The 144,179-nt window shown below is 40.5% G+C and overlaps 4 protein-coding genes and 1 long non-coding RNA gene across 14 annotated transcripts; 2 read left to right on the top strand and 3 right to left on the bottom strand.

Moving 5' to 3' along the window:
- The first annotated feature begins 36,052 nt into the window (after window positions 1–36,052).
- LOC141772560 (synaptotagmin-2-like) lies at window positions 36,053–48,961 on the top strand. 2 transcript variants are annotated; one of them, XM_074643662.1, is made up of 8 exons: window positions 36,053–36,248; window positions 36,581–36,741; window positions 40,621–40,758; window positions 40,853–41,020; window positions 41,476–41,643; window positions 42,840–42,957; window positions 43,308–43,441; window positions 45,691–48,961. In XM_074643662.1, the coding sequence occupies exons 1-8, from the start codon at window positions 36,053–36,055 to the stop codon at window positions 45,904–45,906; spliced, it is 1,299 nt and encodes a 432-aa protein (XP_074499763.1). In that variant the 3' UTR covers window positions 45,907–48,961. The 2 variants fall into 2 exon arrangements, with proteins under 2 accessions (XP_074499763.1, XP_074499764.1); XM_074643663.1 differs by having other exon boundaries at window positions 40,630–40,758.
- Window positions 48,962–52,043: 3,082 nt separating this feature from the next.
- Window positions 52,044–69,252, bottom strand: LOC141772561 (protein phosphatase 1 regulatory subunit 12B-like). 8 transcript variants are annotated; one of them, XM_074643665.1, is made up of 8 exons: window positions 69,135–69,252; window positions 63,728–63,744; window positions 63,479–63,608; window positions 61,792–61,896; window positions 61,569–61,619; window positions 61,325–61,375; window positions 58,149–58,302; window positions 52,044–55,424 (listed from the first exon to the last, which is right to left on the bottom strand). In XM_074643665.1, exons 1-7 carry the CDS (start codon window positions 69,234–69,236, stop codon window positions 58,195–58,197), a joined length of 564 nt encoding a protein of 187 aa, XP_074499766.1. In that variant the 5' UTR covers window positions 69,237–69,252; the 3' UTR covers window positions 52,044–55,424; window positions 58,149–58,194. The 8 variants fall into 8 exon arrangements, with proteins under 8 accessions (XP_074499766.1, XP_074499772.1, XP_074499771.1 ...); XM_074643671.1 differs by lacking the exon at window positions 58,149–58,302 and adding an exon at window positions 60,527–60,571; XM_074643670.1 differs by lacking the exon at window positions 58,149–58,302 and adding an exon at window positions 60,502–60,571.
- LOC141772564 (uncharacterized) lies at window positions 66,912–69,534 on the top strand. Its single transcript, XR_012594916.1, has 3 exons — window positions 66,912–67,033; window positions 67,295–67,372; window positions 69,155–69,534. It is a non-coding gene; the product is annotated as an uncharacterized LOC141772564 (long non-coding RNA).
- Window positions 69,535–80,609: 11,075 nt separating this feature from the next.
- LOC141772565 (uncharacterized) lies at window positions 80,610–87,604 on the bottom strand. 2 transcript variants are annotated; one of them, XM_074643676.1, is made up of 5 exons: window positions 86,992–87,604; window positions 84,671–85,155; window positions 84,133–84,199; window positions 83,105–83,692; window positions 80,610–82,998 (listed from the first exon to the last, which is right to left on the bottom strand). In XM_074643676.1, exons 1-4 carry the CDS (start codon window positions 87,268–87,270, stop codon window positions 83,105–83,107), a joined length of 1,419 nt encoding a protein of 472 aa, XP_074499777.1. In that variant the 5' UTR covers window positions 87,271–87,604; the 3' UTR covers window positions 80,610–82,998. The 2 variants fall into 2 exon arrangements, with proteins under 2 accessions (XP_074499777.1, XP_074499776.1); XM_074643675.1 differs by having other exon boundaries at window positions 84,671–85,158; window positions 86,992–87,594.
- Window positions 87,605–90,068: 2,464 nt separating this feature from the next.
- Window positions 90,069–104,937, bottom strand: LOC141771971 (immunoglobulin-like and fibronectin type III domain-containing protein 1). The gene is made up of 17 exons (XM_074642522.1): window positions 104,821–104,937; window positions 103,449–103,647; window positions 102,753–103,025; window positions 102,411–102,644; window positions 99,819–100,517; window positions 98,771–98,901; window positions 97,734–97,875; window positions 97,289–97,582; window positions 96,305–96,601; window positions 93,544–93,723; window positions 93,333–93,461; window positions 92,783–93,091; window positions 91,424–91,509; window positions 91,138–91,330; window positions 90,745–91,041; window positions 90,338–90,664; window positions 90,069–90,261 (listed from the first exon to the last, which is right to left on the bottom strand). Exons 1-17 carry the CDS (start codon window positions 104,935–104,937, stop codon window positions 90,257–90,259), a joined length of 3,912 nt encoding a protein of 1,303 aa, XP_074498623.1. The 3' UTR covers window positions 90,069–90,256.
- Window positions 104,938–144,179: the final 39,242 nt, after the last annotated feature.

Raw genomic sequence — 144,179 nt, forward strand, 5'->3', positions numbered from 1 at the left:
GTGAAAAACCTGATTTAATGCAATGTATTAATCCTACGGCTACCTGTAAACTTGGGATTGTTTAGCAGTAATAAAAAGAATGGACAAATGCCACATTTAACTTGTTTAAAGGGAATTGGGTGACAGCTTGGGCTTCTGCAGACTACAGTAAGTAGAATATTCATAAAACACCCACATCACGATCACCACACCCAGCTCGGTGTATTTGACCTTTGCTATTAGTTTACCACCAAGACTCATCAACTGACTTTATGTCAAACTAGATTAATTAGAGAATTAAGCATTTTTGAAACGGTGATTTAAAACTTAATTGAAAAGACTTCCAAGTCCACCAAAACAGCAAAGCTAAAAGAAGGTCAGTGCAACATCCTGCTGGGATAATTTGATGTGGCCCTTTTGGATACTTCAGTCTGCATTTTGGCCAAAAAAGTAAAGCAGATTGTGGTAACATTTACCAGCCAGGCCCCAAAACTGATTGTGTTTTCTAGCCAGCTGACTCTGACTGCCAACAATGTCTGATGGCTCCATTGTAGCACAGTATTTGGGTACCTGCATTTTTGTCCAACTATTTCAGTTACTTTTTGCCACAGTGGCTGTTGTAAGAAAGTGTTTCTAGCCGTGCTAGCGGCAAGGCTCTATGGCGATGTTTGTCAGTGGATGTGTTAATTGGTCCACCAGTTTGGTCCAGTCCTGGTCCCCAGAGGATGAAGCCGGAGACAGTTCAGAAAGGAGACGGTGCACTGAGAGTCAGTTTCCTGTATCAGTGTCATGTCAATTTTGCAACTTCCCCGCCCCTTTAGGAGACTAGCAGCATGTCCAGAGTCTATTAACTCCAATGGGAGAAGTGAACGTGAACGTGAACATAGATTATGACTGATTCTTTCGTCCCATAGTCACCAAAGTAAATATTGGACCCATTTTTCTTAACATTCTGACACTAAAAGGGCATTTTTCAGACGGACAAAACAGGAGAAAATTAACTTTCTCTGTCTCAGCAACACGCTCTCGCAAGATCTGGCAACTAATGTTCGCAAATGGCCTAGCTAACTCATTTCGTAATGCTAAATTTGGCTGTTAGCTGTGTAAATATCTAATGTTAGCAAAAGAAAATGTAAAAACATTATGCAAAAATAACCCAATCTGCTTTCATCAATCCACACGATGTTCACGACACTTCCAAAAGAGGAGGGGGGATGGCGGGAGAAGCGTCCACGCCACGACCACACCCATTTAGGAGACAAGAAATGTATACCATTTCAAACCATTGGCGGAGCTTGAAATGCGTCATCTTTGTTATAGAGCATAGTGCTATCATCAGGTCACAATTTCAATTTTTCCCAATACTTTAGTTCATGAACAAATTCCGTCAAAACTAATGACATTCTGATTGGCCCTGAATGTTAATTAGCCAATGTTAGCATGCTAACACGCTAAACTAAGGTGGTGAACATGGTAAACACACTGGCTAATCATCAGCGATATCAATAGGAGCATGTTAGCCGACGTTAGCATGTAGCTCAAATCAAACCGAAATGTGTCATCTAGCCGCTAACATGGCTTTAGACTCTTGTTTCATTGTTTCCTTGGGAACAAAATGTTCTCTCTTTATGAGAGCCCGTTCAGGTGTTCACATTTTCTACAGCAGTAATAAGTTTTAATCACTTGCAGCTGGTGATACACTTGGCAGTGCTATAATTAGCTTTTTACCTGTTAACGAGCTTCCCTGTGCTTCTATCAAAGCTCATATACTGTTTATGGCAGGCTCACGTGTATGTAGGGACTGGTTAAGAGGTCAGCTGTGTGTTGGTATTGATTCAGTTGACCCTTACAATAATGATCTTTTAATTGTCTTATTCTGTTACCGGCTCATGTTACATTGAATGGTATAGACGAAAAGGAAAAGGGGATCACGCCTAGGGCACCCAAATGGCTAGCAGCGGCCCTGCTGGGCAATATATAGAAATTACCGTATATTTATACCGTGATTATGAGACTAGATATTGTTTTAGATTTTGGATATCGTAATATGACATAAGTGTTGTCTTTTCCTAGTTTTAAAGGCTGCATTACCATAAAGTGATGTAATTTTCTGAACTTTCCAGACTGTTCTATCTGTTCTATTATTTGTCTTTACTCACTTAGTCATTATATCCACATTACTGGTGATCATTTATCAAAAATCTCATCGTGTAAATATTTTGTAAAAGCACCAATGGCCAACCCTACAATATCGTCTCATTATTGTAATCGAGGTATTTGATCAAAAATATTGTAATATTTTATTTTCTCTATATTGCTCAGCCCTACTGTGATTGCACAAATATGTTATGGAATTTGGGGCTATTTTGAACATGAACTTAAGTGTCATCTTTGGAAATGGTCACCCAGTTCAGGCTCCTTCAGGTTGCTGCTTCCAACTGATAAGTGCACAATTACCACAGTGTTTCTAACAGGCATCGATTGGTCTTGTCTTCTCTTTCCCTCCTTCCATTGATTGTTGATGCCGCTCTCAGATTACGAGGCTATTTGAGGGCAGGTGATAATACACTACTGTCTGGCTGCAGGAATCCAGCGTACATTGTCATCTTGTCTCTCTGAATGTGTCTGTATTCATGAAAGTCAACAATCTTTTATGTTTTTATATTCATTCACAAATATTAGTTAATTCATAAATGAATAAAATTGTAAGTAGCAATTCATGAATATTAGTGCAGCTGATCACTTCAGATATTTTTGGAGTAGAGGCACTGAGCGACACTACACTTGATTTGATTGCTATAACCACTAGACACCCATGCAATCTCAATGCTAGCGTGCATATTTAAAAAGGGAAATACTACGTTGATATTTTGCAAAACACAGTTGGGGACAATTGAAATTGTATATCAGAAAGCCCTGATGAGTAGATGAAGCTGGTGTAATCAAGACTTCAAGCATTTCTGCTAATAGAATGTAATATCAGACAACATTAACAGTTCTCGTTTGATTCAGAGATGGATGTGTTAAGGTACATGCCCACCTTTCTCTCCTCTTCCCTGTGCTAGTATGTTTCAAAGGTCAGTACCCAATTTAGATTTTAATGAGCGCTTAATTGAAAACGACTCTCCGTCTACTTTACAGATAATCTCAGTTAAATATCGCAATGTTCTAAGGTCAGATCTTTCTATCACTCAACTGGAGACGGTGACTTTTTGAATACATGAGAGATGTGCTGAAAGGTAATGCCATTAATAAAAAAAATAAATTAAGTAACACAACTCTTTTATACATAATTGAACACATCATCAGTAGAGGGCAAGATTGTATTAAAATGTTAAAACGGCAGCAATGTTTCACTTATGAAGGAGCCGTAGATTAAAGGCATGTACATTAAAGGGACGAAACAACCAACAGTAAGCCTATTAAAGGTATTTGTAATTAAATTCATGCATGTTGTGGCTCAGCTGTATATAGTGTAATAGAGAGCAGTTCCTTGTTGGTGTTCCAGTCACAGAGGACAGATTGATTTGCAATATCTTTAATATTTAACAGATTTAACTTACTATGGGGCCATTATTGTAGCAGCAACTATTTGCAAATCACCACGCACATTTACAGAAGTGTAGCAAAAGTCATGTGTAAAAAAAAAAAAACGCCAACTGAGAGGCCTGCTGAGATGTAACTGATGATTTGTCTGCATTTCCAGCTCTTAAAGCAGTCGTCTTGAAGCGTAGACTTTTCAGCCAATAATATATATATGTACGCATTTACAGTACAGTCCATACATTTACATATTTATGTAAGCATGTGCAGATTAGTCTACACATTTACAAATCTCAATACACTTGCAAATCTGAATACCATTTGGAAATGTTTTTTTTTTTACACATTTACAAATCTGATTAAGCACACAGATTCTGAATGCACTTTTGCAGATTCCTGTATACATTTACAAATCTCAGTACGCATTTAGAGATTCTTTTACACATTTACAAACCTGATTGAGCACACACGATTCTGAATACGCATTTGCAGATTCCTGAAGACATTTGCAAATCTCAATAAGCATTTAGAGATTCTTTTACACATTTACAAATCCGATTATGCACACATGGATTCTGAATACAGATTTGCAGATTTCTGTACATCTATAAAAATCTCAGTAAGCATTTAGAGATTGTTTTACACTTTTACAAATCTGATTACGCACATTCGGATTGCGATACAGTTACACAAGTCTCCACACACATTTGCAAATAGTTTTGCTACAATAATGGCCCCATACTTGGTTAAAATGTATTTTTTTCCATATAAAAGTGATGCAAAAAAAGTGTTTGTTCTGCGGCCTACAACTGCAGTGAGACTGATTTGAGTACAACATGATTATGCAGCAACGATAGTCGATTTTTATTTAGCGCTCGGAGATCATCATGAGAGGTTAGCTGTCACACCCAATCTGTGTTTGACTAATGGTGCAGTGGTTTCCAAGATTTGGGCTCGCCTTGTAATAGAGTTCACTGACGATGTGAAGGTGAATGATCCCCAGGAGCCGCCACTCTGTTTGCCACTTGCGGCTTGTCTATCGTTTGTCCTACAATACCTTTGACCGCAATACAAGGAGCCAGAAAGAACATCCACCCTCCTCTGACAAAGTTTATCACGTCTGTAGTTTCATAACAAGCCTGCAGTCTTCATCCTTCCAAATGATAAAATACAATCAGAACATGAAGGATGTACAATATAAAAGAGGAATCTTTGCATTGGTTTTGATCAGAAATGTGGCCCTCACTAAACAGTCTGAGAATTGATCTTTCCTCCAGCTATCGATAGACCTTGATAGGTATTATGGTTTCCTAAAGAAACAGCTGCTTGCAGAGCCCATCACTAAAACCTATTTGACATTTATAAGAGTTTGTTGGTCCCCTAGGGAGTTGTTGTTTTTCTAGAGCCACACTGCTCTCAGGAAGCTTGTAATTCAGAGACATTGAGGTCTGGATGCTTTTGAGTGTTTCTCCCCTTTTCCATTTCCCTTTGCACAGATTGTCCTCTTCCGTGATAATCAACCAATTATTCCCATTAAGATAATAAGCAGTTACCTCAAACAATGCACTGTACAATTATATCTGTCAGTCGTTTAAACGTATGCAATGTTAATGGTCAAAAGCAGAAAGTAAATTGATACATTTAATTATAATATTTAATCTCTCTCCCTGTCTAGGGTGGTTTGTAGTGTTATGTTTCATTCACCAGGCTGGCGAGGAGGGAAGCAATTAATCTGAAATTGTGCGCCGGTTCGTCCCCGCTGTTGACCATTTCTCTGGGACTGGATGATGAATTGCCTTATTTCTGCACATAAACACAGGTCTTGTCTCCCAGTGAAGCAGGTAGCCAGAGGGAAGTAGGATTTATGGACACCGGCTTTGTGAAAAATAGCACTTGCTCCGAATAAGTGAAGTAAGATCATCGTTTCCTTAAAATTGTGAAGACCGGTGGAGAAACAAAGACGCAAAAGGCCAAATCTTTCTTGTTGGTGTTGGTATGCTGTGTCATGAGGCTGATGGAGCAATTACTTTTTAACTGCTGCCAGGCAGGCACGACGTTGAAATTGATTCGATGCAGCCATTTTAAATTTAGCTGATAGATCTGTAGCCCAACACAGTTGTTTTCAACCTGTGCTCCTAAATTGAATACGATCACTGCTGGGCTTAATGCGAGATAGTCCCAAATCGTCAGGGTTATAGCTCTGCTAAAGGGTGTTGGATCACAGTCTGCCCTCACTTTGTGTGTGCTGTGGGTGCAGAGCTATGCAGAGAGCTTAACACACTTCCATTAAAGGTTGAAGACAGAACACTGCCTTTGAGGTTTCTACAGGAAGCAACTAGGAATGGGAATCACCAGAGGCCCCACGATACAATATTACCACAATACCTAAGTCACGACACGATCTTATTGCAATTTTTAACATTTTGCAATATGCTGTATTGCCATAAAATCCAATGTGATATATTGCGATCTATGTAACAAAAGCATTCATTTTCCACAACGTTGTATGGACACAGTTCTTTGCACATGAAGTTAGTGATGGATTGTGTTATTTTCTTAGCTCGCTCAGAATTGGAAGGTAGCTTTGTCAAGCTAAGTGTGTTCAGTGTTGGCTGATTTTTCGTTGGCTTGGCCGTCAACGGTCACTATCTCTGGATGGTGAGCCCTCTTGTTCATAGTATCCCCAGTGTTTTATTTTCATACGACACTCCTTGCAAATCGCATGTGTCATATCCATGTCCTTCTTCCCTTCCTTGTTAAAAACTCCCAAATAAGTCCAGACGTTTAATTTAAACGCGGACGGCGCATTTCTGATTTCTCTCTCCGATGTCTCCTATCTTTGTTTTGACTAACTTCCTGCCAATTCCTGCCAATTCCCCATTTCTCTCACAAGCCAATCAGAACAGACTTGGCTTTAAAGGGAGGTGGGCTTAAAGAGACAGGTGCTAAAACAGAGCGTTTCAGACAGAGGGTGAATACAGGTATATTCAGACAGACAGTATGAGAAAAATAATGTGTTTTTTTTAACATAACAACATGCAAACATGTTCTAGTAGAAACCGAAAATACAAGTATGAACCTGAAAGTGAACATGATTATGTCCCCTTTAAAGGACCACTGTGTAGAATATAACTCATTATTATGTTTTCATTAGTGAATAATTACCTGAAACTAAGAATCATTGTGTTTTTGCTGGAAAGGAAGGGGTGAGCGGAGGGTTATTCAGTTGATTGCAATCTGCAACCTTGTCGCTATAGACACCACTAAATCCTGCACACTGGTCCTTTAAAGTTAGAAAATGTTTGATGGACAGCACTGTTTCTCTCTCTTGTCTCCGTACTGGCTGTATCAGAGCGTGAAGAAGCCAAAGTGTCATCAATTGCTTGTTTCTGCTGACTGTAAAAGACTCCCACAGTCAGCAATCTGTCATGTACGCAACCACCCATCACGCTCTTCACCTCTCACACTTGCTGGGAAACGGACAGTAAACAGTAAAGCCCACGGCAGCCTCCACCTTGATTTATATTCAGACAAATGGTGCAATGTGCTCATCGATGAAACCTTTTAGCGCAGAAATCATTTGAATAACCTTTAAATGCCCTATTTCCTCAATCAGCTTTTCACTATGAGTAATGGGATTGTACACGGACACTGATATGTTCTGCCATACTTACAATAGTTTGGGTTATTTCACATGAGAGAATCATGTATTTCTTTCTTTCTCCCTGGTTTGAAGTGGGCTCTGATGGACAAAGGTGATGTCACACTCCTCCGTGCACCAATCAAGATTCGGCAACATCAAACCACACCCACACAGTCCTGAAATTATGAATAAATGATTACTGAATGATCTTTTACTTTGATTGTAGGTTATTAACATGGATGTTAATTATTATATAGATGTACTTAAGACTTAACACATAAAGCTTTCAGGGGCTTTAGAAATATGCAAATTAACCAATTCTGTTTCTATTCATGACTTTAATTTCTTTAAGAGAAGAACCGTCTTTTTTTTCTTTTCATTTGGTATCGAAGTTGAGTTGACTGCACATCCCTGACCTACCTGGGTACGTCACCAAGCTTAGAGAAGAGGCTGCTTTATAAAACTCTGTGTAGGCGTCGCAGCATTTTATGACGTTGAAATCACTTCTTCCTGCCTGTCAACGACTCTTTATGCAGGTATCTCAGATCCGATGGGCTTTTGTGTGTGTGTGTGTGCGCGCATGCATTTCATCCATCTGTGTGTATTTGCGTGTGTAATCAGAAGGCCAGTTCTTAAATGTGTTCGCCTGCCTTCTGGCTCTATGTTAAACCCCTGCATTGCAGCACTCCAGTGGGATTTCAGCAGGCACAGCCCTTTTTTTTCTCTTCCTCTAACCCTCCATCCTCACAATAGAGAGATTAAATTTGGGCCAGATCTCCTCCTGTGTGGAAAGCTCCTTGCTCACACATGCACATCTTCCAGTGTTCATACGCCACGCTCCAGAGAGCACAGGGCAGTCAAGAGCCCCCAAAAGTCTCCTGTAGGCTCCCTTTGCCCCGCATGAATCCCCTCCCTCCCTCCCCTGCCTGAGTGGGAGCAACAGTCATGGAGAGCCACGTGTCTTGGAGACAGACACAGACAGAGAGAACGAGAGACTGAGAGAGAGGAAGAAAACATGGGATCCGCAGGGGCTCAATTTAAGTGCTGTCTGAGAAGCTGCACAGTAATTTTGTTAAAGAATGGAGAGGCTCTGTAGTTTGGTGCTGAGTGACTTTTCCAGTTGTTTGGACTACGTGGTCCTCTTTATCAAACAGAGATCAATTGGGGGATAAGAGGGAACATAAATCAGAGAATGTCCTCTCTCTGACTTGGACAGCAGAGTGACATTAGCAACTTGGGAATATTAGACGAAAGCTTTATTTCAAGTCTCTTGGACGTGTTTAATCAGTGAGATAAACTCACAGCCGTGGAGTCTATATAAGCAGCAGACAGCACAGACAACTACAACAACGCTTTGGGAATCATTTTCACCAAAATGCTGAAAAACAAAAGCTTGGACTGTTGAGAAAGTGAAAAAGATGAGGAAATTTGTGGCAAAAACTTTGATAACAATGTTGTGATGACTATTAATGGTTTCAGAAGATATTAACACACAAGGAGATTTCAAGCAACAACCATTATTGATGTGTATGGTATGTGACGGCCAATCAGGTCAGAACATTGTATAACTGTAATGCAGCTTGGCTTCATTATTTCTTTATAACGTTATATATTAAGTGGGTGTTGGCCTCCGCCAGGGTTGGTCCTTGTCGCCGATCCTGTTCGTGATTTTCCCGGACAGGATCTCAAGGCGCAGCCGGGATGAGGAGAGTGTCTGGTTTGGGGACCTCAGAATTGCATCTCTGCTCTTTGCAGATGATGTGGTACTGTTGGCTTCATCGGACCGTGACCTTCAGCACGCACTGGGGCGGTTTGCAGCCGAGTGTGAAGTGGTCGGGATGAGTCAGTACCTCCCAGTCTGAGGCCATGGTTCTCTGCCGGAAACTGGTGGATTGCTCCCTCCGGGTAGGGCAGTGAGTCTTTGCCCCACAGACCGGAGGAAAACAAGCAGTTAGAGCTGATCTGGGATCTGCTGTCCAACTGCTGTCTATGAGAGCCGGCTGTCAATTACTTGCAAACTCCAACCAAATGGTCAAACTAGGCAGCGCTGATCAAATATGAATCAATATTCTGTTACTGTAATGCCTATTTCTCACCTCAAATGTTTCCAGAAACATCTTGTAGTGCACGGTTTAGCTGTAAAATGAGAAAGTTTGTGACCCGGCAGCCATGATGAGATGTCTTGAAGGAATGCCAAGCACTGGTCACATGACCGTAGCCCAGCCAATAGGAACGCTTTCTGTCTGAAATGACCTGTGATTGGTCAAAGTCTTCCGTCACGGGCTAGATTATTTAAAGCCTGACAACAGAGCCATGAGGAGGTGCAGCGGTCTAGTTATCTCTCAGAACACTTGAATTACAATATTGGAGACATTATTTAAAGGTCAGTCACTAGATGTCGCATTCCCCCTTCCCTGTTCCATTGCATTTACTTCACAACAAGTCGTTGCCAGGCACTTACCGTCAATTTTTTCCACACTAACTGACGATCCAGAGATACCACGTGATACCAGTGTCGTTATACTATTATTTCACAAGCCTTGTTTGAAATGGGAACCAAACAAGATAAACAAAACATTCATTTTCAGACCCGCCAACATTTTTTTAAATGATTAATCATAATATTTTTTTTCAGGAGAAGACACAGTTTTATTCAGCACCTTTGTAAAAGCTCTGTGGATGTATTATTAAAAAAAAAATTTCATACATAAAAATGTTATCAATAAGACCTTTAAGATACCATATATCACAATATTACAAGAACAAAATTATTTTGTTTAGACTGTGCCAAAAATGTGTGAAATATCCATAGTCTCATATCGCAACAAGACTTTATTTCAGTGCAACCCAAACAACGATCAGGCTTATGTGTTGATGAATTGCTGCAGTATTTTAAGACACTTGTTGTAGAGTGATTTTAGACCTTTAAGCTGTAGTCTCCTAAAAGTCTGGGAATTCTTTCATATCCAGTGACAACTACATCCTGACATTTGATCTATCAATGTTCTTTTTGATATGACTCCGTCGCCAGCAGGGTTCACTAACGTGGACTTGTAATGAAAACCAAAGGACAAGAGTATTCATTAAATTCCCTTTCCTTTTTCCTCTGCATAGTTTGGTCCCTTGGGGACATAAATAGGTGTTGGAAAGATCCAATTATGTTCAGCAAGAGGCAATTCCCTTTAACGTGATTGTATCTGAGAATCTGTCGCCCCTGTCAGCTAGCCAAATTATGATCTTTCATGATCTTTTTTTTCCTTTTTTTAAGTGAGATTTGACCTTAAATTTGTCCTTGCAGGACAACATTTATTTCTGCTGTGACATTACGTTATTATATAAGCATATAATAGGCAATAACTTTTATGTATTTTTTTTTTTCGATTGTGAATTCAGTCCTTGTCGTTTGACCTTTCTGTTTGGGATAAAATGCCACTTGTATTTTTGGAGTGCTGCAGTGCGAAGCAGTGTTGAAGCACTGCTTTTCTCCTCCCTGTCACTATTTCCCCTCAGTTAACTGCAAACAACTCTCTTTGACAGTTTCATAGTGTTTTCTATGAGGACTGCAGGTATTTCATTGTGCAGGAAGAGTCCCCAGTCTCATATTCTCCACTGTGTAGGAAATGATTCTTCACTGCAATGACACTCTTCATCAGCAGTCTTGTTGGGTAGAAATGCTTTGAGTCTCGTGTGCTAGAATAAAAGGGTCACCAGCGCGAGCTATAGAAAACGATTTCTTTCAGTAGTTTAACAGTGATGGTTTTTATCATAAATGTTATGGTATCAGCAGATCCTAATGATGGATTGATCTCAAGGGTGTTACCTAATTAAATTGCATTTCAGTACGAAAATGAATTGTTTTGAGTATGTATAGAGAAATAAAATCCATACATAATACATTCAATTCACAGAAGAAATGCTGGCGACGGCAGAATTGTGTTGAACTGTTTTCCTTCACTGAAGTGCACAAATTGAAGTTGGTTATCTCTCCCAGTGGATGTCTTTTATGATACAATTACAATAAAGCAATTAAGTCCATTGAATCATGAAATTGACTGTTTTGCCAAAATTGGGGAACGAAATTGGGCCACAAATAGAATATCCTCAAAGGTCTGCATAAGAACACGGACATAATTCAATTCATTGATCTGAAAAAGTTCTTTAATACTGTCGTCAGCACATTATGATTTGCAAGCATATTAAAGAGTACAGTAGATAGTCCCTGGTCATGGTGTTTCTGCTAAGAAAGTGAGCTGGTAGAGCTGGTTGTTATACCTCAAGGGAATAGTTTGACATTTGGGGAAAGGTGATTTTAGATCGATACCAGTCATGTATCTGTGCGGTTAATAAGACGCTACCACCAGGAGAGGGTTGGCTTAGCTTAGCAGAAGCATTTGGAGCAGGGAGAAAAAGATAGCCTATAGTCTATACTAGCACTTCTAAATCTCACCAATTAACACAGCTCCTGTTTCCCTGGTAACCTCACAGTGACAACAAGCCTCCAGGAAGTCCAATTAGGTTTTCTATATGGGTTAAAGAGGATCTATTATGCTTTTGTGCTTTTTTCCCTTTCCTTTAGTGTGTTATATCGTTTTTTGTGCATGTAAACCCAGGCCAAAGGGAGTTACTCTACCCCACAGAAACACTGCTCGTGAACTGCCTGAAATGCCTTGCTTGAAGTCCCGCCTTTTCTTCCGTAACGCGGTGATGTCACCAAGTAACATGTTTGCATAATATCTGACTAGCGGCTAGTTTGGCACGTCCTCAAACAAAGCTAGTTAGAGCGGAGCTTAGAGTCCAAAGAGTTTGGTTCGGTTGATCAATCCCAACAGAGTGGGCCAGCTGACCAATCAGAGCAGACTGGGCTTTTTCAGACAGAGGGTGAAAAGAGGTGCTGCAGCACAGCCGGTGTGAGAAAAATTAAGCTTTTTTTTTTAACATTAAAGCGTGTAAACATGATCTAGTAGAAACCCAAAATACAAGTATAGACCGGAAAATTAGCATAATAGGTCCTCTTTAAAAAAACGAGATTTAACGTGTTAATTAGCGAGTAGAACAGACACAATAGAACAGCAAAGGTTGTCCGACTTGGTTCTCTTATAAATAAGTAAACAAGTGATCAATCATGCTCTGCAATTAGTTGATTGAATATTGAATCAAATAGCTTGCCATGAGGGAAAATAAGCAAATCTTTATTCACCAAAAGTCATTTTGTTCTCCTGAAAATCTTTAAACCATAAAGATTGAAAAAATGTGTTGCTTTGATTAGATGCCAGTATTTGTGTAACAGCCATTAGTGTGGTGTTATTTGTGAACACCTGTCTGTTGTATTTTTCAAAAGAAACCTCTCAATATGCTAAAATAAAAATATTTACAAATGGCTGATGAATTCATCTTTAGAGGTTGACCCTGGAAACACCGCTGTGGAGATACAGCATCCTGGTGATAGAAAGAGTTTAAAATGAGACAGAGAGGAATCTATTGTGTGAACTCAAAGCTCTTTTAACTCAGATCTGAACTCTGTGTGGTGGTTTAGAAAGCTGTTTTATGTACAGCATGTTGATTCACAGCCAGTTTTCAAAGAGACAGTCATTAGAGAGGTACTACGGTTATGACAATGAATTGATTCAATAACTGGTGAGCCGCAATGTGCAACGGATAGCTTTTCAGTCATAATTCATTCATCCTGCACCTTTGTGGATCAAAACGGTAATGGCTTCAGCCATATATCAGCTTGTTTATGCAAGAGGGAGACAGCTATCAATATTCTTCTCTGGGCTCAAAACGATTTTTGCTGTAATAAGTTTCGGCAGTGTGCAGAAATTGAAAGTTTCATTTTTCATGGTTTTATTCAAGAATGCCAATCACACTAGGTGTTCATAGGGTGTGACTTAATGCCATGGATTATCTTCAAAAGACACACACACACACACCAGTTTAACTGCCTTCAAATCAGTCAAACGCTGTGCATTTATATAATCGGAGGGTTGACCTTCAACAAAAGTTTAAAATCAACTCAAAGAGTGAACTGTGCCTCTCTGAGTTCACGTTGTCTTTCTCTTGCAGGGTTTCTGACTGACTACATTCTCACTGTGATTACCTCCGGCCACTGTTCAAGAAATCAAGATTTGGCTGTAAGTATCACACCAGCAAAGATCTTATGTGCGGTGCGAATCGAGGCTCTAAGCCAACGCTTTGAGCTTAAAGGTTGTGAGGGAGATAGAGAGAGAGAGGAGGAGGGAGGAGGAGATTCTCCACTCCATCAGAGCAGTCCAGTGTCATTGCTGTGACCGTCCTCTTTTCAGAGGAGACAGATCACTGCACATTGTTAGATGTCGCCATCCTCTGCAGTTCCCCTCTCACAAATATCATCCATTCCTTACTGTCCACTGAAGGCACGGCCCAGATGGCGGACTGGCTATGGCTGGATGCTTTCTCAAACTGTCCAGTAATATAACACTCTGATGAGCTGTGGGGTGACGCTCTAATTGACCTGAAAGGAAAATTCTGTTGATTACCATAAATTGCTTGGTAAATATGAATCTATTCACATTTCAGAGGAATATTTTTGGGCTAATCCAAAAATGAAATCAGTCCAGCGCTACAATTCATGTAAATAGTCTTACGTAATCACATGTTTTGGACTCCACTAGGTGTCAGCATGAAACGTCGTGTGTTGGGTTTCCCCCACTCCTCCCATCTGTTCTTAGAAAAGCTCTGCATGTGCCAGGGAGGAGGAGGTGGAGGCGAAGGAGGAGGAGGAGGACGAGGAGGAGGAGGAGGAGGAGGAGAAGGGAGCCCGCTGCAGTGTGTAGTGAGCGGAGAAAGGCGTGGTGAGGATGAAGGTGCAGCCCACTGTGAACAAGCGTGATTTACTGTCGGAGTGGTCGGGTCTCCAACATACCCTGCTGCACACTCCAGCACTCAGCTGATTAATCAGAGTCATTTCCATGAGTGATGGGAGCTCCAGTGCCTCAGAGGCTACAGGAAGCTAATAAAGCCCAGCGGACAACAGCCACGCCTTGAAGGACGGTTACTGGCCGCTGCTTTTATACCTACTCCGTTACTACGGCCATCTGGCATTATTCAACACTCGCTGCCCCTTGTCAGTCTCATCGTTAATAACATTGATCTACTGAATGAACCTTTATACCCTGGGGACCGGTGGTGCACAATTAGTTGTTTGAATATGCAGCGCCATTAGAAGTTGTAGCTTTTACTAAATGTATAGCGACACTCTACATATTTTTTCCACAGCAACTGGAGAAAGGCAAATAAATTCATGCTAATATTTGGTTTTGTGTGAGGTATTACAGTTGAATAAGACAACAAAAATCTTCCTATCTTATATAGATGAAACCTAATGAATGAGGACTCAAAGATTTTAATATTACAACTTTTTAAACCTACAATAATTGATTTTTTAGTCACTTGGGAGGGAGCTGAGACAAGCTATAAACATAACATATACACAAACATATTGCCATCTTTTACCGTTTACAGATAGGGAGCAACATTAGCAGTCATTATTTGCAGTCATGTCAAATGAAAATCTATAAATCACCCTTATTACCTCCGCCAAGGCCAAATGCCTTGGGCCAAAGGCCTTGGGCCAAGGACGTTATGTTTTCACCGGCGTTTGTTTGTTTGTTTGTTTGTATGTCTGTCTGTTAGCAGGATTGCTCCAAAAGTTTGCAGTGGATTTGAATGACATTTTTTGGAGGGGTGGAGTGTAGCACAATGAACAATCCATTTGATTATGGTGGCGATCCGAATCATGATCCAGATTCAGGATATTTTTTAAGAACTCCGATCAGCCTGAGCATTAAGACCAGTGTGACTGATGACGCACATGACCCCGCCTTCTTCCTTCTTCGAGCAGAGAGATACGTGTGTGGAAGTGTGTGCGGCAGCTGCTGGCCGTTCGCGGTGAGAGAGAAAAAAAGCTGTAGATGACGGGATGACAGACAACGTAGTGTAACGTTATACAGACATAACAAGGCTGCTGAATGAGAGAGGCATCCGCCGATACGTTACACGGAAACACACTGTGTTAATAATAAGCCGACTACCTCACGGTACCGCCAGCTGTGAGCTGTGATCTGTTTTTAGAGTCAGGCACCTTGGCGGAGATCTGCGCTCTCCGAGTGCCATTTTAGTTTTAGCTCTGTTTTTGGTCTCCACGCTAACTGTGTCTGTCTGCTGTTTGATGGTGTACAGTGGGTTTTTAGAGCTTTTTCTGCCTTCTGCGGCCAAAAACAACAATATAAGAGCGGTGAGAGGGGAACCAGAACAGTAAATTTGCAGGGCGGAAAACCAAAACAATAACCTGAAAGATGCTCCATATAACTGAGGGAGTCAGGTGATGATTCTCTTCCCTATGAGCTCCATTTCACATACAACTTGTTTTTTTGTCAGACCAACAGTCCAAAACCCAAAGAAATTCAGTTTACTATAATATTAGACAAGGAGAAGCAGCACGTTTTCACATTTTAGTAGCTGAAACAGCAAACATTTGACATTTATGTTTGAAAAATGACAGAAATGATGATGAATCATTTTTTGTTGATTAATCCAATAATTGTTTAAGCTCTACACACAAAGCTTATATCATTTTATTAAATTGGCCTTTCTTGTTGCTAAAAGAAACTATTTTATGCATGCACATGGTGAAATGTGGAATGTGAATAGTTGCGAGTATTGATTTGTACAATCTGTTATTGAAACAGATAAAATCTTAAATGTTGCCATTTAGTTCTAAATTGGCGTTTTCACTTGCAGCACACCTTCAATCTTCATTTGCCATAACACACATTGTGGTAGTTTCTGAACCAACACGTTATCACACCCAACCCATTACATATGGACGGCGGCCCCTTGGCGTCACTTGTTAACTCACCGGGTTCCCCTCTTGCGCCATATTTCAACATGCAGGGCAGCTCGATAGACTTCAACATGTGGTTAACATTGTGAATTCTATTACTACTTGGTTAGGTTTAGGAAAAAAAGATCGTGGTTTGGGTTAAAATAAGTATGTTTGTCATGTAAGTTAAGTTACGTACATAAGTTACCTACGTTACATACATGACGTCAGTTAAGTACGTTACTTTAACTTACATACGTAAGAATACGTAAAATAGCTCAACGTGGACTTTGGGTTCACACAGAACAGAAAACAGCGGTGCTAGTCCTGTGCTTGTTTGACCCATACATCCATCCATCCACTCCGACCTCCTCCCCACACAGACTGTGTTGCTCTTAATACTGCATCTCCTGACTTCCTCCTTTACTCCTGTCAGAATTACTACAGCCAAGCAGCAGCCCTGCATGTGCAAAACTGACGCTTGAGGGATACTTGGAGCATCATAATTTGAAGCGTAGGTCCACTGACCAAGCTGCCGTATTTGACACATTGCGAGTGAGAATGCGTTGTCTGAACAGCAGCGTGGAGACACATTATTGAAACATGGCTCCAGCAGGGGTGTCTCCATCTCACTCTGCCAGATCTAAAATGAGCCAACACAAAGTATTGCATCGTTTCACCTTCCCCCATCTGCAGCTCCACATCCGAGCACATCTAATCCCTGGCTGGCAGGCACAGCATTGTATATTTACCACACATACATGAAAGCAGCATTCGCTAAAAAGATCTGGAGATTGGAGGAGCGGGGGAACAGCAACGATGCTTCGCTGCTTCACATTTACGGCCACCGCAGACATAAATCATAAGACTTCACTTGATAAAAAGAAGCACTAGATGTGATTGTTTGTGCATGTGTGCTGTATATGCAGTATAGGGACTCATCTTGTTTGCTGATATGTTCTCATATCACCAAAAAAAAAAGCATATCACAGTCTTTTGTCTTCGTCATCCTTCCTACTTCCGTGTTTTCCTCTTTGCCTGTCGAGGTTCTGTTGAATATCTCCACAGTCACCTCATTAAAGCCCAACCATCTTTACTCATTGCTCAGAAAAACACATGGCATTACATGTGATTTTGTAGGGTAGGGCGATGCATTTTAATGGCTTCCCATAGTCATTGACTGAAACGGCATTACTGTAACACATGGCTGCAAGCTCCACACAGTTAGTCTCCACAGCACGCACGCCAAATTAAATTATTAAATATGTATTCTAAGTTGCACCGAATCTCTCTGGAGACTTGGCCTGTTTAGTTCAAAGTGAGGTCTGATGGAGGTTTATTTCTCTCTTTCTACATACTCAATGAAACGACTAGATTATTAGTGTATTTATTTGGCGTCTGCTGCCGTAGCAGCAATAGTCAGCAGTATAAAACTACGATGAGAGCATTCGTATTCGTCACCTGTCACTACAAATCACTGGGCTCCTGTGTTTCATGTCTCATGGGGCAGGTGCCAGTGTTGCTCACCATGGGTTTACCCAGCATGCTATGAATCTTGGTTGGATCAATATCCTGTTCCCACTCAGACACTGAATCAGACCTGCCTGGTTTCAGGGCACTGGGCTATAAGATATCTCTCACATTGTGCAAAATAGTGCACAAAGGAATGCAGGCTTGACTGGCTTCAATAGCAAAGGCTTAAATGTCATCCCACATTGTTGATGAGGAGGGAATATAAACTATTGGGCTTTATTTAGTCCAAATCGCATTGGAAGGCTGCCATTTTACTTTCACCCTTCACAAAACAATATGGAGGCGGAGAGAAGCAGGACGAGCTGAAGCAGCCACCCTCCAGGTTTGCTTGTAGCCTCTGAGATCCTAGAGGCGATATTCTGTTTTTCTTCTTATTGTCAACAAATCCCATAAAAAGACCAAAAACCAACAATGACTTGAGCCTGTGTAGCCAAAAGCCTCATTTAGCTTAGAAGAGCTGCTTTGTTGTCCAAAAAAACACATCAATGAGCCTCACCGTTGGTTAACCTTCATTATGATGAACGTGCTCTCTGTTGTTTTGAGTCAATCCTACATACAGTTAAATACCAAGGATGTATAAAGAGAACTGGATACAGCGTTGGAGGCGGGGACCAGTTCATTCCTATGAAAGTGGCGCATGAAGCAAAAAAGCTTGACGTCCGAGTATAAAATTACCTAGATCTTCCGCCGATCTTCCGCATCCATTGGGCTCATAGAGCAGGCGCTCCTTTAACTACGCCTCCCAGCCCTCAAGCCAGCTTCGGTCTAGGTCTTATTCACATGAACTGTCGAAGGGAAATAACTCTGGATTCGACTTTTAGCGCATTTTAACAGCTTTTATAGCTTTTATGACCTAATGATTTAAATAAGGGTTATTAAAGTGTTCGTACTGGGAAGTTGATTTACATAAAAAAAAAAAATATCCATTGATTTACAGACGTGAGTTTCCCAGTGTAAGTCTATTTTGGACACAGAAGTTGTAATTCCACGGTTTGGTCACTATGAAAATTTGCTTCAAAGCCCGGCGCTCTTCCTGGGTGCTTGTTAAATATTTGCTACAAACCAAATGTGTATCAATCCGCAGCTGAAAATTGCTCCCAACAAATGCACCATTTACTCCCGTTTGAGTAACATTTGCCCAAAACTACAATGCCCAGGTTTATATAAGGAAATGATTTAGCCATTTTAAAAATGAAACTATATATTTTGTGACGCATTTTTAAAGAGTTACATCTTGGTGCTACAGACAGGGTAGGGCAGTCTGAAAGTATTGACGATCACATTGTTGGTTTTGATTTCTTTTTCATGGGATTTGTTGACAACAAGAAAAATCTAGAGTAATACCAGCAACCTTCATCCAAAGGTACGATATCAAAAGGTAAAGAGCTCTGCCTGTGTCATTTTTCTATATGTGAGTTTTATTGGAACAGCTTCACCTCCCCTATAATTACCAGATCACTTCCAATTCAAAACCAGCAACCATGTACCAAATGCTGAGAAATGCTATTGCCACAGACAGGAAACAAATTACATTCCCCTCTCTCTCGCTCTCTCTCTGCGGTTGTATGTTTTGAAATTACAAAAACCCATTTCTACCTTCCATTTTCTCTGATTGAGACTTTATTGATTTCTTGTTCAAGTGCTCATTGCTGGCCAGTAAGGAGGGTGATTCACTTAGGGGGGACGATGATAATTCTCTGTGACACGCAGTAATACCCCGAAGGGCTCCAAACTGTCTGCTTCAGCGTTGGTGTTAAGCGAAAGAGTGCGTCACAACTCGTCATTAAACAAGCAGATTTACACAGTAGCACTGTAAAAAAGGGGAAAAAGCAGTGTGAGCTAAGGGGTCCGGGTGGCATTGCTGACCATTTTGCAGCACTTATACTATGATTTATTTATATTTTTTATGCTGTTTTTGCCATCATTATCACAGGAGCATACCCAAACCCCTTTTTTATGAGCTTCTGATGCTTACATAAAGCAGTGTGACGTCAGTGGAAGGGGTTTTAAATCATACCAAAGACTCTTATATTCATACGCTTATATATGCCATACCCTGCTGTCGTAGGATTAAAATCTTCCTTGAAGACAGTGGGAGTGGTGCAAGTCCAAAGACATATTTCATGGATAAGGAGAAAGAGACTCAGCAGCACACTATTGCTGCGGTAAGCACACAGCAAAATGACAGGCTTCTCCTTGTCTTTGTCTCATTATCTAGAGGTCTCATCTACAGTATGTCATTTCCCCCCCCCGTTTACTTATTTACATCCACTCTTTTTTTCATGCAGCTGCAAGTCAGGAACATATTTGAGCCCCTCGGAGTCCCCCCGAGCAGCTGTGCTGATATGAACGAGGGTGTGTGGGTGCCGGTCGGACAGTAGAGCATACGGATGCTATTGGATTGCCCCTTATGCATCGGACCGGGGCACAGATTGCTGCATACAGCACCTTGCGAGCGGCATCGCAAATCAGCCGGACGAGTAGTGAGAGCTGGACGGAGTGGAGGGAGAGATGGAAGATGGAGAGAAAGCGGGAAGAGGGGGGAGGCGGGCAGGGGAGGTGGGGGGGGATCCTTTCAGTGACAGAGATAGAAAGAGTGGAGCGAGGGACGGGAGGAGGAGGAGGGGATTGAGAGAAGCAGAGGTGGGGGTAGTCACCGAGAGAATGAGTGAGCGTGTGTGTGTGTGTGTGTGTGTGTATGGGAGAACAAGTAGTGCTGCAGTGGAAACAGTGCGAGGAGGACTGCAGTTTCTGGTGCTGATGGGAGAGCGGTCGAGGGACGCTATTAAGGCATTGTAACATTAACCCCAAGTGCCTCTTTGGTGAATGGGTTAGCCTTTTGTGGAGGACAGGATTACGGAATTACGGTAGTGCTGGTAAGGGCGTATTTCAACTCTCTTCTCAGCATTGCTTGAACACTTCCTTTGAGGAATCTGAAATATGCATTTGAGGCTGCTGTAGTTTTTTTAATATGACTTTTCCTTCTTGTTGGTTTTACCATAATGCAGGTGCTGTGTGCATGTTACTTCCTGGTGGTCCAAACTTTACTCAAAGCTAATTCCTTGTGAAGGGGGATACTGGGTCCTGATGTGCCCCCAGGATCCAGCCATGGACCTCGTCTTCACCCATTTTGTGTTCAATCCGTTATGGCTCCACATCACAGCACTGTTTTTTAGAAAGGTGGGGGTGGGGGTGGGGGCGGGGGGTGTACTGTAGCTCGGGATCTCGATTATTCTCATTGATCATGCCTCATTTAGCTCGCCCGGCGGGTGTAGTACCTCTTTCCTGGAGAGTGTCCAGGAGGCTGCCCTGCTGACAGATGCTCTGCTTTACCACACCGGCGTCTCTCTCACAACCTTCCCCCGAACACACGGAAACAAACAACTGGAGCCCAAATAATACCTCCACTGTATTATATATCCACAATGTAACAAAACAGACTGGAGCCACGGTGCTCTTTATCTTTGGAGAGTGAGAAGTCAGACATGAAAGGAGGCTGACAGTTGTGCTGAGGAGAGTAGAGAGTAGAGGGTGGGGATTTTATGAAGTGCTGCAGGATGCTCTTTTTTTCCTGCTGTCTCTCTTGGGACATATAAGCACAGGCAGCTCTGAGGTGACAGCACCAAGGACAAAACCAAATCCTGTGCTGCTATACCTCTCACTACCTAATGCTGACACTTGCAGGTCTGCATCATTAAGCACAACATTAAATCAAATTCATTATAACAAGCTGATTATTTTGGTCTTATTTTTGAATTGTTTTTGAGAGCCTGAGGTTTTTTAGTCTGGTGTGAACCTTCGAAACAAATCCAAATATATAATACAATTTTCACATTATGCACAAAGAGAATTATGTATTTGCGTCCTGAAGTAACATCTTGAAATATGACCCAGGTTTCATTCTTTCCCCCAGAGTCTCTGGCGTTATGGTAATTATCAGATACAGTCAATGGCTTGTATTTGGAGAGTGGTCACATGATCACTCAGGTTTCAGGAGTAGTAAACAAACACAGTGTGTGGAGGAACTGAGGGTTTATATTATATGTATATACAGCATACTATACCTGCATACGTGTTTACTCTTCCAATATCCGAAGTGCAGGAGACTATTTGATACCGAGCAGCATGGATCTGAAGGCTCTTTTTTTTGTCAGGCTCTAAAACATTCAGGCAGGCTCATTAAGTCCGTACCTCAGGCTGCCGCTCCCATTGGCTCCCACACTGAGAAATGCTCTCCCAGTCTCTCATACATAACCAGAAAAATGAGAGGACGCTTTGAAGTTCACCAATCTTATTCCTTTTTTTCTCTTTTGGCTCCCTCGGAGAAGGCAGCTGGTGCCCGATTGCTGAGAACAGCTCAAAGAAGAGGAGAAATAAAACAGGCTTATTCTAACTGTGCAGCCTCCCAGAGTGTCTTGCTTGAGTGGGTGTGCCCTCGCACACCCACATCACTGTTGTTTTCCCACTTCCTGCTGCTCGATTAGGTTATAATATTCCTCAATGCTTATGTTTTAAAGTATTCCACAAGCAGAAGTTTGTTCAAAATGACAGAGCCACCCATGTTGGACCCTGAGAATGAGTCAGTGATTTTCTCTCTGACACATTAGCACAGCTATCATAGGATTGCTCAGCCGCTGTCAGCTTCTCACTCCAGGTGAGAGCTGAGCCATCCCAGTCCTGGCCCCGGCCCATTTGATGGTGTGTTTGCTGGCAGGCGATGGCAGAGAGCTTTAGTGTTAAACGGTCAGACGCTGTCACCAGTCACAGCATCATGCTGCGCTGACGGGGCTTTTCCACCACTCTTTAATCGTCAGAGGGACAAAAACATGCCAATTTTTTTGTTGTGAGAAATCTAGCAGCATTTTTTTTTCTCACCATCTAGCTTTTTGGAGGAGAGGATTTGTGATGGTCTGAGAGAGCACACTACTGGTGCAGGGTAATGCTTCACTGTAGAGAACGAATGCAAATATTTCCACTGTGTTTCATCATACTGGAGATGTTTTGTGTAACAATGTTGCAGCAAAATCTTTGAATTTACACGACTACTCGAGATTTTCTTTATGGAAAGTTGCACATATATTCAGTAGGTAGTTTAAAGATATTCAGAGCATTAAAATAGCAGCAAACAACTATTTGCTATGTAAAGATATGGAGTAGTAATGTCTACCTGAGCAGAGAATGAAGTCATGTAGTTGACATATCCGGGCCGGCCGTTTGTGTCTTTTATTTCATGTTCGTGCATGTGAGCGTGCCCCACTGGCTAGCTCACGACTGCTGCTCTACACTGCTCTCATATGACGGTTATCAGCTAATAACGCCGTCCCGATCAACGGCGCTCTTGCGGGAGCGTAGCACCCACCCTTTGGTTCCCCCCATGTTAACACTTTCAGCTCTGTCCGCACTGTTGCCGTTGTTTTTACTGTTAGCGCTGTTAACGTCGTAAGCGTCGTTAGCTACGAGCTACCGACTCAACCCTCGCCATGTTGAGAGCTGTGCAGAGGCAATAGAAATCTTGCATTTAGCACCTTTAAGTTTAACATTTTTGGAAATATGCTTATTCGCTTTCTGGAGGAGAATTAGATGAGAAGGTCGATACCACTCTCATTTCTGTTCAACCAGCAGCCGGTTAGATTAGTTTAGCACAAAGACCGGAAGCAAGGGGAATCAGTTAGTGTGGCTCTGTCCAACGGTAACACATTAATCACTAATTAAAATGTTTTTTCTTGCTTCTTTAACCGTTACTAAAACCAAACTGTAAAAAAGACAAATCTGCGTTTCACAAGGGGACTATTTCCTGGCTGGGACCTGCAACTTCCAGGAGTCTCTACTGATGATCTAGCGACTGCTCATAGCCGATAGAAATAGTCCGGTATCCCCAGTAACATGGTGAATTGTCATTTTTGTATTTTTTTGCATCAAACAAACAAGACTTAACATGTTAATTGAGCTTTATTAAATGAGCTTTAGAAGCGCTGGTAGACAGATTTTCCTTTAGCTTTGTACAGAGCCAGGCTAGCTAGCTGTTTCTCCCTGTTTCCAGTGTTTATGCTAAGCTAAGCTAACTGGCTGCTGGTTGTAGCTCAATATTTAATGGACTGACATGAAATCGATATCAATCTTCTCATCTAACTCTTCACTAGAAAGCGAATAAGCGAATTTCCCCAAAGTGTCAAACCTTTAACATGAAAAGAGATCTTGCACTCTTGTTGTCTACATATTTCCCTTTCTAAAACAAGAATATCAGTAGATGTGGCCTATCTGCAGTGCTGCAGAGGCCCTCTCCTCTTTCACAGTTTCTCCACACAGCCTTACATGCAGATTGGGTCACTATCTCTGTGACAGAATGATTAATCGACCTATCAGGGGACGGGGAGAGGTGTTGTGCTAAGGAGGCGAGGGAGGATGTATGGCAACTGGCTGTAAATGATCCCTGCAGCGCCTCGCTCTGCATTCAAACCCCGGCGCCTCCCACCTCCTTTTCAAGGATCCCTCCTGATAATAGCTGAGTCACATTCAGCTGCAGGTGAGAATAAGCATTGTTTTATCTACACAAGCAGGTTTGTAAATGAGCCTCTCCGGACCGCCCTTTGGGTCGACACACAGTGAGATATATGAGGAAGAGGCTTTTCTCCAACGCTCTTCATTGAGATGATGCGCCAGGCACCTTTTTGACTTCCTTATCTCGGCCGCTGCCCTCAGATCAGCAGTGGCACCAGCAGGATTTCCTGATGCCCTTGCATTTTGTTGACATAAAGGTGTAATTGCCACGTTGACATCTTTTGATTGATGGTCACGGTCTTTTTTCTCATGGATGCTTGCATCGTGCGTGCTTGCATTCTGAGCATTTGTGAAGCCCCGAAGCTAAACGCAGGGGTCTAATGCCTCTGTAAATGTCCTGTGCTGGACGGCTGCGTAAGCACTTCTGCTGACTGTGTTGCAGATCGGTCGCTGAGTGAATGTGAAAATGTCATTCAGTCTGTTGTTGGCACACAGATCAGTTCATCTTAAAAAGAAAATATATTGGTTTGCTTTTGAAAATCAGAAATTAAATTTAGCACCAGTGAAATAAGGCTTTAAAATGGGAAGGTTTGTCAAAGCTAACAGTAACAACAAATGGTAACTGCAAAGTGGCACAGCGCAAACAACCTTCGGTCAGTCATCTTTTTCAGTAAAAGCAATACATTTTTGGAACGCCCTACCAACGGAAAGAAAAACACAACCTGATCTGAAAACGTTTAATGAAAAGGTGAAACATTTGGTGAAACTAAACCAGACCTGTGATCACTGATCTCTGATAGGGAACATACATATGTAAATTGGTTGTAAGGTATGATGTTGTGTTATGCGTTTTTATTTTTTCTTAAAACCCTAATCACGGACAAGGTTTTCAAGTTAGCTACGGCTAGAAGTCCTATAGATTGCATTGTTTGCACTTTATTTAAATGTAACAATGCCTAGATGTTTTCTTCCTGTCAAATAAATAAATAAATTTTTGATTTGACTGTTATCAGGCCATTAAAAAGGCGTTATCGGTCACTATAAGCACCACAGATGTGGGTCATTGGGGGCCTACTACGCCTACTACGTTGTGAAAGCGAAACTTAAAAGAAACACGTTCTAACTTGAAACGTCCCTTTTTGAACACAAATAAAAAGGCTTCTTTGAGTTTAGGCAACGAAAACAGTTAAGTTTAGGTAAAAAACATTGTGTTTTGGCTTAAAATAACTACACTTCATGTGGTGTAGTTTGTTTATAGCCCAACGTTAACTTTTTACTTCTGCCGATTGCATTTATGCTTCAAAAATCATAAAAGCGGTGTTCATTTGTGGAGATTATTTTACGGAACAAAACGTGTAAGTATCATAAACGCTTGTTTGCCACAGAGCTTATTTTCTACAATAATTCAAAACCCAATGAAAAAATCCCATTGGGTTTTTGTCAAGGTAACCCAGGGCAATTCTAACTTCTGGGTTGGCCTACAAAAATCCATCATCCCAGCACTCTATGCTACAGCCAAAGAACATATATTGCCAAGAAGTGAAAGCCAATTGTCGTTCCATTGCAATATCAGCACCCAGCAGCAAAGCTACTCTTCTGCCATTTTGGACTGAAAACAACTACCGGACGCCAGTAAAACGTCCACCTAAAAAGTGCCGTACAAAAGTAAAACAAAATTATTTCTATTCTATTGTCATATTCTACCGAAATGGCCTGTGTTGAACAATAAAATATTATAAATATAATAAGTGTTTTCAGTCCAAAATTGCGGCAGCGGCTGTTGTAAAAAAAAAATGTTTGCCTCTGTACTCTTTGCTACAGTCCCTTACTTCCGCTTCTGCTCCTATCATAATTACTACGGTCACTAGAGGTTGCTGTTCTTTTATTCCTTCTTTCTGTGATCTACCATGTGAGTAGATGATAAAACCTACTAGTGGGCGTAGTAGGCCCCTATTGACCCACATCTATGGTGCTTATAGTGTCCAATAATGCCTATTAATGGCCTGAAAACAGTCTAATCGGCTGAAACTAGAGGATACTTCTTATAGTATTAGTCTATACTGTATGTCCCTCATTAACCCTAATGAGGGGACATACACACCTTAAAAAGAGAGATGGCTGGCAGGAAGTTGCGCCTCGTTAGCTGAATTGAAAGGCTTAATTACTGTCAAGTCACAGTACAGCATCCGGACAGATGCTTGGCACTTTCCCACTTTGAAGGCTCTTGGTCAAGAGTTTCAGAATCTGGCTCTGGCACATGTTGTGTGCTGTGTGCTGTGTTTTTTGGATTTGCCAGAGCTTTTTTTCAGTCTCTTGACTCTCTACCATGAAATGACAAAAGAGGGAATGCTTTGCAACTACAGGCTACCTTGCAGGAATCGGTCTCTGCCACACACTTGGCTGTGCATGCCAGCTGAGATCTGTTCAGGACTGCACACTGGCATTCTGTGCTAAGAGATAGCTTTATGTAGTGATATAAGACCACGGTTAAAGCATAGAAAGATGCAACAACACTGTCATTGGACTGGTGTTGTTGAGTCGGTATCTCTCAACTCAATATTTTGATTCAGGTAAAAAACGCAGAGCATTTTATACATAATGAGTTCATTCAATGAACAATACCAGAAATGGCAATTGCTGCAATTCTGTCATTATAATGAATTCTTCAGCTTTTAAAACTGAATATATTCTTAGGTTCGGCTCAGGCCAAATTCCACACACTATCTCATCCTTCAGTGGTAAATAACAAGCAATGCAGCCATCAGTATCCCCCCCTGTAATCCTATTAAAACTCGGCCAAAATGAGACCATTATGACTGTGGGAGCCCCAAGTCCATTTCAGCAGGGGTGAATTACCATAGAGTAGCAAGAGTTCAGGAACAAAGCTGCACATTATCTCTAATTGAAACAACTCCACCATCTCAGCTCAGCTCTCCGACTACAGTAATGCTCTCTCTGTCTGATGGATCTAATAAAATACTATGCCCCCTGTTCGCTGAATGTTCCCGTACGCATTTTCAGCTGAAATCGAGTCCAGACGGATCAGAAAGGTCAGCTGTGACTCAGCGGTAGTCGAGCCAATATTCCCTTCCTGTTTCTCCAAGTGTGTTTATCATAAATTGAAGATGCGCGTGACGACGTCTTTGAACAGTTACCCTTTTTTAAATGATATCCTCGATATCTCGCACAACTTGGCCGCCACCTAAAATAGCTCAGATGAAAGAGTTTTTGAGTTGCACACACACATGCAGCATCTCAGAAAGACACAGTCTGCCCCGCTCTGAAAGACAAACCACTTTGCATAAAAGTTCTGAAATAGGAAATGATCAAATTAAAGAGTTAAAGAATTTACTAACTTCTTGTATAATTCAACCCAGTTTGCTGTAGCAATCACATTAGTGAGACTTAGAGGAAATGAAGCTGCACAGGATGCACAGCTACTACAGCTGGAGGCCAAGGCACTCCACCCGCCCACACATAACCCGCAATGTCACAGATGGCGGGGGCCTCAGTGGGGGCTGAATCATTTCATCGGGGTCACATTATTCAGATTACTTTCTATCTTTTGAGGACCCTGGTCGTCTGGTGGCCCGTGACAACAGAGGAGCTGTTCTTTCTCTTTGAATACAGCAACCTTTTTACAGCGACTAATATTCAATACTTCATTTGCCGCCCCACTGCTTCGTGACTGTCGCCCCGAGCTGCAGTCACATGACCCCGTGACCGGTTTTCTCTCCTTTGACAGAAGCCATTTTGAAAGTGTGTGCTAAGACGTTTGAAGGTCTTGCATCTCATAACAAATGCAGCAAATATGAGTTGAGATTTAAACACATAGGCGTATAGATGCCAGCTGTGTGAACTGAGGCAAGTTGTAAAGGCCGGGAGAAAACAAAAGGACTTTGCCGTCTGGCTGCAGATTGTTAATTAATTGCCGTTCAGGGTACTTGTTGTCGTGTAATGAAACAGCTGCATGACTTTAGCTCACTCTCCTTAAGGTTGTTTCCTCTTGTATCAGACCTGGGTGCTAATAAGCCCTCAATAAACACAACACAATCCCACACACATGGAGTTGGCTTATCTGCAGGCTGGGGTTTCCTGTCACTGGGGGAGGATGTCACATTGTGTGGTCAGTGGGTCATCACGCATGATGACATCAGATAAGGCAGCAGCATTTCTGAGTCACACGTTTGTATGTGAGAGCAAGGACATGCAGTCGTTATAATTAGAGTTTTGACAGGTGGGAGGTAATTAAGTAAGAGCACTTAGCCCGCAGGCATATATGAGTGTTTCTAAGTGACTCATTTTTTTCTCTAATGATGATGAAGACAACATATGATGCGATAATCCATTAGTGTGCATGAGTATGATTAAAATATCTCCTGCTAATCTTATTTATCTCTTATAGTCTTGTTTATCGCGTAAAACATATGCATTTCAGCCCATTACATATACAGCAAGGTGTTAGGGATTAACGCCAACCACGAGCCACAGCACCCCTGATTCGAGTTCCTCGTATCATCTCTCCATTGTCTGAAATAAAGGCACAAAAATACCTGATACAAATGTGCTGCAGGACAAAAATCATGTCAAAGCAGTGAAAATATGTTAAACTGTAAGAGTAAGAATGATGGTGAAAGTCATCATCTCTTATTTATTTCTATTAGTAAATCTATACCATAAATCCTGAAGGAGAAGGTGCAAGTAGCTAGAGAATTATTTGGCTGCATTAAGAAGATCTCCCTAATATCAGTAATAATTAAAGCAGCAGTGGGTAGAATTGGAGAAAATATGAATATATAAAAAAAGTTATTTTTATAAAACGGTCACTATATCCTGACAATAGTGCATGAGAAAAAAATCATGTTCCTCTCTGTCCTCCGGTGCTCCTAATGGCATCTGCAAGATTTCACACACCGGAGGAAAACAACCAATCAGAGCCAAGCTGGAGTCTGGTGTCTCTGAGCAGCTGTCAATCTCTCGCAAACTCCGATCAAACGGTCAAACTAGGCAGCGCTGATCAAATATGAATCAATATTCTGTTACTGTAATGCCTATTCGTCTGGTAAAATTTTTTCAGAGTAAATCTTGTAGTGTACTGTTTAGCTGTAAAATGAGAACGTTTGTGACCCGGCAGCCATGTTGAGAACAGTTGAGGAAATACCAAGCACCGCCCAGCAGCGGGAGCACGGCCAATAGGAACACTCTCTTTAAAATATCTCTCCCATCACAGGCTAGATTTTTAAAGCCTGAAAACAGAGCCATGAGGAGGTGCTGAAGTCTGGTTATCTCTCAGAGCACTTGAATTACAATGTGCTGATAGGTTATTATGGATTATTCGCCCAATGATGCCAAAAACATTCTGCCTACTGAAGCTTTAAGCAAGTTTTTACTCTATGTGTACCGTGTGAGCCATGTCAAAGACAAATTTCCATTGCCTTGTCATGGAGAAAGTGTTTCTGATTCTGGTTATATAAATAAATACATTCAGTGTTTTTTCTTGGGGAGAGCACAAATTAAATGTATGTTTATTTCTACCATCAAAAGCAAAAGTAGTTGTGTAATCCATCTGAAGATGGATGTGTTCTCTTGAAATGAAAGAAGCACGCAGCTGATTTCTCCTCAAAGTCTACAAAAGTGATATTTTTTTACAAATATTGAAGCCATCTGCCTTCACCTGCATGTTTCTCAGCTGATAGACTTTAAGAGACACCTTAAACCTTTATGTTATCCCAGTTAATTTCTCAGTAAACCTGCCGGTGTTAGTACGTGTGGCTGCTACACCCTGTTTGTTTGTGCACCGAAGATAAAAGTGCTTGATCCCCTTCCAGCTCGGAGCAGTGTGTTTAGCGATAAGGACCGGATCATGCCCGGAGCTGCGCTGCTCTGAGCCGGGGGAGCCGGGCCATTTTGTTCTTACTATTTCTGATGACTCAAACGGCTAACGGAATGAGACGCACGTTGGGAGGTGGGGCTCAAAACTCCCACAGATTTCAGTAATTGAGTATTACATGAAATGCACATTGGATAAGAGGTCTGTTCATCACAGGGAACATTTCCTGAGCGTGAATGCTCTTGCTCCAGGATCACCCCCAGCTCCACACTCGATACACATTTACACCTGGAAGCTTCCCTGGTATGACCACAGTCTGATCAGGTCCCCGTGCAGCTCCACTGGAGCAGATGGAGGTTAAGAGTTTTGCTCAAGGGCATCTCAGTGGCGGTAATGAGGAGCGAGGGGCAAGCAGTGCTCTATTAATTCCATTCCAAGATTTAATCTGTTAGTTCAGGGATTGAAAAACCGACCTCCCCTATTATACCTTAATTCAAGCTTTATACAAGTGCTGAAAGTGTTGCATCTATCTATCGTATATCTAGTCATTTCTGAGTACTCTGAGTATGCATATCAGGTCCCTCTGGTTTGAGTCTGGCGTCTGGTCCACCGCTTTGGTCCACACTCAAATATCTCAACGATTTTGATGGATTGCCCTGAAATGTGTTGCAGACGTTCATGCTCCTCAGAGGATGAATCTTAATGACTTTATTGATCCCCTGACTTTTCCTCTAGCGCCACCAGCAGGTAAAAGTTTTCACTTATCGAGTGAAATACTGCAGCAGACTAGCTAACCACTAGTGACTGACAAGAACATGAGAAAGACATCGACATTGTACAGACGGAGTGACCGTAGTCTGGCAATAGAGAAGGACAGACCTGGCTGCTCAGAGAGGACAGGCTGTGCGATCATTGTGATGAGGGAGCTGTAGAGAAAGAATTATACACTTTCAAACACGATGTCAGAACTACAGAAATATCGGAGAGGAAGTCTTCCCAAAATTTGCAAAGAGTTGGCCTGGTTTCCAAAGTCTGACAGAAAGGGAGAAATTACCCCTCATTCTGGGGGAAAAGAAAGAACGTGCTGTTACATGTGTCACTTCCTGCCACAACAAAAGAGACAACCAGTAGGATTTACTGGTACCATAATCTGATTACCACGACCGTCTCCTTTACTTATGTTTACTTGTATATACAATGTTTTATGTAATTTATCTCTTTCATTATCTATTTTATTCTATTATATAATATTATTATTCACTGTTTTTTTCCGTAGTCTGTTTTATTTTGTTTTTGTTTATTTTATTAATTGTATTTCATAATCATAATTATGCTTTGGTAACACATTTCAAATGTCATAAAATTGCACAAAATGTCTCAACAGCTATTTGACGGATTGATGGACTCCGTATTCATTGTAATCATTTAGGGATCCCTTAACTTTTCATCTACCACCATAATCAGGTCAAATAAAATTAAATAAATAAATAATAATACAAATATATAATAATAATAAATACAAAATTAAAATAAAATGTGTCCAATACTTTGGTTTATGACCAAATACAAAACTAATGACATTCCCATCAGCCTCAGCTGTACTTTGTGTTTACTGCTAATCAACTTAATGTAAGCAAAACACGCTAAACCAACATTATATCTGCTAAACATCATCATACTAACCATAGACTGTATATAAGAAGTGGACGTAGTCACTGTGACGTCACCCATTGGTTTGTGGACTGCTGTTTTGAAGCCTTGAGTTCCGCATTTTGGCTGTTGCCATCTTGTTTTTTTGCAACCAGAAGCGACAGGAGAGGGTGGAGCTAAGTACAACCGAACGCTGAATAACATTTATAACATTTTAGGTGACCAAAAAGGTTATAATTAACTTTCATGAACTGAAAACACATTGTGAAAGGGTTAAAGTTATAAGACGAAAATGCGGACAACTCCCAGACCAGACAACGCCGTGGTAGCAACCTGTCAATGTAGTCAAGGTAGCCACGCCCTAAAGCATACCCTGCTTTATGGTCTATTTGACTGTAAATGGGGCCATAATTTCCTAATAAACATCATGCTGTATTGAAGAAGACTTGAAACTGGCGATTGAGACCATAAACTCATGTTTACAATGTTACAATTCTACTGAGGTAATAAATCAAAGTGAGAAGAGCTGCTAACATGGCTGTAGAGTCGTCTTGTTTCTGTTATATTTAAATAATGTTGTTGTCATTAACCATTTTTGCTTCTGTCTATATAGAGATTTTAGGATCAAGCTATCGTGACCTACTTGTTATTCGGTAGTTTAAGTTTGATGAACTACTGTAGAAATCGTGTGCATTTTGGCAGCCTCAGTCAGCGGATAATTCATCACTAAAGATGGTAAAAGACTTCCTTCTGCAAAGAAAAAGCAGTTTACATGGTTGATTTGTCTGGAGTGAGCACTAAAAGCTGACTGTGAAGCAGGACTAATGGCTGTCATAAAACAATAGCGAAAGTCTGTGTCCTCTCTGTCCGTCCTCACTGTCGCCCTCAGACTGGAGGAGATAAAACGCTGGAGCGCATATCCATGAATGTTAATTTAATTGGTCTGGCTCGGCCTGATGTGAGGGACAAACAGGGCAAAATACACATAAACCTCAGGTGTAAGTGGACGCTTTTAACATGTCACAATATCTACGGTAACGTTTACTAGAGAGCGGAGACAGTGAGGCCTCTGATTCCTGTTTTTTGTTGAGTTAAAGTGAGTCATTTTCTAAATTTTCTCAATAACCGTAAACAGCATGTGTCATAGTTCAGTTACCATGTCAGTATATTATAACAAGATGTTGGTTGGTTGTAACATCAGCCTACATAACAGCAGCACAAGCTATTTTAGAGACATATATTTTAAGATGTTTAAACTAGTACTGGCCCCTGAATAATATAAGCTCATCCTCCCCGCTGTCAGCCTCAATTTAAATAATTTATACGTGGCAATAAATAGAGGCAGAATCTCTGGTGCCGACTTGGAGAACTGGCACTTGAGATATAGGAAATTCCTCTCTTTTTTTCCGCCCGTATCACCATGAGTTTAATAAAATCAGCAGCAGAAGTCTCCTCTCTTGTTATGCTTGTCATCTCTCTCTCTGCTTTCTGAATGGAGGTCTCGCCCAATCACTCATCGCTCTGTCGGCAGGCTGCTTTCAGCTGCACTTGTCACACTGTGATTTCTGGGAGCGATAAGAGCTCCGGTTGAGCATTTGTTTGGCCTGTGGAAACACCACCGGAGAATGGCTTGTTCATTTTGTTTGTTTTTAACGGTTAAACACCTTTCCTGGTCAGGCACCGTTGGATTGAGTACGGGGCAGCCAGCGTCCACTCCAGACAAAACAACGATAAATTGAGGATTGATAGTTATTTTCTCATAAATACTGTCGGTAACTGATTTCACATCATCGTCCACTGACCCTCACAACACTGTGAAGTATGTTAGGAACACTGGCCGACTGTGGTGACTGCCATTATCAGTCATTTTATGAAATAAGTTCTTGTGTAGTTCCACAGAGGAAATGAATTGAGTGTTACAAAGCCAAAGGGTTCAGTCCTCAGCTGAATCATAAGAAAGAGCTTTGTCACAGTTGTTTGGCACTTCCTGCTTTGTCATTCATTAAAGAGGACCTATTGTGCTCATTTTCAGACCCATACTTGTATTTTGGGTTTCTACTAGAACATGTTTGTTCTTAAAACTCTTTATTTTTCTCATACTGGCTGTGCTGCAGCACCTCTTTTCACCCTCTGTCTGAAACACTCTGTTCGCTCCTGCCCCGCCCTTCCGAAAAAATCCCAGTCTGCTCTGATTGGTCAGCTGGCCCTCTCTGTTGCGATCGGTCAACCAAACCAAACTCTTCAGACTCTGCTCCAGCTCCGCTCTAACTAGCTTTGTTTGAGGACGTGCCGAACTAGCCACTAGGCAAGTATTATGCAAATGTGTTACTTGGTGACATCACCATGTTATGGAAGAAAAGGCAGGACTTAAAGCAAGGCGTTTCAGGCAGTTCAGGAGCAGTGTTTCTGTGGAGGAGAGTAACTCCTTTTGGTGTGGACTTTGGGCTTTGTAACTTTGCAGATCTTATACATGCACAAAAAACTATATAACACACTAAAGGAAAGGGAAAAAGCACAATAGGTCCCCTTTAAGATATAACCCTTTATCATACTGTGGACAATACTGTATTTCCAATGCATCAAATTACTATACATGGATTTTCAGTGCATTTTTAGTCCTTTTATTAATCCTTACAGCCAAAGTCATTGAGATGTTGTTATTCAAGAATTACACTTGTCATACTTCTGCTAAACAGGAAAGGATCATAAATGAATGTATTTATATGTGGTATGAAGGTGCACTTTGCCTTTCTGCATGTTATATTAGAGCAGCTTCTGTTCATCTTTTGCTACAGTATGCAGTACAGTATGTGGACTTTGTGCCATTTCTTTTGCAAGCCACGTGCTTCTAGCTATCTTAGTTGTTTCTCTGTTTTCGACATGGATACATGTAAGCTGGTGGACTGAGAGGCCTTTGTCAAAGAAATGATTTGACCTGGATGTATTAAACAATACACTGTTTTGGTCATACTGTAATCGTTCAACTTACAAGGACTGAATGCTTTCGCACCGTCAAGAAAACATTTTTACTTGAAATGCAAATGGTGTGAATGAAGTATTTAGGTGTAACAGCAGAATGGGTGTATAGACAAAAAAGCTTTCTTTCATATTATTTTGTTTTGTATTATGCGTCTCACTACATCATCTATCTTTAATAATGTTTTTGAATATTTTAATTAGTGTGTCTGTGAATGAATGTCCTTTTTTGATGTTGTTTATTTATAATTTGTTCTCAGGTCCATCTTGTGAAATTAATAAATAGAGCTTAACTAACTAACACCATCACAGATGTAAAAAAAAAAAAAAAAATGTCACCAGCATTTTGCATCCATGGAACTGGAGACACATCAGTGGCAAATCTAGCAAAACCAGTTTCAGTTTGCTTGTCTGGCTGTGTTTGCTTTTGTGGCAGATGGAGAAGAAAGGATTAGTGGTTCAGGCATGTACCTTTTGAAGATAAACTCTCTCAATGCCATCAGCAAATGCAGGAAATATAATTGATATATCTGTTTGTTATGCCACTGCTCCCAGGTCACATTTCATTACATTTATTTGGCATTTTGTCCAAAGTGTCTTACATGTTTTCCCCTTATAAATAAGGAGTAATTTGCGGTTCAACCTTTTGACCGAGAGTGAAGTGGCTCGTCTTGGTGTTAGATACCAGTCTTAAAACAGCTCTATTAACATGTAATGCACCAAATCATATCCATCCGTTTCGGCACTTAAGTTAAACAAACCACAGCAGGTGGCATTTCTGGAAATAAACCGTAAATACGTCCCTCTTTTGATTGTTGTCTGGTGACTTACCATGTTATTGTGAACTTCAGAACTTGTGTGTAATCCCTTTTTTTCCCCATGAATTATTTTGTCTCCAAAATGCCAGCCCGTTCTCATTCCCGGGGTGTTAAATACCAACGTTTTGTCACCCTTAAGGTGACGTAGGTTAAAGAACGAGAGGACACACATGGGTGGTGGGAGGGGAGGCAGATGGGTCCAACAAACCTGGCTTTCATCCAGGAGACCGCCGTTCCTGTCCCGTGCATTACGTTAAAATCAGCGATTCGTTCGTGTCCCATGTTCACAACGTTCAGTGTCATTTTCACGGTACAAACATAGTAGTTTTAAGCCCAACCATGTAGTATTTTCTTAAACCTAATGATAGTGGTTTTATTGCTTGAACCTAAGCAAGTGTTTTTGTTTAATTCACAACATTAAGCACATGTTTACTGCGACCGAAAAGTGACACTGAGGGGTCTAACGAACCGTCGGTATATGACGAGTTGGGATGAGAATGTGTTGAAAGTGTGAATATTTGCTCAAACAAACTTGGATCCTGTGTGTGATTTTTCTTTTTCAAATGATTCCAAAAATGTGAAAATTGGCTGAATGACTCAAACCTCCACGGAGCGTCAATATCTGCCAGTGAATTTTGACACACGAGTGCAACACGGTGATGGTTGGATACTCTTAATGACCGTTTTCATGCTGTTTTTCAGGGACCGTGTGTGCAGCTTAAATGACGAAGTGGAACTTGTTCAAGCATCAGACAACGCCCATGGTAGCTGCTAACCCAACGGGGGCCAGTGCCCTGACTGTGACACCAGCCCCTGTCGCACTAGTCTCCACCGACAACTCCACCGAGCCGGTCAACAAGAACGATGCCTTCGACGAGATCAAAAACAAGTTCCTAAATGAAATCGACAAGATCCCACGTGAGTGCCAGACAAAAAACCCCAAACCTGTTCCGATCAACCAGCTTGTATCGATGTGACTCTAAGCGATGATTTTGGAATTAGATTTTCTCTGTAGCCGCAGGCATCGGCAGCCTCATAATGTCTTTATTCAGTATTGATCACTGGCTGCCCTCCCTAATGCCAGAGAAATCTAATTTTCACCCAATCTAATTGCTAATCTAGCACCTCGTACTAAATATATGTGGCCCGGGACATGACATGGAGTAGGCTAAATGATTGGTTGGTCAAATGTCAAAGTATTTGCTTCCTTTCTTTCTCTTTCTGGGTGTGGATGTGTGTATTCTCCTCAGTGCCGTCCTGGGCCATCATTGCCATTGCCGTGGTCGCTGCTTTACTCATTCTAACGTGCTGCTTCTGCATCATCAAGAAATGTTGTTGCAAGAAGAAGAAGAACAAGAAGGGCAAGAAGGGAAAGGGTGACATGGGAATGAAGAACCTGAAAGGGGGCGAGGTATGTTCGATCCCGGCCGAGGGGGATTTACACCTACACTGTATAGGAAGCAGCTAGGCAACCTGTTTATCATGTAACAGCCGTGGGGCTTACAGTGGAGCTTTGTACTGTAGATAGATATAAATAGAGAGAAAACATGCATGTCGTGATACGTTTGACTCAGCTAATTATATCACAAACATTACACATTTTATCCTACTAGCAAGTTTGAAATGTAGATCACACATCATTTATACAGACTGTTTAACTCTTTGATGGATTTCTAACCCAGTTCTCCGCAGGTGTTAATTACATTCTTTATTCACCATGATTATTTTTCATTTTTCTCTTTCTTTTTTCTTTTTTTTTATTATTTAATGTATTTGTCATTAATGTTATTGTTGCTCTTTCTCTCACTTGTGCTTTTGGGGGTTGAGTGGAAAATGACAGGACTCTTATCTTATCCAGCCGAACCATTGTTTTCCTCAGTAATTATGAAAATTACTAGTTAGCACAATGCTGGGGCCTATAATTATTATTTTTTCACCTACCTGATTGATGATTTGACAAAACACAATAAGAGTAAATCTAAAAGTGGAGTTATTTTAGAAACCCAGCGGCCCCGCTGCACGAGATATGATTGTGCTAATGAGGAGGCCTCCTCTATCTGTCATTTTCCTCGCTCCCTACAGTGTAGCTGACTACATTTCTGCTGTGATTACACTTCTTTGGTGTCTGCTGTGAGTTCAATCTCTTCCTTTGTCTCTGCTCTCCTCCTTCCTGCTTTGTGTCTTATGTGTGCTCCGTGTATCTTGACTGTGGTGGACTTCTCGTGGCTACGGTAGGTCCGATAGCACGCGGCGCCCCTCTCTGGCCGCTCTGAGTAAGCGCAGACCAGGGCGGGTGGTGGTGGTGGTGGTGGTGGTGGTTGTGGGTGGAGGGTGTGGGGGGGGCGGGCTGGGCTTGAAGGGGTTGGATTGCAGTGATGATGATGACTATGAGTGCTATGGCTTCCTTAGTTTTTTTGCAAGCTTTAGGTGCTGCGGGTGCTTGAGGAACATTAATGGGAGCGATTTTTAAGCTGCTTCGCAAAATCCACCGAACTGATATGCCGCACCAAACTGCTATGTCTTGAATATTCAATTTTTTGGCAAAAAAAAAAAAAAGCAACAGAGCAAAAGACGTGTTTAAGTGGTTTGAACATGAAACTCATCCTGTTTAGCCTTTGAATGACGAGTGCACTCAGCAACTCACTAGAGATCACTAACTTGCATGTGCAAGGGGTAAGCTGGGTATTTGTCAAATAAATAAGCTGGAACTTTAACTAACTGAGAGCTTTGGAGCGTGATTCCACCACGACAGGCCTTTCGATCGTTCAACACAACCAAAAAACTGACAAACGATTTAGAGATACAGTGACGTAAAATTCACATGTCGTGCCCCCACTCGTGCAAACACGCTCCAAGTTCCATGACAGATAAAGCTGTTTGTAACTCTTGACAAAGACCAGCATATTCCCTTGCAGTAGGTATCATTGAATGGCCACAACTTGACTTGAGAGTAACGTTCCTGGATGACCCATGCTGCTGACATACTAGGTGAAAGTCATTGACCGCCCTCCCCCCTCTCTCCCTGAAGCACTCGGGTCTCACTGAGGAGAAATGGTGGGCTAGAATGTTTGCCCACTTGGCCTGATTTCAGTCAATGTGCAAAATTAAAGCTACAATCAACTGTTTTTTTACACATATTTCTCTTGATAAAAGCACCGAGCTCACAATTCACCCCATCGAGTTGACCAAAGGGCATGCATTCAGACAAACCATGTCTTTATCTTTGAACCCTCCACTGGAAGTTTGAGGAAAATTTAGCATGATCCCTCCATGGATGTGTACATTTCACTCAGAACACACATATAGACATTTTTGGGCCTGATAAAAATAGACAATTAAAACAAAAAAATCATTTATTTTATCTGTCTGTATAAGATATTATAAGGTAATTCATTTTTTTTTTACATTTGACATCAGAAAGAAACTCGGATCCTGCATTGTGTGGCCTGGCATGCTTGAATGAAAAGCATTTACCACAATAAAGACAAGAGAATGACACATATACGGATATTGTGTGAGAATGTGTGTGTGTGTGTGTGTGAGAGAGAAAGGGAGTTTTTAAGCATGCAAGAGAGCCTGCATGTAAGCAAATGTGTGTGTGTAGGGTACAGTATGGTGTGCGGTGGGCGTGACTGTGTGTGTATTATCTGTGTGTGTGCCCTGTTCCTCCTCTTCCAGCTCATCAGTGAGTAGCTGGACCCTCCAGTCTTGCGAAGACAGCAGTGTTTTTTCAAGAAGACAGCCATAGGAAAGTAGGCCATACTGAGATATTATCCGGCTTCATACAGTATCGCAAATGAAAGTTTACTTTAATATTCACATCAGAGCAAATTGCTTTAACTCGATTAGTCACGACCGCCTCTAAAGAGATGACGGACTGAAGAGTCGTGGGGTGTGATGTGAAGGCGAGATTGATTTATCTTTTTCATCGGTTATCTCAGGAGCAGTTAACTGATTTTTTTTTTTTTTGTTCTAGCATATGATCAAGTGTCACAATAATTCACATGGAAAAAACTTGTTTGGAATAAATTGTGAAATTGATCAGCAATTCAGTTAGCCACAATAATCAGGCCAGAGTACAATCCGCAACACCAGTGTAAACACATTAATGAGACTTTGAGATGTCAGGAAGAGATAAACTGCCGACAGTAATACTGTCTGGCTTGTTTGTCAAAAAGCTTATCAGTTGGAGGATATCCGCCTGCAATTTTTAGCAAGTTTGAGAGCTTTTCAAGAAAAGTGTCAGGAATCACTGGCGTCAGGAGTTTGATCAAATCACATCGACTCCTCACAAAGCTCCGTCCTTCAGTTCCTCTCAGGAAGGACGCTCTGCTTCTCGTGACAGCTTGTGTTTGAGATGCCGTACACGGGGTGGACAATAAAACAAGTACGCCTCGCACCATAGTGCAACGCAGCGCAACAGCTCTGCAATGAATACTAGTTTGAAGTGTTCACTTTTGTGTTGAACTTTGTGAGAAAATATCCCCTAATGTCCCGCAGCCTGTTTACTTGTGAATTTGGCTCATCTTTGCTGAGGCAGCGTTCTTCTGTGTGGGATATGCGTCACGATTTTTTTTAGACTTTTTTAACAAGTTAATGTGACTCAGTTGGGATGAGTCATAGTTGGTATTTGTGTAGCTGCCTGTGTAACTGCCTGTGTAAACGCGATGCAGTCCCTTCAAAGTCCCGTTTCATGTCATGTTCCTGTTTATTTGTCCACCCCCTGTTAATATCCCAATTCCAGGCAGCTACACAAGTGAGCCATATTGATTATGTTAAGGTTTTGAGTGAAAAAGGAGAACTTCCAGAGGTTTTTGCTTGCCTGTTGTGTTAGATAGTAGTATATTGTGAGGTGTTCCTGTTTTTCTGTCCACCCCCTGTATATAATAACTGTTTTTATTCTGTTGTTTCTCTCTCTTTCTCACTCTATCTCTCTCCACTCTTCGCACAATAAGTTCTATTGCAATGGCATTTTTGTAGTCAAAGAAAAAATTCCCTACATTTATCAGATTTTAACAAATAACCTGTAATGCTCATGAAAGAACGAAAACGAAAGAAAAAACAGCAAATGGTGTCACCCAAGAAATAGTGAAATCAAGTCAGGTTGCAACCGTGGCCATCGATGAACAGATTGCACTAGTAACACCGGGGTGAGCGGGGGTAAGTGGCAGGTAGGTGCTGTGGCTAACCCGACTGCTGATGCCCGAGGTTTAGTGTTCAGCACAGCCGCCACCTCACAAACGCCCTCTCACTCGTCTTCTTCCTCGCCCTCCCCCCTCTGTCTTTGCAGAAACAACAGGACGATGACGATGAAGAAGATGATGTGGAACCTGGACTGACTGGAGACGAGAAAGAGGAGGAAGTGAAGGAGAAAGAAAAGCTCGGGAAGCTGCAGTACTCCATCGATTATGACTTCCAGGAGAACAAGGCAAGTAGTTTATTTGACATTTGACAAACAGGATCAAGGACATAGTGAAGAAATGCTCACTGAATTTCAATCCCCTTACTTCCTACCTCCCCAGCTGACTGTGGGAATCCTGCAAGCAGCTGATCTCCTCTCCATGGACAGCGGCGGCACCTCCGACCCCTACGTCAAGGTCTTCGTCCTCCCTGACAAGAAGAAGAAGTACGACACGAAGGTTCACAAGAAAACGCTCAATCCTGTCTTCAACGAGACCTTTACCTTCAAGGTGAGCCGAAACACCTCGTGATCACCCGTTCCTTATTACTTATTAAAACAAGCTGTTTGATCTGTAGACAGGTCCCGTTAAAAGGTGAAATCCTATCTTTCTCTATTTCTCTGAGCTGCTTAGAATCTGATTTCTTTTTCTCAAATACCTCCGGCAAGCAGGGATTAAAAAAAAAAGCAGCAGACATACTGAAGGTGTCCGACAAGGAGAATGTGTTAGAGAATCAAATTAAAGGAGAGGGCCACCTCTGGTGCACCTTGCCTGCTGACACAGCTCGATAAAAAAAAAAAAATTCCAACACGTTTTCCTCGTCAAAGTCAGGCTGGTTCTGCTGAAGCTGCATGTTATTAAGTCAAGCCATTTTGAGCTCCGGGGCCAAAGTCGCAAACGCATTGCTGTTTAGTTCTGATCTGACTTGTGCTGTAAGTAAACTGGGATTACTTTTTGTCTTCCAGATTCCGTTCCAAGAGATGGGAGGGAAGATTCTGAACATGTCCGTCTACGATTTCGATCGCTTCTCTAAACATGATGTCATCGGAGAGATTAAAATACCCATGAACACTCTTGACTTGGCAAAGCCTATTGAGGAGTGGAGAGACCTGGACAGCGCAGATCAAGAGGAGGTAATAGTCATGCAGTGTTGTATTACTTTTACCGCGCTGCTATTGAAAATACGCTTAATAGATGTATATTATACGTCTATTTGTCTGTAGACGTTTAGTTTAAAGGTTATTCACGGTTGAAAAGTTTAGTAGACATACACACTTAGCCTAGGCGTTGTTTCAACCTGTGAATCTGTGACAAAAAAGAAACAGTTATACTGTAAACACGGGGGTGTACAGTGCTTATATTAAATATTTACAGGTTCTTATGCTTTTCTAACATATGGTCTAAAAGTGGGGTATATATAGCCAGTAAATCCTGTGGTCTGTATCAGAGCTAAAGCATAGAGGCAATGTTGAAACACGTCCATTGCTCAGTGGGTCCCTTTAAGTGGAATGTTATAGAGATGCACATTTTACTAGATTTTTGAGGCCAATATCAACAATATTGATCCCTTAAAGAGGCTATAATTTATATTTTTACAATGTAAAAAGGGGACACTCACAGTCATTAACTTAAAGAGAATTATCACCAGAACGGAGCTTTATAGTGAATTTTAGCTCATTGTTTAGCTGTCCGGCCCGCAACTTTGCTGTTATGGTTCACTCTTACAGCTCTCAAGACTCCAAATGAATGATAAATGAAGATGTGTAAATAGTAAAAGACTAATAACAGCCGATATTATATACTGAAATACGTTTTTTCAGACTCTCAGCAAAAAACACCTTTTAGAGCAACCTACCCTCAGCTTACTGCTGATGACATAATACAGAAATAACCAGGGGCACAAGGCAACTTGGTCTGTTTACCAATGAGATCCAGAGGGCCGAAGGACACACTTTTTTGTGTTTCTAACCTGCTTCCTCTGTAGCCACGCAGCCTGTAATGTGGTGTTTTTTCACCATTACGCTGCACTAGAATATGAAAAACCGGTTTTAATCAATGAAACCTCCCCAGAGCCACCTTAAGATAAAATAATCGCCCTACAGTTGCTTGCGGTCTCAGATATTTCATTAACTTTGAAAAGGAGATGTATTTAAGAATACCAGAATAGCGGGAATTATTTGTATTGACGGTGTATATTTTTTTCCAAAGGGACGGTTTGTGTATTTGTGTATTTGTGTATTTGTGTAGTGTGCGTCAGAGAAAAAGACATATATTCTACATCAGACCTCCTTTAACTTTCTCTCCCCGTCCCTCCTCCTCCTCCTCACAGCCGGAGAAGCTGGGTGACATTTGCATCTCTCTGCGTTACGTCCCCACTGCTGGCAAACTTACCATCTGTATTCTCGAGGCCAAGAACCTGAAGAAAATGGACGTGGGTGGACTGTCAGGTATAAACACGGAGCTGAGCATCAAGATATTGCATTTCATTATCTCACTTGATGCTATTTCGGTGTTCACAATTTGACAGAAATCCATCAGCTTAATGTGACATTTGGATGCTTGCAGTGGGACTGCAGCAGTGTACACAGCAACGTGCCTGTGAGCACACAGCCATTAGGTCGGCCCCTGCTCTGCTCACGTGCTGACGCTGCAGTGCTTACCATGCACCAGCGCTCGCTCCCCCCTGGCTTCAGCATTGGCCCCATCTGTTGGTGCATTACAGCACTGCAACCCAAACATGCATGTGGATTTTTTTAATCAGCTTTATCACTATTTTCCACCTTCTTTCTGTTTTCAGATCCCTACGTGAAAATTAACCTGCTGCAGAACGGAAAGAAGCTGAAGAAGAAGAAGACGACGGTGAAGAAGAACACTTTGAATCCGTACTACAACGAGTCCTTCAGCTTTGAGATTCCTCTTGAGCAAATGCAGGTAAGGACACAGACTTGCGTGTTCAAATCATTTAGGATATATCAAGGGTGGAAAGACTTACCATGCAATCCTACAGGAATAAAAGTGCTGCTCTGAAGGAAGTGCTGGTGTTGAAAAAGCCCCGTAAACAAGTACAAATAGTTATTACTGTAAAAAAGGCAAATGTGTAGATCAATACCAATGTTCCCTGGCAAGCAATCCATCATCACACAGAGGAAAAAAGCAATTATATTGACACAAATAATGCCCTTACACTGCTGTCTTGTTCCCAATTTGCATTTCTATTTCATGTGAACATGACTGACAACGATTATTAGACCACAGATGGTCTCTTTCAGATAAAAGCTGAGGATGGGAACACAGCTGTATATGTGAACAATTTCTGTTGAATTGTCACCTCATCATCCTCTAATTGGTAAAGTACATGTGAGAATTCATAAGCAATGAAATGCTCAGTTGAATACGCTCTTGAGTTTTGCTGCTACGGCCTTATTTGGTCTGGTGTGACCAGTATGGTGGTTAATGTTGGCAATCTTTAGATAGGTATTGCTGTGGGACTGACATTAGACATTGAGACAGTTGGCTGACTCCATGACTCTTCTCTACTTGTCAACACATTTGACTCTTTAGAGGAATAGTTTGACGTTTCGCTTTCTTGCTGAGAGTTAGATCTGAAGATCTGAGCCACTCTCATGTCTGTCCGGTAAATATAAGGCTATAGCCAGCCGCTAGTTAGCTTAGCTTAGCATAAAGTCTTGAAGTCAATTGGACAGCTCTAAGTACAGGTGTGAACGCAATAAAGACGCATTGAGGACGCATTGGTGTCCTATCGCTCAGTCCACATTCAGAGGTGGTCTGGGCCGCATTCTTTTAGTAGTGTGTATGCGAATGTGTGCTGGGCCACATTAAGGACCGCCTACTCAACTGACGTCCCGCTTGGATCCGCAAGGTCTCACTCAGGGGAATAGACAGGTAGACGTGAGCGCTTATCTGCCTCGCGGCATGGAAACAGCCTCTGTGCTCTACTGTAATCTGTCGGTACAACTGTATTTTATTAAAGTATATCTTATCTATAGGCTACATATCGGAAGCTCTGTACCCCGCTGTTGCCTGGCAAAGGCCTCCGTGCCGGTGGCGGTACAATAACCCTATATTTTGATGTTATAAAAATGTTAATAAAATGTACCCGAATTCACGAATATGTAGGATATTACTACTGATATTCCTGTAATATTGCGTAACAACGTATGCTGTATTAGCCATGTGTTTACTACGTGTTTATTTGCATATAGAGCAGGAAAGTGAGATCCGATCACAAGTTGTCACTCAAGACGCATGTGGAGACGCATTCTAATGCCAGGTGTGAAGAGATGTACTTAGAGCTCTCCACTTATAATCCGATCACTGAGGACGCATCTTAAAACCAGGTCTGAACAGGGCTTTTGTGTTTTTTATTCACATTATTATTATTCAAATATATAATGTTGATCTTCTCATCTAACTCTCTGTAAGAAAGAAAATAAGCATATTTCATCAAACTATTTCTGTAACATTATATCCAGTAACATGACACTCCTGGCCAATGTTCATGGCCGTGCATACAGTATATACAAACTGTGCGATCAGGAGGTAGAGCAGGTCGGAGATCGGCGGTTCGATCCCAGCCTCCTCCAGTCCAGCATGTCGAAGTGTCCTGGGGCAAGATACTTACATGGCAGCCTCCTCCATCAGTGTATGAATGTGTGTGTGAATGGGTGAATGCTGACATGTAGTGTAAAGCACTTTGAGTGGTCGGAAAACTAGAAAGGTGACATATAAATGCAAGTCCGTTTACCATTTACCGAACAAGAAACGCTGTCATTTCTTTGGATAATGCTGGAGAAGGCAATGCTTATTGATTTCCTACACTGTTGATCTGAAAGACAAAACCAGCATCAAACATGCGATAAACATATTTCATCCAAAATTTGACATAAGTGTGCTTTACAATAAGAAACACAAAAAAAATCTAATCTTTAATGTTTATGAAGACAGAAGCAAGCAGGACACTGAACATGTTTGGATTCCACATAAATGGTAGCAAGTCCCATTCCCCACCTCCCAACCAGAGAAACCCTGTGGTGACACCGCCAAACACTGGGCATTATGCACCATCATCAACTGTACAATACTTTAAAAGCTCCCCTCCACTCATATCCGTGTAATCATCGCGGCATTTCTGAACCTTGTTGTAATGCTCTCTCTCCCAGAAAATCCTCGCTGTGATCACAGTGCTGGATTATGACAAGATTGGCAAGAACGATGCCATTGGGAAGATCTTGGTGGGAAGCAAGTCCGCGGGGGCCGGGCTGAAACACTGGTCCGACATGCTGGCCAACCCCCGCCGCCCCATCGCCCAGTGGCATCCACTGCAGCCAGAGGAGGAGGTGGATGCCGCCCTCGCGGCTCTGAACGCCAAGAAGTAAACCTGCCACCCCCCCCTCCTGAACACATCGTCCCCACCTCCACCTTATTACCTACCCATGCATTTCCCACCATGCCTCCAGGTCCCACATATCAGTGTATATTCCAGAAGAACACCCCAACTGTACATCTGCTCCCTCCAACCCCACCCCCACCCCTCCTCCTCTCCCGCCGCCACCTTTCAAAAGATCCATTCAACATGATGGGAAATATAGTTTAAAAAAAAAGCGCATCATGTTATATGAAATCATGTCATTGAAAAAGAAGACAAGTTACAGGATGGACAGATACTCCGTTGATTTCCTTTAGATCTATTTTTGTATTGGGGTTGTGGTTCCATTAATAAGAATACAGAGTAGAAGAGTGCTATATGGGAATCTGGTGATAGAGGGGATAAAACACTCACTCATATTGTACTTCTTCTCACCCCTTCCCTTTAGTGACACAGTTTTGCTTAGAGTAGTGCTTAATAATAAAATGCTTTATACTGCCATATATGATAGAGAAATAACACAAGCAGGTCCATTCCTTAGGTGTATCGTGCACCATGTTCCACACCTGCCAGTTATCATTCTAGATGATTCTGTTAGTTTGAAGTACATTCCTAGAGTTGGGTAGCAAAGTAGGGATAGGCACATATCCAGTTACCCACAAACACACTGCCTTTTTTGATTAGTTAACCTTCTTCTGCCCATCGTCTCAGGAAAACTGAGAGGAAACTGAAACTCCATGCCTTTTTTTCTAAACGGGTTCTTATTATTCAAATACTCCACTCGATGAGAATGATTCAAAAGCTTGAGCGCTTGTTTTTTTCCGGTGACGTAAGGCTCGCGACCGGTGTTAGTTTATCCATGAGATGGTACGTTAGGGAACAGGGAGTGGTGGATTTTCAGTATAAAAAAACAAAAAAAAAGAAGAAGAAGAAGAAGAAGGCGAGGATATATCAGCGTGGGTACAACAGAGACTGATTCCAACCACCAATGACATGATATTTACAAGGTGTCGATTACTGCCTGCAGTCTACCACCTCCCCTCCCAACGCCTCTGATTCTGTATCCCACTTGTTGTGCTACTGCCATTAGTCATGGACTTGACACAAGGGTTTTACTTCAAAGAAATCCCTATAACCGTCTTACAGTCATAAAGGAGACAAGCCTTCAAAGTAACAAAATAAGCAATTTTCAACTACCAGGGACGCCTTCCAGTTAGCGGTGTTGTTCTCTTCATTTTCTTTATTTTTTCTTTTTATTTATCCAGTTTATTTTATTTAACTTCAAACACTTTTATTCCTCAAGCACTTTAAAATCCAAATGTTACGTTCAAGTACCCTCAGAAACCAGAGCTTTAATTATTTATGTTATAAATAACTGCTGGTTTTAAGAAGACAAATAGAGCAAGGGAGTGCGTTATGTAAGCAGTTTTTTGTTGTTATTTGCTTTGTTTCGGCTCAGCTTTTCGTATATGTGTTTTTAATTGTTTGAATATTACGTTTCTCACTTGATTGCAAGGATATGGTCTGGAAGAAGGCACTGATCTGTGTGTATTTTATACACAGCTTACCAAACTGTTGAATTTAATTGCACTACTGGGTATTATTCTGTTCTGTGGTAATTTGACACTGTTTTCCTTGATCCATGTAAGTTTTTTTTTTTAATTATAAAATGTTGTGAGATTGAATTTTTCTGTGGCACATGTGGCATGCCAGACAGGTCTCCTCATATAAATGAAAAGAAAAGAGACACATTATGATCTAATCCTACCTGGCTCCTTCACACTTGTGTTTGTAAATTAATATTCCGTTGAAGAGGAGTTTTGAGGACGAACTTTGTCTTATGACAAAATCCAAACCGTTCATCAGCCCTGAATAAATTGGCAGATGCGTAATTTAATTCCCGATATGCGATGGGTGCATGGGCCCAGGTATACCTGCTTGGAGGTCTAGTTATTTGTTAAAATCAGTGCCGTCTGTGAGCACCAACAGCAAAAGCTACCCGTTGACTGTGTGCAAGAAAATGCAAAGTCAACGTAAATCAAACGTAAACAGTACCACAAAGTTTTTTGGAATTTAATGAATGTCGTCTCTTGTATCTTTCTCTGTTGGAAATTGTAATTCTTTATTTTTTTATACCAACATAGATTTCAGTTTTTCATCTCACTTTTTTCCTCCGTTGACGAAGCAGCACTAAAGAAAAGGCAACGTGGAAGCAATCAAGCAACCCATTTGGTGTGTAGTTTTGCCTATATACATAGTTCATACACGTTGATACTGCATGTTTATACAAAATACTGTACATAGGAGCATGTTTTAGAGACGAAGCAAAAATATCTCGTGTACGTAAAATGGGTGTCATTTGTCATTTTAATAACACAAACGAAGGGGAAAAAAAAAAAATGCACTGTATATTTTCTAAATGAAACAAAATGTGTATTTATTTTCCATGAGGGTCATTGGAGAGAATGTCATACAAATATTAGAGTACTATTACTAATAAGAACCTTTCCACGCCTGAAATTCGTAAGCAAGTGTGTCGTCCAGTACTGTGTGTGAGTTCATGTAGGATGAAAATGTAGCCGCATGCTTGCTATATAATTCCTTGTGATCCAAGATTTTATTTGACACCATTTATCTTCCGTACATTTTGTTTCAGCTCTAATCTGAAGGCCAATGTTTGAATAATTTCTGGATTTTATTGCTATTGCTTTTTTTTTAAAAACAAAATGTTTTCAATTTTTTAATGTTGGGATGGGAGTAGGGGTCTCCAAGTCTATAACATGACTATTTTCTAATAATTGGCACGGTGTTATTTTGAAATAACTCATGAGAGGAAGATTGAATAATTCTGCAAACTGTAGGTGGATTGTAGGAGTTGTTATTTGTGCCAGTAGTGAAGCCTGTTGGATCATATCTTTGTATGAAACGCATTTCCAGGGGCCAAAAGATGAATAATCACATTCCAGTGAACACAAAATGACTTGGAATCCCTTCTTCTCTCTTTCTTTACTTGGAAGTCTTTATTTTTCACTTCTACAGTATTTAAATGACCTGAAACCCTTCAAGACTGTGTCTCTTTTACTGTGTTTATTATACAATACGTGTATGTGTATACAAGATAAATGAATAAGATAAAACTAAAGCCATAAAACTCAAGCACTAACTCTTTAGAGCTCAGCTGAGTAGCTAGAGTTTATAACTATATTATGAAGAAAAAAAAATCTCTGACGTGTTCTTCATTTTCCTTGGCCAGTGTATCTCTTTTACATTCCGTTGTTTGTTCATCAAGAGGGCAAAATCCACTTTTTTCTGTATATGTGAGCTTTGAGAACAGTTGTGAGTTTAGTAGAGTGAGTGTGTCTTTTTCTACTTTCAGAGCTGTTGATGTCCTTGTTTCATAGAGATAGCTGATTTTACAGTATTGTGATTAGTAATGTATATGCCTTGTTTTGATAGTATAAATAATAGATATAATATCACAATAGGTTCTCAATAATACTGCTAAAGTTATATATATATATACATATATATATAATATATATGAGAGTGTGTTCTTTTTTTGGGTTGAGTGCAATTTATGAACCAAACTGGGTCGCTCTTCAAGTTTCTCTTCTTCCGGTTTAGCAGCAGAATGTACTCGTGACCACATGTACAATCAATAACACACTGCTGGTGATCTTCGTTTAGCATTTTGCTCAACAAACAAAACAATATTAAAGCAAAAAGAGAGAAACTTAAAACAGTGGGACCCAAGTTTTAGGCCTGAATCCCTCCCATAGAACTATGCATAGAGTTATGATTTTCACAACACATGGCAGATAATATATGAAAATATAGAAAAACGTATTATGTCATGCACATGATATGACATTAAAGGAGTGGTTCTGAATTTTGGGAAAATACTCCCATTTGCTTTCTTGCAGTGAGACGAGAAGATCGATACCACTCTCATATCTGTGCGCTAAATATGAAGCTGTAGCCAGGAGACGTTAGCTTAGCTTAGCATAAAGACTTGAAACAGGGGGAAACAGCTAGCCTGGCTCTGTCTTGTCTGTTAAATAAGGGATAATGTACAGCGAGCCGGTCGTTGTTGTGAAATAAACCCCTTCAGGGATTCAGGCCCTGAAGGGGTTTAATTCATAACAATGACCCGCTAGCTGTACATTATCACGCTTATTACACGGCTACTTAGGAAATCAATAATTTGACACAAAAATGGTCCACTTCAGAGATGCGTCCATAGCAGCGGTCTGCTATAAAGAAATAACAGACGGTAGATCGCCGTGATTGACCAATCAGAATCAAGTATTCAATAGAGCTGTGTAATAAGCTAAGCTAACCGTCTCCTCCACCTTCCCAGCTTCATACTTAAAGGACGGATAAGAGTGATATCGATCTTCTTTTGTAACTCTTGTCAACAAGGTGAATATGTTTCCCCCAAAATGTTGAACTGTCCCTTTAAGTTTACCTCAGTCTCTGAATTTTCTCTGAAGTAAACCTGCTGTCTATCTCTCTATCCTGGCAACAATCTTCAATGTGTTGTGCAACCGCCGCACATTGTCTAATGCAATATTATACGTATTCGCTTTCCCATTATTGTTACTGACTGTGACCAAATGAAGCACTGAGAACAATTCAAATACAAGATTTCAGTGTGTTTCACAAAATACTGCCAGTACCTGATCACAGTTGCCTGCATTCGTCAACACTGTTTGAATCTACCAAGCCAAAATGACAATTCACGCAGAGGCAAACGGAACACATCAGACGATGAGGCAAATGTGATTACAGGTCGAATTTATAGCACATCTAAGAGATTTATTTTCCTTTTACTGCTCGGGTCACCACAGTCACATGACATTAAGTTCTATGGGGCACTGGGAGCTGTGTGTGCTTGTGTGTGTGGGATAAACGGATGTAAGTGTAGGCCCTTTAGCAGACATGCTGCAAAAACGCAGCACTAGAATATATAAATACGATATATACAGTACAGGTCTGCATGCACGGGACACATTACTCATTCTTAAATGTACATCTTTGTGACCGTAATACTCAAACAATCTTAGTTCTATTTTAAATACGGGGGTTGTTCTTTTTTGTTGTTGAGAGCTGTGTAGATGTATGATACCTTATGCACATCTGCATCTGAAACTGCGACAGTTTTAGAGCACCGCTCACCGTGTTTGTTTTTTTAACAAACGCTGTGATTTAAAAAGGGAAGACATCCAAAGTTCAGTAGGTCATTTTACCACCCTGTCAAAATGTGTCGAGAAGCCTCTCAGCGGGTAATGACACCACTTTGAAACATGTTGTCTTGTCTCCTCTATTACTCGCTGTATTTCTTCTTTGTATTCTTGTGCATATGTGCAATCACTCCTTCTGTCTTTATTTGTTATGGTGATGTATACTTCTAATGTAGAATGTAGGACTGTATTTGAATCAATGCCAGGATCACATTTGCTTTCTGTTTACGTCTTTGTCCTGTTTACGTGTAACCAGCTATGTACCACCAGTATCATTATGCTGAATAGGAAGCAGGCTCGTCGATTTTCCTCCACTGAATCTGCTTGTGCTGAGCGTAAAGAATGCCGGCATTCATGTTTACAACATGGATATACCGTATTACTGCCAAACATGCAGGACCGTACCAAACTCCCCCTCTTGAGCGCTTAGTCCTCCACCTCTCACCCCTGATGCAACTGTATTCTCAAGACTCTTTTCTTTTTTGCCACCTCTTTCTCTTCTTCATCATCTTTTAAAGCGTCGGGGGACAGTCAGGTTGTGTCCTCTAGCTGTGTTTCTTCGTGTCTAGTGTCGTGGTGCGCGTGTTCATGTCAGTACTTGTGCCTACTGTGGATCGCATGCTTTAGCCCTTGACTGGACACAAACGTTGCTCACAAACTCCTCTTGACCCTTATGTGGACAAACGTTGGGGATCCTTCTATAAGTTATCAAGGGAACCAAATAACTTATTACAAATTTATCATATGTGTTACCAGTTCTGTAAAAAAACAAATAGGAAATAAAGGCCTTTTAATTACCATGACTCGTTTGTGTTTTAATATGCAAAGTGCTCAGCTCAGCCGGCTCCTAATACTCCCTCTGCCTCTTGGTGCATATTATATTGATGTCACACTGAGAAACATCTCCATTCCTTTACAGTTTATTAAGCAAAGTGATTTGTGTATATTAAGCTATCATCAACACATTACAAACATTTTCAAAACAATATACCGCAGAGTTTACAGCATGTGTAGAAATAGCTGTGTTTTATCCGTAGTTTTGAGTGAATTACTAGATGTGTTACACTGGTGTTACAGCACGCTGCCCGGGTTGGACTCCGAAACCATCACATTGTTAAAGGAATACATCAAACACTGGGGACTTTTGGTCAACTCATCCATTAAAGTGAAGAGAAGACGAATAACAAAATAATTTATGTCTCCGGCACATCAAGGGATTTTAATGCAAGCCGGCAGTTTCATACATTAAAGGAGCAGTATGTAGGATTTAGTGGCATCTAGTGGTGTGGTTGCAGATTGCAACCAACTGAATACCCCTCCACTCACCCCTTCCTTTCCAAGTGAGTCAGAGAACTACAGTGGCCTTCAGGTAATGTAAAAGTGCGAAAGCCTCTCTCTAGAGCCTGGGTTTGGTTTGTCCGTTCTGGGCTACTGTAGAAACATGGCGGAGCAACATGGCGGACTCAGTGAAGAGGACCAGCTCCCTATGTAGATATGAAGGGCTCATTCTAAGCTAACAAAAACACAACGATTAGTTTCAGGTGATTATAATGAAAACATAGTTATGAATACTATATTCTATTTCTGCTAATAGATCCCCTGAAATCCTACACACTGGTTCTTTAAATATGATACATTAATAACACACTGTTTTGAACCTGGGATGACTTTATCTGCCTTACCTCCGTTTGGAATAAAGTGAAGGCGATTGTGTTCCATGAAGAACCACTACAGGGCTGCAGCCTCTTTCATGGGTTTATTTCTATTTTTCATGTTAAGTAGCTAGTTGAGCTAATTAACATTTCAACATTTTCAAACATTTATCGGAACCTAAATATTGAAGAACATTTTAATCAGGGCTGTCAACACGCTGTTAACACGATAATAACACGTTAACCCAAAATCGTTTTAACACGACTAATTTCTTTAACGAATTAACACAATTGATCTTTTGAAGCTTTTTACAGCTTCAAATGAAACTAGAAAACCTAGGGAATCCATTGGTACCATACTAGCTTGTCGTGAAGGAGGTTAAATAACGCTCCAAACTTATGCTAAATTTTGGCGAGTAAAAACTGTCATGGTCATTTTCAAAGGGGTCCCTTGACCTCTGACTTCAAGATATGTGAATGAAAATGGGTTCTATGGGTACCCACGAGTCTCCCCTTTACAGACATGCCCACTTTATAATAATCACATGCAGTTTGGGGCAAGTCATAGTCAAGTCAGCACACTGACACACTGACAGCTGTTGTTGCCTGTTGGGCTGCAGTTTGCCATGTTATGATTTGAACATATTTCTTTATGCTAAATGCAGTACCTGTGAGGGTTTCTGGACAATATTTGTCATTGTTTTGTGTTGTTAATTGATTTCAGTGACAATAATAAATATATACATACATTTGCATAAAGAAAGCATATTTGCCCACTCCCACGTTGATAAGAGTATTAAATTAATCGCGTTTAATCATGGACGATCAAACAATTAATCGCAACTAAATATTTGAAACGATTGACAGCCCTATTTTTAATATAATGCAACGCATGCAATAGAACCAGTAAATATGGCCTACATGACCAGAATAAAAAAGTTGGGATTTATTGCCGTAATATTGGATTGCATTAGATGTAGCCAGATGTACCTGGTGGTGTACTTAATAATAATAATTACTATAATAATAATAATAATAATTACTTGAGCTTAATTTATCATGACAATATGAACACACAACACAGTTGAGTTAAAAATTTATGTAATCTACACCACATATAATGAAAAGTGCCAGCAACAGTTTATTCCTCAAAACTTTGGATTGTGCTTGAAATTTATTTATTTATTTATTTATTATTAATCACACAATACTGTGGACGCTAAAACGTCAGCAGTGATTTACATCGCGTCTACAAGTGGAAGATTTGCCGTTTGCCTTTTCATCACCTAACAGAAAGATGGCCAAGAAGTCAACCAAAATAGTCGGTGTATTCCTTTTGAAAGAAAATTTAGTGAACAAAGTATAAAGATTAGAACTAAGAAATGCATAAATAAATAAATATATCTCTATTACAGAACATAGGACACGTTCTTTCACACACACTCAGACTGTGTTCTCCGTGTAGCCGGTTTGCTGTTTTGAAGCTGAGCGACTGGATACAAAATCCTCTACAAAGGACACGCAAAACACTAAACGCTAAATTACGTTAGCATGGACACTAAAACCAGTAAAGAAAGACATAACACACAGTCGCCCTTCAAATACCAAATACAGTGGGAAAATTATCATAAAATTATATCATCAAAATGATAGAGATTTGACTGAAATGTCCCAAAAATGTATCCAACCAGTTGGAAATGGTTTGAAGGTTTGCTAAAGGGAAGTTTTGTTGAAAGTATACAGAACTGACAAACCTGAGAAAGTTGTCAATCCAGGCAAAAACAAACCAAAACATGCGTCTTAATAAGCTTTCATATCTTTATCATAGAGTAAAAATGTTCAAAAAGATTTGTTTTATATAACATCTTATATAAAAACTAATGAATTTCCACTTCGATACATTCTTAGTTTAGAGCAAACATCGACTTGCCGTTAGAAGAGCTGCATCTTCTTCAGTGGTTCTTGCTACTCAGATGCCTTGATGGATTCATATTATTTTGTAGCTTCTGGAGCCAGAGCACCTGTTTAATTTGACCTGTGTGGTCATATATATTCTGATTGAAATTATAACAATTATTTCTTCATGCCAGAGTGGCCTTTGGGGCCCTTTGCTTCTCTCTTCTTTCTCAATTAAGACAACATTAAAAAATACTTTCCTGCAGTGCACGATGTAGCAACAAACGTGATTTCTCTATGTGATGTGTGGTTATAATATTAGAAACAGTACCTTCATGCAAACCCCTGGATTAGTTTGAACTGGGCCTTGAAAGGTTATTCAAACAGTACAACTGGTCCCTATTTGGTTAATGTGAAAATAACTAATCATGAAGAAATGGTTGTAACTCCATCATCACACACAGTGAAATTTGACTAAAACTCCTTAACTCTTTGGATCTTCATGAGTCCCAACAGGAATTTATTTCTGCAGAGCAGCCATCACCATAACTCAGGGAGGAGTCACAACTTGGGACACGGTGGATAGTTAAACTTCCATATCGGGGGGTTGGAGCGTCCACACACACAGAACAGGAGCTTCAGACATCTTTTCATTTGGACAGTTTGCTGATGACTCGAATGAGAGCCCCGTTCTCATCCTTAAGCCTCTGGTTGTCTGACTTGAGCTCTGTTAAGATCTGGGACAGCACAAGGAAAGAAATTATATTAGAAAATGATATCATCATCACAGATAAACATGGTAAATGGTTTGTGGATACTGTGATTAAACAAGGAACAATGACACAATTCACCAGGACTATAACATCTTCAATCACCATTAACAACAAGTGGACTAAAAGTTGTCTTTCAGTAAAGTTGGAGGCCAAACAATGAGGACATGCGTTTCGGCACTCAATCATGCAAGTGAGGAGTGACTTTGACAATATGTTCCGCATGTGAAAAGTTAAAGAGAGCAAAGTCAAAGAGAGAGAAACCGAGAGAGGGTCAATTTCCCAAATCTAGGTCATGTCTCTCACGAGGAGCGATGACTAAAAATAACCACCCTCTTTGCCAAAGTATTTCCCCTCTACTAGAGACAAATAATAACCTTCTGCTCTCTAGCTGGGACATATTACCAACAAACTGGTGAATGAGCAAAGGCCCCTGGCATCTATGACCTGAGGCAAATCACATGATTGGAGTCTCTTTTTTATTTAAATTTCTCTCTAAATTCTCTCTAAATTCTCTAAAAGAGGTGAATGAAGAGGAATCTTCATTTGTTTTCTGTGGGTGTCTGTATAGCAATGTGGATCTTTCAGATCAATTTGAGGAGTGACTATGGTTTGCATGTTCCGCATTTTATCACAAGTCTATCGATCGCGCAGTGTGGGACTTGGTCTTGACTCTGTCTCGCACTGCCTCGGTCTTGGTCATGGCTTGGTCTCTGTTTAGGTGATCTTGACACTGTTTTTTTCGTCGTATGATAATCCCAAATTCCAGTATATAAATCCTGTCATCATGGTAATGCCTTGCTCTAAATGTAATTAAAGGAATAGTTCAACATTTTGGTGAACAAAACACACCCGGTGTCTCGCCCAATGGCACAGGACTAATGATCTCACACGTTTCATTTCCTTCGGAAGATTGACTAGAATGGCTATTTCCTCGGCAAACAACTTTGCATCGATTACACAGCACATTACACAGGACCCGCATATATTTGACTGTTGCAAGATCGATCGATACCGGCTGTAAACGTGTTTATTCTTTTGTGGCGCAGACTGCTGTTGTCGATGTTTACTTTAGATGATGATAACTAAAGAAAAAGCATGAGGCCCCATGCAGCATTTAAAAATAAACTTCAAAGGAGGCTTATGAGAAATTTCTTTTGGGGGGGTGAGGTCAGCAGAGTTGACCTCTGATGGCCATAAAGGAGATTGGGTTAAAAGAGTGCAGAGGAAGATGCATTGCAGTGTGGGAGTGGGGAGGGGGGTTGGAGGAGTGAGCATCGGGAGGGTGCAGGACCTGCCTGAGAGGAACACAGCAGAGGACGAGGCACCAGAAGGAGAGGGGAGTGTAGAAGTTATTGTGGCTGAGGAGGGAGGAGAAGAGGGGGAGGAGGAAAAGGAGGACAGATGATGTCAGAGGAGATCAGAGGTCCTCCGTCTCCGGCATGGAGGCCGTCTCAGAGAGGCGGGCGAGGACGCGCAGCATTGCTCTGTTCTCAGCCAGGAGACGCTCGTTCACCCTCCGCAAGGTCTGGACCTGAGCCAGAGCGGGGAAAGCCTGCACAGAGGAGGAGAGAGATGCAGAGAGGGGCCAACAGAGAGAGCATGCAGGGAGGAGGGCCATGTGCAAAGAAGAGAAAGACTCATACATATCCACTCATACAGGCATGCACCCACACACCGACACAGACAGGGGAGAAAAGAACAGCAGCTCTGTGAGGGACTCACCAGCAAAACTTATATAAACGGATATTTACACAACAGGAGAGATTTTGAGAAGAAATAGCAAAAGCTGCAACAAGCAAAGGAAGCGAGTTCTCCTTGGGTTTGGGCTCATCAAACCTGGGCTGTATGTGGAGGGTGGTGAGGTTCTATTATATGCTTTGCAAAGTACAGGTAATAAAAAAAAATTTAATGATAAAAAATATATAAAACTTTAATTCCACTATTTCACACTTTGTACAAAAGCCTAGTCAGTTTTAAACCTGCAGTAGGCAGATTTTTTTGGCATCATTGGGCAAAAATTCCATAATAACCTTTCAGCATATTGTAATTCAAGTGTTCTGAGAGAAAACTAGACTTCTGCACCTCCTCATGGCTCTGTTTTCAGACTTTAAAAAGTCTAGCCCGTGACGGGCGACTTTGGCCAATCACAGGTCATTTCAGAGAGAGAGCGTTCCTATTGGCTGTTCATTTAACGGAAGGAGCTGTCAATCACTCACGAATGCCTATTTCTCACCTCAAATGTTTTCAGAAACATCTTGTAGTGTACTGTTTAGCTGTAAGATGAGAAAGTGTGCTCCGGCTGGTGGGCGGTGCTTGGTATTTCCTCAACTGATCTCAACATGGCTGCCGGGTCACAAACTTTCTCATTTTACAGCTAAACAGTACACTACAAGATGTTTCTGAAACATTTGAGGAGAGAAACAGACATTACAGTAACAGAATATTGATTCATATTTGATCAGCGCTGCCTAGTTTGACAGTTTTATCGGAGTTTGCGAGTGATTGACAGCTGCTCAGAGACGGCAAGGCTGCAGCTCGGCTCTGATTGGTTATTTTCCTCCAGTCTGTGAAATCTTGCAGATGTCATTAGGAGCATCGGAGGACACAGAGGCACATTATTTTTTTTTTTTTCAGATTACCTGTCTCATGCGCTACCGCAGGATATAGTGACCGTTTTATAAAAATTACCTTTTTTAATCATATTTGCTCCATTTCTACCTACTGCTGCTTTAAGTCAAAGGAAAAGAAATGATTCATTCCGCCCTCTTCTTTTCTTGGCCTGGCTTTTTGAGGTGAACCTCAATGTGGTTTTAACAGAAACATCTGTGGTTTGACGCGATTCCTGAGGGCAAACCACACACACACACACACACACACACACACACACACACACACAGACACAGGACACTTCTGGGCTACCCAAACACAAGTGTGTAGACGTGAATATGGCCCAGTACTGTATGAGGTTTAAGGCGGACATCCAGCTGCTTCTTACAACAGAAAAACACATTTATTAAAGCAATTTGAAGCTAGCCTGTGTTTGGGACTCTAACAGTTCAAGCATATAATGTTCTCTTGGTATTAGAACAAGACGGTGCCGTCTCTGGAGAGGTGCCCTTGGCAAGGGAGACGAGAAGAAGGACGGAGCGAGGCGAGAATGCATAATGACCAGTCTCCTTTATTACACTCTCTGTTAATATCAAGCTCTTTGATATTAAATTAGATCTGACCAAACTCTCAAGTCCTGCAGATAATTCCGCACAGTTGCTATTAATTAAATTTCGGAGGCCGTCGAGAATAATTCGGCTCTTTTGTATGAAATGTAACACCCTGCAAAGTAATCGGACACTAAGGCATGGATACTGTTTTGAAAGGGGAAACAAGGACATGCAGCGCTATTGATGTGAAGCACCTGAAACCAGCAGGCCAAGTCAGTTACAGAGCCGCAGTGCCAGCAGGTTCAGACCCGAGGAGGTAGTCCTAAATTGGCCTCTTACTGGAGATGAAGCAGTGCTTATGCGCACCATCTGTAGGGAAGGAGTGTAATAGCTTTTGCAATGTTGACGCTTCTGTCATCCATGTGCAGAGTGTAACAACTGCAGTTTTTTATACACAAAACAGCAACAGTTGTTGTAACTCAGTGGTGTAAGTGTTAAAATTACAGCAGCTGTTACTAGAAGACAAAACTGAAAGACATTTCAGCATCTTGAGGTCTTAAGTGTTGCTGCTGTCTTTCCTTTCCAGTGGGTGGCACAGTTTGTCCAGTCCGTTCTCATTCCCAGGGCGTTAAAATCCCGGCGCTTTGTCACGGCCGTCGGCATTCTATATCGGCGTACAAGGCACCCTTTAGCGGTGGTAAGAGACGCACAAGGCTTTCTATTAACTACAATGTAAACCCATCCGCCGCAATAGTAAACGCTCAGGAAAAGTGCTGTTGTGACGTAGTTTAAAGAGCAAAATAGACACACGGGGCAGGCGGGAGGGGTAGTGGATGGGTCCAACAAACACAGGGCTTTCATCCAGGAGAGCGCTGTTTGTGTCTCGTGCGTTCCGTTACACTTTTACTTTACAATCAGCTCTTCCTTCGTGTGTTCTGGGTTCGAATCCGCCTCGGGCCCTTCTGTGTGGAGTTTGCATGTAGCGTGGGTTTTCTCCGGCTTCCTCCCACAGTCCAAAGTGTTTTTTGTTTACTTCACAACATTAAATATATGTTTGCTGCGACCAGTATATGACCAAGCGTCAGTATATGACGAGTCAGGATGTGAACGTGTTGGGTTGGCACAAATTTGACAACGACTGAACAGCTATCTGTAACCTACAAAACGTGAACAAGTGACTTTGTGAGTGAGTGACAAGCCAGCTCCCTGGCGTGCTTTCCATCCAAAGAAAGTAAAAAGACAGTGTGCAGAGTGCCCCTGTAGCATTTACACTCTAAAGTTCAGCTCATCATGTGATGTACATGTGCGTCCACGCGTGTAAACATGCCCGAGTCTCTTGGTGCCTTCAAATGGGGTCGTGTTTACCGTGTTCACGAGAAGAGTGAACGACCCCTCTTGTGGTATTCACGACCTCGTAAGTGGAAAATGTCTGAAAACTCTGAGTTTACGAGTTGTGACGTGTTTGTTGACATTTTCAGAAATGGCAGAGGCCATGGAAGTTAATCTTTTGGTACATAATAAGTGAATATATTGTAATTTTATAACATGTCTGAGGAAAACGTTGATATTCCCAACTGCCTCATCTTTTTCCTCTGTCATTATGCCTTTGCATTTCCTGCATTATATTACCCACTTTCTAACTTGCTAAATTATTAGCCTATGTGGCTTATAGACGCCGACAGTATGACGTTAATATTGCTGTTGCTTAGCAGCGGTGTTCTCACGACTTAATCACTTGAACGCCAAGCATATTATGCACACGATTTCCCATGTTGTGAACACGAGCTCACGAGTTTCATTTGAAGGCACCATGTGACAGAGCAGAATCATGTGAGGTGACAGGCAGGTGTCAATCACTCCTCTGCGTCATAGCGACCACTCACCATCCCCCCTCCCCCAGAGACAAACCTGCACTCAGGGCTGGTACCCACAGCGGAACCGCAGTGGGGCGTCCTGCTGAGGTAAACCACGACAACACCGGGGTCAAACATGTGCTGCTGACATACTGTCCTATTTATAACGTCCCTCGTCACTGTCTGCACATTACACTTTCTCAGACCGGAGTCATGATTTTATCTCTTGAGGAATATAACGTAGCCAAATTATAATCCTACTGTGTCATTTGTGACACACACATACAGACTACGTCTACTCAGCCCTGAAATCTCTCCGCTGCTCTGCCCTGTCTCTCTTTTGTGAAGCAGACTACACACAGTGCAGTGCAGGAATTCCTCACAAAAGCAAGTCTTTTGCTCTTGGACGGGGTTTAGTATTCAGCTGGAACTAGGTCACAATGTTCACCCCAACAATGGGATAAATGGAGCAGGGGAGCAGCGGCACAGGCTCCTCCTCAGCCTGGCAGGAAGTGGCCCAGTAGAACACTGTGGGTAATGAGCCTGAAGCATTAACCTTCCCTCTCCTTGACTTCAAACCCACCTGGCTAACAACTACCCCAGAGTGAGAATGTCTTGGCTAATATGTGTGTGTGTGTGTGTTTTGCTCTGTTAAAATCACTTTAGGCGTGCTTGATTTAGCATGAGTAACACTAGGGGGCTTGGCTGGAGGTGTGCACCTTCAAATACTGTTAGTGTTATTACAGTGTTAGGGAGAAAACACGAGATAAATGACGCACAACTTGCATAAGAGACAAAATATGCTATTTAAACCCAGGGTGAGTATGCACAATTTATTTTTGCATGCACTGACCTTTATCTCATCCTCCATGTTTGACACTCTTTTCTCAAGAGCTTGTTTGTCCTGTAAATAAAGAAGAAACAACTGAAATAAATATATGTATAAAAAAAAAAAGAGGGAAAAGCCACTCAACTATGATTTGAAGTGGAGATGACAATCAGAGGGGAAATGGCCAAGAAAGGAAATGGACATTGATCCATCTTGATAGTGCAGAAGAGCAAATACCAAAATGCCAAAAGGTTGCCAAGACACTTACCCTTTTCTCCGATTCAAGTGCTGTAGATCTCTCTGATATTCTGTCTTGCCTCTAGAAGGGAGAAACGGTGCTGTTATTGTAAGTACTGGGAGAATTATTTAACATGATTTTATTAAGTAATCAGCCACGACATTCTTTGTGCACACCCGTGGGAAAAGGATGATGGTGAAGCAGTAAAAAAAGACGACTCAATTGACAGTTTTCTTCTTTCAGTTTTCTGTACCTGTGTGACTTTCTCCAGCTGGGAACGTATCTTGACCAGTTCCTGTTTGCTGTCCTGCAACCTGGACTTGAGCTTCTCATTCTCATGCAGAGCTTCTGCATACATCTGAAAGTGAACAAAATGAAGATTAAGGAACAGCTTTATTCCACAGATTCTGGTCTTTCACTGTGTCAAATACTTTTTTTTTTAAATAATCAAAATATTCAAGAATTTAAATTTAAATTTAAATAACAAATTAACCAATTTAATATGGAAATAAAAAGTTGGCAAGTAAGCGTATGGAACCACAAAGTGTTCAGTAATAAATAAACAGATAGGACATTTGTATTTAAAAAGAAATATAGGCTACATATAACATTAGTAACATAATAATTAAAACCAAAGCCAATTGTGTTATTTCATTGTTTTTGTTTCCATAACAACAGAGTTTTACTGGAAATCCTTTTTTATTTAATTATATAATTATATAATTAAATATATATATATGTTACTGGGTATAAATAAAGATGGAACACACCATAAATTAAATATTTCATTTCCACCTAACAAAATTGTACACTTTTAGACACCTCTTAATTCATGTAAATAAAGAAATTATGTAGTTACAGCCCTCATTTAATTAATTTACATGTTACTATAGGTATTAATTCCATCTAAATAACAACTGTTTTGTCTTTGTTTTGAAAAATCAGTCAATCCAACATCTATACATGTTCCCATGTTAAATGAAGCCATATAATCTATTGGTCTATTTCACCAGCTGAATGCAGTACCACTATTCATCCACCAGGAGTGCAATTGCTCCTGATAAAATGATGTTGGAGTAGCCATTAGCAACATTGATATGCCCTCAAACACAACTTTTTATCAAAAAACAGCAAATGTAAGACATCATTTATGGATATGGCTGTATAAAGTGAAGTTTATTTTTTCTTTTCTTCAGCTCCTGGTTAAGCTTTTAGCTGAGCTTCTCTTTATGTGGGTATGCAGGATGAATATGTTGCTACATGGTTGCTGCACATGACCTTTGTGTTTGTTACCATGTGAGCAACTGACATGGTACCCGGGGGCGCTCGGGTTCAAGAGGTTTTAAAACAGTAGGCTAGCTAAGCAAGTTTTATTTTATTTTTTGTATTTAATATTGAACACTTTCAGTGCCAAATGAATAAAATGATGAAAATCAATGGAAATATCTAAATTTGTAACATTTTCCAAAACCCGCTGATATTCTCCCTTCCTTCAGTTATTTGTATGACCATTCATTTATATCAACAACAGACCAATGTTTAAATTTGATATACTATAATATAACTATTCAGCATAATTAATATGACTGGAAATATTCAGATATACTATCAATAAAATTACATTTCAAAGTTAACACTTTTCATATATTACCATAGCCTGTATGGGCTATATATATATATAGTTATGTGACATGGTGGTTTTTTTTTATATCAGTTTAGTAAAAATTATGTATTCTATAATGTCAACATTTAAACATACTTAAATTCATTTTTATTTAAAGATTTCAAAGATAAGATAGGTTTGCTTTTAATTATCTGCTTGCCCTTTTAGGAATGTTATTAAAGTGGATAAATCTGCCTGGTGATCCAACATCTTTCTGCAAGCACATGAATCATTCGGGAGGGATTGTGCTTGTTTAAACCGAGGTAAGAGTTACTACCTTCTTATAGTCTTTGGTAGCCGAGTCTTGCTCCTGTCTGTTCAGAGCAGCCAGCCTTGTCTCTCTCCGAGTGTAAGAGCTGGTGCGGCCCAGTGGTTTGTCTGTCGCACTCTCACCACTGGAGTCATATCTAAAAGTAACACATTCAGTACACACTGCCACTTTATTTAGGGCATTTATGTTTGATTTTTCTCAGGAAATACAGTTCTATAATAAAAAGAAAAGAAAAAAACAATGATAAATCCTCACCTTGACAATCTGTCATGCTGAAAAACAAATAACAAACCATGTTAGTTTGATCACTCAGCACTTCGGCATGGGAACAACACAGTGTAAAAAAAATGTTCTGTTGTGGTTAGATCCAGATTTATTTGTTTGATAAGACCAAACAGAGGCTTGGCAGTGAAATATTTTTTTTCTCCATTTTGAGACAACAGAGAAGAAAAACAAAACTTCCAAGTGAATTATCGTTGCGTGTTCAGAGACCTGAAGTCCCAGGGGGAAGAAATGCATGCAGAAGTGAGATATAATTCAGCCAAACACTGCACCGACAGGGTTCACGCAGGTCAAACCTCCCCGGTGAGCCCGGTTAATCTTATAGAACAGGCGGCTGCCTCGCAAATGCCTGCAGCATTAAGATGACATCATGACATCAGAAGCAAAGCATCTCCTGTGTGACGGGGTCAACGTCTGACCTCAGGGAGCAGGCTGATAGCAGGCTGTCCTGGCGGGGGTTTCGCTATGACTAGTCCAGTCTACATGGCTGCCAAGTTGCCTGTTGTGATCACATACTGAATTTGTTTCCACTTCACCAAGGAGTCTTGGTATTGTGCTACATTCAGACGAGTTGTGTTTTTTTTCTCTAGCTGGATTCCACTCAGGTCTGTTTTCAGAAATCGTATTAGCTCAAAGATATGCCTATAATAAATAAGCTGGTAGGTGCAGCTTATCAACAAATTATCATCCCAATTGGTCACATATTGAGGCTTTGTCAGACCCCTTGGCGTCACTTTATGGTCGCAGTAAACACGTGCTTAACGTCGTGAAACTTTACTCCTAAATTCAAAGATTTGGCGTTGCCGTCTCGCCTGGAAAAGAGGGGCTCTAAACACCTCTGTTTGGAAATAAATGGCAATAAACGTCTTGTGCGGTGGTCCGAGCTGTTTGAGACAAGAAGCAGATGCAGACTGCATTAAAAAGCTTTATAGGAGGACAATTCATGTCAAAAAGGAACAGAGCGTACAGTTATTCCTGCATGCGCTCACGTTTGCAGAGCTGGGGGGGGATATTTCACGCAGCGTCAAAGGAGCTATTCCTCAGCAAGTGTTTACATAACCGAGCCAGCGCTGCCTGTCCTTATGTGGTCATGGGCTCAAGCAGAGCCATCCAGGAAAAAACAGACCTCCGTGACCTCCTGAGATGAAAAAAAAGGGTCCAAGGATGATGGAGCTCTAACTCACTCACCCTGATTTCTTCGTGCGATGCTGAGGAGATTCCTCGATCACATTTGGTGTGCATTCATTAATCAGCCGGGATGATTGGGCCCCCTGGTTTTATGAATAAATCATCTGCTTTTGGGGGATATGAACTGTTACACAAACCTTAACCAGACTCTTTCAAGATTACGAGTGCCTGATGCAAACCTATTTCACACTTAAGGGATTAGCAAATTGGTGAAATTTGATTTTTTTTTATTCCAAATTTTAAGCGAGCCAAGTGGGGTTTACAGGACTTCTTAAATCCTTACAGTAATGCATGCTCTTACATGTATGTCTGCATAATGAAACTTATTTGTCAACATTTAACCCAAGCCAGAAAAACTGAATCATAGCTGAAAATTCTACATCTGATAGCAGCTGCACAAATGTGATTCCCTTGTTAGGAGAAACAGAGGGAGTCAGAAGTGGCACATGTACTGTAGCTCGGTGAACTATGTGAGGCATAGCAGATGCAACCGAGACAATCAACTGAGGGGGGAAGAAAAACAACAGGGTGTCAAGACTGATGGAAACAGCCTCCAAACGGTTGCATGCTTGAACCGCGGGCGCTCTGTAAACACAACCGCCTCCAGAGTTTTATGGTTTGCCAGGACCAACATCATGCACACCAGGGGGGTCGGGGGGTCGAGGCACACACACATACATGCTGCCTGCATGAGATCACTGCTACAGTATATAAACATGTTAACAGCAGTTTGCAAAATGAAATCATCATTATAGGAGACTCTCCCTCTCATCTCGTTCTGTCACAGCATTGCTCCTTCAGAGCTGACTGCGTTTTGCAGTAGGAAAATCTGAGCTACACACACTCTTCACCCCCACCACTGGAACTGACACTGCTGTTAACACAACCATAAAAGACGTTTCTTCCACATTCACTCACCTTTCCTCACATCAGCCACTCCTCCTCCTCCTCTTCCTCTATTAACTCCTTACTGTACATCTGAGCCTGTCTGAGAGCATCTTCCTCTTTTTCTTTTTCAAGATCACCGACTGAAAATGCCTCACATCCAGCGGTGGAAGAAGTACTCAGATACTTTACTTAATTAAAGTACTAATACCACAATGTAAAATTATATAATTGTAAGTAAAAGTCCTATACAGTATTAAGAATACAAAATGAAAGTACTCATTCTGCAAAAAAATGCCTGTTATTGACTTATATTGTACATTATTTGATTTTTAATAGGGCTGCAACTAACGATTATTTCATTGTCGATTAATCTGTTGATTATTTTCTTGATTAATCGGTTAGTTGTTTGGTCTATAAAATGTTGGAAAATGTCGATTAGTGTTTCCCAAAGCCCAAGATGACGTCCTCAAATGTCTTGTTTTGTCCACAACTCAAAGATATTCAGTTTACTGTCATAGAGGAGTAGGAGTAGTAGTAGAAGGAGGAGTTTTAGAAAATGGAATCAGAGACTTTATTATTTTTTTTAATTACTCAAACCAATGAATCGATTATCAAAGTAGTTGGCGCTTAATTTAGTAGCTGACAACTAACCGATTAATTGTTGCAGCTCTCATTGTTAATGCATATGCCTAAGTAGTATTTTACTGTTGTAGCTGGTCGAGGTGGCATGTTAGTTTAGTTGAGTGGTTCCCAACCTAGGTGTCAGGCCCCCAAATGGTCACAAGATAAATCTGGGTGGTCGTGAGATGATTGTGCCACAAAAATGTATATTCACTCATATTTGGCACAAACAATTGTTTAAATTAAACCATCTGATAAGTTTAGAGGGGACATGTAGTTAAACATAGGCTATGTTTCTTGTCTTTGTTTCTTTTCTGTTTTATTTTGTTACCCTCCTCTCGTTCTTCACTTCCTGCCTTTGTGCCCCGCCCCAATTAGTTTCACCTGTCCTTCGTTAGCCCTGCTCTCACCTGCTCCCACTCCCCCAATCACTCATTCACTACTTGTACCGGCCCGGTTGCTTTGCTCGCTGTCAGTTTGGCTTTGCCTTTGCATGGGGTTTTGTTTAGGTGGAACTGCTAACAACTCATGGACATCTGAACTCAGAGACTGTTTTTTTGTAGGAAGTCTCAAGCCAAAACAGTTGGGAACCACTAGTTTAATCTTTAAAAGTGTTAATGTTAAAAGAAACTATTGTCAAATAAATGGAGAGTACAAATAGAAGAGAGTATAAGTACAATATTTCCCCCTGAAATGTAGTGGAGTAGAAGTCTAAAGTCAAATGGAAATACTCAAAAGTACAAATTTAAGTAATTTGTGCACAGTACTTGAGGGAATGTACTTTAGTTACTTAGTTTTCACCACTGTGATGCAACGTGTTCTTGTTTCTACTTATTCCCGCAGCTCACAGCTGTAACAAACACAGCTGTAACACACATTGTGTTTTACTAAAGAGGGCCAAGTTCTCATCAAAACATTGTGGTAAGTGCTAAAAATACTGCATCAACCTGATTCCACCCCCCTCTGCAATGTATTTTCTCTCCCATGAAAACTCAAACCGATTCACATTGGGCTGACATCATGGAAAATGAATGCTTGAGTTTCACCATGGCTACAGTACAGCACACAGAGAGACTGACAGTCTTTGTAAAGAAAGCAGAAACATGACAGCATCCACTGGTAGCATTCACTGCTTGCTAGCGACTGTGCTGTAATGAGAGCGTCTGTGTTGCATAACATTAGATGAGTCTCTAAATAGACAGTTACGTTTCTGTGTTTCTTCCCTGTCCCTTTAAATGTGTTCGTCACACAGAACAGCTCAGTTTGCCACACTGACATGAACACAACAGTCAAACAACCCCCATGAGAATAAGCCACTTAGACAGAAATAAAATAACAGGAAATTACAGAAGGAACATTTTAATCCAAAAGTCTCTTTGAAAAAGTGTGGTCAGACTCTCCGAGCGAACACTCGCCTCTCATTCACGGTTCATCAAATATGAGATGATGAGGCGGATTATTCATGCAAATGCACATAATCGTGTAACAATTACACACGTTATCACTTTATCTGGTTTTAATCGCTTTCCTTTGTATTTATTTTGAACGGTTTTTACTTTATTTAATTGAACTTTTTTAATGTACTTTACTTATTTACTTGTACTTTTTTACTTTACTTATTCACTTGAACTTTTTTAATTTATACTTATTTACTTGAACTTTTTACTGTACTTTATCTACTTGAAAATGTTTTACTTACTTTACTTATTTACTTGAACTTTTTTACTTATACTTATTGAACTTTTGTTACTTATTTAATTGTCCATTTTTTTTTACTAACTTTACTTATTTACTTGAACTTTTATGTTGCTGATGCTGTATGATGCTTTGATGGTAATTAATTGTTCTAAGCACAATAACAAAGATCTATTTTATTTTATTCTATCCAATCTATTTTATTAGGAAATAACTTATCCTGTTAATGAAACATTGAAATATTTGCTTGTTTAACTGAACACGCTCACAATGGTCCAAACACATAAATACTTTACAAGGTGTGAAGCTAACAATTACTTCCATTATCGGTTAATTGGCCAGTTAATGAAATAATCACTTAAATGTGAGAAATGCCCGGTACAATTTCCAAATTCAAGGTGATGTCTTTAAATTCTTTGACAAAACTGTAAAAAAAAAAAACACAATATATATTCAGTTTACTATCATAGATGACAAAGAAAAGCAGCCATTCCTCACATTTGAGAAGCTGAAAATCACAGAATATTAATTTATTAATATATATAAATAATATTTTACTTTTCCTTTAAAAAATTACTAAAACAATAAATTACTGAAAATAGCTGTACATTTCTTGTCAATCGACGAAACCGATTAATCAGCTAATTGTTCCAGCTCTACTTCACACAGAGCTTGTGCTGTCATGTAGACGTCTTAAAAGATTTAGTCTGAATCCAGAAGAAAAAAAAATCTTGTTTACGGATCAATCACTAAACACACCCACAGGAAATACTGTGCTTTTGTTTAACTTTGGTTTAACATACTATAAAGTCACTTGATAGTGGGTAAATAAACTAAAAGATCAGTACTTTTTTACAGCTTCATGAAAATAAATGACACAGATTATATGAAATTAGACACATCTATCCTGCTAAATTGGTGAAATCATTAATCAGTTTAAAATCACAAATGTGTATTAATCTCTATAGAAAAAGTTTGTGGTTCTTACTCTGTAGTTTTTGTCTGTAGGGGACGGGGAGGAAGGTGGTGAATCTGTCAGTGACTTCCTGGTACGGGTCAGGTCCTTGGTGCGTGGATAGTAGGTAGACATCTCCCCCCTCTCTTCTCTGGACTGGCAGGTCAACTTCTACTGTAACATTCACTGAGGCTGCTGCCAGATAACAGCTGCACAGACGCACAGATTCCCTCAAGCAACGGTGACGCAGATGCCCATGACTGAGCTCCTGGGGAATCCTCAGCAACAACAGGTGCGTGCGTGTATATGTGTGTGTGTGTCTCAGTCCAGCCTTCACAGTCCCATGAGCTGGAGAAAGCTGCAGCTAATGTTTGGAGGGATTTCAGATGTGTGGTCACGCCTTCTTCAAATAGCTCAGACAGTGAAGCAATAATCAGATAAAAATGCCACAAAACAAATTCTTCAACGTCTTGTTGATCACAAAAAAAACCCAGAGAAATAACTCTTTAACTAGTAAAGCAAACAAATTGTCCTCCCTTGTCTCCGCTCTGTCAACACTGAGGTCTCTGATGAAATGTGAAAAAGTCCAAAAGGAAGCAGCCAAGAGAGAAAAGTTTGTTCCCTTTGCTGCCTCTTCCTATGTTTCCCAAAGTTATACACACTCTCTCTCTCTCTTTCTCTCTCTCTCTCTCTCCATCTCCCTCCCTCCCTCGCTTTCTCTCTCTCTCTCCTTCTCCTTTCACTGCTTGGTCGCCCTCCCAGTCCCTCCACCCACCCCCCATCCTGCTTCTCCCTGCTCTCTTCAGCTTTGGCAGTCCGCCAGAGGCTCTGCTATGGCCGGACTCGGCACTGAGGGCTAAAATTGTCCACTGATGTGGACGGGGATAAGAAGGGGGAGGTTGAGCACAAAGCCAGAGTTCGGAGGGGGGCTGCAGCAGTTGAGTGTCCTGGAAGGTCAACACGCAGCTATTACCTGAGGAGCCATCAACTACCGTGAAGTGTAACTCTGTACACGCCACAGTGTGATGGAGGGGGAGATGCTGTGATTGTTACAGTGTCAACACGGAGCACTTTCCACACTTCCTCTTACAAAAACCTGTTTAATCTATTCCACATTTTAGCCCCTGTAGTATTAACAAGGCAAGGTGATGATTTGTTTTCATCCTGCAACCTCATGAGGTTTGTAAAAATATCAATCCATCTTTCTTCAAAGTCACGATCTTATCAAAGTAATACTTTTGGGGAACGGATTATTGGCTTTCCTGCCAAGAGTAAGATGAGATCAATACCTCTCTGATGTCTGCACAACGAACCCGGTCTCACGGGAAAGCGTATAAATAGCAACGACATTACACAGACATTCCGTGTGTCATGAGGATGCATTTTAAGGCTTTTCGCGTGTCATTTGTACATCACGCAAGAAAACGGTGACATCCACACTTTGGTTTAGGCAACAAAACCACTTTGTTAGGTTTAGGAAAAACATCATGGTTGGGCGTAAAATAAGTACATAAACTAAGTAAAACACTTACGGAAACAACGTAATATAGGTATGGAAAACACGTGACAAACATCACTAATTTACAAAACAAAACTCCGGTCTTGAACACCCGTCTCCTGGTTAAAAGTTGTGTTTGTTGGACCCGTGCACCTCGCCACCCGCCCGCCATGAGCGGTCTTTCTCCCTTTTTATTCTACGCCATTTACTCTGAGTGTGGAATATGTATGCAGATGCATTTACATTGCAGTCAGTAAAGACTTCATGCCGTACAAATGACACGCCAAAAGCAAGAGAGCCGTTCGTATTGCACGCTAAATGCTTTGCGCATTATCGAGTCATTCATACACCTTTTCGTGCAAATTGGCTGGTACAATAAGTACTGTATGAAGCTACAGCCACCTAGCTTAGCGTAAAAACTGGAAACGGGGAAACAGCTCGTCAGGTACTAAGGTTTTTTTTACATTTTAGTTCAGACGAATTAAACAGACAGGCTATAACATGTTAATTAGTGAGGTGCTTATTGGTAGATTTTATTACCAGGCTAGCTGTTTCACCATGCTTTCAGCCTAGGCTAAGCAGCAGCTGATGGTAACTTCATATTTGCAGTACAGACATGAGAGAGTGGTATCAATCTTCCCATCTAACTCTTGGCAAGAAAGCCATAAGCGTATTTTCCCAAAATGTCGGACTGTTCCTTTAAACGACCTCTGCAACCCCCCTTCACTTTCTTCCCATAGTCTTCTGCACAAGCCGGCTCATGCAATCTTCCTTTTATAGTGAGATTCGCAGCGCCTCGCTGTTCCTAAACTACCTCGTACTCGCTCAGGGCGAATAGATGAAAGGAAAGATAAATACAAAAACACAGCAGGAGAAAAAAATTAGAAAGACGGAGAGAATATGAAAGAAAAGAAAAAGAAAGCGAAAAAAAGACTTGATTATTTAACAAAAAATACCGTGAGGATGTGTTGGGAACAACCATCCACACAAATAACATTAACATAGAGGTGCTAATTTATCCCCAATCATCCTTACTTGCTTCTTTTAAAGGGATAGTTTGGGTGTCTTGAAGTGGGGTTGTATGAGGTACTTATCCATAGTCAATGAATTACCTAAATGACGGTCAGCAAGCAGGCAGGAGTTATCGCACAGGAGCCAAGTAATATGCTGTTGTAGGTGAGGCCGGCAGCAAAATGTATTTTAGCCGCCTAAAAGAAAGGCCCACCTAAAAAAAAAATCAATATCAGTTTAAGTGTATGCTATATTTAGAATATTTTCACCGGTTTATCTTGCCATCAGACAGACCTTTCCGGCGAGGAACTGGAGCCGTTATCTATGCTCTTGCCAAAGCAACCAGACTCCATTGAAAAAAAAAAGTAATTTTACCTCGCAGAACACGGGTTGCTGGTCAAATAAACTAACCAATCGAGGCAGCGGTAGACCAACAACTCCCGTGTTCTGCGAGGTAAAATTACAGTTGTTTTTTTTTTCAATGAAGTCTGGTTGCTTTGGCTAGAGCAGGGATTCTCAACCTTTTGTAACTCGAGGCCCACTTCCGATTGTTAAAAAATTTCCGAGGACCACCTTCCCAAATAAACAACAAACTGGGCTATAAAAAATGTGTTATGTCACTGTCAGGTGTAATGAACCACATAGATATTCAGCCTACCCTCACTCATCACTGCCTACCATTATGAATCCAAAGTATTCAGGGTCATATTTCCTCACCACACACTTTTAATGGTTTCAAAAAATTGCTTGATTTTGTGTCACTGCATCTGTGACATATATGTCTGTAAAGGGGAGACTTGTGGGTACCCATAGAACCTAATTTCATTCACATGTCTTGAGGTAAGAGGTCAAGGGACTCCTTTCAAAATGGCCATGGCAGTTTTTCCTCACCAAAATTTAGCGTAAGTTTGGAGCGTTATTTAACCTCCTTCCCGACAAGCTAGTATGACATGGTTGGTACCAATGGATTCTTTAGGTTTTTATAGTTTCATATGATGCCAGTATCTTCACTCTAGCTTTAAAAGTGAGCCCGCTACAACCTCTGAAATACAGAATAGCGGTTAATCTAACCATTTGGCAGCACTTTCGCGGCCCACTAGGTGTCTCTCTGAGGCCCACCAGTAGGCCCCGGCCCAGTTGTTGAGAATAGCTGGGCTAGAGCATAAATAGCGACTTCAGTTCCCTGTCAGAAACATAGACTGTATAGCTGTCTCACGGCAAATGTAAACTGGTGAAAATATTCAAAATATAGCGTACACTTAAACTGATATTATTTTTTTTAGGTGAGCCTTTCTTTTAGGTGGCTGAAATGAGCTTTGTTGTTGGCCCCGTCCACAGCAGTACATCGCTTTGCTTCTGTGCGGTAACTAATGTCTGTTTCTCCAAACTGGGGGTGTGCCGACCGTCATCTACTGTAGCTAATACACTAACTACGGATAAGTACTTCATGCGACCCCACTTAAAAACACCCAAACTATCCCTTTAAGCTCTTGTGGTTGACGGTCGTAGCTTTGGTTCCTAAACTATTCTGTATTGTTTCAGTGTGGTTACACTGTGTGGGTTTGTGACGTATGTTTGAGATACAATCCAAACGCTTGTAGCCTATATGCAGTTCATTTGTAAGACATGTTCTTCCATCAGAGACCATCTGTAGAGAATATGACTTGATACACTGGCACCGTTGTTATTGGAGAGTTTTATTAAAAGTTGATCCCAGCTGGAGTTCCCCCAGTCTGATCCTCAACCTTAGTTTCAGGACTTTCCAAAATGGGATATTGTTCTTGTGTATTTCATGAATACAGAAAATGAGTCACAGAAGCTGCTACCAGAGTTTACTTGATTTTTTTTTGAGTGAATGTGGAAGAGCAAGATGTCCTACTGCCAGGATCCAGTTACTGAATCCCAAAGTGGTACTGTAGAAGAAAAACTGTCTGCAAAGATAGTCTTGCTTGCTCTATCTCTAGTTAATTCCTTCTATCACAATCGCCGCCATCACCGACAATCTTAGCAGAATCTCTCAGCTGACTCGCTCTACACCTGTCTTTCTCTCTGAAAGTCACTGTGGAAAATCTGCTCCTATCATCATGGAGTCACGCAGAGGTCGGCTCTGGTGATGGGCAGCCTGTCATGCTCCCGATGAAACCTCGCTGCTCGGTATGATTATCACAGACAGATATAGTCCTCTCCGTAAACGCTGTGAGACTCTCATGTTACCAACAGATCTCTGTTTCAGATTCCACCAAGGGGCACAGCTGAACCGCTGATCTGGAGTCAGCTCACACGGAAAACTATATCATCTATGATCTATATCCTTATCATCTCTGTGTCCCCTCTCCTTCCCGTGGTATCTATCTTCTTTGCAGAAACACAGATTTAATAGAATATTCTCACTGAAACTCGCCAGGCTGCCCCCCAGTAGGAGGAATTAGTGATGAGCTTCAGGGTTTTTTCACATGCGGCACTCAGGTGGAGGGAGCACGGTATCAGTTTAGAGGGTGGAAGAGAAAAGAAAGTCAACCAGCCCTCTGAATCCAAGGCTGTAGAGAGCGTCTCAGTTTGCCCAATATGGTATGGTATGCTGAGACACCTCAGCCATGTGATGTGAGGAAGCAAAGCGACTTAGAGGGAGGAGGAGGAGGAGGAGGAGGAGGAGGGGGGGTGGACTGTCTTTCGATTTGACATTAACCAGCGTACATCACATGCTTCACATCTACGATTGCGGTACGTCTCAAAATATTGCATCAGAGACTAGTTTGGCGTGCCTTTGAAGCATAATTAAGCTTTCGGGTGAGAAACAGGATGTGAATACGAAATAATGGCGCTAATGAATATTGAACGATAACATGATTGTGGCATGAGATTCTCAGCTGTGAAGGGTTTAATATCTAGATGGCTTTTTTTTCGTAAAAAAAACATAATTTGTTACTTTGTTGATGATAACATCAAGTATAAGCACACTGGAACATATTCTAAAGGGATCTCTATGTATTAGACCGTAGTTTGTATCAAGGGAACTGTAAATACTCAGTTCCTCCTCTGCATGAAAACAGAAAATATGAAAATCTTTTGGCTCCATCTAGTGGTACTGAGGGAAAACATCAGGGAAATAATCAATAGCTATCAAGCAGGGTAGCTCAAATCAATCTTTTCTATCTGTGATTGTTAAAAAAGCACATTTTCCACGTACCTCTGCAGCGTCGTAGTTTGACCCGTTAACATCACAGCAGTGTCGTCTCTGCTGCAGCGTCGTTGCAAAGGTCATCTGTGCTGCGTCTTCAACAGGGTTCTGATTTTCATCTGTCCACCATCTCTCACCAGCTGCACATAGAAAGTAAGTATTTATGTTGTAAATAGACAATGACACAACACTTATTGACAATCTTAATGTTCTGTTTTGGGTCCTGGAGACCACAGGCCTACTTTCTTAGCTCAAAAAAACAACCTTAACATTGTTTTCTCCCCATGTGTTCATATGCTAATTATATGGAAATTGCTTTTTAAACCCGATGAAGTGATGACATGATTCTGAAGATTGATGATTATTTCTGTTTTGGGATCTCAAAATGTTGAAAACCTTGTTAAATACAAAGGATGTTCACGTGTGATTGGTGTTGATTAGTCTATTAGGATTTCTGTCGTTGTCTGTGTGAGGGAGCTCCACTTACTCCCTCACCAGTCTGATGAAAAGCTCCTTTATTTATCAGTCTAGTTGAATAGTTGGCTTTGGGTCATGTGGCATGTGTATCATTTAAACGTAGGATCCACTTTAGTTGATTAATACATCTGCGTCATTTAGTATCTTTTCATTTAAGTATTTGTTTTATGTTTTTTTTGTTTGCCTTGATTTCTAATCATTGTTCTCTCCGAGGTCCACTTCCTGTTTGAGGATGGTGCTCTCATGAACGCGCGGCACATCGAAGCCCCTTTGCTCCACCAGGTGTTGGCTGTGGCTGTGGACTGTACCAAATGGGACCTTGGGATGGGGGGAGGAAGCAACGGGTTTCCAGTCTACTCTCGCCTGAATAGGATGCTGAAGAGATATTGTACATCGTAATGCCACAGTGGAAAGAATGATGTTACTAGATCTCTTTGCTATTAGCAATGTACTGTAATTTTGACCAGGAAGTATTTCAAGCTATTGTTTGATTAATTCCGCCTTTTGTCTGTCTCCTTTATGTCAGTGTGTTTCCTTTGATCTTGTATTGATGCCACTTGTTCTATATATGTATATTGATGTTAAGAAACAGTAAAAAGCAGAGCTCTGAAGGTTCCTGGACTGTTGTGTTCATTTTGGTTCTCCAAACCTCCGAGAAATGCTGGCTCACATTCGGATCAACAGATTTTGAAATTGCTCACCCTTAACATTTGGTCTCAGAAATGGGATTACTGAAATATTTACTTATTTGATGTTATAACATTGCTTTATAGTAATTTCGATATTGTGTCACTTTAGTCAAATGTGCAAGCCCAGTTTATGGAAAAGGGAAGGGTTACCACTTCAATATTTCTCTAAATATTGGGTTTTATTTAGGTCAGATGAAAAGAAAATACACGCATACACTAACGCAATAATAATTTCCTGACCTTTGAAGGAGTCGTTGCAGTAAAGCAGGCCACAGGATCCAGCAGTAGACGAGTATGAAAGGTTTGGTATCGGAGACTCAGCGAGGGTTTCTAACCTGGGTTCAATGTTCCCCTGCTGCACATGCATAATAGAGAAAATCACAAATCCAGTTATATCACTTCTGCAGCAGAAAGCTTAAACTGATTTGTGTATACATTTCTCTTTATAACCTCGTCCATTTTGCTCCATTTTGGACTGATCTCCATCGTTTCCGTAAACTCTGTCAGGCCGATTCTGACTCTCCTGTCATCTGTCGAGCCTTTCCGCAGACAGGTCCTTTCATCCAGAGTGCCTCCTTCCTCCGTCTGTCTGTCTGAAGGAGACAGGCTGTTGGTCTTCTGAGCCTCTCTCAGGTCTGTCAGAGTTACGCCCTGCAGGACATTCATACTGTTCCGTATCTGTCAGCAGTCAAACACAATTCAATAAAACCTGAACTTCTGTCAGCGGTTTGATCTTTACCTGTGTTGACCTGCGGGTCTGTCTGGCATGACGAGACTTTGCTTTCCTCTGAGACTCCGCTTCTTCATCCCTGACCGGGGTCAGATATGACCTGGGTCAGTGAACAAACAAACAGAAGAAATAAAGATTTGTAAGTGATACGACTTCAACAGGGCACTGAGAATCACATCAAATGGAGAAACAATAACAGGCACCAAAAGACATTAATTAGACCTGAATAATATAGGTCAACAGTCAGAAACAATCCAATAAACATAGTATAATGTGTATTGTGTATATTATTACTTAAAGGGACAGTGTGTAGGATTTGGTGGCATCTAGTAGTGTGGTTGCAGATTGCAACCAACTGAATACCCCTCCTCTCACTCCTCTCTTTTGTTTCCTCGGTAACGTGCAAAACCATGGTAACGCCATTCGCCTCGCCCAGAGGCCATCCTTACCATAGTAACACTACTTTAGGAGCATTGGAAGTCAGACGGCGTCTGGCGGTACCACGATTTTGCACTCTGCAGCTCACATCACCGCAGTTTCACAAGTGTGTCACTGAACTATGGTGGCCTTCAGGTAACGGTAAACAGGAAAGCCCTTCACTAGAGCCAGTGTTTTGTTTGTCCGTTCTGGGCTACTGTAGAAACATGGCGGAGCAACATGGCATACTCCGTGAAGAGGACCCGCTCCCTATGTAGATATGAAGGGCTCATTCTAAGCTAACGATAACACAACGATTAGTTGCAGGTTACACGAGTGAAAACATAGTTATGAATATGATATTACATTTCTGCTAATGGATCCTCTGAAATGTTACACACTGTTCCTTTAATGCTCCAAAAACGTGTAAAGCAGCATAGACTTGTGTTAAACTCTTTCCAACCGCCAGACTCACTTTTCAACATTTTGTGTTTGGAAACATAACATACACTAAAATAATAAAGGAATTAAAACTACATTTTGAGATAAGAGCTCCTCTACAAGACTAGGCCAGAAAATTAAATATTAATGCAGGAACTGTTTTGTTCAATTTTATTGTGTTTTATAATTGTATACAATTTGAAATACAAAATGTAAATTTTTCTAATAATAAATACAAACAAATGCTCAAAAGTCACATTTCTCAAACGTCCTGCCGTGTATCTTTAATTGTGACCTCATGCTGCATCAGTAGGTGTACGGTAACATCCCACTGATTTACACTTTTGAATCATTTCTCCCTGCATGACACACCACCCCAATATCTCATTTGAACAGGAAATACTTTGAATTAAGGAAGCAAGATGCTCTGAAAAATGCATTCTCATTGCAACTTCCAAGACATGAGCTCGATTTCCGCTGGAGGCTGAGCAGACACACATAAAGAGCTGAGCAAGCATCAGTGGAGGGGCTCATGTTTTACCCAGAGAGCTGCCGGCCTGCCTGCCTCTCCTCTGCTATGTAAGCTTTTACTGCTATTGATCCATCAGTTATGGAGTCACCCTGACTGAGAGTCAGCGGGTTGGTCAGCCGCACACTCTCCTGTATATTGTACAATGCATAGGATATGGACAATAGGCTGATTCCAGAAATGACACAGTGAAACAATAAACCACAAACCAAGTTAGAGCTATCCCAGCAGCAGATGCTTACAGACAGATTGACTGTAACAAACAATCATGAGTTCGGTTTATAAAGTATCCACCCAAATCTGCAACCTGTAAAAAGGCTCCTTTTAAACTACATAATAAATAATGTTAATAATTAATATTCTAAAATAGTTGCAAAGAATAATATCCCTCAGCCAATAATTACTAATGCACATATTAAAGCTAATCAAGTAGATCAAAGAGAAGGACTAATTTTCAGCCCCCAAAGAAACAAACTACAAGCTCCCATTACATGAGTTCAAAGAGGCCTACAGGACCTGTACAGAGCACAGTTACTCCACATTAAGATGACAAACACGAGGACCAGGAGCTTTGCACAAAACAGTGGCTTGTCAGACTGAGAATAAAATAAGAGAAAAAATAATCCAGGAATAGAAGAGCATGACTCAGTCTCTGTGAAACTTACCTGGGAACAAAAGCTTGCATGGTCCCCTGTGGAAGGTCAGAGACTGAGGCTCTGAGACACTGCAGCAGTGATGTGTGGGAGAGGCTGGACAAAATGACTCTGTGGGAGAGAGAGAGAGAGAGCGAGAGAGAGAGAGAGAGAGAGAGACTCTGAATGATGCACACACAATCGATTTAGACTTTCTGTTTACTGAGGTCTAATGCAAGCAAGTCTCTTCAGTTGGACATGATGTATGTGTGCAGCAAACACATTAGACATACTAGATACATTACATATTTAGGCTAATAAGTTGTATGAATACATCCCATGTGAGTGTGTTGTAGAAGCACAGTTATTCATTCATTCAGTCAGGGAGTGCAGGGGGGCACCGGCCTATTAAAAAAAAAAAAAAAATGAAGGGTGGTATCTTTTCTTTAGGTGATATTTAGGTTGCAACAGCAAAACAGTGCAAATTCAGCACATTAAAATGACTAAGGAGTGACCCCTACAGTAAGACAAGCAATTTAAAGGTACAGTGTGTAGCATTCGGTGGCATCTAGTGGTGTGGTTGCAGATTGCAACCAACTGAGTACCCCTCTACTCACTCCTTCCTTTCCAAGACTGAGGTAACGTGAGACGTCAAGTGCAAAACTGCGGTAACACCGTTCACCTCGCTCAGAGGCCATCCTTACCATAATAACACTACTTCAGGAGCAACGCAAGTCAGACGGCGGCTGGCGGTTTTGCAGTTGCAGCTAACGTTATCGCAGTTTCACAAGCGTGTCAGAGAACTACGGTGGCCTTCAGGTAACGTAGACTCCATGTAAAGGACCCGCTCTGTATGTAGATATTAAGGGCTCATTCTAAGCTAACAAAAACACAATGATTCTTAGTTTCAGGTGATTATACACTAATGACAACATAGTTATGAATATTATATTCCATTTCTGCGAATAGATCCTCCGCAATGTAACACACTGTCCCTTTAATATTCATTAACATTTGTGGGAAAATATATATTAATTTATAATGTTTATGCTTGAAAGATTGTTTCCTTCCACATAAAAGTTGCACATTGTGATAGAGCACCTGGGGACTGTAGTTTTTAGCAAACCTTAAGTAAACAGTGCATGTCGGGGACTATTTACAGCTGTGGGTCTGTGAGCCTTTTCATCATATATATGTGAAAGAACTTTTCATATAAAAGAACATGTCAGCCAGTGCAACCATGTGGGCAACAAGTGAGCTCTATAGGAGCCGACCTGTCTCTAAAGCTGTCAATCACTGCTCGTGAAACTCGCTCAATCAAACGGTTAAACTAGGCAGCGCTGATCAAATATAAATGAATCAATATTCTGTTACTGTAATGCCTATCTCTCACCTCAAATATTTTCAGAAACATCTTGTAGTGTACTGTTTAGCTGTAAAATGAGAAAGCTGGTGGGCGGCGCTTAATTTTGGCTCGACTGTTTGAAAACATGAGGCGAGAAATAGGCATTACAGTAACAAAATATTGATTCATATTTGATCAGAGCTGCCTAGTTTAATCAAAGTTCGCAAGTGATTGACAGCTGCGTTAGAGACTCCACGGCTCCCGCTCCTCTCTGATTGGTTGCTCTACTTTGCACATGTTAAAATCTTGCAAAGGCCATTAGGCGCACTAGGAGGACACAGACTAATTATTTTCAGAGATCATTTGTCGCATGCACTACTGTCAGGATATAGTGACCGTTATATAAAAATCAATTTTTATCATATTTGGGCAAAGTTCCCGACTGCAGCTTTAAGCTCTATCAGGCTTTGGCTATACAATACTTGCACCTAACCCCAAGCACTGTTAATGTAACATGATGAATATGAATTGTGTATGACACAACAGACAGAACCAAGTATAGAAAAGTGAAAGAACCAGGGTTTATTTTAAAAACATGACAATGTGAGAACGTCTTGGCAAAAACAGTGCATTTGTAAAAGTGAGGTCTTAGTAAAATGTGTCCAAGTTTTACCATGCTACCAAGAACTCTGTTGAATCATTCATACAGAAACTGATTCCATGTGTGAAGCATGACTACACAAACATTTGTCATGTCTCCAAAGAGGTAATTTTATAACAATATATTTGATAATAAGTGATATGTGTGTTCTTTGCCCTAATCACAGCTTGCTCATTTTCTGAATTATTTGAGAATTCACATTATTCCAGTTGTCTTTAAACCATCTCAGAGAAACAGTGTTGTGGTGTGACTTCAAGTTTTTTTTGTTTCTAATGTTCCCAGATATTTTCAGCGGGGTTGATATCTGGTGACTGTGAAGCCATGAACACCTGCACTCCTCCTTTAGATTTCACAGTCCATGATTAGAGTCAGTGTCCTGCTGGAAAACTCCTCTTCTGCGCAACCTAAAGCTAAAAAGTATGGTAGTCCTTCTGTTGGTTCATATGTAGCTGAACCTGTGTATTTCAGCTACTATTCGACTCTGGTTTTATGAGCTGTTGGACTAACTCAGGGGTAGGCAACCTTAGGCACAGGTGCCACTGTTGGCACGCGGGAGCTCAACTAATAGCACACTAGCAACACCCACCCTACTCCGCACTCTGATTCGCTAGTACTTGTTGCCTTCTTCACAGTATTTAAGTTTATTGTTGATGAACAAGGTTGGTAGGGTTAATGATTTCAACTCAGATGTGGATGTTTTCATTTCTTGTATAGTGCTCATATATATATATATATAATATTTAACTTTAGTTTACAGTTGCAAATGTAGAGCTTTTGTGTGTGGAGAAGGCCACTGTTTAGATAAAGAACGATATATATATATATATATAATTACAATGTCCTGATTTTGTATGAAAATGTATATGGATGGAATAAAATTATAGCTCCATTGAAGATTTAAATTTTTATATGCTGCTATAATCAAACTTAATGTTAACCTTAATGTTGATATGGCACACTGATAGACAAGACATTTTTAAAATGGCACTTCATATCAAAAAGGTTGCCAACCCCTGGACTAAGCTGTCACGTGGCCTTCTCCACACACAAAAGCTCTACATTTGCAACTGTAAACTAAAGTTAAAGCTTTGATTCAAGACTTACGGTTTTCAACAGTGAAACGTTGGCACTGTTTAGATAAAGAACGAGTTCTGTCATTTAAGATGTGATAAATTGGTGGTTTTGAATGAAAATGACTTGCTTGCATTTCAATGCCACAATTGCAAACGCATTTTTTGCTGCAGCTCAACACTGCAATAGTTTTCCATCCATCTGGAGAGCAATTTGTCCCTGATGCTCTTCTGAATCAACTGCCTTAATCCCTCCAAAGACAAAACATTATTAATATAATATCTGCTATTATTTGTTAAAGACCCGCAACAGCATTAAATGATGCAAAGTCTGAACTGACTAAATTGTGTACTTTTGAATGAAAAGTATTAAAGCAGTAGAATGATGTTGCTGAAACAGTTCTTGGCAGAGGACTTTTAGACCACCGTATCAGGTGTGTATGTCCGAGATGGAATTGTAATCAGTTAAAAATAAGAAGTGCTAAATCAAAGCAAAAGTCCAGTTTGTAAGTACTGAACCACTTTAAAAAGGTAATAAAAAATCTATCAACTACAGTTTGTCCTATACTTTAAAAACATTCAGGAATTCTTGTTTGTCTTATGAAAGATGCTTTTTCTCTTTTTATGCTATAGCTCTTTAGTTGCCTGTGTAAACAACTGGGACACATTAAGTTACTGCAGCTGTGTTTTCCTCCTAAGATATTGTCTCAATACATTTCAGGCAGTGCCAAAAAGAAACACAGTTTAATGTCACCACGACAGGCATTACTTATGGCTTCAAGTGCATTGATAAACAGTTATATGTCATTGGCTTCTTGTTTTCCAGTTTAGTACAGAACGTAACGTTGACAAAAATAAAATAAAGTGTGTTGTGAGGAGTGGAAAACGCTCTGCAGAAAGACAGAAGGTCATTCTTTTATGGATTAAGGCTTTAGAGGTTGTTACTGGCAGGTAAACCCTGAATTACTCATTTCCTAACTAACAGCCATGTCATATGTTGAGGTACAGGTTTCAGCTCCAGCATACAGCGACTGATTTCTTCTGACTGAGGTTTCAAAGAGCAACCACGTAATGAATACTGCACCTAAACAACAGCAATCAGTAATGCCTTCCTACATCATATTGTTGACTGTGATTTTTAGACCGAGAAAGTTCCCATCCTCCTCGGTGGATATGTCCGGTGTGGAAAAAAAAAAGTCCCGTTCTGGTAACGTGCACTCTGTAAAACATGATAAAACAAGAACATATATTAGGAGGGCTTTATCCAATGCAGTGAAATCTATTTTTTTATGGAAAAATAAAACGTTTTCTTGATTTATTCTTACTTATAATTCATCCTCTGGTAAAGCATCGTTTTCTAATGGCTCCTCTCCTTCATCCATCTCCTCTGCCTCCTCTTCAGCTGCTACATCCTGCGGTTCTTCCTGTCTTTCTGACACCTCCTCCTCTCCTTCAGACACTTCGTTCTCCTCCTCTGCTTTGTGTGTCTCCTCTTCGTCGGCTTCCTGGTTCTCCTCTTCACTTTGTACCCCCTCCTCTGCAGTCTTTTCTGATACGGCTACTAACTCGTCTTCCTCCGTCTGATCCTCCGTTACTGCCTCAGCCTCCTCTGCAGGAGCAGTTTCATCTGTCACAGAGTCCTCCTGCTCGACAGGAGCTTCATCCTGTGCAGCTGCCTCTCCTCCTTCATCTGCCTCTGCTTCTGGGACTGCCTCTTGTTCTACATCAGCAGGAAGCACCTCTTCTTCAGTTGCTTCTTCTGCTGCTGCCTCCTCTTCAGCTGCAGGAGGTGCCGTTTCTTCTGGGTCGGAAGCCTCTTGTTCTACATCTACAGGAAGTGCCTCTTCTTCAGTTGCTGCCTCTCCTTCAGCTGCGGGAGGCGCCGTCTCTTCCTCCTCCGTCTGTCCCACCGGCTACAGCAATAGAAAGCAAAAAAATACTGTATATTAGTTCATAGTAGAGTCTGGATAGAAAACATTTTCTGCTATCTGGACATCCAGGCGTCTCGGTAAATGTGATGAGAAAAAAATGACAAAACCAGAATCTATACTGTGTGAATGTACGTGTAGATGTGAATCCATCAGAGACTCCATGCAAGGCAATTAGCTCCTTCAAATTAATGAGATGAAAATCTCATGGTGGGTCCCTTTGGGCTCACAGGGAACAGAAATAGTAAAGAGACCATGTGTGCTGAGGCGTGCCACACATGTTCTGCCATTATAGTTCTAGTATGATGCAGTTCAGTCCAAACTGTCAGGCAAGATCTGATTGGCTGGTGTGTTGCTGGTTTCCTGGGTAACCTGTTTCTGTATGTTTTGTCCAGCTGAGCCTGATCCTGCAGAATGTGACGTACCGTATTGAGCTGCTCCTCCACACTGGCCTGCTCGAGCTGCTGGGACTGCTCACTCTCAAGCAACCCTCTGAAAGACAAGTCAGTGAAAATCTCTGTTTAAAATTATGACATTTTATCATATAATAATAATAATAATAATATTAAGGGTTCAGGGGGCTACACAATTATTGTTAAAATATTGGAAGAGGGCTCCAATGGCTTCATTTGGTTGCTTTCTTCTAATCTGTCATGTGTGACAATAGAATATTTACATGATGTTTACATAAGCTGCAAAGAGTGCGCTCAATTTTCCATACAAAGATCATTTCATGCAAACTATTCAGCTCTTAAAATCAATACACTAGAAATGTTTATACAGATGAGGGCAATTTTCACAATGTGAATATGAGACCTAGCGACTCTGGTCCACAGTAACACAGAGACGCAGACAGTGACAGCCAACGGGGCTTTGACAAAGTCAACATAAAGTTATGGGTCAGAGGAGGGGAGCTATTTTTCTCCACAGCTCCAAAAAGTTGCCGCTTTTTCCACCACCCACCTGACGGTAGCCATCTCCAGCGTGCTGGCCTCCAGCTGGGCCTGGTAGTTCTCCAGCTGCTCCTTCAGTCGCAGCACCTCGGCGGCCTGTCCGTCCAGGGTGGCGCTCAGCGTGGCGACCTGGCCGCCTCTCTCCTCCAGCTTGGACTCCGCCTCTCCCACGCTCCCGGTCAAGCCCTCGACCCTCTGGGACAGCTCGGCGCTCAGCAAGGCCAGGCCCTCCACCTGAATCCTGACGCCCTCGAACTCCTCGCTCTTCCCCTTCAGCATGCCCTGCAGCTGGCTCAGCTGATCCAGAGACACGGTGGCCTGCTGCATCTCCGCCAGGCGGGCTTTCATCTCCATGTGGAGCGACAGCACCTGAGCGGGGAGGTCGGACGTCTTGAGCTGCTCGGCCGTGGCCAAGGCCATGCCCACCTGTTTCTGGGCCAGCGCGTAAGAGTCCTCCAGGGCATTCAGGCGGGTCTCCAGGCTCTCTGAGACGTGCTGCTGCAAAGAGACACACACAGGGGGGATGTTGTGAGTCAAGCTGGCCATTTGGAGATCATTCTCCTTAAGCTGGTGCTTCGATAGTCTCTTTACTACTGTATAAGTGGACTCCAAAACTATGAAAATTATTATATAAACATCATGTTACCGAACATCTGGGATGCCAAAGAGGCTTTTATATTCAGACTATATGGTTTTCTATTGTAGAAACGTTTCTCCTCGCAGAGCAAGGTATAAGTCTATAAAATAAATAAAGCATTTTAAAAAAACAATCAGAACAGGTCTGATCATGAATGTACAGCTCAGTGAAACCTTACTTCCTTGCGAGAAGTTATGTGAAACAAGCTGTATTTGCATAAAGAAGCGATGCAAAGTGATTTTCTCAGTTAAGTATGTTCATTAGGAGCCGAACTCAAACAGTAAGCCAACCAGCAATGGGTTGGTAAAACTTTTAGGGTTGCAACTAACAATTATTTTCATTGTCGATTATTTTCTTGATTAATCGATTAGTTGTTTGGTCTATAAAATGTCAGAAAATGTCAATCAGTGTTTCCCAAAGCCCAAGATGACGTCCTCAAATGTCTCGTTTTGTCCACAACTCAAAGATATTCCGTTTACTGTCATAGAGGAGTAAAGAGACCAGAAAATATTCACATTTAAGAAGCTGGAATAAGAGAAATTTCACTTTTTCTTCTTAAAATATTACTCACACCAATTAATCGATTATCAAAATAGTTTGCGATTCATTTAATAGTTGACAATTGTTGCAGCTCTAAAAACTTTGCAAACTGCAGTGGCTAACTTATGAGTCACAAAAAAACAATTTACTTCTGATAAAGGAAATATGTCTGCAACAAGACTGAGCTAGCTGAGCAGTTCTCATGAAAAGTGATTAATCGCCTGATACAAAGGTGTGGTTGTATGAGAGAGAGGGAAAGGAGTGGGCAGACTGGATTTGGCTTTTAAAAAATCTTGCTCATCTCCCTGAAGTTGCCTGCAGCAACATAAAAATAGTTGGAATTCTGTGAACGTCACAGGTAGAGTGAAAGATACTTGAAGCAGCCGTGAACTTCTGTTTGCAGTGACATAACAGATTCAGTTCATTCAGATGCAGAAAACTATATAACACTTTCTTAAAGCAGTATAGCACTAATATTAAATATTCCTACACAAGTGTCATTTCAGAAATACAGATGAAACACATCTGTTCTCCTGCAATCTTTCCAATGGCCTCTAAAACAGCCTTTGAACCGGTGTTCAGTATCAGTATCACACAGACTAAATTTAACCCTGGCACACTACTGTCTTGTTTCTTATTATTATTTTGGCAGCATCCTCTGCACACAAGCTCTGGAAGAAGCATGTTCTTTACTGGTGTTATATATATATATGCAGACATTTTACCACATAGAACTGTTGATACAGAGTAGATTTACTGTATTTGAATGAATCAGTGATAAAAAAAATAAAAAAAAGCCCCTGCAGGAGTAGGAGGTCAAGAATAATCCTCATCATTACAAACGTCAGCAGCTGTGTGGACAGTTAGAGGAGTTTTGTGTGATCACTCCAGTCGGGCTGCTGGCATTTTGAAACCTGAGAGAGGCCCACAGGTCTCAACTTTCCTGACTTGTAAGTGGCAACAGAGCAGTTGTGAGCATGTGCTGAGGCCTTTTTCTTAGATAGTGGAAGTGTGTGTGTAAATTAGAAGCTCAGTGGTATCATAATAGGGTATATAGGCCATCACAAGGGGGGCGTTGTGTGCATGCAAACTCAGCTCACTTTTATTCTAACAGGGAATTAAATTTGTTATTATTATTTATTTTATTTCCTTACCTCACTACTTGACTGTCGCATTTGTTCATGGGAGGACTGGAGCTTCACTATCTTCATCTGCATGCCCATGAGGTTGTCTGTTAAGTAGGTTAAAGTTTGGTGCTGCTGGAAACAGAACCACGCTCCGGTGGCACCGCACACCACAACCAGCAGGAATAAAACCAGATGCAGTGCGTAATTATTGGATCCACCGCGAACTTCAGACTCCGCCACTTCATTTTTGAAAAAGTTATCTTCGTTTTTGTGGTTGCCTTTCCCTCTTCGATGCTTTGCAGTCATGTTTCCCCAACACCCACAAAAGGACACAATGTTCTAGCCTGGCAGAGAGAGAGAGAGAAGTGATATAGTGAAGGAGCCGCTGCGTCGGAGAGAGAGAGACTGGAGAGGAGAGTGTGGTGTTTTTCTTCAGAAGGCTCCTTTAAAGCGGCACGCAATCGAGCTGGATTCAATCACCGCGCAATCAAGTACCGAGAGGCTGCAGCGGTTTGCTGATGATGAAGAGGCAGAGCTGAAGATGAGGCAGGAAAGGCTGGGAGGGAGGCGTGGACCGAGCAGGCAGAGTGATCGTCCATTCAGGAGGAGTGAGAGGAGGAGTAGGAGGGCCGGGCTGCTACTAGGAGTGGCTGAGACTCCTCCACCATGTGCGCTGCTGTCATCTAATGGCAAAACTACACGTAGTAGGTTACTCTGCGCTATTTTCTACTGCAGCTGAGCCCCATGTGGTCTACGGCAGTGTGGAAGTTATAATGGTGTGATATGACTGGACTATATACTGTCAGTTGCTGACAAGGATGAATCTATAGTGACCTTATCAATCATTTAATCCAGGGGTTCTCGACCTTCTGTATCCTGAGGCCCACTTCTGATTGTTAAAAACAATTCCGAGGACCACCTTCCCAAATAAATTACAAACTGGGCTCCAACAAAAAAAATTTAGTTTCAAAAACCACTCAACTTTGTGTCACTGCATCCAAGACATATATGTCTGTAAAGGGGAGACTCGTTGGTACCGATTGAACCCATTTTCATTCAGATATCTTGAGGTCAGAGGTCATGAGACCGGCCTGAAAATGGCCATGCCAGTTTTTCCTCGCCAAAATTCAGTGTATATTTGGAGCGTTATTTAGCCTCCTTCACAACAAGATGGCAAGAAATAGTTGGGACCAATGGATTCATTAGATTTTTTAGTTTCCTATGATACCGGTAGCTTTAAAACTGAGCCAGCTACAACCTCTGAAAGACAGAATAGCGGCTATCGGATTTTGAAGAGGTTAATCTAACCATTTGGCAGGTCCTCCACGGCCCACTAGGTGGTCCTCTGAGGCCCACCAGTGGTTGAGAATAGCTGATTTAACCCACTAGTTCCTGCCTTTGTACTAATAGCAGCCTACAGCATCCTTTTTTTAAAATGTGTCATATTGATGCACAGAATTTGTAAAAGGGCACATCTCTAATAAAGGTCACCTTCAGCCTCTAAGATGTCAACATCTTCGTGGCCTTTTGCAGCTTTCTTAATACCATCTGAAGTCAGTTTAGCAGCAGGGGTTTAATGCTCAGTTAAATATGCACTCTGGTTAAAGGAACAGTGTGTAACATTTCGGGGGATCTATTAGCAGAAATGGAATATAATATTCATAACTATATTTTCTTTAGTGTTTAATCACCTGAAACTAAGAATCGTTGTGTTTTTTTTCGTTAATTTAGAGTTCATATCTACACAGGGAAAGGTGTTGAGTGTTGTAGCCCAAAACGGACAAACCAAGCTCTGGCTCCAGAGAGAGCCTTTCACGGTTTTACGTTAACTGAAGGTCCGAGACGCTTGTGAAACTGCGGTAGCCACGAACCACAGAGTGCAAAACCGTGATACCGTCGGCCGCTATCTGACTTGCTCCTATAAAGTAGTGTTATTATCGTAAGGATGGCCTTTGAGCGAGGCGAACAGCGTTCCCACGGTTTTGCATTTGGTGGCTCACGTTACCGCAGTCTTGGAAAGTGAATAGAGGGGTACGCAGTTGGTTGCTAAATATGCACTGTGGTTAAATCGTCCGTTTCTCACACTTATAAAGTCCCAATTCATTATATATATTTTTCTTTCTTTCTCTTTCTGTCAATGATTATTGTCAACTGGTGCTGCATTTTCTCTTATTTTCCTTTAATTTGTTTGTATTTATTTTGTCAATGCACATTGTATTGTTGATTTGATTTGAGAGAGGTTGTAGAAGAAAATGTTATATCTCTTAGTTTCATTCACTGTATTCTTCTTATATTGTATTTGTGTATTCCTGCCATAACTGTGTAATAGCAAGCTCCGTGTTAAGAGAAACTCTTTTATCTTATTAACAGATCTCTGTGAGCAGTCACACCTTAACTAATCAAATCTCCTTTTGCTTGTGTGAAACAGAGATGCATTGAGCCTATGTGAATCCACTCAGACAGACTTGTGAGTTGGGTCTGTCAGACGCCCTCCCCGTGGGACTGACACAGAATTCATATCTTGGGTGCTGGTAGTTTCAATGTCCTTCTTTCTTCCTGAGAACTTTAGTTTAGCCCAGTTGAGCTCACACATTTTGTTTATCCTGTTATTTCCTGGAAACCTGTATATAATCCTGGCCAGAAACTCACTTTGGTCAGAGAGAATTCTACAGCCTTGTTATGAACATTGTCTCCACAGTACTGTGAATATAACTCATCTGAACCAGCCACAGAATTGGCCCCGAAGGAATTTGTCTTCCGCATTGTGTAAGCCTTATGGCTTCTTGACTTGTCCTGTCATACAGGTTCCACTGTGGTGCTTTCTGTTTTTATAGTGATTGTATAGTGCAAATGAACCATTAATCAATCCATTATCCACTCACATTCACACCTATACAGGTTCATCTAGACCCAGAGAAGAACAGAGAAGGCACCCAAACCTTCTTGATGTGAGATGACAGGTGGCATGAGCAAGAGACAGAAAAACAAACAGCCACCGTATCATTAGTGTTATGTATCTGCTGTACAAGCTGCTGGGCCTCTATATCAAGCTTGCTATTCATTGATTATCTGATTTGAACCACGAGAGAGAAAACTCCAAAGTAAAATCATTTTCAAACCACCCAAGTCAATGTTTTATTTTTATAAGCAGTCCAATTAATACATATCATCTTTTTCTTATTGCAAATGGTGCATTACATCCAAGCAGCACAACCACTTCAACTCAAACATCATGTATTAGATCTAACCCTTAAAAATAAATACTGCTCACATCGTGGTGTCCTCAGTTTCTTCACTCTGTATGGAAGAGAGATGATTTAGCATCATTAAGTACGTTTTTTTTAATTAAAGTGCAGGCGTGTTTGTCTCTCACCTGTGACGCTGAGGACGGTGGAGCACTCAGCCCGTCCGAGGGAATTCTCTGCCATGATAGAATATTCCCCTATGTTTTTGGGGCCTACTTGGAGAATAGACATGGAGCAAACTCCACAGGTTTCGGAGATGTAGTAGTTGGTATCAGTGTTCAGGCTGATGTGGTTGCGATACCACGTGATGCGAGGTTTGGGATTTCCCTTCACTGCACAGCTCATATAGCATTCATAGCCTTTGGGTGCATTGTGAAGCTTCAGAGGTACAATGAAGGTCGGAGCACATCGCAAATCACAGTCCTTTCTGGTTGGTACACTCACCACAAATTTTTCTGAAGACAGACATGAGAAACAGTAAGATTTTTTCCTGAAGAAGTGAAAATTTGAGGTTGTTTGAGATGCACAAACTCACTTTTCTTCTTCTCCGTCCAACAGGTTGGCGACTCTGACGGTGCAGATACGCCCATGTCGTTTTTGGCGTACACCCGGAAGTGATATTCCCTCCCGTGCATGATGTTGCACACTGTGAACTTGTTGTTGAAGAGTCTGTCAGCCACCGTGGTCCATGTGCGTTTGGTACAGTCCAGTTTGGACACTGTGTAGTGGAGGCGGTCATCACGCTTCTCATCAGGAGACGGCTCCCAGATCACTGTCACTGTGCCGGGCACATTTTCATCCAGTTCTACCGGCCCAGGAGGCTTTGGATCATCTGGAACCACAAACACTTTTACTGGCTCATCCATTAACACCACGTTGACATCGATGTAGCAAAAGAAAACATACATCTTAATTATTTCAGTTTTACCTGTGACCCTGACCTCTGTACTGAATGTCTCCTGTCCTGCAAGATTTTTCACCAAAATGGAGTAGATGCCAGAATCGGAGCGCTCAGACGTGGGGATGAGCAGCTGGGACGATTCGTCAGAGTTACTGATTGTAACTCGCTTTGTCACTGGCACATTGTCCTTTAGCCACATAATATGTGGCCGTGGGGAGGCCTGTAAAAAGAGAGCATAAGTAATATCTTGAGTAGTTCAGGCCTGAATGTAACCTTTAGGTTTGCCTCAATTACCAATAAGTATAAATCTCACCTCAAAGTTCACTGTGATCCTGACAGAGTTTCCTGCCCTCACCACCAGGAAGCTCTTCATCTTGTGGTTTGTGAACTTTGGCCTCACTAGAATAATGAGCAAAAGCAAGGACAAGTGCTTTAAGACATATTTAACTTGACAAGGTTCTTATGTAGTGGAATAAGCTCAAATACATGCATTCTGTGGAATTCTATCCCCTGAGTTACTTATTTTGAAGAGTAAGTAAGTAAGAACACAATAATGTACATGTAGAGAAGCATTAAGAAAAGATAAATATTAAAGGTACAGTGGGAAGGATTTCGTGGCCTCTAGTGGTGTGGTTGCAGATTGCAACCAACTGAGTACCTCTTCGCTCAATCCTCCCTTTCCATGACTGCGGAAACGTGAGCTGCCGAGTGCAAAACCGTAGTAACGCCGTTCGCCTCGCTCAGAGCCATCCTTACCATAATAAAAGAAGAAACAAATCACCAGCACTCACAGATAAAAGATCTTTCTTAGTTTATTCTGGGCAAAAAAACAAAAGCGTTTCAGCAATAAGCCATCAGCATACTCACTCAAGCAGTTTTAAACACACAGGGGAGGCGTTTCCTGGCGGTGCATTCACAGGCAAATCTTATTATGTAATCATATATTTTCTCTCCCGATTGGTGTCTGTGCCTCCCCTGTGTGTTTAGAACTGGCATTAATGCTTGAGTGAGTACGCTGATGATGGCTTATAGTTGAAACGCTTTTGTTTTTTTGCCCAGAATAAACTTAGAAAGATCCTTTATCTGTGAGTGCCGGTCATTTTTTTCTTCTGTCCTTACCACCACCGGGCACCCGATACCGTTCAAGTTTAGGAGCCATGCTCGCTGTTACTGTTTACTTCATCCTTACCATAATAACACTATTTTAGGAGCAACGGAAGTCAGACGGCAGCTGGCGTTACCATGGTTTTGCACTCTGTGGTTCACATTACCACAGTTTCACAAGCGTGTCAGAGAACTATGGTGGCCTTCAGGTAATGCAAAAACGCGAAAGGCCAGTGTTTGGTTTGTCTGTTCTGGGCTACTGTAGAAACATGGCGGAGCAACATGGTGATCCATGAAGAGGACCCGTTCCCTATGTAGATATGAAGGGCTCATTCTAAGCTAGCGAAAACACAACTTAGTTTCATGTTAATATATACTAAAGAAAAAGCAGTTAGAAAGATTATATTCAATTTCTGCAAATAGATCCCCCAAAATGCTAGACACTGTTCCTTTAAGAGCTATGTGGGACTGTAAAGAAGCAGAATGAATTTTGGAAAAAATGTTAATGCATGGTGCAACTAACCAGCAACATATTTTTTCTTAAATTTCTACTGACGTATTGACATACCAGGTGAGGGCATTGCAAGGACGTAGTTGGCCAGCTCCTCGGGAGCACTATCTCCTCCATCATTAATCGCAATCACTCTCACCCAGTACATGCCCATGGGCTTGAGGCCTCTCACACTGAAGGAAGTCGTGATGATGAGAGTGGTATTACAGCGGGACCATTCAATGCACTCTGCAGGCCGAATCTCAACAAAATATCCCTTTGCTTCGTCCTGTATCCCCGGTCTATCCTCGGGTTTGGTCCAAATCAGGACCAAGTGGGAGTAAGAAGTTTCTGTCACCCTGAGGCTTGTGACTTTACCAGGAGGTTCTGGGGTACACAACATTAAAAGGCATGCAATTACAAATATCAATCAGTTTAAATCAAACAAATTATTAGAATTCATAATAAATATGTTAATTTTAATATTTTAACTAATACAAATTAAATGTTATACATTAATAGGTGACTCTTTTTAATATCATATGATTTTAAGATACGTACATGATATATTCTGCACAATGTATGGTTTATTGTTGACTGTTGCATGGAAAACGGTTGCAACACTTACGCTTTGGATCCCGTGCAAAAACAAACTCTGAGGCGTTGCTGAATTCACCGACTCCTGACAGGTTTATGGCAGTGACTCTCAATTCATATTCCATTCCTGACACAACATCTTTCACTGCATATTTCTTTTCTGGAAGTAACAACAACAAGACATCAGTGCTGTGGTCTTAAAAGCCATCAGATTGAACTACAGTCAAATAAAAATTGCAGACCTTTTATCAGCTCATCCATGGCATTGACAACGGTCCACAGATTACTCCCCTTCTTGCGTTTCTCCAAAATATAGCCCAGGATACGCGAACCTCCCGTATTGCTCGGTGAAGCCCAGGAGACATTGATGCAGTCGTCGTAGGCGCTGACCACCTTTGGAGGTGCTGGAGGGCCAGGAAAAGCTGAAACATGCAGAAACAATATGGTTGTAAAGGTTGAAGTCAGAGAGGATGTAGTTTGAGACTCTTCTTAGTTCAGTAGCAATGCAGTGTTGATGACCAGGTGGATTCTTCCACCAAGAAATCAGTTATATTCAGGTCATGTTACAAATGAAGAAAACAGAGATCTGTGCTGTGTTTGTTTTTGTGCTGAAATTCAAAAGAGTGTCAAAGTTACTAGGGTAGGTAGGGGGCACATGAGAGAGGAAGCTGTGTTGACAAGGTTAAGTAGGAAGGGGGAGTTGCTCAGGTACAGAGCAGGAGGGAGAGGAGGAGACAAAGAAAGAGAGGAGTGTGATGCGCGGAAACGAAGCAGCATGTAAAATTATGGTATTCTGGAAATTATAAGGTTTAGTATAATTATATTGAATCATTTAAGTGATATTTGTGCACACATACTAATCATAGGTCAAAACAGCGCTAAATGTGGCTGAATTATAAAGGGCAAAAGTGGTAAAATGAAGAGCCGTTTGGGAGCCGAAAGAGCCGGTTCTTCTTGGTGAGCTGAGCCAAATGATCTGGCTCACTAAAAAGAGCCGGAATTCCCATCACTAATTGTCTGATCCAAACTCCGGAACAGAAGGTGGCTGTAATGCGCCAAGAAACTGGACGTAACTAACGGACGTAAAACAAGAGAAGAAGAAGAAGTTTACTGCGCACGCCCTACATCTATGCGCACGCCCTTAATTGACATATGCCACACCTGTCACCTGCCTGTTGGGTACCAAAGTGGAACCGCACCGGTAGGCTCCTCTGTGCGGGTCCGGGTTTTAGAGCCACAGCTTGGGGAAATTAGTGGAAACAATCTTCTTTATTACAGCAGATGGATAAACTTCGTTTCTTGTTACTATAACCGTCTTTGAAGAATCCGGAAACGTCTTCAAAACAGCCGTAAGTGTTGTCAAACGACATGTGGCGTTTTTTAAAAGTTTGGTTCGACATAAAGGATGCTTATAGCCTGCTCTGTAGGGAATTATTTGCAATATTCACAAGTGAACCAAAGGTTGGTCAAAGGTCGGACAAATAGCTTGCTACAAAATCCAGTATTTTAATGGAAACAAATGGAAAATAGAGTTCTCTGCTATCCAAACGTAATGTTACTGTTTTCCAGCAGCTTGTGGAAAGAAACTGGACCATGACCTTGAAGAGGACTTTTTCAGACTTGTCAAGGACGACTGGGAGTCTTATAGACCAGTGAGACTGATGGCTTCAATGGAAAACTTGTGCAACACATGAAGGAAGGACTGGAGGATGGAGTTTTTTTTCAAGAAGACATCAAAAAGTAAGTTGTGTTATGTTGTTTGGTTTGTGTTGTGTTAAGTACAGTAGTGATGGGAATTCCGGCTCTTTTTAGTGAGCCAGATCATTTGGCTCAGTTCACCAAGAAGGGCCGGCTCTTTCGGCTCCCAAATGGCTCTTCATTTTACCACTTTTGCCTTTTATAATTCAGCCACATTTAGCGCTGTTTTGACCTAGGAATAGTATATGTGCACATATCACTTAAATTATTCAATATAATTATGCTTAACCTTATAATTTCCAGAATACCATAATTTTACATGCTGCTCCATTTCCGACTGTCACTTATCTTGTCCACTATTCGCGCACCACACTCCTCTCTCTTTCTCTCCTCCTCTCCCTCCTGCTCTGTATCTGTAGGCCGTCAGCACGCCGTGCACCCCCGCCCCTCCCTGCTTGATGGTATGATCCTTGTCTGTCATCACCTGATTGGTCACACGGAAGTCATTAACACAACATTCAGTAACGGTCAGTGCATGGAGTGCCCGGTGCGGAGAAGATCGTCCTATCATTCTGCCTTGAATTAATTAAAGAAAAAAAAAAAAAACAGCTCTCGGATGCGAGCCGGCTCTTATCGTTCACTTAAAAGAGCCGGCTCTTTGAACCGGCTCGTTTGCGAACGACACATCTCTACCGTACAGGGCCTGTGCTTGTTGTGACCTTGTGTTTTTTTCTGCTGACTTTTTATTAGTTGGCTGTTGTGTAAAATGTATGTGAGACTGTGTTTCTGTGACACATTCGTAGATCTAAAACCTAGTAAACATAGTGAGCTTTTTGAGATCTGGAAAGGAGAATAAGATGTCACTTTTTGAGTGTAATTTGATGTCAGATGAACTGAGGTTTTGACTTGCAAGGTTTCTAACCAGCGCCCAGGACAGTGGACATTGTCTTACTTTATTTAGCTCAAAGGTTGCAGCCTTTGCTGTGTTTTTGGACAATGCAAGGGACTGTAGTGAATGCTTATATGATTTGCCATGTGACTTGTCATTGGCAAGATTTCATTGTCATCACTTTGGTTTTGTGGGTGAATTTTAGATTTATTTGCCGTGCCAAGAGAAGAAGAGGACTTATTGCCATTCGACCATAAAAGTGTTCAGTTATGTTTAACTGACATTAATCAAAAAGTGAAAGCTCAGTATAGGTGCAGTTTATCATCTATGACATCCCCGTCTTTCTTTAGGATTATAGATTAGTGGGTGGATCAAACTAATCTGAAACATATCACACAAATACGAGTTTGGCTCACCTAAAGTGCCGGCTTGCATTTCATCAGTCTCCATCACTTCGCTCGTACCCTCGGCAGTCACTGCCCGGATACGGTAACAATATTTGCGGCCATGGTCCACGTCTGTATCGCGGTAGCTGGGCACACCTGGGATCTCCCCGATTTTCTTCCAGGTGTTTCGTCCCACCTGCTGTCGCTCCATTATGTAGTTAATCACTGGTGAGCCGCCATCATCCTTTGGAGGCCTCCACCTAAACTCAACACATATAGCCGAGCTCTCTGTTACCTCTGCAGGACCCAGGGGTGGAGTAGGTTTGTCTGAAACATCATAAAAGTGTTAGTTAAAGCTTGAAAACGCTTCTTATAGGCGTATGTGTGAGAGCGAACACTGCATTTACACTAGGGAAACAGCATTTTCACATGGTAAATTTTGACAGTTGTGATGCTGGCAGCGATGGCAGATGTAGCAGAGGTTTGAACATAATAACTTCTGTCAAGCACTGAAATGTATTTGCAGAACACGTCTTTAACCTGTCACATTATCACCTACTGGGATTCTGCCTCAAGTAGAACAAAAACAATCTTGATATTTTTTTTTTCAGTCAGTTGTACCGTACGGTAGTTTTGAGAGCTGCAGTTGAAATATATAAGTACCTAAATCTGTCCAGGCACAGATGGGCTCAGTGAAATGTGGCGCCCTTTTCACCTGATAGAGAAAAGACTGGCCTGATTTTTTATGCGAATGAATTATGCGGATGAGATGTGAAGCATTTAACGAGACTGCTGTCTGCTGTTCTTAAGATCTTACAAGAGCAAAGTTCTTCTAACTAAACAGCTTGCTGTACAAATCACATCCTTTTGTCACCTATAAAGATTAGATTTGGACGCTGAGTTAATTATTTCCTTTGAATTGGTCTGACATTTTTATTGTTATATGTAGAGCATAAGAGAAAAAATCTGTGTGTGTGATAAGAGATTTTCCTGTATTGTTCTTCATTCACTCACCGAGCACAATTAGCTGTGAAATTGCCTCAATGAAGCCATCTTCGTTCTTGAGCTTAATCTTGATCTCTCCCGTGTCCTTCCTCTGGCACCTGCTCAGGAGCAAGCGGCTGTGACTTGCAGATTTCTCGATCTTTGTGTTGCTGTCATCAAGAAGCTCTTCTCCCTCTCTGTACCACCTAATCTTTACGGGTTCATGGCCAACAAAATGCATCTTGAAGATGACGTTGTGCCCCACTTTGACTGTCACAGGCTCGGTGAAAGCACTGAGGTCTTCGGGGTCAAACCTTGGAGGATCTACAAAAATGCTCCAGTTAGTCATTTCACTGGTATTTAGATTTGATCTGATTCTGACCTTTCACTGTAAATATAATACATCATTTAATTTTTCCAGTTATACTGCATAATATCAAAACAACATTACTGTTATCATGACAAATTCTCAAACCTTTGACGTTAATTATTGCCTCTGTTTTACGACCATCTGCCTCCAAGCGGTATTTCCCAGAGTGCTCTTCCTCGCACCTGATTATGACTAATTTATGGATTGCACCATCTTTAGTGACACTGAAATTGTCATCTGGGGATATCTGATAGGAAAAGGGGCAGACGGATGAAAATAAAGAAATCAAGCAACTTTTAGTTATTCAAATCAGCAACAATGCACGACCAGCAGGGCTTTGTGTCCAGCTCTGTTGCATTACAAATACACTCAGAGTATCTAAACATCTGCCAAATGTTTGAGGTACATCACACATAACTTATGAAACCTGTGGTAATTTCCAGGTACCACCATCAAGAAAGTGATAATGCTCTTGTAGGAGCCATTTCTGGAGTTATGTAGTGTATGTAGGACACAGATCGTCCAGTAGGTGGCACCCTTGTGTTGTGTTTTTCTATAAAGGTAGGACCTTCATTCAGGTGACTGGTGATGCCAGATGGAGGAGGAGCACAAATAGCTTTTTGACCATCACGCCAGGTGAATGCTGTGGTTGTATTTGTGAAAATGTTGACTGTATGGAGTTTTTGGATATTGCGGGTTATGATTGCGTGCATGTAACTCATTGAAGACAATGAGAAATAAATATTCCAGCAGAAGAAGTTGGACTATTATGCGACGATGCTACAGCGAACGCGTCAATTATAAGCCCGTCTATGCTGGCTGGATTTGAACCGGGGACTTTGCGGTTTCATGAAACGTGTCTTAGGGTCCTGTCACACCTCCGAAACTCAGGTGTGTTCATCTGTTAAATGCGGTTAGTTTGGATGTCAAAACTGTCAATTGAACTCTCGTGCAGGCTAAACAACCGGTCCCAGTAACTATCCTTGAATTATTACTTTGTTCGTCACTATTTTTAATATAAAAAGTCCAGTTACAGTCTGGACTAATAACGATCGTAATTACTGAATATATATATATATCAGTTTCTTGACGGCAACTACACAGTACCCAAGAAAATGATGAGTTTGACCTTTACAACTGACCTTTTTGCCGTCTCTGAACCAGACTCCCTCACAGTCTTCACTGCTGAGCTTACATGTTAACTCGGCAGACTCATTGATGATAGCATTGACATCAGACAGACCACAGATGAAATGAACCCCTGGATCTAACACACACACACACACACACACACACACACACACAGTGAGCAGTTAGGTACTTAATTATTTTGACTGCCATCCAAAAGCAAACCTGTTTCACAATGATAGAAAAAAAACCAAATTAAATGTTCAAACATTTCCTATTCTTCCTAAAATTTTTCATAATATTTGTTTCTATTTATTTATATATTTTTTTATTATTTTCATTTATTTTATTTTTTAGTCCCTGCAGGGAGTTTTTTTGTTCTCTCAGATTAGATCAGATGTAGTTTGTAACCACAAACTAAAACCTCCATACAAAAATGTCATATAAGTCATATAAATACATAACAGACTAAATGCATATAAAGTTAAGGGTACTATACTAATACTACATTTAAAAAATTATAAACATGAGAAGTTATACACATTACAAGCAGGTATACAAAAGAACAGCCGCAGATGCATCCAGCTGGAGCTCCTTCCTGTGATTCATTCATGACACATTTTACTTACCAATGAACACATCTTCTATCAGTGAGCCATGTCTTTTACGCTTTGAATGTGTGGCAGTGCCAGTCGCATCCTCAGTCTCATCACACTCATTGGGGTCTTCAGGACGTGTGCTTTCACCTTTTTTAAAAATCAAAATATTCAACCCTGAACTTTACAAACACACAGTAATTTAAATCTTTTTTGAAAATCATACCATTATAGAAGTCTGAGAAGGTGCACACGGACAGAAAACCATGCCGATAAACAACTATTTCTGCCTATACACAACAAGAATATACACGTTTAAGAGTGACTACCTCTCTCTTCCACTCATAAAAACACATTGTGGAACAATATGAACTGCTTCAGGGAGCAACAGATCTAAAATGTTATTGTCTGAACATTAACCCTTACTACACCTCCATGCAGTAATGCACCACTTGTGGTCTCTTACCATTGACTGCTTTCTGTGGCTTCTGGCGTTTCTTTAAACAACTTGAATGCTTGACCTGGCCATTAGGGTCCTCATTCTCATCACTGTCATTTGCTTCATCGTATCGTCCTTCATCGCCACTTCCTTCATCGTATCTTCCTTTATCGCCCCTTCCTTCAGCGTATCTTCCTTTATCGCCACTTCCTTCATCGTATCTTCCTTTATCGCCCCTTCCTTCATCGTATCTTCCTTTATCGCCACTTCCTTCATCGTATCTTCCTTTATCGCCCCTTGCTTCATCGTATCTTCCTTTATCGCCCCTTGATTCATCGTATCTTCCTTTATCGCCCCTTGCTTCATCGTAGCTTCCTTCATCATATCTTCCTTTATCACCCCTTGATTCATCGTATCTTCCTTTATCGCCCCTTCCTTCATCGTATCTTCCTTCATCTCCCCTTGCTTCATCGTATCTTCCTTTATCGCCCCTTCCTTCATCGTATCTTCCTTCATCTCCCCTTGCTTCATCGTATCTTCCTTTATCGCCCCTTGATTCATCGTATCTTCCTTTATCGCCCCTTCCTTCATCGTATCTTCCTTCATCGCCCCTTGCTTCGTCGTATCTTCCTTCATCGCCACTTGCTTCGTTGTATCTTCCTTCATCGTCACCTGCTTCACCGTATCTTCCTTCATCGTCACCTGCTAGTCCATTTGGATCTTGCTCTAGAAGCAGAACCACAAGGACTAGAGACATCGAACACCTCTTCTTAACCGGATGTGAGGCAAACGAGCAATCAGATTGTTTCAGTTTTTCCCAATGAATATGTCCTAACCTGCTCCATGCGTCAGCAAAGAGGCAATGCAATGTGACGCCCTGGCTCTATTTATGCAAAGTTTTGCGCACCTCCAACCTATTTTCATTGGTCAAAATCAGCGCTGACAATTAATCAATATGACTGTTTCTATGTAATAGAGCGTGACCTCACTCGTAGTAAAATTTTTCGCGCTCGATTCGCCAGCGTTCGCTCGATTCGCCAGTGTTCGCTCGATTCGCCAGCGTTCGCTCGATTCGCCAGCGTTCGCTCGATCACTTTATGTTAGGAAAAGGTGTCACTTTTCTTCCAACCGAAGACGAGCTGTGCCAGTTGCATTTCTGTCATCATGAATTTCACTAATATTTAAAACAATATTACACCTAATTAAAGAGAAAATAGTGCTGTTAGTAATGTTCCAGTTTGTTTGGATAAAAAAAAATATCAAAAATGTATACTCTCCTTAGATTCGACTACAGAGGTATCACAGACAATGTAAGCTCTGTAATCAAACTAGCGATTTATGTTGAAAAAAACGTATGTTTTTGTCATCATTGCATATTACACAGAAATGGCCAAATCGCAGCAATAAATACTGTTTCTTCTGTCAGTACTTTACTATCTTACGTATCTGATACAAGTGTGCCTAATCGTGAGGGGGTAAGTGTGATACATTTCCTCCATGCAGTCAATATGTTCCCTGTTGTGTCTTACCAGATGTAAGCATATGTTGTTTCCGTTGGACCTTCCTTGTGTGCCTTGGGCATCTGACGGACCCAGTAGAGTCTTTATTTCCATCAGGACCAGCCACTTCATTTTGACTTGTGGCAAATGTTTGACTCTGGTTGAACTCTACATCAACACTTCTCCCACTGGACTCTGCACACACACAATCATAAGAATGGGTAATGTTTAAAAAATAAGTGTGGATGTTAACTGAGCACATTTCTAAAAAAGTGTTGTCAAAGAAAGAAATGGACTGTTTAAATACATATGAATATGTATTTAAACAATATGAGCAGCACATTTTCTACATGTTGTCTTACCAGTTGGCACATGTTCTGTCTCTTGACCATATTTTATATATCTTGAATTATTGGCAGATCCAGTGAAGTCCTCATTCTCTTCATAATACCCATCTTCATTTGTATCTGTGGTATGTCAATAAATAGTTTAATAATTGAGCTTCCATTTAAATTTACAGCTGTAATTTAGAAGTTATTGATTACAACTTTTAAAGGCATCACGTCTAACCATGACCGAAACAATACATGAATGTACCATTTTTCTAATCTTTGGTGAACATATAAAGTAAGTAAGCCCAAAGCTGGTAAACAGCTGATCATTTATCATCAAGATTCATAAAATGTGTCTGCGATATCACACTTAATCCGGGTACTGAAGGGCAAAGACCATATTAACTGACAACCAATCATGTTATAATTTAATCTCCTCCCTTCCTCCTTGGAAATAACAAAAGTGAAGTAGCAGCAAGTCTACATGTTTTGATCATAAACAAAGATTTTAACCCCCACTGATTCCTCACTACAGTACTGACGGTGAAAATGCATTGTTAGGCATAGATCGACATTACCTGTTACCTTGTCAAAATCCGCTTGACTAAATCTGATGTGTTTCTTTTTCTTGGGGTCATCTACTATCAGTTGCGCTCCTGCTTGTGTTACACACCCTGAAGCATCTAATGTTTCTGTGCCGTCTCCTCTTGAGATTTTGATCTTAGATTTCGCTTTGCTGCCTGTTGGCTCAGACAGGGCACCGTTTTTTGCTGCTCTGCTGTTTTTACCAGTTCCAGTGACTGCACTTCTTTCGCCATCTCTTCCACTTGTGGTTAATGACTTCCCTACTTTCGGTTGTCCTTCTCCGTGTCTTGCTTTTACGGCTGCTAAAATCTTCTCCATCTCCTCTCGATTTTTTATTTGTTGCTCTCTGGCCACCTTCTCAAGGTCGATCTGTGCTCCACCAGCCAAGGTAGTTTTACGAGCTCTCTTCATGCCAGCAGATGCCGGGTCACTCTTGACTTAGAGGATATGAAATGAAATACAATACACATGACACATAACTCACATTTATTTGTGAAAATCATCACTCACAATTATGGCAGCAATTAGGGAGCACTTGATATTACCTTGAACAACCAGCCAGGCACTGCAGGACGTAATGCCAGCCACAGCTGAATAGATGCCTTTGTCCTGCTGGTTGCAGTCCTTGATCAGCAGCCGGTGGATCAGTTTGTGGTCTGACACGTTTATGCTGTATTTCTCTCCATCCTCCAGGACGCTGCCCTTGCCCATCCATGTGATTCTAGGCAGTGGGTGAGTCAGGACACACGCAAAGAGGGCATCGTCTCTTTCTTGAGCTTTAAGCTCCTGAATTTTTATAACGAAGTCCACATTGGAAACTGTAAAAGCAACACAAAGAAGTCAGTGAACCTAGCCATTGATTTATTTTGTTACACAGAACTACTATTATTAATAGGAGAGATATATGGATACAGTGTGTGTGTGTTTGTCAGTGAAGTGTATCACCTCTGAACCAGAAACATCTACACATAGGCCTAATTATAAAACTGAAACCAACTGTCACATTTCCCATAAATCTTTAGCTAAAGCACAGAGGGACACCAGTAGAGATTAAGCAAGGAATTTACTTACTCTACAGAACTTTCTTCCTTTTCACAGTTTGTTCACTATTGTTAAATTATGAATTATGAAATGGACCTTTTTAAAGGAACCGTTAAAACACACTAGATGGATACCCATGGACAACAGCCATATATCGATTTTTAAAAACGTTCAATCCCGACCACTGTTCCTGAACCTACGGTTAAACTCTGTAGAGAGGAGGGCGGCCTCTTCATCCACCAGATTCAGCCCTGTGTCGAGGAGGTTGCCCTCTTCATCCACCTGATCAAGCCCAGGGCCCTTTTGCATCAGGCCTTTAATATTTGAATCCTTCGTCCTCGCAGCACTCCTCAGGCTGTGTTTCTCTGTTGCATCTTCATCATATGGAATCCCACCATCCTACCAAGTACACAGAGGAGTTAACAGACCAAATCAACTTTAATATTCTGACAATGGACTAGAGCTGTCCTGAATACCATTTTTTTTGGGCTTTGAAACTTCGGTGAGAGATATTCGAAGCTTCGGGACACTGCCGCTCTACTGTACACACACGCACTTCTACACATAACTAACAACAATATCCGTCTGAGTCAGTATTCAAATGCTTCGAGTATTTAAATACTGACTTGGAGGTTGATTACCATTGCAACAGTCGAAGCTTTGAAGCATTCGGGTCAACCGTCAAGATCTTTTCAATATATTGTGCATGTTTAATTTGAAAATGATTAACATTTTTCAGTTATTGTTTTTAAATCAGCACTTTGAATCTGTAAGTAAATACGTTTTAAGACATACACAATGGCTGTGTCTGAAATCCCCCCCTTGTCGACTGACTCATTACTACCTAAATAATTGAAACTCAATATTTTACTCTATAGTGAGCACTAAATTGAAATGCATTATTGTCCTTTTGCATCATCACTGCCAGGTGAAGTCCATCCATAAAATTAGGCATATTGCATTGTGGTATTGTTAGCAGAAAGCAGTATACGTTCCATGGCATTTTTGAGTGCACTATAAAGTGCGTAAATTTCACACCCAGTATTTGGATTGGGACATTCCAATAAAAGGGTGGAGAGTAAATATAACACACTATATAGCAAATAGAGAGTGATTACACAGACGCAGTCAGTGTAAATACTGTAAAAGGAGCTCAACAGCTCAATCGCTGTGCATCTTTAAGCTCAATTTCCAGCTCTAATGAAGCACAGCCACCTTTTTAGCATGATTATACCTGTTTTCTGATACTGGCAAGAGATGGAAACAGCTGATTGAGATGGGAGTTGGAGATATCTTGGGAGTGAGCGAGTCAGAATTAATCAGATAAAATGAGCAGTAAAAACGGATGTTTGTGAGTAAATATTTCAGATGCAATTCTTGTGCTAATTTTGAATCATTACGTTACCACAGCACGCAATAAAATGCTAGGTTTGGTGAATATTCAGAATGAATATGAGTTTAATCAGTGCCAGATGTCTTCTGTGAAATGACAAATCCATCATAGCTTGTTAAGAACTGTGATGATTTAGCTGGAGATAATGGATGTTCTTTGAGAGCCGACAGTTTTCATACCTTACACTTTTTTTGCACCCTCTCCTTCTTCTCTTCCAGTTTCTTGCGGATCAAATGCAAGTCTGCCACACCAAACTCAGTACAGATGCGCTCGTAGTCTTGCCTGTCAGCATTCATCATCGCGTCCCAGAATCTTTCATCAGCTTCCCCTTCTGCTTTTTCCTCTACTTTACTAAAGTAAATGTTTATGGCCGGACAAGAATCAGTGATGAAATTCACACACTTGCAGAAATATAACAGATATCATGTTATCTGTTTTCTTACCTTCTCCGCAGCAGTTTTCTGAAGTCTGATGGATTTTTCGAAGCTGAAAGCAGTAAATTCAGCTCAAGTTTGTTAATGTCTTTTACAGCTATACTGTAGATTTGAAGTCAGATAAAGCTATGGGCGAGCTAGACATCGGAAAATAATAATTTTCAATAATTAAAAACATACATTTAAATGAGAAGTGTGATGGAAAGTGAAGGATATTACAATTTAAGTTACAGTATTACGACTGCCTGACATCAAACCAATATTCACAATCATGTTTAGAGCTGTATTGCGTGAACTCTTACCCTCAATCACATTTAATGTCATTGTGCAGACAGCTTTGCCATATTCGTTTGCAGCATAGCATTTGTATGTATCTGTTTCCTCACCAGACACTTTGATAATCTAGAAATACAAATAACATGTAACACGGCAAGACATCAGGTTCACAGATTGATACAAGCATTTTAATACAGTTTTACTCTTGATACTGTTTTACTGTGATGTTAAAAACTCTAACTGTTTGTGAAATAATTTACTCACTCACCTCTAATACATGCTCTCCAGTTGATTCATCATATTTACTCTGAAATTTGTCCTTGTCTAAAATAGGCCCTTTAGCTCTTTTCCATGTCACCTCTGGTTTTGGATCCCCTTTCACCACAACCTTGAAAACAGCTATTTGCCCTAAAGGATAAATGGAAATATTGTGTATTAGTTTCACATCAATGACTTTCAGTCAGCGTTTAGAAAGAATTAGAAAGATAGTGCTATGAAACCCAACCAATCAACTTTCCATGTTCCTTAGATCAATTACAGTCATTTATTTTCATGCACCTCTTTTAGGTGACTATACAATTGAATAAATATGTCAGTTTTAGTGCTCTGTTATAATGAAACCCACCTTCCTTGATATTTAATGGGAGAGTTTTACTCTGAAAATCTGGGGTGCTTTTTCCCTCTGGTATGTCTGCTGTATTCTGCGTGATCATTACTCCAGGAGTCTTGGATCTTCTCCGGATGACAGCTAGACAAATAATAATAATGATGAAATAATAAATAATGAAAAGAAACAGTTAATTATGAGCATAGTTAAGTATGTTACAATCTGAAATTAAAAACAAAACAAAAGCACAGTGGGATTTGACATAAATATTCAGAACAAGTGGGGAGTGCTGTTTTTGGTAGAACTAAACAGATTTCTTTTTTGCTACCAGCAGATGTCAGGAATGTCAAACGTATTCCCAGGGATGCTTTGTGTGTGTGTGTGTGTGTGTTGACAGAAAGAATAGGTTTTTGACGACTAAACAAATGGGAAGTGCTGCAAACAAATCACGGACACACTGAAAAAAGATGGAAAAGGAGCTGCGTACCTACAAGCCCAATATATCACTATATATTTAACAGCTATTGTTCCTAAATTACACTGATTGTTCCAGCTCTTTGCTCACAAGAATCAATCAGGATAGTCATGTTATAGACTTAGGGGTAATTTTACTGTACATCTTAAAAGGCGGGTCAATTATTATTATTTTTTTTAGAGGTTTTTATATCATTAGCTTCCCAGTGTAGCTCCTTATGTATTCAAATGTTTTTAGCATCAAAATACAATTTTTCCAAGCCCTTCTAAAAACTTGACCTGACGTAGATTTCTGCATGATGCTACATATACAATTTATAGTCAGGGTATTAACGTCACATACAGTAGATGGCGGTTGGCATGCTCCCAGTTTGGTGAAGCAGACAGGAGTACCAACACAGAAGCTAAGCAATGTACTGCTGTGTGGACGCCACATTAGTTCGGATCTGAGTCACACAATAACACAAACTAACCGATTTGATGCAGCGGTAGATCAGCAACTCCCGTGTTCTGAGTTTGGTGGCTTTAAAGGAGGCGTGGGCGATATATTGAATATACTCAATGTATTGCAGCTTGTTCTACACAGGACGTAGTAAATGACTATATCGCGAACATCGAGTACAAATATTAATTGTCATTTTTGTTAAGCCGTCGGCTCGCTTTGGCGTTTCGCTTCTCTCGCAGCTCTCTCCCTCTCATAGACATGCTCAATGTGTGGCGTATGAGCATGGATGTGCGTATGGGGCATGCATTTTTGTATCTGGAAGGAAGCAGGTAACATGGAAAGAGCCTGGAGAGAGTGAAAGACAAAGACTTGCGCCAATGCGAGTTTATACGTGTTGAGGTCGGAAAATGCTAGGAAGATGCCAGCCTCCACTTCAAAGTAGACGGTCAAACTAGCCCCCATGTTGTTTTGTGGCATGTGTATACTAGGCATTACGGTAAGAATGTATAAGAACTGGCTTTAAAATAAGTGACCAAGAACTGACTTCAAAATAAATAACAATATAATAATGATACAAATTTATTTAAAAATCGATATATCTACTAATTGTTTCAGCTCTTGTATGCATATTCAATACACTGTTCCCACAGAGTTAAATGAATGCACATTAATTCACTCAAGCATTTCAAACAGCAGTGCATGAAACCCACACTGTGGTCCTCTGCCTACCTGTTTTGCCGCTGAACATTTTTTTTATCAGGCTTTGGACGTGCACAGATAGAGGATCACACAGGAGTCGATGGTGAACAACATTAATCCAGGGATTAATGATTATCATGACAAGGACTGAAATAGGAGAACCGCCATCCTGTCGAACTAGGCTAACTGAGGGCGACGGAGGTGACAAGGTGGTAAATAGATATTTCATGTTATCAACACAAAGACAGGACAGGCCACAAGCAGACACAGTATTCAATAATACCTAATGTATTATTCAATATTTATTCCATTATTCATAATAACGGATGTAGCTGTGTATTGTATTCAAACAGCACAGTAGGGCATGGAGACCTCAAAAAAATGTTCCATGTTCGTCGACCAGAAAACAAAACAGCTCTTTTATTTCACCTGACTTGCTGCCAGACACCTCATTAAAACGCTGAATGTATTGATGAACGAGGGAGAAACCTGGGTGAAAAGAAATTACACTGGATCAGTTAGAAGTACATGACTGAATGCTATGTTATGGCTGTAGGACATGAAGTGGTATATATATCTGTTTATATATATATCTATTCTATACGTGTCCAACAGAAGCTGTTCGTTATTAGCTGCCTCTGTGAGATTACAGGTTATATCCTGCAGGCATTTCCTTATATTTGAGGAAATGTTGGTGATTATCCAAGCCGGATGAAGCATTTATTTGCCTGTTTGCTTTTAGGTGTATGTGACTGATGAATGGATAGAGAGAGAAAGAAAGAAATAGGAAAAGAGACAGAAGTAATTGAGTGAAATAAACAGTGGGTGGAGAGGCTGGAAGTGACCCAGTCAGGCATAATGTGGAAAAGGAAAGCTCATAGAGGCTTGAATAAACTGAAGCACTGAGAGGGTCACAGTAAAGGGCAGCAGGCAGGCAACCTTAATCCAGGGATGTTTTCTTCTCATCCTCAGTTTATCACTGAAGCCTTAGAGAGAAGACCTGTGGCTCTTGAAGTGCCTGTCAGTTGGGCAAACTCCTACTCGTGTGGTTCTCATGAATTTTAAGTTTAGTTTTAGATAATGGAGATCCAGCACACCATGTGGTTGGAGTGAATGTTTTCTGCGAACTGTTGTGGTATAATAGTTTCAATGATGGTGTTTTTAAACCTGCAATAGCAGATTTTTTTCGCCATTTGGGGGCAGCGGAAACAAGTTTTTAAGACGACATTGACATTTTATCACCTTTTGAAGGACCAGTGTGTTACATTTAGGGGGATCTATTGGCAGAAATGGAATATAATATTAATAAGTATTTTTCTTTAGTGTATCATCACCTGATAATAAGAATCATTGTGTTTTTCTTACCTTAGAATGAGCCGTTTATATCTACATATGGAGCAGGTCCCCTCTCGAACGGAGTTCGCCATATTGCACCGCCGTTTCAACAGTAGCCCAGAACGGACAAACCAAACTCTGTTGACTTTTCCTGCTTGGGCCGGAGTCAATAACATCACTCGCTCCCGTTGCCACCTCTCTCTCTCTCTCTTGATTCATCCCTCACATCCCACGTACACACACTCTACGCACTGGCTCTGCTCCAAATGACCTACAACTGGCTCTAGAGAAGGCCATTCGCGTTTTTGCGTCGGCCACTGTATCTCTCCAATACGCTTGGCACACGGGAGAGGCCTCAGTTGGTTGTAATCTCCTCACCAAACCGTTAGATAGCGACAGATCCTACACACTGGACCTTTAAGTTGATATGATGAAGTTAGCAAATGGCTTCTTATTTACACATCCAGCAGTTACGGAGCAACATTATCATTAATTTGGAGTCGTGTTTGTGTCCACCTGGTGAATGTAAATCCAATTTGTCTCTGTTTTTGGTCTCCACTAACTCCCGCGGGAAATATCTGGCTCTTTAGCTGCTAAATGCTCCAATATGTCTCTAACTGTGTCTGTCTTTGGTGCTGAGCAGGTAGTGTACTGTGGGTTTTTAGAGCGATTCTGCCTGCTGCAGCCAAAAACGATGCTCTGAAATTGAGAGCGAACCAAAACAGTGAAGTTGTGTGGGCGGACAGCTAAACAATGAGCTGAAACTCGCTATCAGCCTCAGCAGATTCAGGTGAAAATTCTCTGTAGCTTCATCACTGCAAGCGACCTTTTTACGTTATCACAGTTTTCACATTGTCATTTGATACATTGCTATTTCTAAAAATATCGATTATATCTGCTCTAAACAAATGTTTAGAGTCATGCTCCCATGTTGGTAGCAGGGACAATAAATGTAAAAGGACCAGATTTTCATTTTCTGCCTGAACGTGAGCATTACTCAGTTTGCTGATACGACTTCATGTTTCAAAGTGTTTAAAGCCACTGTCTTGGTGTACCAATCTGTCACTGTATACAACATGAAGTTCTGTTCTTCTACTATAAATTGTTTGTTGAATCCAGCAATATGTTTTGCTTTGGCAGGATTAGTGGCGGCTCATTTCCCGCCAATTTTGGTGATTTATTAACTTGCACACAGTTTACTGTATATGAGACAGTAATTTGCTCACGTCAAAGACTAATGTAAGCTTTCATTACAGATAATGACTGCCAAATAGTGTTAGAAAACAATGTTGTCAATGTTGTCTTTTTTTTGTTCAAAATATTCATGTTATATGATTTTTACTTGTTTAATAATTTCAGTTATTGCAGGATTTTTTCCTTTACAAAACAATATAGCAGGGCCTACAGTGAAGTATTTTTTAATTTCAGTGAAGCGCACTATTGCTATAATTTGGCATTTATGATTAAACTAATAAAGTTCCTCCAACAATGTTTGCTTCGAACTGCTGCGACACCACTTTATGTTCACAGTAAATGGACACCAGACCACTTAATTAGTGCTTGAATCAGTAAAATGCAACAGGAATAAGCAGTAAAAAAGAGAAATTTGAAGAGGAAGTTGGAAATCCAGTACTGTACATCGTCTGTTGGTTGTCGGACCAGTGGTCTTCGCCCTTTTCCACATTTTGGCAACAGTTAAATGTCAGCCTGGGTGACCTGCAAATAGAATGTGGACATAACCATTAGGACCAATGATAATACCAGACATCACTGACTATGTTTACATGCACACTAATATTCTACTATTATTCAGAATATGACAATAGTTCGAATTTGATACGGGTCATGTAAACAACATGTTCCGTTTGGATATTACAAGTTAGGCCTTATTTCGAATGGAGCATTTTCTGATTAAGACATGTGGGATATGCCGACATTATTCTGGCTTTATGAGCATTTTTGGATTTGTACTGCATACAGCACATTCGGAGTATGCGTCTCAGTTGGGGTTTTGACCGCAGTTTGCGACACACAGCGTCTTACGATTTTATGGCCAGCTCTCGTTATACACAAACCAACTAGCCTACAGTTTGCGGCGATGCATGCCCAAAATAAAAGCCCACATTTCTTGTCGGAAGGATAAACACACTTTTAAACATTATAAAAGACTCTGATATCAACAGGTTTGGCAATGTCTAATATCGCAACGCCAGCCTTTTCAAGAAGGAGGTTGTATTCTCACGGTCAAACAAGTCTGTCACTGGTAGAAAACTTAGAAAAATCCTATTTTGACACAAATAAGCAAAATGGCACAGGCTACTCCAACTGTTATTTGGAGTATGCATTGCTGCATGTAAACATGAATATTAGTGGAATATAAATATTAATACATTTTCATTAGCCATGTAAACAACTTAGTAGAAATATTGTCTTTTTCAAAAACCTGAACATGTTGTGCATATAAACATCGCCATTATTTCTCTGCATTATAAAGTACTTTCTTCACGCATTTATGTTCCTCTGGCTGTATGCCGTATGTTTGCCAAAAGAATATTGTAAACATTTTCCACATCATAAAAAAAAGGTTAGCATTACAACACAGTATTCATTTAAAACTAAAGAACAAAGAATAATTAAAAGACACACAGTTCTGTTTTTAGTTTGGTTTATTCTTAGTTTTTTCAGCACTGCAAAGCCTCATTCAGCTTCTTGCCAAGATATCCAATAATGTTTTTCTCTACAGCATCTTCAGGCCGTTGAACCTTAATACTATATATATATGCAAGTTTGCCTGTTCTTTTCATTTACAGGCTCTACTTGCACTAGAATAGACAGATCTTATTTAAGTAGATGAACGATATGTATATTGAGCTTTGTCTGTTGCCTTGACAACGACACAACAAATACCTTGTAAACCTTGATTACCTGGATTCAGATATTGCCGCTTTCAGATCTAACTATGTGCTTGTGTCATAAGTTGCTTTAGTCATATAAAACTGCCAGGCCTACTGTATCTACCCACGCTTTGAGGCTAATATGTGGAGCAGGGTCAACTATTACATTTGTTATGACTCTAGGCTTGTTGGTTCCTGTGGGCAATTCACGCAGTGGCAAATACATGTACCCTATGTGCAAATAGGGATGCACAAAAAAGTATTTATTCAACCAGTTAATGCAGTTGTAAAGCTTAAGTGAAAAGCTTTGTTGAATTATTTTTTTATATGTTCTCTGAATCTAGTATTCGATGCCTTTACAAATTCATTCACAAAGGGATGTCAGCAGTAACCTCTTATGTAACACAAAAAGTATAATTTTTTTATTTTTTGAGAAAGAAAGATTATGCATATTGCTATATTCAGCGCCGATCTGAAGGCTTACAAACATTAAGATGGAGGTCATTGAGAGGCCAAGTCATATTGATTGCACTGATGGTGCCCAACTCCCAAGCTATAGTTAGCTGTGACCCTGTATTACCTTCATATGGTTACACCAAGCCTTACCACAGACTATTGCTGCTCTCCATTCAGAAGTAAATTAAATGCTCTCAATACATCAACGTCTTTAATGTACACCATTGATAAAATAAAAAGATAACCTGATGAATAGAGAGAGAGGAGGGGGATGAGATACAGCGAGAGCAATTTGATCTTATTATCGCTGCATATTTCCTTTACCTGATCATATTCAAAGTTACAACGATAACGCATTCAATGTCAACCCAGCATGTGTTTTATCACGGATTGAAAACAGAAGGTAATTAAAGGATAGAAGAATAAGTCTTTTCATGCAGCACAGAACAAACAAAGAGTGAAAACCAACTCTTGATCCGGTCTTCCTTTAAATAGAAACCTCTGATTCCTCGCAAGAGCATCCTGTAACCCCCACAGGTTGTTCTACTTCTATCATTTCATAAACTGTAATCCACCTGGATATCATGAAGAAATAAGGACTGACCCACGGTCAGGATGCACGCAGACACAAACAAACAGAGAGGAAGAGTGGTTTACCTGTCTACAGCTGTGTCCTCACTCCCACTGAGACCGGTTTATAGATGGTGTAAACTCGCTGCCTTTACTGGATATTAAATCCTTTGGGAGAACACGTTTGATTTTGCTGCCTGCAAGCTTGTGCCTAGACGGTGACTGTCAAAGAGAAGCTTCTTCAGTTTAGGCAGATGGATGCTCAAAGCGGGTGGGTTATTATTAAGGGGGATCGGGGTGGTGGTGGTGGTGGTGGGGGCACTGCATGATGTAAGGAGGGATGAATAGCCCGAGGGAGAGGGAAGGGCTACCAATGACAAGTTAGTGGTGAAGTTTATCTCTTACTGCAGTAATTACTGATGACAGCGTACTCGTCTTACACAGCAGTTGCTGACAAGAAAATGATTGGTTCATTTTGTTTGTCTGGTGTCTTATTCTTACAGATACCACATTACAGATGCCATACATTTAACCGTCATAGGGTTAGTAGTGCTTTCAGTTCCTGTGAAGTAGAGTGTTAATTGCTAAAAGTACAGGCAAATGGCTTTAAAACATACACGCTATAGTTTGAGCTGTCACCTCAAGCTGCGATGGAAACATGCAGCATTACGAGCTGCTTAACAGTACAGTGAGTAGGATTTGGCGGCATCTAGTGGTGTGGCTGCAGATTACAACCAACTGAGTACCTCTTCTCCCTTTCCAAGACTGCGGTCACAGGAGTCGCCGAGTGCAAGACTGGTAACGCCGTTCACCTCGCCATCTTTACCATAATAACACTACTTTAGGGGCAAAGGAAGTCAGACGGCGCCTGCCAGACCACGGTTTTACACTCTGTGGCTCAAGTTTCCATAATTTCACAAGTGTGTCGAAGAACTACGATGGCCTTCAGGTAACGTGAAAACGTGAAATGCTCTCTCTCTAGAGCCAGTGTTTGATATGTTCGTTCTGGGCTACTGTAGAAACATGACGGAGCAACATGACAGACTCCGTGAAGAAGACCCGCTCCCTATGTAGATATGAAGGGCTCATTCTAAGCTAACGAAAACACAACAATTCTTTATTTCAGGTGATTATTCACTAATGAAAACATAGTTATGAATATTATATTCCATTTCTGCCAATAGATCCCCCGAAATGTTAAACTGTTCCTTTACACTAGGTAAATTGGCTGGTAACGTGGCACAGTCAGGCATTGCTATTAATTTAGACTGTGAAGCTAATATAAGAATGAATCAAGAATGAATTCAACATCATACTCTCTTTAAGTTCAATGGATAGTATAACTTCCAGCCACACAGTTTGATCCTGAATTGAACCCCACTCTTGCTATTGGAGGTCACGCGTTGTGAACAAGGTACTGATCCCCTTGTCTGCTGTGTGCTTCTTATCTTACATAATCAAGGTCATGGCATTTATGTGGCATAAGCTCTTCTTGCCATGGCTTTGAGGCAGTTGTGACTTCGGGAAGGGAAGGTCAAATGAAGAACAAGGCATTAAGGGTCTCAAGGTCAAGTACCAGAATGTCTGTTACAGTCATCGCATAACCATTCAAACAGCATATACGTTCCACCTTTTTAAAATGTGTAATGGACACCACTTATAATGCATGAAAATATTGACACAAAACAGATGTCACTACAGCATGTGATAAACATACAACGGTTGACTTTAACACACTTTGTTTTTGCAGTTGCTGATCTAATTTCCTTATGAGAGGTAACTATATTTAATTCCTGTTATGTTCTCTCCATGGAAACCGGTTTGTTTTTTTCGCCACATTAGCAGCATGGCTCTAGAGATGGCAATGCTGTTCAGTCCGTTGGTCCATTGGTCCACCACTTTGGTCCAGAGACACAACTACTGAACGGGATACGATTGCCATTAAGTGTGATATTCACATCCACAATGCCCGGACGCTGACTTGTAATGACTTTGGTGATCCCTGACTTCTCATTTAGCACCACCAACAGAAAGTTTCCACTGATTAATGTTCACATAGCCTACTAATATACTAATGTTAACATGCTAACGTGTGAAACACAAGCATATAACACTATGCTACATGTGAGCATGTCACCATGCTAACACGACACCTACCACAAACATGCTAGCATGCTAATATTAGCATTCAGCTCAAAGCATAGCCTAACCCAACAGCTGAGGCTGATGAAGTGACGTCTGACAATGCAGATGAGTCTGGCAAGTTGAGTCTGACATTTCCTGAAATGGCTATTGTACAAAGGATTAACCCTTTTAATGTTGCTAACAACACAGGCTTACCTCTGGTGCCATCCTTCCAACCATTTAATTTCAATTTTCAATTTTATTTATATAGCCTACCGCCAAATCATAACAGAAGGACATTTTTCATTTGGAGAAGGTCTAGACTGTACCCTTAATAATATTATTTGGTTTTCTGGTATTTAAATTGCATTAGTCACACATTTGCTTGCGTCTGAGTGTTATTTAAATGATCTATTAAGATCCTGATCCCCCAGTTTAATATGATTTAAACACCAAATGTTAAAGTCGATGGGATAAACATACTTCACCCCTAACAAATGTACGTCCTGTTTCCCAACAGCATTCGGATTTTGAACAAAACATACGTGACAGTTCCATCAATTCTGCTTCAGTGATATGGCACAGCACGAAAAACAGTTTGTGGGTTGAATACTAAATGGAAATACAGGCTTCTGACAACAACCGATCATAAAGTCAAACTGGTGCCAGTGTCCTGTCATGCTTGTCCTTCCACGTGCAGTACCTATAATGCATCTGAATAGGCTCTTGAGTAGGCCTGAGCCCACATAAACCAGCTGGATTAGGAATTAAACCCCCTCAGCCTACCCTCCTTATATTGATGAAATGTCATGGTGCATAGCTCTCATTCCAGTCATGGGGAACCACAGAGAGCCGCCGCCGAGGTGCTAACTAGACAGCCTGGCCTGCCTCGCTGTAGCGTAGATTGCTCTTCTGAGGGAAACCTCAACAGTTCATCAGCTGAGACCTTGTCACTCATTCTTCAACAAGGAGCGAAGATATTTTTAATTGGGCTTCACTAGGTGCACTCGCAGTAAACCCTAGCCTGTAAATAATCAGAAATAACTCATCCCAACAAGCTATCAGGCTTTTTGAGTACTGGTAATTCAAAATGATTAGATAGAGAGAGGTCATGTTTTGCAGTAAACATGTCCTTAATACACACAGCAACATCAGTGGGGCATACTGTTTCTCCAAAGACCAAGATTAATAACTCAGAAGAGCAAAAAAAAAGAGGAAAGAAAAAATGGCTGAAGGGATTCAGAACCCCATCCTGACATGCCTACATACATTCATGTATAGTATGCTTTGTTACTAGTGACAAATGATAGATAACAAATGTATACCTTGCAATGCAAAGCAAATGCTTGGTTGACCAGCTTGTATGGATGATAATGTGTAGCATGTCAGAGGAGTTATAGAGGAGACACTCTATAATACATTTGGGACGGATTTGGAGTGATATATGGAACAATGGACAAAATGAAACATAAAGGAGAAAGTGGACGACATTTAGAAGTGCCTCTTGTTGGTATGGAGGCAAAGTTTAAAGTTTAACCACTGATAAGCATTATGAAGAGCATAAATAATGGAGATTTCTTGTATATTCTATTCCATGCATGGATCTGACAAAGCCAGTTTGTTCATTATGGATAAGGAGTGACATAAAAAGATCCAGGCAAGTTGCTAGAACATTGTCCATTACCTGCTATTGAATAGACTCACTGTATGTGCCTCTAGCTGGAATATTTGACAGGTGATTCTTCTTTAAGATGTAAAAACACAAATTAGATTTTGGAATAGGATGAAAATGAAGCTTCTGTAATTGATTTTTGCAGCATGTCTTATAGTTAAATAACCTAATTGTGGCCAGAAAGCAATATAAATTTCTGCTGGAATTCCACCCAGGCAGGAGATGTTCCCATTTCCATACTTAATAGAGCATTATGAGGCTCTTTAAGAGTTGTGGGCTTCTTCAATAGCTCTGGTATTTCAGCGTTATCCCATCAGTGAGGGTTTTGGTAGAATTAGTTTAAGGCAATTATTTATTTCTACTGCCGTTTTGTCCTGACCTTTTTTTGTCCCCATTGCGGTCTGACTGTTTGAGGATCTGATTAAAGGGCTTTGAGGTTTTGATATTTGCTTTCTGATGTTTTGATTTAATCTTTAAGGGAAGCCGATGGCCTGGGAGGGTGCTATTATTAAAATAACAATCGAGTCATTCTGTGAACAGAATCAGTGGGATCTGACATATTTTCTTGCTCTTAAGAAATAACTATTTTGTGATGTTTTTATTGATGGTATAGATGCTTTTACGTTTTCTCCAGAGGTCTGTCTCTCCACTGTTTCAGTAATCAGACCTTAATACAGCTGCCTGTCGCTTCATCATATTTTGTACTCTATATGCTGTCACCCGTTCATCATCGCTATAGAGCATGTCTACTCAAAGAGCTATGATTGCGTGTATATCATCAGGCGCCTCTCACATGCCCACTCCAATGCTGATGGACCACCGATGGCTATAAATCGCAATGAACTCACGGCAGAATGTGTCGAAGAAAGCAATGAAGGCGCTGTGTATGTGACACGCACATTTATTGTATAGCCATCTCTCTAAGAGAGGAATTGCCATATAGATGGTGTATATTGACATTTTTAGGCATTTGCTAAGAAACGTGGTGGGGGAAATGTCTACCATGTAATCTGGGTTCTTGAATTCTTGGCTTCAGACCAGAACAGCCCAGACATCTTTGCTCTGTAATGAAAAGCTATTTTTGATGAGTGTCCACAACAGAACCAAAACAAATGCAGCTTTGATTTGAAGAGTTCACGAGCTGTGACGTGTTTTTTGACATTGTCAGAAATGACGGAGGCCATGGATGTAAATTTTTCGGTACATAATAAGTTGACATATTATAATTTTAGTCCTGTATTGTTTTTGTTTGTAATTTTATAACAAGTCCGAGGAAAAATGTTGATATTCCCAATGGCCTTATCTTTTTCCTCTTTCATTATGCCTTTGCATTTCCTGCATTATGTCACTTGCTAGCTTGCTATATTGTTCGCCTCTGTGCTGACAGTAACATTAATATTGCAGTTTCTTAGCAGCGGTGTTCTCACGACTCAAGCACTTGAACACCAAGTATGTCGTGTATACGACTTCCCATGTTGTAAACACGAGTTCACAAGTTTCATTTGAAGGCACCATATTTCTTGACGGGGATCAGTGACTTCCTGTGACGATAAGGAAGGAGGATTCAGCTTCCAGAGGTGCTGGTAGATGAATTTTGTTGTTGTTCTTATGATAAACTAAACAGCTATTGGCTGTAGCCTTATATTCACCGTACGGATATGAAAGTGGTATTGATCTTCCCATCGAAAATCTTTCAGTACAAGCAACGTTTACCAATATGTCTGTAGAACCTTTTATGGTCACTCTGCTTCTATTTATATACTGTTAATTATTAGTTAAGATCATAAGAGCATTAGTTCTTACATAGTTTTATACATAACTGTAGATAAATGCCAAAGAGCTGAATATAAAACACAGAACAGAAAACCCCGTCTGATTCTAGCCCTGTCATGTTCTGTATTCAACACATTCAAAGTGATGGTAAGAGAACTCATTTAACTTGCAAGATCTTCTGTATGAGATAAATCAGACCAGAAAGGGATATGACTGAAAAGTCTCTGTCGCCTGGCAAGAAAGAAGAGGAAGAAGAAAAGGCGTTCATCTCTTTGAGATAGGGTACTTCTGTGCCGTGAATTGCATTCTTAAATCCTCATCACATCTTCCTGGTGGCCCAACTCCATCCTCATTACTCACAGCTCCAAAGGCTCCAAGCTTGATTAATTCTCCTCGCTGACAAATAATCTGTGTGCTTTCAACACTCAGACTCTGGCACTCTGATTGTTCCCTGTACGCTCCCTCGATACAGCTACGTTTTGAATCACGTACTTACGAGCAGAGCTGACCAATCACGACAAAGCTGTACATACCTGAGAGCTTATACTTAGGCGGAATGGCATTCAATGTAGTTCCCCTATGCAAAAATATCAAGATACTTAAGGATGTTTCTAAGAGGTAGCCTCTCTCCTCATCCATCCAGGATCAACACCATGCCGCAGTGATATCAAAGAGCCCGGGATTGACATAAACATGGCACAGTCTTCAACATCAGATACAATATTGAGCTTGTAGTCTCGCCACACAGTTCCGTCTGGATTGTCACAATATCACTAGACATTATTTATTTTTTTATTAATGTCTGCAGCTGTCTCTGCACAAATTACATTCTACAAGTAGAACATGCAGCAAAAATAACCTGATCAAATCTGGTTCACCATGCACAGTGTGTCATGAGACGTGAAAATATGACATAGCCAGTGTCCGAAATGAACACCCACCAAGCGCCAAATGCATTTAGATTTTCTGTCTAAATGTCAGAAGGCTATCCGCCACACTGGCAGGTATACATTTGTACTAAAATAGTCATATTTTAAATTAAAAACTATGCTTGGTTACACTGACAGTTTGGGTGCGCTGCTGCTGTCCTCTGCTTTCTTGGTTGGAGTCTGACACATGCACACAGTGTGCTTGGCATTAGCGACGGCGCACGTTGTTTGTTTACTAGAAAGTTCATGTGTTTTTTTTTGGGGTGACGACGAGACAGGACGGGTTTCTGCCAGCCAGTGTATTGTAAGCTCGGTGGCCCGTAACGTTAACGAGTGTCCTGTCGAGAGAGAGAGAGGGGGAGTAAGCGAGCGTGTGACTGTCGGTGAGTATGACGTTATCGGTAACGTTACAGCTGAGCGTAACAGTGCAGTCAGCCTAGTATTCAGGCTTGAATTGATAAACCATCAGTATATTTAGATAATGTTGCTCTGGCCTCTTCTCTAACTTTGTATTCAACATAATACCTTATTATATCAATGAAATGTACTGAAACAAATGTATATGTGACACAAAAGGGCAATTTATTATTTTGGCCATTAAAAAATATGCTTTCATCTACCAGTTAATTTCGGACACTGGACGTAGCGTCACTACGTCACTATACTGACTAGGGCTGTGCATTCCAAGCAAAAATGCTATTCGAAAATCACTGGGAATTAGTCGATTATTATTCGAATAATACCCCCCCCCCCCAAACGGGCTTGGCCAGCCATTCAGAATCTTAAGCTGAACGTGCCACACACATTTTACCGGTAGAAACGTTACTACAAGGCAGCTCCTGCAACTGTTAATACAAGGGAAATATATATTTTTTAAGATGGGACGAATAGTCGCATAAATTATTAGATTTTTTATATCTTAACGACAATTTGAAAAATCGAAAATCATGACCCATCCCTAACACTGACTCAGGTGAATGCTCTGAGTCGGAACAAACCCAACTTGGACATGTATAGTATTGAGATCAGAAGTATTTGTTTTGACCATTTAAGGATGGAAGTTTTGTTCTCATATCTAGCAAAGTAAAATGTTGTGTTGCTGTTGGTTCTTTCTGTAACTCATATTCCTGAATTAAACTCCTTCCAGCAGGTTCTCTTTGGTGCCCTATACTGTAAATCATTTGACTCATACTGTAGAAGATTGAAAACCAGGTTGGTCTTCTTTCCCTTTAGATATCCAGAAGATGGCAGTAGATTTCCTTCATGTGCAGTCATTGTGAAAAGTAAACTAGTGCCCTGTAAAGAGAGCAACATGTATGAATGTATGAATTAATTAATCCTCTCTGTTACCTTTTACAACAAGAAATTCTGAAGAACCTTCTCAGTCATGAATGTTTTATTGTGTAGTTATCAAGCAGCGTTGGGCAGTTCCATATTTTTGTGACATAAGCCTTTTTGATCAATGTGTTGTGGTAAAATCTATTTTCTTTCTCGAGTGGGTTCAGTGCATTTTACTTCACCAGGTGAAATGGAAAATAAATTCAACTGGACCGCTGCAAAAAAAGAAAAAAGAAGGTTATATAAAGGGAGAACACATATAATTACATTATATTCAATCCAGATTTAATTCAGTAATTTTCCTTATTGGATTTCAGGCTATTTTCCATCCATTGAATGGCTTTTTCATTTTGCTGGATATGAGAAAGGCACTATATGATGGCAAGGCTATCTCAGTGAGATAAATGAAAAAGGCTCTGGGGAGAAATGGAGACTGTCATTCTTCGAGTGTGACCCAGCAAGTGTTCATAGCTGGGCAAAAACCTCAAAACCAACTCTGACATGCAGGATTACCACATATAACAATGTTTATTAACCACTCCATATTGTTTATTACTGAATTGTATCAGCTCTTGCCTTTGTTACAGTTCAGTTGTCCTAAAATGATCAAATAATAGATGAGTTTCTTGCACAATTATGTGGTTTATTGACTTTTGGCTCCCTATTTAATCTTTCTTTTTAGTTTTGTCCTGACTGATTTTCATAAATTCCTCAACTCATTCGCCCTGTAAACCAGTTTCAACAATTACGGTAAATATGACTCATAAGAGTCAGTAAACACAACAGCTAAACTATAATGTCAACAACTAACCAAATAAGTAAGAAAAAAAACAAACGTTGCATTGGGAAATGGTACCGCACATTGTTACACCTGCAATAAAATCTAATCAGAATCCTCAAAATCTGTCTCCATCGGGGAGCATTTCTCATTTGAAAACATGCGTCTGTGCCACATATTAAAGTGTAATGAGGCTCCAAGACAATTGGCCCCCATTGGCTCTCGCAATCTTTTCTGTCATTTGTTGGAAAAACAAAAAAACAAGCACAGCAATGCTCCCCAGGAACAGTCTGCCTGTCACTGTCATATTGTCAGTGTCTTTCTGAAAGAGCGGGCTCGAAACGTGGCATCTAAAATCAAATCGACATCCTCTCCTGTTCCCAGCAGTCGGCAACTGCAGCCATGGAGAGGTGCTTGCCCCTCGTGTTAGTTTTAAAGCTCCGTCTGCCTTCTGTCCCCGGTGTTGTACGTGACATCTGCACTGCGTTTATGACCACCAACATTAACCCGCAGTGGTCAACATAATTAGCATAATGCAAACCTAAACTGATGTTCATTTTCTTTTCTGTGTAAACAGCGTGTGAAATGGGAGCTCTAACAAAGACCAAACCATATTTTTACCATCATTTTCTTTAGCATAGATACCTTAAAGGTGCTAAATTTTGATATTCAGAGCCACTGGCTAGCTGTCGCCATGTTGAGAACTGTTGAGAGGCAACAGAAAGGCTCCCAATGCCATATTTAGCAAGTTTAAAATTACAATCAAACAGATGTTGGTTGTTGACCAACATCACAGATTTGTGGAGTAAATGACAAATAATCTAAAACCTTTTGGAAAAAAAAGTTTCAGTGAAGCAGTTTGATAAATAACATGAGTAACGTATAATCTGCTCCCCAAGTCACATGTCGAAGTGTCCTTTAGCAAGACACTTAACCCCCTCTGTGTCTGAATGAGTATTTAGATTAGATCCTGATGGGCAGGTTGGTTGCATGGCAACCTCCGCCATCAGTGTATAAATGTGTGTGTGAATGGGTGACTGCTGACATGTAGTGTAAAGTGCTTTGAGTGGTCGGAAGACTAGAAAAGCGCTATATAAAAGAATGCAAATCCAAGCTCATAATCTCTCTACAAAAGGTAGAGGCGGAAACATTGAAAATACTGATACTAAATCAATCATTCAAGTACTTTAATAACCAAAAACACCAAAAGAAATCTCTGATTTCAGCTTCTCAGATGTGAATATCAGGTGGTTTCTTGACAGTAAGCTTAATATTTTTAGATTTTGGGACTGTTGGTCGAATAAATCCATTCATTAGAAGATGCCACCTTGGGCTCTGGGAAAATGCAATGGACGCTTTTGTTTTACTATTTTCCAGCATTTTATGGATTATGATTGATTAACAAAAATATGAATTGGTTGCGGTCAGCAAATAGCACCATCCACAAGCCAAATGCTGGTAAAATATACAAGTGGCTGATAGATTTGCTTCACTAACCAGCCAAACAAGCAATGATAATCTATTGAGTGGCTGGTAAAATGTAAACATTCACTAGCCATTTGGCCAGTGGACAAAAAACATCAACATCTCTTAGAGGCTCAGTGTCATAGACGCACCTTTTTTCAGACTCGTCCTGACTGCCTGTATAGAGGAATAAAGAATGCCTTTACAGATATTACATTGGCTGCTAAAGGCAAAAAATATAAATGCAGCCAATGTATTATGTGTTTCAAACGGTAAACAACAAAGATGATAACAATGACGGCGACACTACATGTGAACACCGTGAAGTCTGCAGAAGATGATCCTGCTGATACTAGCCAGAGGGGCAGGTTATTACTGGTAATCCACTCAGATGAATAGTCGCAGCCATCTCCACTATGTCGTACAAAGGCAGTCTGTATTTGTGGCTTAACCACAATCTGCACATCCCACCCGTTTCGTGTTGTGTCCCTCTTGTCAATCATCTTGAAAGGAAGTCAAGCAAGTGAAAGGGTTTCTTAAGAAGACAAATATAACAGATTTCTTTCCTCTGTATCGGTTATATTGCTGTGAGACCTGTCCTTTAGGCTTGAGGGTGTTTTTAAGTTAATGATAGCTATTAAGGTGCATTATCTATTTATCACAAACTCATCAAGGAGAGAGGGTATGAACTTTAAATGATGATTAAAGGCAACCATTTAAATAGCTGATTAATACATTAGCAACAGAAAAGTCATTCACATGCCTTTTATATAACTGTTCCTAAACATTAGCAAGGACATGTATTTATTTTTGACCTCCTAATCAACTGAGTGCAAAAATAAAGGATCATTTTTTCATCTCTCTGGAAATATCCCTCTCTTGAACTCAAAGATTGGGATGGTTTCCCCACAACAACAAAAAAGAAACGACCGCAGAGTTTAATCTTTTTTTTTTTAATGGCTCTGAGTGAAACCTCGTGTGGCAGTTTGAGCTGTGATCAAACTGGTGAGATTGTTGCTGGTAATATCTGGTGTCTGTGGCTCCCTATCTCTCAGCAAATCCTGGTCCATCAACCAGCAGAACACGCTTCAGCGAGGCCGTGATACTTAACCATCCACTTAACAAGATGGCACAGCAGCAGCAATTTAGGGGAAAAAAGGGCTGAGAGTGCCTATCAGTCTTTGAACTACTGCTTTAACTGCATTGCAGCAGAAGATCCACTTAATACAGGAGATGGCAGATAAGCCATTTGAAATTCTGAGACCATGCATTGAACATCTCAAATCTCTGATAGAAGAGTATCTATGTTGCCGCTGTAGTTGCAGCAATATGCATTCTTTTTTTTTTTTACATCAGAATTATTGGATTTGTACAACACAGAGACAAAGCTATGAAATATAAAATCACAAATTGTGCATTTAGCTCCTTTTATTCATTGTTAGATAACTGTTATATTTGATGGACTCTAATGAAAGGGAACGGCGAAAATGCTCTACCCCCACCCCAACCATTCACATGCTTTAGAGTCCACATTTGAAATGCCCAAGTAAAGGTCATAATATAGTAATATTAATTGATTAGTAATTGATTTTTTTCCAAATCAATTTCTTCACCTATCACCCAGGAGAGCTACAGGCAACCTCCCATTATGTTCCGTCTTCTCTTTCATCTTGCAATTTCGGCTTTTTTTCCCCCCACAGAATAATTTAACTTGACACTGACTATGTTTACATGCACACTAATATTCTACTATTTTTAATAATATGATACGGGTCATGTACACAGCATATTACGTTTGGCTATTCTGAATTAGGTCTTAATCCGAATGGAGCATTTAACCTTTTCCACTCCCCCTCTTTTTCATAGACCCGTTTTGTCTTTTTTAGGGGGGTACTTTAGAAGGAGATAGCAGGTCAACAGTAAATGTCACACAGAAGTGGTGTACATCATCTGAAAGCTGGGAACCTGAAGATGTATTTTAGATACAGTTCAGCACTGTATGTCAAGTTGTTCTAGTCATAAATCAGAAAAAATAATTAATTATAGCTTCAGTATTCAAAATTGTTTTGGCATCATTTGGCAAAAATTCCATAATAACCTTTCAGCATATTGTAATTCAAGTGTTCTGAGAGAAAACTAGACTTCTGCACCTCCTCATGGCTCTGTTTTCAGGTTTTAGAAAATCTAGCCCGTGACGGAAGACTTTGACCAATCACAGGTCATTTCAGAGAGAGCGTTCTTTTTGGCTGTGCTCCGGCCATGTGGGCGGTGCTTGGTATTTCCTCAACAGGTCTCAATATGGCTGCCGGGTCACAAATTTTCTTATTTTACAGTTAAACAGTACACTACAAGATGGTTCTGAAAACATTTGAGGCGAAAAATAGGCATTACAGTAACGGAATATTGATTCATATTTGATCAGCGCTGCCTAGTTTGAAGGTTTGGTCGGACTTTGCGAGTGATTGACAGCTGCTAAGAGACGGAAGCTGGATGGCAGACTCCAGCTTGGCTCTGATTGGTTGTTTTCCTCCAGTCTGTAAAATCTTGCAGATGCCATTAGGAGCACTGGAGGACACTGGCACCTACTCACAATTTCCTACCTATCTAGATCCTTGGTTGTGTTGTACAAATTCTTAGATGTCGCTTTGGACAAAAGCGTCTGCTAAATGAAATTGTAGAATCATTGTAGAATTGTAGGACACCAGAGGACTCAGGACATAATGACTCTTTCAAAAAATAACTTTTTAAAATCGTAATTGCCCCAATCTCGCCTACTTCAGCTTAAATTAATGACTGAAAATTAGAATGAATTGTAAAAGTGCATATGGTCTTAGAAAATTATGATGGAAGTATTTGATAGCCATTTCGATGCTCACTTATGTCTTATAAGTTGTTGCAGCAATTTTGGGGTTGATACCGTTTGTTACACAGATTTAGTGCTACATTTTAAAAAATGTTGCCTCTTGAGAATTGATCAAAATCCCTCCAAAATACCACATTAAGACACCAAGACTTTGAGGAACAGGATAGAAAAAGCCATGCTGTGATTTGGTATCAAAGACTTTTGACACTTGGACATTTCTGCAAGAATACTTGAGGTCAAGGGACCTCTTTGAAAATTGCCATGCCAGTTTTTCCTCACCAAAATTTAGCCTAACTTCGTAGCATTATTTATTCTCAAAACTGAGCCTGCTAGAGCCTCTGACAAAAGTAAGGTCAGAGTGGAAGAGGTTAAGACATGTGGGATATTCCGATATTATGCAGGTTTTATTAGAATTTGTTGGACATGTATAACGCGCATTTGGAAATGTACCTGTTTGCGCCCAGCTCTGTGCGTTGGTTTTACACAAACCACCTAGCTGAGAGTTTGCAACGATACATGCCCAAAAGAAAAGCCCACATTTTTAGTTGGAAGGAGAAACACACCTACTTTTAAACATGATCCAACACGTGGATATTAAGAGGTTTTTAGATATACACAAATATCGCAATACCGACCTTTTCAAGAAGGTGGTTGAAGGAATGAAAGAGGGAGGCTGTGGTTGCACGTCCGAACAAGTCTGCCACCGGTTAATTTAATTGGAGTATGCACAGCTGCATGTAAACGGGAATATTAGTGGAATATTCATTCATTAGCCATGTAAACAGCTTAGCAGGAATAAGGGCAAAAAAAGGAATATTATGTGCACGTAAACTTAGTCACTGACTTTATAAGTGCGACACCCAATTCAGCACCTCTCTCGACATCAATCATAACAAATGTAGGTTAGATTGAAAAAAAAGAAAATAAAGCTGACACAGTCACACCTCTCAAGACAGCCTGACATCCATCTCCTCTTCAGTCTTCTTTTTCTTGTCTGCCAAAATCCCCATCCAGTGAACCTGTCAAGAAAAAAACTGTTTCACCGTCAATATCAGCACCTCTCCCTCGCTCATCTGTTCCTGTCGCGGGTCACAAGGACTGGACCAATCTAACACTTTCTAATCAAGCGGTCACCCTTTATCATCTCCAACTGACAGCTTTAAGTAGCCATAAATAAGCGCGGGCCAAGCTCCTCATTTGTCATGTGAGGCCCTGCTTGCTGTATATCTCCCCCCTTTAGAGACTATAGCTCTTCTTTACAGCTCCTGCCTTAAGTAGGCAATGCTGGGGAATGATGGCAACAAATAATCCTGTGATAATAATGGCCCTTTGCTCCTCAATGATGATGAGAGAAACGCCCTCATAAAAATACCTTTTTAAGCTTTCATTTTATTAAACAACTGAGCCTCCATTGGTATCACAGAATTCAAATTGTGGTGGGCCGCTGTGGGAAATTTCCAGCCTGCCAGGAAAAAAAAGATGTAATTACATTTAATGTATCGCCACTGGGGAAATTTCTTAGGAGTACAAATTCCACTCTCATTATTTTTCTGCTTTCAAAGTTTCAAACTGAGGTAGGTAAATACTTTATTATTATCACACAAACCGACACTGACATCCCAACTTCAAACATCGTGCAGATTTTGAATAAGAGATAACTTTCAATTTAGTTTCTCACCATTAATAGACGACATAATGCACTTCACTTAATAGTAATTGAAGTAATTTAAACTTGATCTATGGACATTAAGTTCAACCAATGCTCCGTAGTTTTAGTTATCTGGAACTTTGCCCATTCTTAAATGTTGTGTGGCTAAATCACAGATGAGAATTATATTGACTATTGAGCACCACACTCATTCGTCATCCCACATTAGATATGCAGACACTGTGATGAATCATTGGTGTGAACTTTGCAAGCAAGTAATTGTAAGTTTATACACATCGGCTGGCTGAAACAGATCCTGACTGATGTTGTGATATTATGCACATTAAAGTAAGAGGTGTAACGAGTAGCTACACTATGAGATTGTACAATTTTTATTTTGTATCTGACTCACACACACTCACTCATGGGTAGATAGGGATGTCAACGGTTAACCGTTAATTGGTTAACCATAAAGAATATTTTTAACAAGTTACGCATGACGGTCTATAGATCAAGCCTCAGTCTATAGCCTAGGTTAATTTACGGTCAATATGTTAATTTAACATAGGCGCCGAAAGGAAGCTTCAGACAAATGAGTATTGAAGACGTTTCAATTCAGAATCGATGCATCATCTGATCGGTCTTTATAGAGACCATGATCACCGAACTATTTAGTATGACTATCCGCTAATAACGATCAATTGCCGATCGATCAGAGCAGCCGTGACCTGATCAAAATGCGACAATAAACTTCAGCAAAGCCAACAGAAAATAAAAATAAAAAGACATTTACAACATAAAACTTCAAAATTGGATGGATATAGTGCTTCAAAATGTGGCGCCAAAGCTCATTGAGTCAGTGGAGCTCCGGAATTAAAGGAAACATCACATCATTTTGCTTTTTTTTTTTTCTTAAAACTGGTTAATAACCAGTTAATGGTTGTTGGACTATCGAAAGCAAAATTACCTAAAACTGACATTCCTAGTAGATACAATGACACTATTGTCAGAAACTTGTTTGTATATTCCTACATGGCTCAACAAGTAGAGCAGATCGTCCTTGTCCTCAGTCCACATTTTGAAGTGTCCTTGAGCAGGACACTGAGCCCCAAATTGCTTCCGGTGGTTACACCAGTGCCTTGCGTGAAAGCTCACTGCCACACATACTGCCTTCCAAGAAAAAAGGAAGGGACAAGGAAGAAAAATGTCACTTAATTCACAACCACCCTGAGGGCTTTCACAATCCCACACTTCCTCTTCCTCCTCATAGCCCGCGAGGCTGCAGAAATTGTGTCCGATTCTGCCCAAACACAGAGCCCACGCTGCTTCTCCATAATCCCCAGCAATGCAGTTATTGCAGACAACATATCAATTTTGTACACCGTGTTATGTATCACATATACAATATATACTTAGCCACAGTACACCATATTTGATCTGTGGGTTAATACTGTAGGTCAGCCAAAGCACCAAAGCAAATCTGTTTTGTTGTTCATGCTAGTGTGCATCATTCATTCATCTGTGCCTGCAGACAACTGTTAACATGGATAACAGTCTTCCTACTGTAAATTCAACAGCATGTCTAGGCACAGTAGCCCATATTCCCTGGCTACGAATACAAACACGTGTTGTTTTTTCAGAGTCTGGAGGACATTACAACTTCCAAACAATACGTTTACATCTAATCAAGTAACCAGGTTATTGTCTGCTTTCAAACCTGAAATGTCAGGTAAAGATACTTCAGATATTCCTAATAGAGGCGAGAGAAACCTTTACACAGCTGGGTTTCTGAGACTGCCCTCGCAAGAAAATTGTTTCCGTAAATGCTCAAAAATGACGTAGGTATGTTCAGATGACAAAACCCCAGTGCGGTGTCCGCAGAGGGAGGATGTTGGGGTGGATGGATGAGTTGGTTGACGAAACATCAGATATGGGAGATTGCTGTTTGTTTCCTGTTTCCTACAGACTATCAACCCTAACCAATTTGTTTTGGGGCTTAAATGTAACACAAAAGATCAGATATGTTGTCCTGTTGAGAGTGGCTTCAGATCAGAAATAGGACACTGACATTCAATTTGAGATTTCTGCTGGATTCCTTGGTTGTGTACATGCTTTATGGGTTTTGAATGGTTTCCATAACAGCTGTATGATGGGATAATTATTATCATGATGAAATTATTTCTTGAAATCTGTCATGTGTGGTAGGAGCTTTTGATAAACCTAAAATGACTAATTTCATGGTCAGGGTCACTGTAAGACAGCATTACTGTACAGACTGAATAGTACGCAATTGTGGCCACATGGATTGTTGATTGTTTACTATTAATTTCCAGAGGCCATCAAGTTGAAGTGGTTTGCATGAGGATTTCAAAAGAAAGTTGTAATCATTTGAGACATCTCCACCTGAAGTGGATGGGTGCCCAGGTCGTAGCCCCATGAGACACGTTCTTCGGCTTGCACTGCTGATCACGGTTGCAAATTTAAAGAGGAAAGTGCCCACAAGGTTAATATGTTCTCTAGATGTCTCTGAACTCTCTTAGACCTATTTGAAAAATATATTTCAAACTGGAGACTAGTGAGACATAAGTGTTGTTGATGTAAATATTTTATACATTGTGATAATTATAGATAATTGGATTTTAATGGAACTCAACTCATGGTTGCCACCTTCACACCCGCACACAGAACAGAGCAGTTGATTCTGAGCAGAGAGCAGTAATAAAGATAACTGTATTCCCGCGGGATTTTGTTTTATTTTTTTGACCCACCCAATGTGAGATGCCTTTCTAACTGGACCGAGAAAAGTATGGAAGTAAAAGAGATTGGATAAGTTGAGTGGGTGAATTGGGATCCTCAATATCTTGGCGAGAGGAGAGTCTAATATAACTGAGAGTTTGGAATCTATGAAAAAGTATTTCACAACTAATATCAAAACTTTCAAGACAACAAACACCAGGGATTTGAAAAACCTTCATAAGTGCAACTGATAATGTTACTCCTCCCTATACACAGGATCCATTCATTGTTTTTCAACCCAGGTCACAGACTGTCCTCCTAAGAAGAACGACAGCATCAGTCGTATCAGCAAGTACCTCAAAAGAACACATTCAAGTGAAGGCCTTAGCAATTATGATGGGTGCAAGACATGTCGGAGTATGTGAGCTTCCTGATTTGAATGTTTTTTGCAGGCTTAAATGACTGAATGATTGCTATGTTTAAGCCCAGCTGCAGCAGAATGGTAACTTTCTCGCTGCTCAAGCTAACGATGAGATTTTGCATGATCCTAAGAGATAGGAAACATTTTAATAACTGAACGTCACTTTTAAAATTTGCAACACAGTACACATCGAAAAGTGTCATTTAAAAAAGATGTAGTGCATCTCTAATGCGGGGTACACAATCAAGCCCATTTTGGGCCCGATATCCCCCCTCTTGGCAATCGTCAGCAAAGCCCTGATATTTTTTGATGATTCTAAAGATTATCTTTCCAGATATTCCTGTGGTGTGAGGTATGTTAACATTGTTGTTTATATCCCCCCGATTGGCTCGGAAGTCCATCCTGGCCAAACCGATTTCAAATCGTAAATATTAAACATGTTCAATATTTACAATCGGATATCCTGTTGTGTGCAGGAGCCCTGAGGACAGCGGATGAACCACTGAAGCGGAAGGACATCCACCTCCGCGGCTAATGCAAAACGCGAAACATAAAGTAGTAGTAAGATGAACCTCAGAAATGGAGGACCAACTTGTTGATATGTGGCAACAACACAAGTTTAAATGTAATTTGTCTCCATAACTTCATCCATCCATCCTTTGCGAATTTACAGTACAAAGTAGTGTAAAAACTAACATAGCTAATTCTTCCTGTCATTCGCCATGTATGTTTACACTAAAGTCACGTTTGATCGTGAGAGATTTTGCGAGATTTCCGTTGTTTTAGTCGGGACTCTTGTTGTTCATGAATGGAATCTGTTAGTGTGTGTTGTGCTGTTTTGGCCAAATTGTTATTCGCCACACACTATAGGAACAAAACTGTTCAATTTAACATACCATGTTGTTATGTGTGGGGTCTACCAAATGTCTGTTGTGTTGTCAGAGTATGGTTAGTCATAAGCATAGTGTCTGGCTTTCAAACAACCACACCCACAAAGGAGTAAATGCCTTTTAAATCGTGGTCCACAATCTAATGTGTCTAATTGCTCAAAGACAGTGAATGAGATTGTGACAGGATTGAATAAAATAGTAGTTGTGACTCATAGTAGTGATTCATAGTAATGTTCAAAACCAAGTTCTCTCCACATTTAATAGATGGCGCGTTGAATTTTTTGAGTGGAGGTTAACTGATTCCTGATTGCACTCCGCTGACCGGTAGACAAATGCCTCCATCTGTGGGTCAGGCGAACACATCCTTCAGAATAAATCGACAGAAATTATATGCTGCTGCTAGTCAGTGAGAGCACTTCAGAGGCACCAGGGGAGTGTGTTTTGTGCCCTCCCTGTCACTTAGAGTGGATGTCTCCTCTACAGCCCATTTACCTCTCATCCTGGTGTGATGGGTTTGAAGGCAGGCCTAGTTTCAGCAGAATCAGTCGCTTGAGTTACTTGTGCTGGAACTTGGTGCTGACTCATATTTGTGTTGTCAAACTTAATGTAGTTTGGTAATATATTGATGTAGGCAACATAATCATGGAGAAATAGTCCTGTTAGTTGGTTACATTACGAGAAAAGGTTATTTTCCATCTTAATAACATAAGATGCGACTGATTTTAAATTAATGGCCATCGGTGATTTTCTTTTCCGACTACAGATTAGTATCTGAGACAAAGTGTTATTGTCAGTATTGTCTGTCCTCCACTTCATTGTATTTTTAGCCTTTATTGTCTAAGGGGCCGGCTTTAATTTACTTTACTGACCTGATGTGTCCCCTGTGGTTTCCTCAACAATTAGTGAAACTGTTTTGGCTCAATCTTCCAGTAAATCAGCGCTAACAAATATTGAGTCAGAGATCAATAAAGATGATGGTTTGTGAGTTCCCCTAACCTTTTCTCCATGACATCTGTTGTTTCAGTTTATACATTTGTGCTACAAATGCATAACTGAGGGAAATGCTTTAAAACTGTAATGCTAGTGGTTACCCTAAAAGGTTACAAAATAAAATGTAATGCCAAATATCTACTCCAGTATTTCCCCTATATTCATTCTGCAGCAGAGCACCGCTGTGAGTCCATCAAGAGGCAAGTGTCTGTGGCTAGTTAACATGTCTGTAATAACAGCAGGACAGTCGAGTGTCTGTTATCTGAACTGCTAAAGTCAGTTGAATAAGTAAATTAAAGATATAATCCTCTGTAGTTTACCGGTTAAACAGGCTCGTCAGCTAATGTCCTGAACGATTCAGTGAGTTTGTGTTTTTAGTTGAGTTAGACCAGAGAATATTCGGTTAAAATAGATCAGTGATGCTGTTTTGCCCTCACTGTTTTACGTAAATTTGGCTGGAAGTGATGAGCCCCGGTGTGTTTTATGTGGAGTGAGCACTGTGATGGACTCTGTTTAAAAAAATAGCCTTTTACTGTAAATGCTACTGTACATTGCTTGTCAGCAACTGGTCATATGGTAACTTGGGAGGCATTTGGCCTTGTGTGATCTGAACAATTTGGCATGCAGTTAACACACCAGTCATAATTTTGTTTTAATGAAAACTCTGGCATTTGCTCCTGGTGTTGTTCACCACTGTTTTGGAAGAAGGAAATAACGTGAGTAACAGGCTAACCAGCTTTAAAAGTGACGTTTTTTCTTTTTAAATACCTTGGTTTGCTAGAGTTAATTGAAAATATGTATGCCCAACTATCACCTAAACCAGCTGTGCAATCCTGCCTCAAAGGAAAACAAAACACAGTGTGGTTTATTTCTGCATGTTTTGCATCCAAACTGGACTTCTTGTTTCACATTTCATCTTCTCACCAGTATCTCTGGCAACATAACCAAAGCAAACCCTTTCAGTGTTTGCGGGGGGACTATTGTTTTTCTGAGCAAGGCCTAAATATTCTGATAGATTTGTCTGGCTGTCAGTTGAGCAGTTGGAAGCCATGTTTCCACCTCATCTCTGGTTAGCCAAGCTTGGGAATGAGGCTTGCTTTTTCCTCGCCACTTGCCAACAGTATTTGTTTTTTTTGTTGGAAAAGGAAGAGGGCTAATAGCAGGATTTCACAGGTTTGTTCACTGTCGACATGAAGTGTAAAAATACCAGATGAGTTTCACAGCCCTGGGAGAGAAACTGAACCTGTGAACTGTATAAGCGTTACCATCTTTCTTTATTTGTAATGGCTTTTAAAATATAGCTTGATAATCAGACTAAATTGCCATTATCTTCTTCTTCATTCATTCAGTCTGATATCATGTTCATTTAGCTGATTTCTGTTGGAGAGGGGGTTGGGCTATTTTGCTGTGTTTATAAATAGCAAATTACATATCCATCCGGAGCTAGCCAGATACTTTTTTTTTTTACATATATATGTAGCTATTAGGGATGTGACGGTGAGGACATTTTCCCACCGGTAAATAAACTCCCTATAACCAGAATAATGCTATCTAAATAATAAATATCTAAAATGTAATTTAAAGTTTGTCCTGCTGCATTTACAGCTGGAGCGCAGTGAGTCCTGACCGGCGGAGGCTGCGCAGCAATCGGCCACTATCGGTATCGATAGTTTGTAAAACGTCCTTTTGGCTCCGATTAATCGGCCAAAACAATTCATCCGTCGACCCCTCACCTGGACTCAACTCCTGTATTCTTTAGAAGAGTTTACTAATCTGCTTTGACAATGCAATTTACAGACTTTGACAGAGTAATCCTGACCGGAGATGTCAACATCAACGTTGCTAATCCTGTTGTTCCAGAGCAAATGAATTAATTAGTTGACTAAGCTCTTTTTTAAAATCTTACCCAGCGTGTCTGATCCTACGCATAAACATACAGACCTGTTCAACGAAATTTGTGTTTGTTGTAAGAAAACAAAGTCACCATGATGACATTTAAAAAACAGTTGTTGGTAAAGTATTTTGGATTGATGGGTCAATGGAAAAAAAAAGATCTGTATAACTAAATCTTAAATAATTGAGTATATTTGTGGTACATGAAAATAAGTGTAAAACATCCGGTGATTCAAAGCAACATTTTAAGCAGACAATAATCACTCTCTTTGCAATAGACTTGGCTTCATGGGCTAGAACTTCCTGGAAAGTAACCTCCAAATCTAGTTAATTTGGGGAAAAGGAAAAGCATCCTGTAGACTGCTTATTGCACGAGCAGACACACCATCACTTTACTCTACATACCTGAAATTTACAGTTTATTTGACAACAGTTGTAACTTGAAAAAGGAAAAATCGGTATCTTTAACATTAGATCTTGGATGAGCCTGGGCAGCACCAGTACATCATTCTGTCTGCTCAGTTAACCAGCTACACATAGAAACAAACACAGCGTGAACAGTAAAGCTCAGGATAAAACAGCTCTGTTCAATTCATGCGATAAAGCACCACCTCTAAATAATTGAGAAGGCTATACAGTATGGAGGAGAAATTTGTCAATATATCTTAAATTTGATATTTTTATGTTTTAGGGCATTTTCGGGCTTGTCGTTCATTCCGTTTTGTTAGACTTGTTGGCAAGAAACTGTGATTCCAAGTGTGAGGATAACTCCCTTGTTAGCATTTCAATCATGTTCCTTGTCACAATTAAGTAGCATGGAGAGTTTTGATCCTCACACCTCATGATGGGTGCAAAACCATTTTAGTTGTAGACTATAGTCTCAGTGTAACCTGTAAAAAAAACCCAATAAAACCTGGGTTTTAACGTTGATTTTAGACAGAAACATTCTCTTACAATCGTAAGACGTTGAATATGAACACATTTTTTGTATTTTTATGCACTTTTTAATTCTCACTTGGAGTTACTTTGAAGAAAAGCAGAAGCAGGAAAAAGCTGCCACTTTCCCAGTAAATGTCCCCACTGCATCATTTAGTTTAGCTGTGAGGTCGTCAGCTGTGTCTTTGCCTGGCGTACTCGGTCAGGGTGTCCGCCAGTGTATTGCAAGTCTGACGTAACGTTAGCAAGCGTCCGGTCGAAAGACAGAGTGACGGTGAGTATGAAGTTACCAATAGCATTATAGCTGTGAACGTAGCAGTGTGTGTACAGCTTATTTGTCGGTGAATAAATGCTACAACTCCTCAAGACCCAAGCCACGTTCCTCTGTCTTGCTTGCCAGCCACCTGCTGATTTAAGTGAAGGGCCGAAGCTAGCAACAACACCGGCTCGGGCTCACTTAAGGTGGGCTGTTAAGGTGGACCAGCTATTTTCCTTTAACTGACAAGCTGCCCCTCTGAGTTTTGCTCAGCTTTTTGTTTAATTTTCAATATTTCTTTTAACTGTTGAATTGATAGCATTAATTGGTGAAAATTGTAATTGTCGGTTAACAGTTAAACGGTTTATTATTAGGGATGTGCATTCCAAGCAAAAATGTTATTCGATAATCACTGGGAACTAGTCGATTATTTTTCGAAAGTCGCCGCATATCTCAATATTTTTTTTTCATAATTTAATGACTATTCAAACTAAAATCATGACCCATCCCTATTATTTATAAACTTCCCTAGTCAGAAGACTGGAAAAGTGCTATATAATGCAAGTCTCTTTGCCATTTACCATTTCACTGCTGTAACACCTTATAATCTTTTATTCTTAACAACACAGTATATTTACAATACTCACTGTATATTAACTGGAAAGAAAGGGTTCATGGTAAATTTAATTCTGGGCAAAAGTGCAACTGAATCAAAGTATGAAAATATTTTCTCTATATTCAGTATTAAAGCAAATATTGCCTCCTCAGGGGCGGACAGGACAGAGCTGCCTGTCAGAGCACATAATGTAAAGAATAAATGCTGAGGAGCGCAGAGAGTTCAGTCAGTCACGCATGCTGTGATTAACTGCTACTGGACTGTGAAACCTTGGAGGACCTTACAAAGCAAACACACCTGAGAGAAAAGCCACAGTCTGTCTATTACACTTTCAAACCTAAGGCCAACATGGAGAAAAAGCCCTATACAAGATCATGTCATCAGGGACCAAGAGGTGCCAATGCAAGAGGCCACAATTTCCTTTCATTTTAACTGCTGTGACCTAACAGGACCTCAGCCTGTTCTGATGCATGGGACCTAATTCCTGAATACAGTAACACTGATCTCTCATGGCACACGTTGTTTCGTTTTGTGTTTTCCCTCACTTGAAAACAACATTATGCAACAATAGCATTTATATTAATGTGACGACTAGAAAGCAATGTTGATGTCCTGAAATATTGATTACAGGAGAATTTTGTGCTCAGCATTTATTCAGAGCCGCACAAAAATATGCACTCACTTGCTTCATTGCCTGGATGGGGATCGTTGGGAGCAGATGTGAGAGCCAAATAATTCATGTTCACTAACTGATCTTGTGAATACTGGGCTTCAAATATTTAATAAAAGGATAAATCACTCACAGCTGAGACAGTGCAACATTTCTTTTAATGAGGTACACTAGTCCACATTGTATTCTCTTTTAGTATTTAACATCTGTTATGTTATCACACGCTAAATGGAGAGGTCCTTTTCATTACAGACAGCTTTTGTTATACAGTATAACCCAAATAGAAATGACAAATTGGTTGTTATAAACATTCATACAGTACATGCAGGTGATCATTCAAAGACTGGTGGAATACTTCCCAGTGAATATCGAATAGTACTTTTGCTTGAATCCTAGTCTTTTCACATAAGACAGATCTGATGACTTGTTTGTGTCAGTCAAAATGGTGCTTTGTTGAGGCAGTTTGGCAAAGCCTGTTAATGCACGCATCAGATTGCTTTCTTGACAGTTCACAAATAACGTTTGTGAACCCAAAACAGGTACTGTGATAAAAACTCATGATGAATGAATAGTTTTAAAGCCTTAAAGCAATAAAACCCTTTTTGAGTAAGATTAATGTTTATGTGGGTCTCAGGCATAGACTGTAAATAAGAAGAAGACGTAGTCACCGTGACATCACTCATTGGTTTGTGGAATTTTGAAGCCTTGAGTTTGGCATTTTGGCCGTCGTCATCTTGTTTTTTTTGCAACCAGAAGTGCCACGAAAGGGTGGAGCTAAGTACAACCGAACGCTGAATAAGACATTCAAGGCGACCAAAATGCTAATATTAACTTTCATGAACTGAAAACGCACTGTGAAAGGGTTAAAGCTGTAAGACGAAAACGCGGACAACTCCCAGACCGGACAACGCCGTGATAGCAGCCTGTCAACCACAAGGTAGCCACGCCCTAAAGCATACCATGTTTTACAGTCTATTTGACTCTAAATGGGATCATAATTTATTAAATGAACATCATGCTGTATTAAAGAAGATTTGAAACTAGCGATTGAGACCATAAACTCATGTTTATGATTTTTACTGAGGTGATAAATCATGTGAGTAATAGGCTCATTCTCTCATAGACTTCTATAAAATCAGACTTCTTTTTGCAACCAGAGGAGTCGCCCCCTGCTGGCTATTGGAAAGAATGCAAGTTCAAGGCACTTCTGCATTGGCTTCACTTCTCAGACCCGGAGGTAGCCCAATGATCTCAGGAAATGATGTTCAGCCCAGATACTGTGTACAGCCAGGCTGAAATATGTTCATATTATGAATTCAGGTAGAATTGTTACTTGCGAATCATAATGAGCTCTGCGGGACTAATGACGGTGATGTGTTTGCTCTCTTTATTACCCATTTTTCCCCTTTCTCTCTTTACCAAAGGGTAAAACACAGACTCTTGTGTGCATCATTATATAGTAGGTCATTATATATTATAGTTTGCCTCAATGTGATATATTGGCACATTGAGACCGCTATATTTAGATACATAAACTCCATCTGGGCACTTTGTGCTGTGAAAACAAATAATTTATGTGAAAAGTTTCTCCAAAGTGGACGTGCAGTGACTTCATATGTGTACAGTATGTTAAAACACATTTCATGCCTTCAGGGATTGATTCAATGTGTTTTCACATTCCTTGTAAGCTCAGTCAAGGTATGGCACCTTAGACTTTGATTTCCATGTAATGCACAAAATACGTGCAAAGTTAACGGAACACAAATCCAAACGCATTATACATAAAATGCTGTCATTGGTTAGAAAAAACATTTTCAATATTGTGTTATTTTTTGTTTTTTTTATGTTTGTATTTGGAAAATAAAATTCAATATCAAATCAATCGCAGGAAGTCCTCCCATTTGCTTTTCCTAATAAGTCAATCTACATAAACCTGGAGCAGATGGTTTATAGCTAAACAGAAATGTCACAGCATGAATATACAACCATTTTATTGGGGCTGCTGAAATGATATCAAGGGAGGAGAGGAAAGCTGCATTGTTCACCCAGGCCAGAGGAATGGAAGTCCAGAGAGACAGTTTTTCATCCTGTCTCGTGGCACTGTGCACCAGCAGGTTCATAATAGCTCTGCTTAATGAGGGCTATGATATACCTCCACCACTTTATTGGTAGGACTTGGATTCTTTCCCTGTGCAGAAAACCATTACTCACTATAGAAGAAGCCCTGGCTCCAAACAAGTATAATGCACTGCATGTGGAAAAAAAACGTAACCACATATAGAAAGAGGAATAGGAAATTCAATTTACTGTGCCCGTCTTGTATACCACGTAATGAAAAAAGGAGAGCTTGCCCTCTTATCATGAATAAAAGGAATATGTCAAATAATATGTTGGAAGCAAGTGACATGGGATACGCTTACTGTATATATCCTTTTTTATCATTAGTGCTTTTTCCATATGAAATGGTCTAGTTTCTAAAATTCAGAGGCATACCTAAGCTTTTAAAAGATGATAAATAAACCAAGATCGGATGTAATGTAGGAATAAATTTAGGCCTCAGAAATTGATATTTTATTATAAATAATTAGGCAAGTTAATGATCACCCAAATTGGCTATGTTAAGCAAGGTATACGTCTATTTTCAGCTGACTCCACATTAGGTCTTTTTGCTTCTTGTGTATTCATGCTGTGCTGTCTTAAGCCCCTGGTGGGAGTCCTCTTGTGTGCCATTGTGGGTTGTATTTGATTTTGCAACATGTGGTGAGACATTTCATCTTCTCATCTTTCCTGGAGTTCAGGGCCAAGACAGGCTTTGCAAACACACTCTAATCCACCACCAGATCCACAATAGAGTCCAAAGCTTCCTGATCCCTCATATATCCTTTTGAACAACAATAAATATGAACAAGACCAGACAAGGCCTTCTGGAAAAGACTGAAATCCACCTTTTTTTCCCCTGACTTTCTTTTTCTTTATAGATAACTCGGTGCCAATCAACATGGTCGTCTAAGTGCAGATAACATTCTCACCTTTTTTTTTTTTTTTTTTCTCGTTTCATCCAAGGCATTTAAATCCTGTGTGATTTATTGGTTGCTTCATCCCTCTTTTATCCTGAACTGAAGGGTTTCAAAGTAACTTCTGAGTGAATATAAAGATTTAGACATTAGTTTTTATTGCAAGATACATCTCATGGTATATTAGATTTACCTAAGGAAACTTCAATCACGAGAGTAAAGATGGGATGATGCCATTGAAATTAATTTAAATGCAAATATATACTGAATCGATATTCTACTGAACAATTTGTGGTTATTCAAGCTTAGATAATTCCTCAGATAAACCAGTTATTCTTTTAGAGATTGACTGAACTTTGTAACTGAGAAGTAACATAGCAACACTATTAAACTAAAACAAAAAATACTAAAACTAAAAAACCCTATATTCATTGAGTTCAAACTAATCAACACATTTGGTACAGAGATAATATAATAATAAACACAAATAAAATTAGGGGTGGGAAAAAAAAATGCTTCACCTATGTATCACATTTTTTTAAAAATAATTTTGACATACATTTTTTTTAATGCCAGAATTAATGTATTTGCTTAATTTCAGTCTATGCGGAGGTAGAAGGAAGTTACCGCTTTTATTGCTGTAGTCTGATTAACGTGACGTCATATCCGTTCCGTATCCATCACCAAAACAAAACGCAGTCGGCCACAGTGAGCCAAAACGACAAAGTATAAAACGGAGGAGAGTCCACGTGGATACTCCCTGCGCCCTCACATTTTAAATCCAAAGTGGTAAACACTACACATACAGTTAAGAATGGAAACACTTTGGCTTTCACACATTGCAGGAAAAGCAGAGCTTTAGCTGCATGCTAACTCTGTCATGGACAGGAAACGTTATCATATTGCGGAAACGTGCGGTCAAGCCAGCTGTCACTCTCCGTGGTCAAATCGGCCGTCGCTACAACTGTAGAACACCCATATACTGACATTTATATTAAATGCATTCAAACGACCCCGATGGAGCTGACCATGGATGGATAAAGAGAAGAGAGCTGACGGGAGAGCTAGCGACGGACTTGGCAAAGTTGGCGGAAGTATACAGGTGTGACTACGTCCGGTTTTCAAAATAAGGTGTTAACAAAGGGAACTGTATACACAAAATACATTTATGGAAATAAGATTGATTGGATTATATTCACCAGCAGTATAAAACATTACATGACCCTTATACATTTAAAAAGAAAATACCACTAATTTGTGAGGGAAATGCTTTTTTTCTTTGATTTTTGGGGTGCTGTAAAAAATTCATAAATAATTCCTGACAATGACTGATTTGACTTCAGGACATCTCTGACTACATACATGCTGAAAATCAAACATTTTTACCTTATCAATTTAGATATTTCCCAAAGTAAAAGTCCCTAGAAGTGTATTATTCAACTTTTTCCCATGGTCTAGTGTTAAAAAAGTTAACAAAAATCGCAAATAAATAATAAAATTGAATTGCAAAATCGCAATACATATCGAATCTTCACCCAAGTATCGTGATAGTATTGAATCGTGAGATAGGTCTATTGTCCCAGCCATAAATACAGTACATGTAACTGGGACCACATTTAATATGGTCATATCTGGGAGATACAAATATAATATGGATTTATAAGATTAATTAGATCTTTGTATTAAGATGTAAATAATTAAAAACTAGTCAAGAATATATATGTAAAGGATTTGACTGAACTTCATTGAGAAGTTAAAATTTATTTGAGCTCTTCTGTCAACATTTTTCTATTTAAAGACCTTAAATGTCTCATTTCCTGCACGTGTAGAAGGTTACATTACCATAAGCAATCATTTCTCCTGCTTTTAATAACTGTTTAAAAGGATTAGGTTGCAGCTTATCGGCATGAAATTGGAAGATCGAATCAGAAATACTTCTCAAGGTTCGCTTTTGTAGCTGTGTGCAATTTCAGTATACGGAGTTAGCAGACATTACTCATTGGCAGATTGTGTCATGCTGAGAAGCATCAGTATATTGTCACTTCCTCCCTCCTGCTGGTAAAGCCTGTGGAGAAGGCTACTGTTTTCAAATACCTCTATTAAAGGCACTAAAAATAGATGCTTCATCACATACTGTAGGTTTCTATGTCAGTAACACTACCTAATTTGAAGAACACATTTAAAGACTCTTTAGTGACACAAACACAGTAATTTGCCAGTGGTGTGTTGTTCCAACAAAGAACAATTCTACACTTGATTGTCTGTCAAAACTAGCCACATTGCACATATTGATGAAATTCCAACCCCTATATCCTGAATTTGCTGAAGAGCTGGTTTACTGTTATCCATCTTTACCTCAGAGAGTAAAGGTTTAAGTTAAGACAGAGCGATCTGTGTCATATTTCTTCTCTTTTAGTCATTGTAGTTTTATAATTGCATCTGGTATTGCTTTCTGGAGGATACAGGAGGTAAAAATGACTTCCATTTATTGAAAGTGAAGATTGCCTCATTGCGCGCCTTTTCAGAGATGTACATTTAATGAAGCCCCATATAAAAAAAAGGTCAGGACTAAATGATTTACAGCAGCAAAATGTATTAAAGAAAAAATTTAAATACATTATCCATTGGACTAGCTTGTCTCTCAGTGAAGAGGACAATACTCATACACTGGAAAGTGAGGAAACCTAACTGTTTGTTGTAAAAAAAAATACATTATCCACGGAAAGTAACCTCTTACTGCTCACTTATAGGGCGGTCATTATTTTGGGTTTGATTGAAGTTTTTATATTATTCTGTAGCTTTCCAGTGGTGTTCCTTATGTATTCACATCAGAACATTGCAATTTTGGTTGAAGTATGTATGTTTTTGTCGTCAAAATGATATTTTCCCAAGCCCTTCCAAATACTTTTTCCCACGCGACATGACCGTAGGTTCTGCATGATGACACACAGTAACTTCAGTAACTTAGATGGCGGTTCCCTGTCAGAAAGGGCTGTCTGATGGCAAGGTAAAGCGGTGAAAATATCGTAAATATTGCATACAGTTAAAGTGATATTGATTTGTTTTAGGTGGCTAAAATGTGTTTTTCTGCTGCTCCCGTCCACCAGACTACATTCACAAAAAACATAATTTTACCTCGCGAACACAGGAGTATACTTTTGTAACCTACAGCACTGCTTTTTGCTAACAGCTGAGTGGGTGTTTCCATTTGAAAATAACGGAAAAGAACACCGATGGCATGCCCTTTAATAGCTGCAAAATACAGCAGGTGCTTACTGAGCTATTTCATTTTGCACTTATTGCTGCTTAATCTGTTGTGTAGACTTGGTCCACCTTTTATTGTACCACCTTTAACCATCATCCTCCACAAGCTCTTTTTGGCCATTTGCATTGTTGTAAAGCTACAACAAGATCCACAAGACATTCAGGCACAATGTGAGTTCAGGGAGTAGATTGATAATGCCGCCCTAGCAGAGGAGATTCTTGTCATGGTAGGTTTTGTCAGCAGAAGAAAAGCCAGTCACCGCGTTCTCTGTGTCGACACAGCATGGTGATTATAGGAGTCTTACTTCGACTGCAGATGCCAAGATTCATTGAGGAATAATCTCCAGGGTAAGCTCATATTCTTCTAATAGACATGTCAGCATAGCAGCGACAGGACAGGTGGTAGACAGCAACGCAAACTGTTTCACTGGACGGCGGCCACGCAACTTACATGCAAGCTGTTGCACGCTGACAGTGAATAACTGCTCCATACACAAAACCATTATTGTGGCGTACTGCATCACTCAAAGGAATTTTTGTGGTTGGCCATAAGGAGTTTTTCCATTTTTCTTTTGGTTCCATTTTTATTTCTTGGCTTATTCATTTCCCCATGTTCATTTCATTTACTCTCAAATGAAAAACCACACTTCTGCTGATGAAAGTTTGGGCCATACACTGCTCCCCTTGGTAAGTGAATTACTAGCCATAAAGACAAATAGCCAGCCGTGGCAGCAGATGCTCTGCTGAGGAATGGTATAGTGTTATTGGATGTTTATTGGAACAAGAGAGAGAGAGAGAGAGAGAAAAGGAGAGGGAGAGAGAGAGAGAGGTTGGAAGGGAAAGGCAGAGTAATTCTGCACAGTTCTGCTCTCTAATCTTCATTTCAGGGCAATTCACCAAGTGGTGGTGATCAATAGCTGATTTCCCTCAACAATGGCTTCATACCAAAGCATTGTTTGATCTTGACACATTATAAAAGCATCAGTGGGGGAAATCTGTTGATCCTTCAGCCAATAATACAATTGATTTAGTAGTGCAGGAGAGTTCAGAGCCTTCACTTACATTTTTGCAAT

Source organism: Sebastes fasciatus, chromosome 8 (assembly GCF_043250625.1).
Source record: "Sebastes fasciatus isolate fSebFas1 chromosome 8, fSebFas1.pri, whole genome shotgun sequence".
Classification (NCBI taxonomy): Eukaryota; Metazoa; Chordata; class Actinopteri; order Perciformes; family Sebastidae; genus Sebastes; species Sebastes fasciatus.

Coding starts and splice junctions, on each gene's coding strand:
- LOC141772561 (XM_074643664.1), bottom strand. CDS start 69,236: ATGTCTACCTACTATCCACGCACCAAGGACCTGACCCGTACCAGGAAG. Junction 61,897..63,478: donor CTACCAAAGACTATAAGAAG/GTAGTAACTCTT, acceptor GTTCACTTTCAG/ATGTATGCAGAAGCTCTGCA. Junction 57,013..61,324: donor ACATGGAGGATGAGATAAAG/GTCAGTGCATGC, acceptor TCCTCTGTGCAG/GCTTTCCCCGCTCTGGCTCA.
- LOC141771971 (XM_074642522.1), bottom strand. CDS start 104,937: ATGAATGCTGACAGGCAAGACTACGAGCGCATCTGTACTGAGTTTGGT. Junction 97,583..97,733: donor GGCAATAATTAACGTCAAAG/GTTTGAGAATTT, acceptor GCATTTTTGTAG/ATCCTCCAAGGTTTGACCCC. Junction 90,665..90,744: donor TTGGACGGAGAAGAAGAAAA/GTGAGTTTGTGC, acceptor GTCTGTCTTCAG/AAAAATTTGTGGTGAGTGTA.
- LOC141772560 (XM_074643662.1), top strand. CDS start 36,053: ATGACGAAGTGGAACTTGTTCAAGCATCAGACAACGCCCATGGTAGCT. Junction 36,249..36,580: donor TGAAATCGACAAGATCCCAC/GTGAGTGCCAGA, acceptor TATTCTCCTCAG/TGCCGTCCTGGGCCATCATT. Junction 41,644..42,839: donor ACAGCGCAGATCAAGAGGAG/GTAATAGTCATG, acceptor TCCTCCTCACAG/CCGGAGAAGCTGGGTGACAT.
- LOC141772565 (XM_074643675.1), bottom strand. CDS start 87,270: ATGACTGCAAAGCATCGAAGAGGGAAAGGCAACCACAAAAACGAAGAT. Junction 85,159..86,991: donor TGCGACAGTCAAGTAGTGAG/GTAAGGAAATAA, acceptor GTCTCTTTGCAG/CAGCACGTCTCAGAGAGCCT. Junction 83,693..84,132: donor TGGAGGAGCAGCTCAATACG/GTACGTCACATT, acceptor CTATTGCTGTAG/CCGGTGGGACAGACGGAGGA.